The sequence below is a fragment of the Lampetra planeri genome, chromosome 30 (assembly GCF_965212315.1).
Source record: "Lampetra planeri chromosome 30, kcLamPlan1.2.h2, whole genome shotgun sequence".
Taxonomy (NCBI): domain Eukaryota; kingdom Metazoa; phylum Chordata; class Hyperoartia; order Petromyzontiformes; family Petromyzontidae; genus Lampetra; species Lampetra planeri.
In genome coordinates, this window is record NC_136136.1 from 376,858 (window position 1) to 498,453 (window position 121,596).

General features: G+C 47.7%; 3 protein-coding genes across 13 annotated transcripts; 1 reads left to right on the forward strand and 2 right to left on the reverse strand.

Moving 5' to 3' along the window:
* Nucleotides 1-3,596: 3,596 nt before the first annotated feature.
* LOC144728755 (poly(A) polymerase type 3-like) lies at nt 3,597-27,796 on the reverse strand. 3 transcript variants are annotated; one of them, XM_078608375.1, is made up of 23 exons: nt 27,631-27,795; nt 25,134-25,233; nt 24,705-24,875; nt 23,198-23,264; nt 22,989-23,070; nt 22,612-22,721; nt 21,172-21,225; nt 20,591-20,702; nt 20,063-20,152; nt 19,055-19,193; nt 18,447-18,519; nt 17,970-18,090; nt 17,625-17,709; nt 17,082-17,135; nt 16,529-16,648; nt 15,685-15,794; nt 15,462-15,583; nt 14,574-14,713; nt 13,293-13,438; nt 12,161-12,399; nt 10,509-10,580; nt 8,820-8,876; nt 3,597-8,102 (listed from the first exon to the last, which is right to left on the reverse strand). In XM_078608375.1, exons 3-23 carry the CDS (start codon nt 24,863-24,865, stop codon nt 8,007-8,009), a joined length of 2,250 nt encoding a protein of 749 aa, XP_078464501.1. In that variant the 5' UTR covers nt 24,866-24,875; nt 25,134-25,233; nt 27,631-27,795; the 3' UTR covers nt 3,597-8,006. The 3 variants fall into 3 exon arrangements, with proteins under 3 accessions (XP_078464501.1, XP_078464500.1, XP_078464502.1); XM_078608374.1 differs by lacking the exon at nt 25,134-25,233; XM_078608376.1 differs by lacking the exons at nt 3,597-8,102; nt 8,820-8,876; nt 10,509-10,580; ... (9 more) ...; nt 18,447-18,519; nt 25,134-25,233 and having other exon boundaries at nt 19,051-19,193; nt 27,631-27,796.
* A 2,166-nt stretch (nt 27,797-29,962) lies between these two features.
* Nucleotides 29,963-62,694, forward strand: LOC144728757 (uncharacterized). Of its 9 annotated transcripts, none has more exons than XM_078608379.1 (26): nt 29,963-30,185; nt 31,361-31,494; nt 32,469-32,558; nt 32,894-33,412; nt 34,891-37,948; nt 38,411-38,662; nt 39,640-39,779; nt 41,506-41,637; nt 42,173-42,194; nt 43,402-43,490; nt 44,948-45,022; nt 45,190-45,300; nt 46,680-46,757; nt 47,185-47,289; nt 49,807-49,932; nt 50,722-50,844; nt 51,573-51,663; nt 51,974-52,112; nt 52,829-52,930; nt 54,922-54,982; nt 56,856-56,891; nt 58,018-58,082; nt 59,144-59,247; nt 59,758-59,877; nt 60,085-60,528; nt 61,406-62,694. In XM_078608379.1, exons 1-26 carry the CDS (start codon nt 30,062-30,064, stop codon nt 61,471-61,473), a joined length of 6,408 nt encoding a protein of 2,135 aa, XP_078464505.1. In that variant the 5' UTR covers nt 29,963-30,061; the 3' UTR covers nt 61,474-62,694. The 9 variants fall into 9 exon arrangements, with proteins under 9 accessions (XP_078464505.1, XP_078464503.1, XP_078464504.1 ...); XM_078608380.1 differs by having other exon boundaries at nt 29,975-30,185; nt 34,891-35,326; XM_078608384.1 differs by having other exon boundaries at nt 29,975-30,185; nt 34,891-35,032.
* Nucleotides 62,455-77,120, reverse strand: PPP2R3C (protein phosphatase 2 regulatory subunit B''gamma). The gene is made up of 13 exons (XM_078608387.1): nt 76,901-77,120; nt 75,548-75,672; nt 75,120-75,224; nt 74,493-74,605; nt 72,450-72,547; nt 71,473-71,543; nt 70,494-70,626; nt 69,433-69,488; nt 67,276-67,351; nt 66,372-66,508; nt 65,616-65,753; nt 65,174-65,233; nt 62,455-64,400 (listed from the first exon to the last, which is right to left on the reverse strand). Exons 1-13 carry the CDS (start codon nt 76,959-76,961, stop codon nt 64,209-64,211), a joined length of 1,365 nt encoding a protein of 454 aa, XP_078464513.1. The 5' UTR covers nt 76,962-77,120; the 3' UTR covers nt 62,455-64,208.
* Between the last annotated feature and the right edge of the window lie 44,476 nt (nt 77,121-121,596).

The following is a 121,596-nucleotide window of genomic DNA, read 5'->3' on the forward strand; positions in this document are numbered from 1 at the left end:
CCATATAAAATCATAATTAGACAATGATATAGTACCGTATGTCTTGCCAAAGTTGTTCATTTATTATCGATGTCCTAAACCTATGCCACAACCAAGGTATATAAATCCAAATAAAAGCATAATTGCATAATGTGCCTCTACATGAATACACACACGTCTTAGTCGACCAGCTCATTGGCTTTCCAGATCAATGTTATAATACAGCATCTGTTTATGCAAGTGCATTGAGCAACTTATGCACCTGTTTGGACCTTCTGAGTCTCATCAGCAGTAAGGGTGGTTAGTTAAATGCTTCTGGAATGTTATTGGCAAGGGCACTCCACATACGAGGAACGAATCGTTTGTTAAACTACTCGGCTCTATGGGACTCATCCGGACGTGACTCTGACTGACCTAAGAAACACTTTTATTTGTCTTCGTGGAGAGACACATACGAAGGAGACACATCCCCTGCTGGTCGAGTTTTGGTTATCTTCTCCACAACGACGCTGATTGTCGCTGCTCGAGGTCAAGGACCCCTCTCGCTCTGGGCGATGCGCCCCCTGCTGGACATGTTGCGGTGACTCGGAGCTCAGCCTCGAGCTGCTGTCACACAAACCACGCGGTGACCTCGCCTCACGCCGGGTCGGGTTGTGCGATTTCGCGGTGTATGCGGCTCATCTATTTACTTCCAAAACTCGCTGAATGCGGTTTGAATCCACTCAAATGCGGTTATGCGGTCGGACGTGGGGCAACATTGTGTACCGTGTACTGTGTGTACCGTGCACTGTGTGTGTACCGTGTGTGTACTGAGTGTGTACCGTATACTGAGTGTGTACTGTGTGTACTGAGTGTGTACCGTGTACTGTACTGTGTGCGCTACTGAGTTGGCAGCTGTCTCGTGCGGTTTCGCTTTGCGCGCCCCTTTTTTGGAACGCATCTACCACGTAAAACGAGGGAAACCTGTCCACTACTTGATTTGTCATCGGTGTGTGATGAGTTTCCTCCGTTGGTTTGGTGAGCGTCTAAAGGCGACGAAGCCGTTGACTTGCGATTGGCAGGTGAGTGGTGGGCGGTGTCTGCGGAGTTGTCAGGAGAGGAGCTTCTTGTCTGGCGTCTACCGAGTGGAGCCGTGCCGGGTGTCTGGTGGTGAGCTTTAGGTGGAAGCCGGGCGAGTGGCGTCGTCTGAGGAGTGAGGTGTCTGGTGAGTAGTGCCAGATGTCTGGTGAGTGTTGAGCGGCCAACAGAAGGGCGGACAAACTTGTACGGAGAGAAGAGTTGTGACAAGGGGACTGGGCCGATTGGGAAGATCCACCCCGTCCATAGGACGGGCGGTCCTCAGATAATAAGTAGCAATTTAATGATATAAATAAAAAGTACGGGCTTTTTATTGATTCAGTATCTTGATATTGGCGAATGGATCCCAGAGCTATAACTCAGTAATTCTAGATTTGAAGCTTTCGTGACTGCAAGGATTCATATTCTTAGGTTTTTTCGGTAAAGTCACGTAGGTAACACATCAAAATTAATAAAAATAAAATAAAGATCACGACGTTTCGGAGACTTGTGTTGCCTCCGAAACGTCGTGATCTTTATTTTATTTTGATTAATTTAGATGTTTTACCTACGTGACTTTACCGAAAAAACCTAAGAATATAACTCAGTACTTTGGCATTCCATTGCTGAATAAGTCCTCTCCATGCGATTGTGATCATGGGGTTTGTTTGCCAACAGCATCTTAGCTCATAAGGATTGGGATGGGCAGCAGCATTTCTTCATTTCCATTGTCACGTGGAGCAAGCCCGGTCAGTATTGTGCGTGTATTGTAAGGTGCAGTTTAAATGCAGTCACACATCAACTTACCTCTATAATGGACACCTTGCAGTGGACATCACATGATGATGAAAGGTGGTGGTGACAATGATAGGGAAGGCACCGTGGGGTGATTTACGGCACACAGGAGTGCAGGTGAGATACAATACTGTCACGAGGCGGCAATAACCCTGTGGGAGAAGAGCTGAGCGACATAACAGCACAAGCATCGCCCAGATTTGGTTTTACCGTATGAGTTGGGAGACTGGTTTAAAGCAGCTTACTTTGGTGATCAAGTGGTTTTTTCGTCTTTATTTTCAGCAAAGCCATTAGGTGTTTCTTAAAATGATACACATGCTTTGAATTGTGGTAGCATCTTTTGTGGCCATTCAAGATGTTAAGCTGTTGGTTGTCCTTTGCATGGTTTAAATGGAAACAGAAAATATACAGGGCGTCCATAAAGTCCCTATTTTATTGAGCTAAGGATCGATATATAGAAGTCTCTTTGCAGGACCCTATGGATATGACTGTACAGGAATGTGATGGTAGTAACTCTTTAAATAAGATGGGGGCTCCTTGTCATTACGCAAACATCGTGTCTAGAGTACCTGAATGAACGTTTTCAAACCGCTGGATTCGGTGGCGACAACAGACCCTGGACAGCTCCAACTCCGGATTTAACGTCTTCTGATGTCTTTTCACGGGGCTATATCAAGTCAGGTGTGTCAAACAAGAGCTACAGATCCGCAAGATTTACGAGATTGTACAAGTGCTGCAGTTACAAAAACAACTCCGGATGCTTCAAAAATGTGTTCCACAGTGCAGCTGACAGATTTGAGCTGTGCAGAGATTGACGGTACTCATGGATAATCCATTGCTGAAGTGTTTCTAATAAATATACATCTGATTACATTGCATAATTTACCCTAAATTCCTTTGATTTCAATAAAATAGATATGGACTTTATGGACACCCTGTATTTGGCAATTGGTTAAAGTCTCCGTGGTTTGTGATAGCGGGCCATCTCTCAGATCAGCTTTCAAGGTTTCTTCTAGGCGACTGAAATCTTACGTATTGTTACATATCTGCATCGGAAAAGTGCCTGGTTGTGGTTTCCGAGGACATTTGTGAATAGGTTGAAAAGTATCGTTGCACAAAGTTACCCCTGCAAGTAGGTCGATGTTTTAGGACCTCCAGGAGGTGGAGTTTTTTAAAAGTGAATCTTGGAACTAGTTGCCTCTAAGCAAGTTCCACATCCAAGACAGTCCAATGTGTTGGAGGCATTCTTTGAAGAATAACCATTTAAAATAATATTTGCATGCAGTTTATGAAACCACGACCCGGTAGTTGGCTGCATGTGAATGGTCGCCCCATCTTCGTTTTTTTAGTAAAATGTTTATGTAAAAATAGCTTTTTGAAATGATATGTTCTTAGTAATGTTTCCCACTTTTTAAGCAGTTATCGATACAGGATTTGGAATGGTCTCCACGATTTCTGCAACCAAGGGGAAGACCTAAGACCAGATTGTGGGATACTTTTAGGGCAGATTTTGGGAGGTCACAGCAGCTGTGGGATCTAGCAAGAAGGTAGAAAGCTTTGGCGAGTTGTGGTGGTGGCATCAGCATCTTGGCTATGATGACATATGGACCTTGTCTGTTCAAGGCCATTACCATAAAGGGACCATGTAATTGTATTGTGAAATGCAAAACTCGGTATACCCATACGTTCGCTCCATTTATGGCAGTTTAAATGTGCATATAAACAAAATGCTATCTCCAGACAAATTAAAACACACCGGCGAAGTATCGAAGAGAAACATACAAAGGTGCATTTATTACAAAACAAAAAAAAATCAATGCAAAGTCATGACAACTTATTTAAAAGATTACAGTACAAAGACACTCAATTCATAGACATAAAGGCCAAAAGAGATCACCAAATGTAAATTTACTATATTCTAGCAAAGCTCAAGTTGCAAAGTAGATTTTTCTGGCCAGACAGTGGCATATCCACATGGCCAGGTAGTAAATGTTAATATTCGGCTATTGACACAAACTCCAAAGTATTTAGTAATAATCTTTAAGAAAGCTTACTGTTCAATTCAGTTCCAATTAAATTCAATACATTCCCACAGTGCCTTCCATGGATACACCACTATGCATCCAAATTGCTGAAAACCAGCGCTTCCCAACCATGAGTCGACAACTTCAGGGGCATCATCATTATCACCGCCTGTAGATCAATCCACTCCGCTACCTTTGTGGCAGTTGAATCAATTCGAATCCCTCCAAGATTATATATGGGCAAGAACACAGAATCGCTAACCTGGTAACACTCCTTCAGATGATGCATCATTGCCAACAGGTTAAAATGGCTTGCTCTTGTGAACAATTTAATGGCCGTTTACGTGGACAAAATCAGATGCAGACTAAATGAATAGAATTAACTCCGAGCAAGCTTATAACGGCTCTACCATTCTCCTTCGTTGATTTAAAGTATCTACAGGACAGGAACAATAGTGTGCAGTTACTAAAGGACAGCATGTGGTGCGAGCAGGTACCTATTTAACCTTTTTTGCAAGCAATCATGTGGGGAATAAATTCCACAAACGTGACGGGATCCGATGCAGTGCTTATTCATTCCCTTCCTTTAGTTACGTATGAACGGTTTCACTCATTTTAATAGGCTTATGCTAAGGCAGCTTCTGAGTTAAACAGGGTTGGAACCATGAGACTAATGGTTTAGATTGTACAGACTCGGTAACTGATTACTTTTTTCTGACCACAATACTCAATTGATCAATGGGCCATTATCTTGTCTAACCTATATGAAACTTGTGCAACTTTGGGTGTACAACAACAAAGATTCATTTAATTAGTTTCCTCCCCACTTTATACAAGCCCAGATTGAATGCCACGAGACAATGGGCGATGTGCAGCCAATCACACGCAAGCATTTGAGAATATTTTACATCTGTGCGCACTGTTATGTTACAAGGTTGCACTTCATAAAAATACAAAAGTTCTACAGTCTCCAATGCTCATGTGATTGGTTGCATGGCCACTCTGTTTTAGATATTTGATGTAACCTCTTAAGACAACACAAATTACAAGTGATCAGTTTAGAATGTTTAATGCATGGAAACTTAGCATCTCACCTGCACTGCCCAACTTCAGTTTGTGCAGTGAGGTACTCACACTTTATACCATATTGCCTGTTGGGACATGTAAATATTTCCAAGCTAACAAAATAGAATCGGTCATTAACAGGTAGTATGGTGTGCACTTCCAGATAAATGTAAAGTTTAAGATGAAACATGTGTTATTTATTTATATTGCCTGTTAAATGTGAGGGTTGAAATATGTTTCAAAGAAAAACAGAACATCACCAACACCCAAGAAAACAAAATAATGGACTTTTAAAAAAATCTGTAAACCAAAGAACACGCGTCTCACACCGGCTTTAAGACTAGAAAATGTTCTAAAGTTTATTGGAAACCCAAAAAAGAAACAACTCCAGAACAGACATCCGTTACAAAAATATCATCCCCAATATGTAACGCATCCTGCAGGTTATAAACGAATCGCGAGGAGGAGAGAGCGGTAATGGAATGGAAAAGTAACCACTGACCGATCTCTTCCCCTACATCCGTCTCTCCCTCCCTGGCGGGAGAGGGAGCCAGATATACAAAACCTGCAATTTGATTTATTAGTAAAATATATTACAGACCTTCAGGTTAAAACGAAGAGGAACGAACAGAATAAAACAAATTAAATTTTAAATGTTTAAAACGGACTTACGGAATTATTTAGGATGAAGTGAAATAAATACATCTAAGAGGTCAATGTTGGATTCCCGGCTGCATGTGTGACGTTTTAGGAGACTCACGTGGGGAGGCTAACCAAGCTCAGGCCAAGGCAAAGTGTTTTTTTAGAAAAGAAATGAAAAAAATAGTTAATTCATTCGCCAGAATTATTCAAGTGTACAGGCTTGAAATGTGTATGAGGATTAGCGTACGGTAGCAGGTTAAGGGCAAGCTGATTTACTCTCTCACTTTAGTCCTAATGTAACTGCAACTTGTCAAGCTGGTAATTAGATTAGATTGTTCAACGCCAGATGGCGGAAAACATAAAACGGTGTTTTCATGGTTATACCATGACTGCAATGCTGCATGCAAGTGAAAAGTGATTTCTTTATTTCCAGCTCTAAATGGAACTGCTGAATAAAAAGTTCATACACTCAACTCCCCAAAAAAAGGATATTTTACAATGCTTTTTATTTTATATTACGGAAGCTTTAATGAAGCCAGGCATGGCGGAATATGATGCATCAAGCTTTGTTCACACTATAATTCGAAGGGCATAAATGGATTCTAAGGATGACCAGCTCGCAAAAATATTGCATAAATGCTCCAAACAATGGATCTTTCCAATGGTTCCAAAGAAGTTTACAAGTCATCTTAGTACACACAAGTGTGAACGGAGCTTATCATCATCGTCAATATCCACTCCCTGTGCGGCCATGGAACACGCAATGAAATGAGCCAGATGGGAACTCTAGCAGTGAGTGAATGACTGAGAGGTAAAATCAAATCTGATCAAGAGTAGTGGTAAAACGAATATTACACTCATGACAAATAGTTCCCTTCAGAACAGGAAACACTGAATATGGACACTGAATATGGACACACTGAATACACATTTATTTTCAAATGCAGAAGTGATGTCTTGTAAAAAGAGTAAACATTTTTACACGAATGCGCCAACTCCAATGAAATTCCCATTCCTTTGGAGAAGACGCGGCTAGTTTTGGAGAGCCACTGTAACAGTTCATGGAACTGCAAGACACAGCCAACTGTGCATTCCAACAATTGCATTCGGCCATCCTGATAGAATAAGTGAGACAAAGCAGAGGAAATCAAGACGTGCCCTCTTTCAAGGACCCGCCAGTGTTTCACAGAAGTTAATTTCGGCCGAGGCAGATTGGCAAGCGTCAACGTGGCCAGATCGATCCAGTCTAGCAGCATAAGCAGCAATGAACATTAAAATGAATGGAAAAAATATATTCTTTGCTCTAATGAATGATAAAAAGGGAGAAAATGAAAAAATAATTGTCCACATATACACACACAAAAGCATGCACCCTTTCAAGCATCAAATAATGCCACTGTGTGTATTCATCCACATCCCACGCCGCTCATGTCAAACATTAGAATTCATGGTGAAATTTACTGAAAACTGTTTTACTGGAACTATGAACAGGAGCCCTTTTGAGGGCATTTATATTCAATGCTTTTGAATGTTTTCCTTAATAAATTGCACAGTAGTATGCATTACAAAAGTGGCTTCTAGTCTTTTTATCGGGACATTTAAAAGTGGGGATAACATTGTTGTCTCAAACTGTTAATGGGTAGGATTTTTCATTTTTGAGTCTTTGTAAGCAAAACCAAAGGCAAATTTAAAAAAAAAGAAAATGATATGCTGCACGTATGTAGTTATTGAGAACAAGAAAACAATTGTTTGCGAAAATGTGGCTCGATCAATGGCAAATTCAAGATAAGTCAACAACATGAAAACCATTAAAACATTTAAATGGTGGGGGGAGCTTGGTGTCATGATGGGAGACGGGAGAGATGGATGGGGTCATATGACCTCCCCAAATGTTTTTTAGATTTTTGTTGGGTCTCATTCCATGAGAAATAAAACCTTGCTGTGTCCAACCAAATCCACCCTGCACCCCTGACACCCCTTAATCCGTTCCGCCTAAAAAAACAAGTTTGCTCACTTGCTCACTCCCAACACAAGCCTCTCGTGTTCAAATAAGAACAGGAAAGAATATTAAATAATCACCAACTTTTTACGTATCAACATTTTTAGCAGAAATGTTCCTTCTTAGTTCGGCCAACATTCTCATGTGCACGAGGCCTTCTTACCACCGCCGCCGGAGAAGAAAAAGTGGAAGCTAAAAAAAAAAGACCCGGATAAAAATAAAAGTTCTGAAATGATTCCAGCAGCTCTTTATGTTGCGCCATTTTCAGGTTTCCTGTGGCTTCCAGCATTTCCGAAGAACGTGTGACAATATGCAACGAAGGAACATATTCTAAAAATGTTTTTGAAAAAAAGAAGTAATGATAGCAACACCGCCCTCCAGGAAGGGCGACTGGTGCAGCGAGTACTTTTGGCAGGGCACACGAGAAGGGGCAGCGTTACCTGCCTCTACCGGTTGAGCTTGAGACGGATGGAGTTTTTTACAACCTTCACGGCGGTAGGAACTGGCGCGGAGCCATCAGACAGCTCGTTGCTGGCCTGTTTCTGCCAACATAAATGCACCAGGTGGTCATTGGATTCATGACACTAAATATGCTTCTGCGGGTCTCAAAAGGCACTTGGTATAACTTTCAAGCAAAGTGACCCATTTAGGATGTGATCAAGACCAGTATTCAGTCGTCAAAATGTGCAATAATGTATCATGAATCGTGATAAAAATAAGGCGACCTACAGAAATAGTTTTTTTCCACATGGCAGCATGTGAACAGCAATAACAAATTGTGAAAGAGGTGCGGTTATTAAAACCACACCAGTCTGTACAAATTCCATTCTCCAAAACACGTGGACACGTGCAAATGTTCACACGCGTGGGTTGACAATCTCTAGGCATGAGGTTTTTCTCCCCAATTATAACAAATATACACACTGGATGTCACCAGTCACCCACACTTGAGCATACATTTGAAGGTTTCCCAACAACAGAGCTTTTAAAACCAGGGTCAGGCACTGTCATAGCGCTCAAGAGATGCCGTTATAAAAATAAATCGGTAATATTGCTCGAGTACCATAATGACACACTGGACTCCAAACTTGATTTGTTACACATTAACAAAGTGTCACACGTGTCAGACGGACTGGGACACACATATTAGGTGTGCATCTGCAATATGGAACCTATTTGTTTTTTGGATCGTCTTATAATGTACAGTACGCTTCAAGGGATGTTGATGGTGTGTGCGTTGGAGGGTGCGAGAAGCCCACCTGCGTTTCCGTTTGCACGTCGGTTGTTTGTATAGGCGTCGTCTCCTCCTGAAGTTCCTGCTCACGGGACGGCAGGCAAGGATTAAGCGCAGCACCTCAGCTTCCATGCTTGCAAGAGCTCAAAATGTACAGCCAGGGGCACCATGTTGCCCTACCAGTGGCTCTCATTGTCAGGTTGTTGATGCCCCTGGTCAACCTACAAGTTCTGGCCAAAAGAGTAACAAGCAGCTGCACCTCCCATTCAGTAACTGCACATAGAGTTCTGCAATTGCTTGACCAGTTCTCTATAAACCACTTGCACATCTCCCGCGTACCGCATCCGAGGTATGATTTGAGATGTGGTTAAATGTTACGGTGAGGATCACATGATAGCTACAACTCAATATCTTCTTGTACGATTTGATATGTATCGAATCCCAAAATAAAAATAGGACAATATATATTTTTTATCTAATCACGGCAATGCTTTGCAACAATTTAATTCTGGGCCAGTGGGAGGGGATGGGTAGTTGTTGAACGAAAGGATAATTAATCGAACTCGATGGGTTGCTGTGGAATTCAATGGGCAACTGTTTGAAAACAAAACCCCACCTCGGGGTATAGAACTGTAAAAGGAAAGCCTCTCATGATTATGTATTGCAGTGAAAACCTCACTTGTAATGTACAGTGCAGTACAATGTCTGTAAAAGGCTGACAGAGCACGTTAATACAAGTGAGGCAAACTGGGATTGTTTGTCACAACTACAGGAATAGGCTGAACACTTTACTTAGTTTCAGTCAGATGAAATGTATGCAACACATGGGTAGTGCTGTGTGTGCAGACACCAATTACTGATTCAGAGAATGAGGTTGACAGCTTGAGTCGATACTTTGAATGAGTTTATAAAATTCAAGAGATCATACGACTTAAGCGTACATTAACAAACATTTTATTAGGGTTAAAAAAAAAGCAGAACAATGTAGAATGGGGTTCACTAAAACGTTAAAAAAACATCTAAACACATCTCCAGTATCACTAGAACAGTAACATTAACTCTTACACGTCCCTGAGAAGTATTTTCTCTTACGTATTGTATGTGTAAACAGTACTCTGCGCGGCATGAACTGCTCTAGGAAAATTTATCAAAATGCAATCAGGAGCTGGTTGCCAGCATTGGAACCTTTGAAACAATGTGTAAAAAACGGCTATTTGCCATCCAGGATCCACGAGTTTGTTATCTGCAGAGCTTCCACAATAATTTCGACAAAGTGCAGTCCCCAACTTTGAATTATTTTCTGGAGCTTTGGCCGACAAAGGTCAATGCCTTCCGTGGAAACTGAAGACATGTCGAGCAAGTATTATTTTTATTAGGATCTGGCAACGAGCTCTTGTTTACACAAGCCACTTTAAACACATTCACACATCTAATGTACAGAATTTCCATTTGTAGTACAAAACTTTCAAATCCCCAAAACACTGCAGATTATCTATACAGAATTTCCCAGCGTGCTCATATCAAAAATGCAAATTAACTGCCGACTTTTTTACAATAACAATCCATATTAATTAATCTAGACATGGGTGCACGGGGAAATTGGGTCTGCCCTGGTTTAAATAAATAAAAAAATTCAAATGTTCCATGGCCACGGATGAAACGTGTCAGTGCCATTTAGGAAAAGCCTTGCTGTTGTGTTTGCGGAAGATCATACCAGAATGTCGCTGTCCTCAGATGCGCCAGTTTTCGTGACAGCGTTGCCTGTGTCACTGTTTTTCAGTGGCTGCTGCGCAATGACAAAGACACAGGTACTCTCGTTACCCTAGTTAACACTGCAAGGAAATGTCATTTATTTATGCAAGCCAGAAAGTCTCATCGAGCCTCAAGACTCTTTCAGCTGGTTCCCGTGTTGGAATGTTTGACGAATTTTTGTTAGAAGTGTTTTGCGTGCAGGATGAAACCGGAGTACCCGGAGTAAACTCACGAACCCATTTTCTGTACTGCCATCTCCTGGCCACTTGGTATCCCAGTGGGTTTGGGGAGTCTCACACAACTGCATGATCCACCAATCCTCGATTTTCCAATGTGCTGGATTACAGGCGTGCACACCACAACTGGCTTCGAAGTAATGGAATGTGCTTAACACACTTGAAAAACCAGTTTGGCCCAAAATGAAATATCCAGACCAACAAAGCACGGCATCTCACTGGGACGTTTGTAATACACAAAATACTCTCATTTACATTATTAGGTCTTTCTTGCAATATTTACAAACGAATTTCAATGAACTCTCACTTGTAAGTAAAATCAATCTTTATTTTGTACAGGTAAAATCCCATTACGAGTTTCATGGAATAAAACAGGAATGCAGTGAAAAATGTTTATTAACAAATGAAGCAAAAAATCCCAATAAAACGTGCAGAAAAATAAATCAGCCCAAAGCAAAACATTCGATGCAAAAAAAGACACATTTTGTATATCGATATTTTCTTTCATAACCTACAAGTCCTTTATCATGAAAGCCTCAACGAGAGTGTCAGACTTTCAGGAGGGTGCTGCATGGGCGAGTGTTACCCTGTTACCTCATTGGTGCAGTGTAAAAATGTAAGAAAACCAGAGAACCCGCATCAAACCCATGTAATTACATGGCCACACTACAAATAATCTTAGAGGTAGTATACGATGAATTGTAAGTTGAAATTGAACACAATGGGAATTTTGTGCAGCTATTTGTGAACAGGTGGAGACTGTTCACCAATGACTCAACAACTGGGAACACATTTTAAAATAATATGCAACATGAAAAGCAGAGGTTATTATTTGTAGTTACTCACCGAAGCTGTCCCAGGCTATTTTACCCAAGTGTGAAGCTTCGTTCATGAGACGGGAAAACAAAGACTTAAAAAAACACCACAGCACTTTAGTGATGTCATTGCACTGATGTATTAAAAGTACATGGTTATGTCACAATACTCCTATTCTGGTTTGCTTTGTTAAGTTGAAAGTCTAATTTTCCGATGAACAATGCTTCAAACTCACGTTGGATAACCCAGTACAAGCAACCTAGGTATACTTGTAAACACAAAAAGAAATGTCCTTCGGGTTACAAATTCAAGTGTAGACACAGCTGCTGGTCTCAGCCTAGCTGACAATGACTGCACAAAAAACCCATAAGAATAAATTAGGTTGTTTAAGTTGCGCGTGGCTAAATTCCATAGCGAACCTAGGCCCTCAGCGGTATCGGCTCATCGTTCCATAACGGCCATAATGAGGCTCCTTTGGCAAGCGGCCACCTCTGTTTCTTATTTTCCAGCGGAGGTCGTCATTGACCAGAGTAAATGTCCGATGATGGTGAGAGAGGCTCACGGAGTCAGTGTCCATATCCGAGTCGCCAGCCGGGGCAGCCTCGCTCGGGGGGCTCTTGTGCCGCTTAGGTGGCGACGTCTTGCTTCCGGGCGACTGCGGCCGCTTGACTCCCTGCGGCGGTGTGGGATGTCCGGCAGTGGCGGCGGCGCCGGTGGCCGGCGGCGGCGTGTTTACGAGCCGCGTGGGCGTCACCACCCGTACGACCGTCCCCGATGGGACGGAGGCAGCGTGGAGAGGCCCTGTGAGCGCAAACGTGGCACGGTAACTCAGCCGTAACACTTGAAGGGAGGGGTGATGGGGGGGGAGTACACGCACAAACCCTGGGGGAAGGCGGAAGAATCTCACAATCAGAATTCATCTGCTTTAAGACGATGCGACACTAAAAACAAATACAATTATTTCTCCCATACGAAGATAACAAAGATGTAGCTCAAATAATATACAAATTAATTAATTAATATTCTCAAATTAACAATGCAAAAATTGTACAACATACGATGTATATGTCTTGCATGAACATCAAGCCAAAAACAGCAAGTTGTTTCGTCTCCTGTCTGCAAAATCTACTTTATACACATTTATCAGATACTGTTCGAGTGGCATGAAATAGTCAGTTTGTGCCTTGATGGCAATGCAGTGATGTCATTAGAACATGAGGATGGAGCACGTGACTGCTTTTAAAGTAAACATTTCCATCGATGAAGCTTAAATCTATTTTTTTTTAAATTCTGTAGAAATTATTTGGGTTTAGTTTGTTGTCCTTCCCCCGCACCGCCGATTAGCACTGTTGGCTCTGTACGGTGTGAAAGTTCAACATACATAAATACAGCGCAGCTGCAATTTTACAAAATGAAAACTAATCGTGTATAAAACAGAAATATGAGCCACAATGTGAAACAATAAATGTATGATCGTGAAAGAGCGCTATCATACCACTGTAGCCTGCGCCCCCTTCAATGGAGGATAAACAGCAAAACTCGTGGACCTCTCTCCTGAAGCCCTCCGGTCGTGAGCCAGTCGCTGTCGACATGATCATTTAACTCCTGAACATATTGCCACACGCTAGACTAAAACTGCCGGAGAATTAGGACATTTTGGCGCAGGTTTTAACTGCCGTGATGAGCAAGCTTACTGGTGGAGATAACCGGGATGGCATTGCCGGCAACGGGCATGCTGGGGTTTTCTGGCGACGGCGTCCGAGGCGAGGGCGACTTGTCGTCGGCCGCCACGGGGGGCGACGCCGAAGGACTGGAGACACTGCCATTCTCACCGGTCACCCTGTGGGGGGCCACGGGGAATCGGGGTGATGGGGGGCGGGAGGGGGATTGGGACGGGAAGGAAGAGAGATCGGATAGGGGGGTGAAGGGCGAGGGTTGGGGAGGAGAGGCACGCGTCGGTGTGAACGGGGAAAGACATCAACGTTAGCGGTGCTTTACCGGGTGCCCAATCATCAACTTTGGCCTTTGCCTGCCCCTTTCTACAACAATACCCTGATTTACGTCTCATCCTTTTTCGTCGTCACTTTATGAATACCACTACCTGATTTCTGTTGCCTTAACCCACACTTACGTCTCTGACAGCATCTGTTCTTTCTTGTATCCATTACCTCAGCCTTTGCCTCCACCAACCCTGGTCAAGAACTACTTTGTGTCGAGCATAAAGAAATGTACAATACTGACGAGTGCAATATAGTATTTATGTACTGTATTTGTGTACTGTATTTGTGTGTTTTTTTTATAGTGGACTGCATCTTATTGTACTCTGGATGATTAATCATAAAGCTTACTGTTGTACATTAATGTGGAATACAGCTGTGGGTATGTCTAGGATGAAGATGCACACATTAACACAAAGCTTCAGCATGCAATCCGTTGTCGTTTAGCTCTTTTGTAAAAATTGCGCTGATTGACGTCGGTTCAATATTGGTCGCTCTTTTCAGGAACGCATCCCCAACATAAAGAGAGTTATTACTGTAAAAACAAACTGTATTAAATAATTTAGGCAGATTAACTCACACTTCAGTGTAAAGGCATTCGTCTTTGTCAAATGGCAGCCAACAAGACTGAGATTTAAAAAATCTGATTTAACAATTTTTATGCGATAACAATTACCGACAAGTGTTGTCTGCTAACACATCAACCAATATTTTACAAAGTAACTACAGCTTGGTCTGTTGAGCCACAGGGAGACTGACTAAATTCATATTAAGTATTGTCATGTACAGCTACTTTTCCCTGTCATGGACTACAGCAAAAAAGATCAAATCTACAACGGGGACCATAGCGTTCACCAGAATAAAACAAAACAGCAAGTGCTCCTTGTGTGCCGACCGCTATACATGCGGCTCCACAAATGTCTACGCATGCGGCTCCACTTAGCAGCAGCAGCATCAGAATCAGCAGCGCCTACGCACGGAGAGGACGGCTGGTTGCTGTCCGAGTTGAGGACACGGATGATGGTGGGCGACGAGAAGCTGCAGTCAGAGTCCCTCGACGAGTCGAGCACGCTGCCGCTGTTCAGGGAGGTGCGCGCCGAGCCACTTCGCCCGTTCTCCTGCCAAAGCGCAAGCCGAGCCGTCGGTGGGTTAATCATGAACGTCCTTGTCAGAGCTCATGTAGAGTGGCCCCCGCCCCCCCTCCCCCCATGGCCAGTGACAACGTTTATGCTGGGACGAGTGACAAGTGAAATGTCTTGGGAAGGTGAACAAACTAGCAAACATGACCATATTTATTCGTGGTTAAGCTGGATAATAGGAAACTTAGTCAGAGTTTCGAAAATATGCAAGTTCAACATGAACTTTGACATAGCAATATGAACTTTGACCTACTGGACATCTGTGAAAAAGAGCTTCATAGCTCATTGTATTTCTCCAGGATAAATAAAACAAATACTCTGATTCTGAATGAATGTGGGGGGTTAAACGATATCAGATACATCACTTAAAATGTATATAAATACAAGCTTAAGCTCTAGTTGAATGTTTGTTATTAATGCTACATTTTTGTATTTTTTACAATGTTGCAATTTACATTTTAAGCAAGTGTTTACTGTTTTTCCTTTGATTTAACCAGGTCATCCTTGAAAAGGTGATGGTTAATTGAAATGGGCTCTGACCTGGCTTTAAAAAAGTACACAAATCAATGAAATTATGCTGTGCTGTATGCTATGGATCATGTGAATGAAACCAGTTACGAATGAATTCGAATTTAAAAAGAAAACAAGTGCTGGTGAGGTATGATGCCTGAACCACAACAAAAGAATGGTATTTAATTTTGTAAAATCCTTGATGTTCAGCAGGTACCTTTTTCTTTTTCTGAAGAACATCACCGGGCAGAAACTGGCTGAGCTGCTTTTTCTTGACATGGATGGCCTCGATCTGCATGCCCTCTTTGAGCATACTGATGTGTGCAGCTTGCCTGTAAACTGCAGCACGCAAAGCCACGGTTCATGTAATGTCCGTTCTACAGTAATCATCGACCTCAACCACTTCACAGAAGAGACCAGGGCCGTGGGTGAGCACTCACCCGTGTCGGTGAATGACTGGATGTCTAGCGTCAGGTCCACGTTCACATTCTCCGGGTTCTCCAACTTTTTGAAGATGATCCCGATGAACCAAACCGTTGTCACGCCTTGCCTGTTGAAAACAAAGTTATAGAAATCAACAGCTGAAATACCAAAACGAGAAGATATCTAAAATGTTTTATGAAGATTAGCATCCTTGCTTTTAAGATTGTGTGTGAGCACAAAACTAAAACAATACAAATCGTTACAACTTTGCACAATCATGTAGTTTTAGATACAATTCATGAAGAACCTGCCAATTGGAAGAACTTCTCAAACTGGCTGCCTACACCTTCAATGTTTGTAGTGTTTAAAGTGAGAACTAGATCAGTTTCAACCTTCATGGTCTCATCAGCAGTCAGATTGTTAAAAAAACTTCTGCTGGGATGCTAGAAATGTTATAGGAAAGCATATTCCAAGGAAACTGCAGAGAAGATTTGTATCTTCTAGGCAGCTTCAATAGTTTGAAGATGTGGTGCCATAAAACAAATTTCGTCATATTTTAATCCACTTCTGGATGGAGGCCTCCCAATTTTACGTTGGTAATGGACATTGTTTGCCCATTATTCACCATATTGCTTGGTGGAGGATGGATCGGTTTAGATATCACTCATCACTTAGTTGTGGCCATAAAACAAACTCAGATAACCAGGTTCATTGCGCAGTGTTTTCACCACTTTTCTTCGCTGCTACCAGTGAGACTATAAACCCACGTTGTACTGCACTGTGAAGCAGACTCGGCACTTGCTGCAAATCAGTGTGCAGGGTTTGCCGAGAGAGGGAAGGGGAGCTCAGCACGCCGCTTACTTGTCCGGGTTGTCCTTGGGGCCGGGGTAGGACTGCGGGTTGATGTGAGCCAGAGTGATGTACTCGTTGCGCTCAAGGTTTCCAACGAGGATGCGGATCTTCGACTCCACGAGTCCCACCCTGACACACGGTCAAGTTAGCAGCAGTGTCACGATTTCATTAGTTGCATTACCAGCTTGTGACGATTAAAACCTATTTCAGTTACAATATCACTGATAGAGATACAAGCGCTCTGTCCTTAGGCCTTCAACAACATAAACAATATAATCATTACTATTTGTTAATGTCTATTATGTAAACAATTTCACGCACTTCTTTTCATGCGTTCAAACTTCAAAATTTTAAAAAGGCAATATAAATTAAATTACCTCCTGCAATAACCATTATTGGTATTTAATGTCAGATCAATTTGACTGTTGACAAGACATCGTAGAGGATGATAGAATGGCTGCCTGTCATTAAAACAAACTACTATTTATATATTATCGTGTATAAGGCAGTATTCATTCAAAAGGTTTGTGTATAAATAGACCGAACGGTATCCAGGACTTACCACTCGAGGTGCTGTTCTTCCGTGAGTGCACTTGCCGTCAGTACGATGTAATGCCTACAAGATAATGAAAACTTTTAATCATGGTAAAAGATCCAAGATGTTTTAGAAAACACACTTTTTGTATTTCTATAACTATATCTTGATAGTGCTAATGGAGCCATGCTAGGAGGTAAATAGACATACTTCAAGGACTCCTTCAGTCAAGAGAACCTTGTATCACCTCAGGAAAGGGCCCTGGAAAATGACACCACAGAACTACTTCTGGAGTCGCTTCAATAGGCCTTTCTTATCCAACACCAGAAGCTATTCCTGCATGCTCTGATAAACTTTCTAATGTTTACACATGTTCATGCCCAAAGCCTAATTCAAGTAAAACACCAAGTTATATAAAATCATTATAGTGCAGTTAATTGTGGCCAGGTTTAGACCATCAACTTTCGAGAAACAAACCCTGACACAAAGGAGGTTTAAATTAACCTGTTAAAAAATACAAATGTATTTCAGGAAGATGCCCCTTGAAACTTTTACACATTTGAAACTTACTTGTACTTGAGAAAAAAGTTTGGCGACTCAAACAGCTTACTCCATTCCGCTTTGCCCATCAGAATTTCATCGGTGATGGCGAGTCCTGCAAAATGACATGAAAAGGTGAAGGTGCAGCCCTGCCATTTCCCACTCACGCCACAGCCGGAGGAAGGGCCTCCCCATTATTGGGAGCTTCAGAGGGTAGTTGGCCGACTCTTCAACACTGGCCATACATCTTAGAAGAGGTGGGACTTGTCGATTGAATAAGAGTGGTGAAACCATTTACACAACTACAACCGAGTCACCCGCAGAAGTTACAACAGGAGAGGTAATCGTCGTTCCCACGAGCACCCTGTTGCCCACCTTGTTTGAACTCCTCCACCATGACGGTGCGTGTGGACATGGTGACATTGTAGGTGGAGTTCTGGTGAGGGTACGCAGGTGTGATGATGGGCATCACGTGGTACCTGTCTGTTGGGTTCACCTGGGTGGACAAGAATCAAGGTGGCCAAACAAATGTGTTAAAGGCTGACCAGCAGATGATGACATATAAGCTGCCAGTGTAATGAAAGGAATGGTCTGCCAGAAATGGGGAAAAAAATCATGGAAGGGTCAATAAACAAAGTAACTCCTTGCGAAAAAAAATAACACATCAATGATATAACGACCAACTCATACAAAAAATATATCATGCTAAACATACATGCATGTGCAGGAATACAAGATTAATTATAATTCCAAAACCAGTGATGGAGAGACAGCCAAGTTGATCGAATGTGGAACACAACAAGCAAACATGACAGGACATCTGACCTCTGAGCTGTGACAAGCAGTGCTTACCCGTGGGTCCCACACAGGCAGGTTGAGGTTGCATTCCTCGGGCTGTTTCAGAAGGACAGGCTTAGGCCACTCCCTGCAGAAACACAGGAATTTACATCATCACAGCTGAACATTTTTATTTCATTGGAGACAATGGTATCACATGAATGTAAACATTATTTGGTTTTCATGCTTTGCTTGTTTGTACTATAGTCCTACTAAACTGCAAAGTGGGGCAGTCAACAGCAGTCATCCTATGGAGAGGCTTCAACCATTACGGTAATGTGTAATTGTCACCATCGGCCCAAGAAATGCACTTTGAATTTTATTGCCTTGTTCTATTTACATTGTTGTGCTCTCTCGACTGATTTTCTACGTGATAATATTTATCCTGTACTTACAAGTGGGTCTCCTTTGCACAAGAGACCTGGCGTCCACGCACTCACCTAGCTCTTAGGCTATTAATTAAATTCAAGAAAGCCATGCGAGGCAACAAATTACTGCACCTAATCAAGTTCACTATAATAAATTACTCACTTTCAACAACGCACTGTCAGCTGGTTTACAGAAGGCATATGTATTGAATAAATGAATTAGCGAATGAGCAGACGAATGCAGCTGCCACTCACCACTTGGAGAAGACAAGGAAGAACTTGTGCACGAGGGTGGAGGCGATGGCGTTGGGGTAGAGCTGGCAGGTTCGTGCCACAAGCATTGCCCATGACACGCCACCCAGGAAGCCCAGCATATTCGAGTAGATCCCACGGCCTGGGCAACATCGGGCAGGATAATGCGCACACGCCAACGTATGTCACCATGGCGTCGTTAAACATGTGCAAACGTTGGTGGATGCATGGGATACTAGGAATTTCATTGTAGGATGTGTTAAGTGTTAAATATGTAATCAGGAAGAGAAGATTGGTATGGGTGGAGCAAGTGTACAGGGTGGAGAACAGTTTATTAAGACAGGCATTGCAGTTAGGTAGTGGGATACTGTAAGGGAAAACCTTAAATGTCGGGTGTTGACAGTGCAAAAGAGCTAAGAGACATAACAGAAGGAAGCAATGATGAAATGTGGTGGTATCAATGCTACCTGGCATCACTAGCCACTTCTTTTATTATAAAAAAGTTACTCCTTGTTCGAAACTTGAAGTGTAATAGCATTTTGTGCTAACATTACGTTAAGTCGGGAGAGTTATTTAAAACGGATTCAGTCAACATTGACCGGGAACACTGTGTACTCAAACGTGCATCAAGATCATGGCAGTGTACCCGAGACAAGTTGGATCGCTGTGTGTAAACACCAGTAGGGGTTTGTCAGAGCTCTCGGTCGGGCAAGAGTAAAAGCTTTGCCTCTCACCCTTGGCATGCTCTCTGTTACTGTTGGTGAGGGTTATACACCTGAGCAGTGAACTTGCTGCGTCGGCGAAAATAAGTCCCACCGTATGTACTAACGGCCATCAGACGGTAGCTGCGGCATCTACAAATTAGACTAAGAAGCCAAAGCATTGATGAACTATAGCGTATGTCTGTTGAACTTCTTTCGCACCTTACGTAGCCAACCGTGCTAATCGGAGGTGCGAAATAATGAATATAAAGCCGATTGTACAAGTGACATGTTGAAATACAACACTCACGTTTTGCCCAGAGCTTGATGGCGCGCAGCGTCATGCGGAAGTGTTCCACGTTGGGCACGAGGTGCAAAATTTCATCCGTCACGCGGCAGCCTACAAGAGAATAACAACGTGGTTATAAATGCAGGATTCACTTTCTCCGAGGAAAATACACGCCTGCTCAATGGCTGGAACGCGAATGTTACTATTGTGCCCAAGTCAGTGATCTCAATGGAATTGTACCACTGCGAATTCCATTATTTAGGTACATAGCATATCAAAAATCTGTTCCAAAGAAGTTTATTCGGTTATGTCACAAACTACTCTATCTACATTTTCAATCAAATAATTTAACAGCAGACATTTAATAAATGCAATGCGTTTTTTCACAACCAAACATATAAAACCACATTAAAAACACCTTAAAATGAATCAACGTAAGCACAGGGCAGACTGGGCAACAACAAGAAATATCTGGGTGTAAAACAGAAACTGAACAGAGCAGCCTGTTACACTCCAACAAGACTGCAGCTCACTGCTGCCACACGTTACCATTGAGGCTGCGGATGCATCGGATGTCGAGGTTTTTGAGTAGTGCGTTGTCACGGAGGTTTAGGTTATCGGGGATCACCTGCAGAGCCAGCCGTGCGAACAACACGTCGATCTAGGTGTTTGGGGGGCGAGGCGAGACAAGCGATAGTGATGGCGTGCAACAGATGCACGAAATTAAACAATGAGAAAGAATCGGCACACAGCCAGGATGGCACAAAACTACTTCTCACTGCATTGAACGGCTTAAATAACGTTTTCATACTGTTGGGGCGAAGGCCGTTACAAATAACTGTGCTGAATTCCAAAGCTATGTTAAGCCGGAAATGCATTTGAACATCATCCAGCATATGCTGCAACAAGGACAGTACCAAAATGTTGTCTTGCAACATCCCACAATGAAAAGTAATTAAACTATGCAATGATTATTTTCCATGCAGTAAAATCTGTCCGCGCAAATATGCACAAAAGTTATATGGCAGAGGTTTAGTGTGTTTCTGGGGAATAACACTTGTATTAAATATTTATCTTCTGCTACTTATCACTTTGTGCAACTAAAAACACGGTGGATTTTCATTTCTTACCTCAATGTGGTCAAACGTAAGCTTGATGACAGGTACAAAGGCATCCTCCACAGACTGTAGGACAAAAGGTCATAAATTAGTTTCACTGCGTCCATATTGGAAGCAAACCTGCACTATGAAGAGACCAAACATCTACGTGATTTCCTGACTGAGTATCTTATAGGCTTGGGCCAACACAACTGGCAAAATAATCACATTCACAATGAGCATAATACAGGACTTCACATTTTGTTCAAACCTCATCGGAAGTCATGAACTACATTTAAGAACATCAATATGGCGATATACCGTATTTTCCCGTATATAACCCGCGGGGTAAACCACTTTTTACAAACAAAACAAGACCCCGAGGGGTTTATGGAGGTGTGGGATATCCCAAAAATATTTTACACGTGTGACATGTCAACTCGTTTAATGTTTTCATGGTGGGACTATCCACTATGCAACACTTTCCTTTGACTATAGCACTGCTGAATAAACCACTCACACTAAAATTGCACATGTTATCACGTTTTAAATGATTCGAATTGTTTGTACAATGAAACGACAATGTTTGAAGTGGGCGCACTTTGTTTACCGGCGATGGGAGAGCTGGGAGAGAGGTGGGGGGTTGGGGGCGAGGCGACGGAGTTACCATAGTGCCGCTATTGTCTGGCAATCTACCAGTGCTAAAACTGTACTTATCTACCAGTTATGTGTTATTTATTGGATATTTACTTTTGTTACTTATTTACTGTTTTAAGTTCACTCGTTTCCGGTTAGTTTGTTTTCTTTGTGCACATTATGATTTTAATGTTAACAACTGATAGTGGAATGTATTACAAATGTAAACTTCGTATTAATATGATGGAATCAAGTTGCGGTAACGACGTTAAAGATACGAATGCATGCGGGGTATATGGAGGTGCGGGATATCTGATTCTTTTTTACACAAAACGCTATTTGTGCAGGGTATATGCGTCTGCGGGTTATATGCGTATGCGGGCTATATGCGTGAAAATACGGTAATTTGGGGTTCTCTTTTACACTCTGCCACAGGTACTAGCAGGCTAACACAGCTGTGAAGCTAAAGGGTTGTGAGATATTAACAAGGCCTACCACTTCCATTTGAAAAACATACAATGGGTGACTCATGTCACTTGTGACTCAACTACAGTTGTGTTGACACTAAACATTCATGCTGAACAATTCATGATGAGAGACATCCAGATCAAGACATTTGTGTTGTTTTATTATTAGCAGTGTGAATGGAAAGAGGTGATCTTAAATGAAGAGAGGAACAGCATGGTGTGTGCTTGAGGGTGCAGCTGGAGGAATGGATTCATACTGTACACCTGATCGACCAGACTAACAGTTGCCATTAAATGCATTCAATACAGGAAAATGTATGTATTCCCCAACGAGAAAAAGAAACTTGTGAGGTGCTGCAGAAGTTCTCACCCGGAGGTCTTTTACTCCCTCCTGATTCTTTAACATCTCGATGAAAGTCGAGAAGAAGTCGATTCGTTCCACGTGTCGCGGCGAAACACACAGGGCGTCAATGTCGGCACCTATAAATACATCAGCGGCGGGTTATAATTATAGATGTGCTACGTCACTTTGTTTATTGATATGAATCAATAACCATTCTTGAACAAGATGGCTTTTACTTACAACACAGGTTACTCTTAATTGTTAAGTGAGTGAGTTCAATATTTGACACAGACTAGGTCAAAAATAATTGTATAACTTTTCCTCATTTTTGGAAAAAGTGGGTGGCATCTTTCCTTTCAATACAATTATAATGAAGCTTCAAAGAAGACGGGAACAACAATTACCTTTTGTGTGAACTCCCAGCCGATAGGACCCAAACGTAAATATTTTACCCCCGCCATTCTCCAAAATTGCTGGTGGAAGATTCTGCAGAAGAAAAAAACATCACCATATCAGTGCATTGGCTTAAACTGCACCCTAACTTGCACCAACTTGTAAAATTGCAACTGTGATAATTTTGTTTTATTACAATTGTCTTAATATTGTAGCTTACCTTGCTTTCACCAACTTCTCGGACCCATGCTTTTGCCAAGTTATTTAATTTCCCCAAGACAACCATCCTGTAAAAACACACGTCTAATAGTTAACAATCTTGAAGAAAATGTAAAATCCAAACACAGGCTTATGCACTGATCCCACTTGAAATTTTCATAGCAGGTTTTCCCTGGGTCAATGGAAGTTGCATCGCAATATATGCAATGGTCAAGGGTCAGACAACATCAATGTTTTTAATAAGGCTTTATAATCATATTAATCCTATTCCATCATGACATTAATCATATTCCAGACTATATCAATAATGGTCTCTTCCACGAGGACGGACCACGCTGAACCGCACTCAAACACAACAGGGCAGATGCGTGTACACGTTCCATAAATAGAAGATCAAAGAATCGCCCAACAGCGACCGTGGAGAAGTCCAAACCATCAACCACATCACCGATGAATGCTCCATCCATGCACATTCTGGCGGTATCGCCGAAATCCACACTGTGTCAACAACCACATCATTGGACTGGATGAGGAACCTTTGCGTTCAACTATGACGATCGTTAAGAAAAACTTTAAACCGTTGCTTTTCACAATGCCATACGAAAGAAGATGGTCTAATAATGCCTGTCTATCCAACAATCTGTGACAAATGTACTGTCCTTCAATAAATAAAGCAAATAATAATCACAAGACACGAAAGCAGGTAGACTTTCACAATGGGCATTTTCTGTACTAGCCAAAGTTTCCGCAACACTGCATGATTTGCATTTAACAACACTCGATCTGCGTCTAGCTCCACGTAATAACATCAAGTAAAGTTTATGGACGGTAAGAACATCTATTGTTACTGAACTTCCACACAAGGAAGTAAATGTTCAGTATAAAGCTTAACTTTGACCACCTTTTAACTTTTTGTTAATTTGCAATGAGTAATATAGTTACTGGGGGTTAAGGGAGGGAGAAGTGATGGTGTCATGTAATGAAGACGGAACATTTTACAATTTAATTTTTGTTCTGGAAGGGAACTTCTTACACAATTGTATGCATTGCAAATGAACAGGATATAACTAATGGAAAAAATAACAATCATGAATTGTTTACACAAATGTTGCTTTGACATTGAATAAGAAACAAATATTATTCAAGTTTTTACATCCAAGACAATGAAAGAGTGAGTAAATTACGTTTGTAATAGAAACAATTTATTTTAAGGGAAATGGTGGTACAGAACCAATGCAATAAAAGCCATCGCACTAAACCTTCAAGGCAGGATCTCTCAAACTCCAGTCTGTGATGCACTGCAGTTTTAATGGTAACGAATCATAAGGTGTGTTGACAGTGGCCTAATGTGCGTATGAATGAGAGATTGTTAAACAAGGAATAGTAGATCATAATTCTTAAAGCGAGAAGAGCTTGATAAGCCATGGTCATGGTGGATACAATCAATGATACAAGTCAGATGGACCTTCAATTAAAGATGCAACCAAAAGCACAATCTACTCCTTTACCGGTGGTTAAGTTCCTCCTCCTCTTCAAAGACCCCAAATGGCAGAAGAGTATTCATGAGGTGTCGTGTGAGAACACGGTCGGCTTCGCGTGGCTCTGCCAGGCTGATGGGCGACGTGATGCCATGCTGCCTCCCTGACTGGGAAGACTGAGATCCCTGCATTATGAGAAGGCTGCAGCAGCAGACAAAACAACAAAAAATGAAGGTCATATTTTACATCTAACTACAGGCACTGTATGCAAGTATTTAACATCAATGATATTGCTAACACATCATTTACCCAGTGGTTTCAACAGGCAAAGTACATTTTTTAGAGGCATTCCATATCGTTTAAATTTTTTATCGGTGATGTATTTTATGAGAAATACGTCAAGTATTAAACCAATGAATGTACTTATTGAACACATTTTTTTATATTGATAACACTCACAGAAACGGAACATCAGATTCACAGGGTGCCCAATGAAAGGCTTTAAAGGCCAGCCAGTCTCCAAAGCAAGCCCAGTTATCTTCAACCACGTAAAATCTCACTGCAACCACAGTATTTAAATGCTTTGATGAATAATGTAATATATGCCTTTTCAAATTTTAAAAATTTAATGTATACAAATTGTACATTAAGATGTCCACAAAGTCTCACACAACGCCAATTACGTAAGTCACTATTTCATAAAAAATTGTTAAAGTATACAAAAAAGACGTCATAACGTGAGTTGAGGTTACTAATTGTGGGAGTTCACTGCAAACGCATTGTCATTCAGCTTTGATGATTTTATAATAGCGAAATAATAATTTACATCCATTTGTGAATACACTAATGGCTGAAGGTCTCTCCATCAGGGGTTGGTCTTAGGTTCTTTCACCATACTAATAAGTGCGGGTTGGTGAAGGAAAACGACCAAGGACCAGTCAGGAAAGATATCACTTGCCATTGTTTGCTATGGCTGTGAATCAAACTCAGGTGACTAGGTTCGTAGCAGTACCTCTATGCCATTGATTTGCACACTAGTAATTGGATTCACAAGACACCTGTATCCATGAAAAAAACCCTTCAATATACACATTCGGTTTAAAATAAAATTAACACCAAAAGTATACAATTTTCATTCACATTTGGCATTAATGTGATGCAATTTGTACTAAGAATGTAATCAGTACCATAGTGTACAACCATGCCATGTTGTTACAACTTATTTATCTTCTACCGTAACTACTGTCCCCACATAATTCTTCATCCGTAGGATATATTTATTATCACAGACCTTCCTTGGGTTTTTACCCATGAGTGGTCCTATTTAATTCACGCTTTAGAATTTCGTTGATAAAATATGAAAGCATACTACTTAAATTTTCGTGAGGGTTTGTGGGGATTCGTATTTAGGGTTTCGGATGGGGATTAAGGGTTAGGGGAGAGGGTTTGAGTTTAGGAGTTAGAGATAGTAATCCATAAGATTGCTTTTTCTGCTCCATATGTGCAGGGAGAGGTAGTCTCAGACCTACGTTCTATGCAACCAGCCACAGGTCTATATGAATAGCTTTTGCAGGGGTACAATGAGTTGCATTTTTAAGAATCTTCAGATTGTATTGAACAATCAGTTACGCGTAACAAATGTAAATAAAGTAATAAGTTATGATTTTCCAAACAAATAAAAACAGCATTTTAAAATTAAACGAATTCATCTCCAGTGTGCACATGTTAAAGTGATACAGCCTGCGATTCACAGCACCATGCAGCTCAGAGGGTTGCCCAAAAGTCAATACTGGTATTAAACATTTTAATTGTATATTATTTAAGTTAAAATTGTAGCCATTATAATTATTGATATATATTTATCTCCTTTCTTTTGAGATGACATTTACAAAGATAGACCAAGAACATTGAATGAATTGAGACAAAATATAATTGATGATGCTTAAAGATTACACATGTGGTCTTAAAAAAGACCTACATTAATTTCAAATGTCCTACATGAATCAGTGTTCAAGGAAGTGAGTTTTAACATTTGTTAAAATAAATGGTATTACCCTATGTGATTTGTTAAAATAAATAAAACATCGTGTCCTGACTTTTGGGCCACACTGTATTCCCACACAAGTCCGATTACACAGGCATGAACACATTCCACGTTTGTCATCGTTTAATAAATAAGAATGGTAAACAGCACAATGCCGAGGACACGCTAAATGCGTTTGTATTATCAGTCACGATCATTCAACTGCTGGATGAAAGCCTCCCAAACCCGTCGCCCTGACAGCATTGAAACAAGCTCAACCAAAGTAAATCGTGACGTCTTTTGTTTATGTAACCATGCAACTACAGGAGAGAACGTCTTCAGCATTCAACAACTCAATACTATTCTTATAAACAATTAGGTTAAGACATTTTAGCTAAGGTAATGATTATAAACGTGGTATCTTAAAAAAACACTTTCATTTCTCAAGCAACAAACAATGCCAGCGAACGACCCTTACACAACACACGCGCTCTAAGAGCCAATGAAGATGTAAGTCAGTTTTCACAACCACTACACGTTAAATAACGTGTATAAGCCATTCAACAATAACTCAGTGGCTTAACAAATTAGATTTGTTGTTATTAAACGATAAAACTACAAATACTTACCACGCGTGGCCTACACCAGCGAGTACCACTAGACTAGCGGCCCGAACGCGGGAAGCTTCACAAAGCGGTCCCGACTCAACGACACACCTCGGACTCTACAAATATAATCATTACAAAGCACAATACATCAGAGCACGACATCACTCGAAGAGTAAGCAGCTTCTCCCACAATCCAGCGATGTTTGAGATACACACGCGTGATTTAAGGAAGCCCCTACTGCGTTGCGGCCTAGGTCCACTATTGTCCCGTTCAACAGCGACTAACGCGGCTTGAGAGCTACCGTCTCCAAAAGCAAACACTTACGATATTATTGTCGTCTTGTCGAGCCTCCCCAGGCGGCCGAGGGAGCTTTGTCGTTAAAATAAACCTTAAAAAACCACCATGGTCGCCGCCGCGTCTAACCCTCGCCTTTCCAACATGGCGCCTCACCAAACGCGTTTCTCCCGCGGCGTGCTGACGTCACGACGGCGGAAGAGAGCCGTGACGTCATCACGCACGGAGAGCAAGCTTTGTGTTCAGCGGCGGTGACGTCATCGCGAAAGGGCGCGTCGCGCAAGTTAAACAAAGATTCGAGCTGATGACGTCATCGCGCACGGTTACCGCCGTCGAGCGACGTCCTCTCGCGCAAAAACGCGGCTGAAGTTCAAGGTGGTGACGTCATCGCGCACGGCAAGCCGCGCTGTTTTAATGAGGGTGACGTCATCACGGAAGGATCGTCTATTTTAAACGAAACAAAGCGCGTTGTGATGACGTCATGACGCACGGTTCGCAGCGGCGTGACTGTCCTTATCTCGCGTAAGAACGCGGCAGAAGTTCAAACGCAGTGACGTCATCACGCACAACGCGTCATTACGAGGTTCGTGGGAACCGAAATGGCACGCCTGTGTATGACGTCATTACGTACACCTTGGAATGGACGTCACCTTAAATGACGTCATGTTTTGGGTGGCCTTCATCCAGCAGCGGATATAACTTTTGCCATTTGGGTGACCCAGGGTCGCTGTCGAAACACGAGTTTTGTTTGTTCGCGTGATTATTGAGCTCACCTCCATCTACCACGTTGTGTGTGTTGTGTGTTCAACTATTAGACAAAGTTCCCCCGTAAAAACTTAACAGACTTTTGGGGCAAGTGCTGTCAGCGAGCAGCACCGACGACGGCCGGAGCGGCACACGTGGGGCTGCGTGGCCAGCACCACTCCCGGCCGCCTTTGTCTCTCCAAGGGCAATGTTCTTACACATCGCACCAGGTCGAATCGACCTCGGGGAGGCACAGAATCGGTTCGGATAATCGTGACAAGTGTTGGTGGCCATGAGCGGGAATCGATCTCGGGTTTGTCGAACAGCGGCGCTACCCGCTTGGCAGCACGAGAGGGCAGTCTACCTCCATACGCCGTGCCACGGGATAGAGACCACGGTTCGATTAATACCACTCACATGTTTATATCTTTTGTTGTTTATTCTATCTACGTGGCTTTACCGAAAGACCCAACGAATAAAAATGGGAGTGGTATTTGTATTCCCCGTGGTATATACCACGACGTTTCGATCGTCACCTCGTCACCTGATGACGATTGCTTGTGTTGCGATCGAAACGTCGTGATTTTTATTTTATTTTACTTTTTAATGTTTTTACCTGCGTGACTTTACCGAAAAAACCTAAGAATATTAAATCTTTACTTAAAGCTTTCGTGACTACAGGAATTTATATTCTTTGGGTCTTTCGGTAAAGCCACGTGTGCTGTACTAGTGGCGAATTGGCCACCGTTCTGTTTACGTGTCAACCCTTACTAGTTGGCTGTGTCGGGTGGTGGCGGGTTTTAACGACACATTTCTCCATTTACGCGATTTAACCCAAAAAACCCTCTATTATGGAGTATTAAACTCTTCTCTGCACAATATCTTATGCGCACAATGCGTCACAGAACAGAGAATTCGTCAATTCGCTACGAGCGGTGGCACAGTGGTTAGCTGCGAGCTCTGGGGAATTCTAGATTTGAAGCTTTCGTGACTGCAAGGATTCATACTCTTAGGTTTTTTCGGTAAAATTACTTTTATGAATTTTTCATTTTATTTTTTACCTACGTGACTTTGCCGAAAAAACCTAAGAGTATAGCTCTGGGGAAGTTTGGTCAAACACTCCCATGAGCAACGCGGCGTAGACAGACATTTGTCCAGCAGTAGATTGAGCAAGGGCTGCACGTGCATTTCAACGTCCACGTCTTCACTTGTAAACTCTCAACTGGCGTGACACTGATTCTCAAAGACGCTGGTGGAACCATTGACCGCATGATAACCTCAACAGGCCGATGTGCACATCTTCATGAATAGACAATTAAAGACAAGCGATTGTGGCCATGCAACACAAACTATGCACCGTCTTGTAACCCCCAGCACTGTCGTCTGCGCTAGTTCCACGGAGGAGACGAAGCAAAACAAAAACTCGCTCCTGAAGCCCTCTGGTCGTGGCTAGAACATTTGCTGTTTAGCTCGTAGGCAAGAACAGAATAGATGGAATGAAAACCAAACTGCCAACAAAATTGAGCCACTCTGATCAAATTCCACCACCCGGTGTTTGCGGTTGTGGCTTCTGCTGATTGTTCGGTTCGTGATTGTGTCAGCCGGCAATGAACAGTGCGCTTACGTGGGTTGCCAGCGACCAAAGGTCACTTTGAAGCCCAAGAAAGACTTGCTGCTGCGCGTTTCTGTCTTCGTGGGACGTTTCCTCGTGTGGGCCATGACGGGGCCGCCCGTCAGCAAGGCTCTCCTGACTCTTGGTCTTCTTCTCTCCGTGACATGGAATTCCGCCGGCGCTCACAAGTTTTCTGATTTCAAGCTGTGCGCAGATGAAGACTGCAATGGTGAGTGGTGACACAGGGCACCCCCCCCCCGCCAAGCGCACTGCGTGCGTGGCGTGATTTGTTAAACGAGATGAGAACTTAAAGACGACAGCACGAGTCTCATTTGCAAGAGTGACCTGGGGGCATTCGTCATTCAATAAGGCGGTGTTCTTCACTGATTTTCAGAGGAGGGCCACTTTCGCCGATAAGACATTTGAAACCATTGGGGGTTTGACAGCAGCACGACGATGATGATGAGGGGGGTGTTGTCACTCGCTGTGTCTTGTCGGCGGCCGCACGTCAGCGGCCGCACTCAAGGCCACCGGGGCCCGCCGGTGGCCCGCGGGCCTTGCAGTGAAGAATGCTGCAGTCGGGTGTCACGATCGCTCTGTGTATTCCCAATTGCATAAGTAGCGAATTTGGTAAATGTGGACAAACAACGCTGGCACACAATGGCCTACTACTCTTGCGAATGACGTCACGCGATCTTTAACGTCCACTGTGAAGCGGACGGCGTGGAGTATTATGGTTGATACACCCACAGTATTAATCAGGGCGGCCGCTGGATTCCAACCGTGAACCTTCTTCAAGCGGCTAACGCGCTACTGCTAGGCCAGGGGTTGGCAACTTGCGGCTCCGGAGCCGCATGTGGCTCTTTAAGGACTTCTTCGTGACGCTATTTGTGAAGGACCATCGTCTCGTGTTCACGTGGCATTGCGGCTCATGAAAGAGTTTTTTAAACCGAATTTGAAAAAAAGTCTCTTCTTGTTATTTTGGTTGCCGACCCCTGTGCTAGGCAATGTAACTGCCCTAAGTGTGGTGTGCTTCCAGAATTGTCTTTTCGTACACTCACTTGTGTGTGACCAATGGAGAAAATGTAAATGCTATTTAATATTCGACAACTCGTATACAACACTACCTTGCATGTGTTTTCACGGTTGTGCTGTACAGTTCCCGAGTGTGTGTTCAGGACGTACCACGTGTGGTTCGGCACGATGTCCGATATTTCGCTCCACGAGCTGGATTGAGTTCGTAAAAAAGTTCCCAGCATGTGGAGCGAAACGTCGGACATCATGCCGAACATCGCGTGGCCCAAAAAACAAATAGGAGCTACGCACATCTATGGGCTAAATTAATGGCCATCAGTGAATTTAATTATGTTGACGCGTATGTGTGTGTACATGCTATGTGTGAAGCCATCATGAGCCATGTGAAGGCGCTCAGGGATTACGAGGCTCCGGATTGCCGCTACCTTTCCTTCAAGGCCAAGCAGAGGATTCAGGTGTTCATGAAACTCACCGGCGAGTCAGACTCCCTCTGGGCTGGCAGCGTGAGTGTGAAGCAGGCCTTGCTTTGGGCCAAGTAATCATTATCATCTCGACACACTGACCCTCACCAGACAACATGTACCTGACGTCACCACACAACTGACACTTATCTGTGATCATCATCTTTATATTTATTAGCTCTGATCAACTCACTGCTGGACGAAGACCTTCCCAAGCCATGACCACCTCTCACGGTTATGCGATGTAGCAAACCATCTAACACCTGCGCACCAGCTGATCTCATTGCTCCATCTCATCGGTGGACGTCATCTCGGACGCTTTATATTCTTAGGTGCCACTCTGTCATTATTATTGATCACCCGCCATCATACCTTTCAGTTTCGTGTCCTGCTCAAGCCCACTTACTTGTCTGAACAGTTTGAATGATGCCCTTAGCCTGTGCATGTTCTCTCATCGATGTGTTCCTCTTTCTCCCTCTTAATGTAAATCCAAGCATGCATCTCATCATCCTTATTTGTGCACTGAACGAGTGAACCAATTTTCACTTTCAAGTACCAATGGTGGGCCACACATTAACACACACTGTGGCGTTATAAAATAATGATGCAAAAATAATGCTCTCCTTTCACTAACACATCGAGGCTGGGTCGCACTTCCCAAGTCGACATGGCTTCAGTGTTTACAGTGACAGTATGGTTTGTGGAGGCCGTTTTAAAGTAGTAGGTCTTATGTGGCCAAGGGCCTAATTAAATGTAGTCTTGGGTCACATCTGGCTCATGGGCCAAAGCTTGCCCACCTCTGGTGTAAAACCTATTGTGAGAAATCTTGTAAGCAGAATGGCCCAGGGGAAAAAATATATATCTGCATTTTTCGATCAACTATCCATCTTCATTTGCTTGTAAACTGCAGCGGTGGACTATGTCAATCATTTGGCTGTGGAGATGTTGTCCATCCCATAATACCATCATGTCGTTTATATTTCAAACACTGACTGTTTTTAATCGTTGTGTTGTAGTGTCAAGGGAAGATTGGATTTTTCCCAAAAGATGTTGTCAAGGAAGTCCAGCCATTTCTGAACGCAAAGGAGATCACATTTCCGTCAAAGGTAAGCCCATCACACACCGTTTGTACAACGATTGCGATACTTTAACTCTTAACAGAATGAAGAACAGGTTTATTAAAACATGTTTTACTCTTGCTCCAGATTAGCTGGAGGAGATAATATACCACTTTACACGTAATTTGACTCAGGGCTCAAATCCTCATGTTGCTGGGTCACTTGTAGACTGGACTAGGCACGTCGAGCAGGTCACAACCCCACACAGACCCCACACTAAATTAAGCCCTGATCCCATTGCAAACAATTCACTCCCGAAAATGCATGAAAATAACGATGCCAAGGTACTCTATAATGTTTCCTGCAATTCTGTCTGTGTTCAGGAGAGGGACTTTCGTTGTCTCGATGGAGAATATGTTGGGGAAGAAAACGACAGCAGTGAGGACATTGAGGACAACTCAGCTGAATTGGACTCGGCCGAATTGGCTGTGGGCAACCCTGAGGTTGAGGAGTTCATTGAAGACACCTCCTCGGAAGAGAACATCATCGGTCCTGGAGAGGACGACATCTTGGCCGAAAGGGCCGACTTGGTTAAGCCTCCAGAGAAAACGTCCACCGGCATTACCGCCACCATGCAAGGGCTTCTGTCCAACACGGGAGGTATCCTTGGATGGTTCAGTGGAGACAAAGCTGCATCTCAGTTCGAAACGGGCCCGACGGCAGGTGACGCTGCAGGACCAGGAGATGCTGCTGATCTGCTGAGCCACGTCGACGACGAGCAGCGGGCCCCCCCAGGTGGCAACGCAGAGCTGGCAAGCGCCGTTGCGCAGTCGCCAAGTGGGGACAGTGGGGACAGTGGTGCCGTCTCATCCAAGCCAGGTGACGTCGCGGCGGAACAGGAGGTGAAAATCGCCGTGGGAGTGAGAGAGCATGCACACCCACACGATGCGCACTGTGCGGTGTTAAGTTTAGAGAAGAGGGCGTGACTTCATTTTTTGCTAAGCTGTGCCTTGTGTTGCTGGTGAAGGTAAATACCCAAGGTAAACAGCAATCTATTTCTAAATTACCCTCTAAGGTGACTACCTCAGATAATAATCACGTATAACCAGGGCTTAATTTCAGCCGAGTCTGTCCGGATTAGCGTCCTTGAAAATATATTCGCACCTGGCACACCAAATCCAATATACCTGAGATTAACACATAGGCTTTCACGACCAATATCATCCACAATACAGTTTGTTTGGGTTAGATCACGTAAATATGTCAATCTCGTTAAACCCACCACCACCCGACACAACCAATTAGTAAGGTTTGTCACGTAAAAAGAACATGCCAATTCGTCACTAGTACAGCAGCACACTGGTGTGTTGGAGAGCCAAGCTACGACATTTACAATCTGAGCATGACGTTTCGCCAGTAATTACAACTAGCTTCATCAGGCGACAGCCAGATTTTTGGAGAAGTCCACCTGTTTCGTTCCTTATATAGAGGCGTAGATGCGGTGACCACGCTTGTGCGCTCTTCTTGCGCGAAGTTGGGGGGGCAATTAATGAAGGTATATTTATTTAGTAATCAACGAACATTATACATGCACATTATGGGAGCCCATTGTTCTTGTACTCCCTGTCAATTGTATGTACAAAAATAGCCTACCAAAGGTAATCTCTAATCCCAAATAATACATTTAATTTAAACAATGTATTATTTAATGATTTGCTTCCAAGCAGCACTAAGTCTGTAGCTATCCGAACGGTTAAAAATATTTTTATTTCTCTCAATTTGGATAGATTCTCTAATTTGTCTTGGCCAGTAGTAACTAGTTTTGCACAGAACTTCAACATTATCAAAATCAATTGAGTGTCCTTGTTGGCACGTGTGTTCTGCTACTGCTAACAGTTGTATTTGGGAGTATTTAATATTTCTTTGGTGTTCTTTTAGTCTCGTGCTGATCATTTTCGTCCAGTTTTCCCAACATAGCATTTGCCACAAGTTCAATTAATCCGGTGCACACCTTCTGTTGATAGCTTCGGTAATACATGTTTTATACCAGACATTAATTCTGTATTTTATGTACCGTTCCAAATCTGACTCGGATGTTTTGTTTTTCCAAACATCTGGCTAGTTTATCAGTTACTTCTGCAATGTACGGTATTTTAATAGTTTTCATTACTTGGGCAGTTTCAATGCTCGTGTTATTTGATTTGGTTTTAGCATTGAATGCCAATCTACCTCTCACTATGGCTGTTTTTACTCGTCGCGCACTACATACTCCAGTCTACCACCGTAATTAAGTGGGTGGGTAGATAGGTGTGCAGGTGGGTGCATGGATAGGTGGGTTTCATTATGTGTATGCGTGTGTTTGTGTGTTTCACTGGCCCAGCATGAGGTGCCTACATCTGGAGATGAGATCGCCAAAGTGCCACCTGTGCCTGGAGGGTTCCTTAATAACGTGCAGAGTCTCGTGAGTGGTTTCAACTTCTTCGGATCTAAGCCGACACCAGACGACAAGCCCGCTGGTACAGGTGGGATCATTACAAGTGAAAGGAGTGAAGAGACAATCTTGCAAGACCGTTCCCCGACTTCTCAGCCCGTAGATGATTCTCAGGCCTCGGTTGAGGCTTCAGCCCCAGATGAACCCCCAGCTGATGCTTCATCAGATCTGAGCAATAATGCGAATGTTGAAGTGATTACAAAAGACCCACAGCTGCCAAGCGCAGAGCCACTGGCGGATGGGAACACGCTTGTGTTAACAGAGGAGAGCAACGGTGGGGACATCAGCGTATCTCCCGACACCTCTTCTACTGGTGACCGTGGAGGTAAGGTGGATTCCACTGATGGTAGCTTTTACAATAATGCCAAATGGATGTTCTCAGGGTTTGGAATGTTCCCCAACAACAAAGCCACTGGCCAAACTGATGGCGCTAAGCAGCAGTCGAGCATTGACGGGAACTCTCCAGAATATCTCTCAAATGTGGAAATAACTTCCAAAAAGGCAATACCTGAAGACACTGCGCCGACAGCCAGTGAGATTATGCCAGTGGCTGGGCAGTCACTCACAGGGCATGATTATTATGTCATCTCAGAACAAGATGATGCTTTATCTCAAGCTGAAAACCACACTTTCGAATCGGAAGTCCATGACTATGTTCAAATCGAAAAAAAATTGGAAGATGGCAATGGAGGTGACAGCTCGTCTCAGCAGATGCAAGACCTGGTGGTGGATACAGGAGATGGAAAAGCAGCAGCAATGCCTCTGGATGGGGCAGAGAACAAATCTCCTCAATCGGGGTGGTTTCCTGGCTTTTTGAACCATGCCCAGGAGGTGACTAAACTGTTTAAAAGAAAAACGGCCAAGGATAAGATGAGCTCAGATGCAAAGGACATGGCGGCACCCGGTAAAGTGTTTGAAACAAATGGCCAAGGGCAACCACCTCAGCTCGCTACAACTGGAGGCATGGCAAATGAAGGTGATCAGAATGAAAACACAACCCTGTGGCCAGAACCTACACCTGCCAACAGCTCACAGGTTCAAGATAGTATTAGCCAAGAAGAACATATTTTGCAGGTCGAAAGTCACATGCAAAATGAAACGGAGGATACCATGGACGTTGCTAAAGATGAAAATGGTGACTTGGATGGCGATCCAACTTCTGTTGATGCTGTCACAACAGAGTCAAAGGATTCTGCAAATGAAGAGGAAGGAAAAATATTATTGGAGCACCAAGATATCGATAATGACAAACAAGATGCGACTTTACATCATGAGAAATCTGACTCTGACGGATTGAATGTTGAAAGTGATGAATCAGTTGCTGTCAGCGATGAGAAAACAGAAGTTGGTCATGGTTCTGATGTTTCAGATGATGCACTCCTTAGCACTGATAGCGATTGTGCAAAGAGTATTGATGAAGTGACTGATGGCACAAGATCTGAGCATGACAGTGCTTCTATCAATGATATTACCCTTGAGAATGATGACAATGCACTTGTGAATGAACGCCCGCCAAGCCCAAATGAGGATAGATACAGGTCAAACGGTCTGTTTGAAGGCCAGCTGTCATCTGAATCGGTAACAGGTGACAATGCCAGTATCGTAAAAGATGGCAGTGACCTTAAACCAAGTGAACAACCTTCTCTGGAAGAATTTTCACCAAGTGAAGATAGCCTTGAAGAAAGTTCACTTGAGCTCAATGCAAATCAACCATTTGAATACCAAAGTGACTCTGTGGACGACAGCATTGATCGAGGTGGCACAGAACCTCTACCAACTCAACTTGAACCTGAAGAGAGTTCTCAGGACCAAATTGAAGTACAACAACATGCAACATCAACGGTTGAAGACACCGATGTGGAGAAGATAGCTTTGCATCGTGGAGAAGATGGCGTTGAATCTGTGTTTGAAATGCTTCCAAATGTAAGTCAGCCTGAAGCCACGCAAGGTGAAGCAAAGGAAATTTTGTCTTTCGAACAAACTGAAGCTGCTACAGAAGGTGATGGTGTAGGTGAAGCCTCGCATGTTGAAGAAACTCAGATTGAACAAAATACGCCTGAAGTTGATTCACCAAAGATATTGGAAGGCAATGTATATGAAGAATCAACTTTTAAGTATCATGACGGTGTTGTCAAAGATGGTGGTGGGCATGAAGATGACACATCGTTGGTTGATACATCTCTGCAACAAGCGCTTGAGCCGGAACATGGCTTAGTGGATAACATGGAACACGAACATCATGAAGGCCTGGCTTCAAAGCCTGACACAGCTGATGTGGAAAGCGATGGTATTGATGAAAATGAAACATCGCCTGCTGATGAACTTTTGCAATATCCACATGAGACTGAAATAATTCTATCCGATCCACGTGAAGAATCAGATGTGGAGCTTCTAAAAAATTATGTCGAAAGTAATGGAGCAGAAGATGGTGAAACTTTTTCTGGTGACGAGACTCTGCAAACTTGGAATGAGAATAAAGAGACTCCATCAGACCAAGGAACCCAAGTAGGAGATGGCCCGCATGAAGACTTAATTTTGCATCAAGAGGACAATTCTCTAGAAAGTGACGATATTAAGGAAGAATTACACATCAAAACGCCACCAAATCCACTTGTCACTGAAGATCATATTGGCGAAAGCGTCAATTTGAAGAACGATACCATAGCTGAAGAGGTTAAAAACGAAGACACTATGCCATATGTTGAAGTGGTTGCACACACAGTGAACGAGCCCGAAGATGACTCAAGCAGCTTGAATGTAGCATACCGAAATGACTTTTCAGACGAGCCACAGGAGTTAGGCTCTGTTGCTGATGTTGATGCTGAAAATGAACACGGCATCATCGACAGCGCACAATTTGTCCCTGAACCTGAAATGAGTGGCACCACATCTCAGTACGCCAACGCCAATTTTGATCCTGGATTAACGGATCCTGAAATGATGACTGGTGAGCGCATACAGCTGGATGAGCATGTAACATCAAACCAGCAGGACAATGCTGACACCAGCACAGTGATTGGGTCACGTGACCCTACTGACGCCGAAGTGATGGATTATATGGGTGCGGGTGCAGGAACGGTTGACGTTTTGGTCGTTAGCGATCAAGGTAATTTGGCACAAGAGGAGCCGACTGTAGATGCTGTTAAAGCGAGCTACACTTCCACAGGCAGCATCGTGGGGGAGAACGACGACACGACGAGTGACGCAGTCGCTATGGAAATGCAAAACCAAAATGATGGCTCAGAATCTGAGATTATTGTTGCACCGGTACGAGATATTGGAATGGTGAACGAAAGACGTATGGACGATGATTTGGTGCCAGAAGTCAGTGTTGCTGAAAACGTAGATTTAATAGACACACGCAGTTCTCAAGACGCATGCGACGCGTCTCAAACACTGGTGACAGCAGAAGCTGAAGTTCTGCACGGCGCATCTCAGGAACAAGAGGACCAACTCAGCGACAGCTCTCCGACATCCGGAGAGTCCCAGGCGATGCTGGAAGAACAAGACATTGTGAAGGAACGTTCAGTCACGAAGCTAGGAAATGATGACCCCATTGTGGCTTCACATAGAACTAAGGAGCAGGAACCACGGTTGACCAACTCAGAGATTTCAGAATCAATAGCAAAGGTCGGAAGGGTGCACCGATCTTATGTGAAGGGTAAGTGTGTGGTGGGATTGTTATGACGGTCAAAGGTTGCCTCTCTTGACCAACAGCCGTTTTGATTGTCGCTGGCTGTGGTGGCGCAGAGATTCAGAGATGGGGGTTGTGGACTATACAGAGATGAATCGTGTGTGAGCTGAGATGCCAGCTTACAGGGGCAAGAGGAACCATGGGGAAGGTAGCGCACAGGGCAGCATGCGACTGCTTAAGCCATGGCCACAATGATTCATCAACAGTGACTCAGCAATCATGAGCACCGATTACATTCACAAGTGAGTTTGGTTATGTACTGTAGGATTTTTACGTGAAAACATCATACAACAAGTAGGTTAACCCGAGCGCACGTGCGTGTTTATATCCAACACGCAGCGTGAAGGCTACTGATTGGCTGTGGCACTATTTTTCTGAGCAGTTTGACTTTACAGAGCCAATTCAGGCCTCGAGATTGAGAGATTGGTTGCGAGGTTAAATCCCGGTGAGGGTCGACACGGAAAAATAATTAATTTGAGGCGAAAAAAATGGCGTTATTACTTAATGTAAAATGAACAGTGGTCATACATCATTTCCTTAAGACTAGTGGCGTAGTGGATTAGCATGGGCCATAGCGTACGGAATTAAATCGGGCCTCCACTCCAATTCCCTGCCCTCTTCATAGTCCGGCCCCTCGGCCCCTCTGGCGTATGGGTCCCGGTGCAGTTGCACGGCCTGCACACTCGATATCGTCGTCACTGGCTCCGGTCACGAATGGAAATGAGCACTGCCCCAAACGCATTCGCACAGGGAGACATCTTGATATTGCCTAATCACCAACGCACTCTCCAGCATGGGGAAGTATGGTCTAACAAACCACATGAATGACACGGCGTGGCAAAAACTTCATCAGCAGTGGATCGACAAAGCGCTGAATATGAAACAATTTATATATATCTTGTGGCGATGATGTCATATGCATGCCGGTGCGTCAATGCCTCCAGCAGGTCTTTCCGAGTCCTTGGACGAACCGATGTTGGATGTTGGGTCGCTGCCGGTGCCATGGCTCGTGTCCAGGCTGGACCATCTGCTCCTGAGGGCCTCCACCTCCGTGTGGCCATCGCTGGCACCCACAGTCACCCTGGTAAGTCCGGGACCTCCTCCCGATGTCGACGCACGCAGAGTGGGGTCCCGGCACCGAGGGAGGAGGCTGAATCCTCGGAACTTCTTCTTGTTTCGTATGGCTGATGTAGATGCAGAGCAACGACTACCAGTTCACTTCAGACAATCACGCCAGAAGCCTGTGTGGCGCATTGTTTGTTCCTGAAGAGGTCAATTGGCGTGGCTTGTGTTGTTGTTGCTCTGCTGGCCGGGAGAACGACGATCGATGTTCGGTCGCTGTGTTGATGGCATTCGCCGTCATTTCTCACTTGACAGAGTGGGCCACGTGAAGGCTGCCATCTTCCACTCTATCCGTGGAGCTGATTGGGCATGACCCTGCATACTTAGATTGCATCCTCGTGTATGTTCGTTATGTTATGCTTGTTTAGCCAGGAAAACCTCGCTTAGTTTCATGCATCCCCTTTCAGGAGTGTCATGGCAAATTGTTTGCAGTGGGGGGCGATGATTGCTCAGTCCACGATATATTATAATTGAGCAAGTGGGGGTACACTTTAAAATTGGGAGAAACGTGGACAGTGACGCCGGCACACACAGTGGCCGTGCCGTAGCTCCCTGGGGTAGCGTGGAGCGGCTCCCAGCACACACCGCGTGATCTTGGCACAGACCGAGTTTGAGTTAATTTGATTTGTTACACGCATGATGATGATGATCCCGTTTAGCCAGTTCTCCCGGCGGCGTGTGATCCTTGCAGCCAGCAGCAACACAAAACAACAATACGGTACTACCTGCAGGGAACGGGTATGGCAGCAGGGTCCTGAAGGAATATCGCACAGCGACCAAACGAGGCGTTTTACGGCTGTAAACGAAATGCACGCACATCGAGGGAAAAGTGCAAATACAACAACGTCAGAGTGAGAGGCGCCAGAAGAAAAAATCCCGGGTCACGGGGCTCGCACCTTCTGTGTGTATGTTGTTGTTGAACTTCTTTCACACCGTACGTAGCCAACCGTGATAATCAGAGGTTCGGAGAAAGGACACCAAACTGAAGATACAAAGTAGTGAAAAAGAAATGATATTTCAATCTAGATTATTTAAAAGTGCATAACACAAGTGGCTTCTTAATATCGAAAGGAAGAGCATTCCAGACGGCCGCAGAAGTGGATCTGAAAGCGTGCAATGCAGCAACTATCTTTGTTCGATGGCAGCCATGCAGTGACCGGAGCTGAGCGGCCCCAGCAGGGTCTGTGACTTCCCGAGTGGTCGGTGTTGCCATGCGCCTCGCAGCGACATCCAAATGCTCTGCTCTCACAACAAAGCTTCAAGCGCTTGTCAAGATGGTCCCATGACACGCGACCTCGGCAGTACGTGTGTCTGTGTCTACAAAACAACACGAAAGAATCACTGGTGTCATGGCGGACATTTTAAGTTACTAAATATGTAAGGAGACGTTGCGTCTCCTTCACGTATCTGTCTCACCACGTGACATAAATAAAAGGATATTTTTCTACAACTTACCGGCCCCACGGCCTTTTGGGAGTGCATCATTTCAGCAGCATTGACTCAGTACAAGCAAACTCTGCATCGGTTTTGATATTCAGTGTCTCAGCGAAATTAGGCTTGCTTGAATCAATGAGGCTGAACTGACCGATGTAATGGGCAAGGTTCCTACAGTTTGACGCGAAAGCAAGATTTGTTTGTCCTTTTTGGTTTCGCCTCATGTCAATGTGCGTGTGTGTTTGTATGTGGAGATGGTGCCAGACTGGGTGTGCCCAGGTGGAGTGAAGAACGCTGGGCAGTTCACTCCGTTGGCCATGGCCGCCCTCGGCGCTCTGGGGGTCAGCAGCCTGCTCCTGGGCTTTGTGTACCGCCTCTGCTCTGTGGTACATGCAGTCGCACAGCGACGGACACCGGCTGAGTAACATCGTGCAGAGCCTGGCTCCAAACGGAATGTTTCCGCAATCGATTACTCGACCAATATAATAAATTCAACTTGTAACGGACACAGCGTTCGCTCACTCTGAAGAGAGAGCAACTGAGAGGTGTAATGAAAGTGTATGTGAGTGGATGTGGGTATTATTCCATTCCGTGTATGGTAGATAAATGGCAATGTCGATGTCTGCTGGCCACGAGAGGGCTTTGGGAGAGAGTTCGTGGAGTTGTGATATTTTTCTGCTGAAGGAGCACAGACTACAGTGGTCGACTATATGGCCCATAGTTTGGGTAGCATGGCCACAATGCAACTGCTGAGGTTTGTGTATTTAAGTTTCCGTTCATGAAGGAGATGTGGTGCATGTTGGCCTGTTGATGTTTTGATGCGGTTGATCGTTCCACCACAATTGTCTTCGAGGAATGTCAAAGGCAGGAGGTGTGATGTTTGGGTTACAAATGACGTTTGCGATGTATTTGTGTCTCCAGATAAAGAATAGAAGATGTCTATGTGAGTACAATATTTTAAATTGCCACATTATAATAAATACTGCTTGTATATTATAATTAACCTACATACAGTAGAAATATTCAAATTCACAACGTAGACTGTTTGTCAACAGGTTGGAGCCCAGAGACACCAAAAGTCGTTTAACGGAGACCTAAACACAGCAAAATAAATCTCATGAACCTCAAGTTAAATTACATGTTAAAATAATTCCGTTTTAAAATGTTTAATGCACGTGGCAGTCTGTAACCCAGCACTGTGGAGGCAGCAGCGAGGGTTGGTGGATCACAGAAACGCTGTGAGCCTCCCGGTCCGTGAGCGTCGAGGAGGGAGCATACTCTGGCTCGCCAGGAGGAGGTGGTGCAGCAGAGTGTGGACTAACCTCCATCTGCCCCTTCTGTGTGGGATAGAGCGTTGCCCCCCCCCCCCCCACCACACACGTGTGTTTTCTCCGGATGCTCAGGTTCCCTCCAAAATATCTAAATATAATTATGTGCCTGTAAACATCTTAATATATAGAGGACTGCAGAACGTAGGCAATTGGTGGTAGTGTCGGTGTACCACCTGGCTGCTGCCTTCCAGCCTCTATGTTGTTACTCAGTGAGTGTGAATGCACTCTGCATGAATCACAATGCGATATAAAACTAAACATTATTAAATGTTAAGCGTCACATTCCAATAAAGATATGTTCCTTTATTTGAACTAGTTGAGTGTTCACTAACACAGTATTGTAATGATGGAAGATAGATGCCACAGACTGCACTGGGTACAAATAATATTCGCAATTGCACGAGGGCCGCATCGTGGCAATGCATGAAGCAGACAAATAATTACAATCCGTAAAAAATACAGACGCGCATATTTTTCACGAAAGCATCCTTCTTCAGAATTAATGAAATGGTTGGATTTAACGCGTCACAAAATGAATGAGCAGGGTATTCGCCTCCTTCACATATCTGTCCTTCCATGTACAAAAAATATATCATGTTTTACACATTCCATCAGCAATACGACGGCCTTCTCGGAGGGCATCATTTCAGCACCATTGATTGCTCCACTCTCTATCTCTGGACTGGTGTCAACATTCAGTGTCTCATGAGCAGAGTGAGGTTTTCTGGAACCACTGCTGGTGAACTGACAGATGTTAATAGGCAAGGGCCAGCTCTGTCAAGAGACAATTAACTTGTGATTGTCCTGTCTGTGTGGGAGCGAGGGAAGCAAAACTGATGTGCCAGGTAGCTGCTCTTCTCCAGGAAAAATCAGCACTCGCCCTGGAAATCAGCGACTGCACTCAGAAGGTCGGTGCTTGCATTAGAGATCAAACGCAGACACATTTGCCCATCAGCCTGGGTCTATTATCATCTGTGCAGTGTACCCAGGGCCGAGTTTGGGGATGAACGATTTGGCGATTTTTTTTGACAGATATTGTGATTTGCGATTACATTTGTTAAAGTCAAGCTTCAGTTCAATATTCACTGCGTAATAGATTTAAAACGTGATGGAGCATTACCACATGATAGCATCAAAATATGAACTGCTCTATATATTCTAATGCAAGGATAAGAACTTAAAATATATGAATTGCTTCCGACATGTATTTATTAAAATGCTTTAATTGAAATAGAACAATCAAATTATAAGAATTGTTAAGTTAATTAAATAAAGTCATTTATAAAAAAATAAAGCAATTCCAATAAGTAATAGGACTTTTCAAATCGCTAAAAATCGCAGCCTTTGCGATTTGCTAATCGCATTGTTTCAAATAGCGATTTAGATTTGAAATCGATTAATCGTTCAGCCCTAGCCGGGTGAATCCATCGGCTAATGAGGCCTGAGGTGTGTGTTTCGTCGGCCCTCCTGGAGGCCCGACCTTCCATGTTGAAGTCACAGCTGGGAGACGAGAGTGCGGCCATCAGAACCCTTTGTCTTTGAATTACAATGACATCATTCATGACTCCTTCCACAGCAAAAGCTTGGAAAAAAACAAATGTTTGAAGAAATTAGTGTAGTGAGTGATATGTGTTTGATGAATTTACTTTGAGTTAATTTTACATAGGTAAATAAATAAATGTTTGCTGACTTCAATTTTTGCAACATGTAATACATACTTGGTCCCTTCCTTCATATTCGCCTTTAGGCCAAGCATAACCTTAATGCGGCCCTGAGTATACCGTAATAAAGTTCAATACAACGGCACTGGTACCCGATCTCGGTACAAATCCATTCTGGATACCCGAACACAGAGGTCCACTCCCGGACTGCCCGGGGTCAAAGGCAGACAGGTGGAGAGCCGAGTGTGCGTGGATATGCCGGTACCATTGGTGGCATCACGAGGCCACGAAACGACCCTTTCCAACGCATTTCTGTCGGCGGAGCATAAACGTAACGTCGGGAAACAGCCTTGGAAGATGACGCTATGGAATGAAAATACAGCACATGGTCCCATATCCAACATTACGTATCCACCCAGACAGATGAACTGCCCAGATCCAATGAAGCATTTGTGCATCGTATAACTGTAATTTCACATAAATATAAACGCAACACATTCATCAATGTGGCCTTAAAATAAATATATAATAGGTGACGTTTCGTGCAATGGCCCTTCTTCATGGCACGTAGCCCAGAGAGAAAGAATGGATGTGTAATTGATGAGTATGTTGAGCTTTTTGTTATCTGCACATTGTGCACCACTGCCAATGCAGTATCACTGCGTTATTTGCTCAAAATGTTGTGCGCTCATTCTGTTGAATAGTTGGCAGCAAAGCAAGACGCCGAGGAGGAGCCGCTTCGTCAGGCGGGCTCGTCGGGACGTGTGGCGGAGCTGCGGGTAAGCAGCACCCAGAGCTGTCGCCTGCGTTGCTCTGCGGCCTTCGCGGCAGGGAGAGGCGAGAATTTTTGCGCCCTTCGTTTTGACAAAATGATGTTGCCGATTAGAAAAACAAAACAAAAGCCGCTTGCATGTTGGCCACACCGCCCTCGCCCCATGACGAACAGGAGTCGAATGCTGAGCTGCGGCGCCTCGTGGCTGAGCTGCGGAGCGCCGCGAGCCAAGTAACCGCGGCGCTGAGTGACGTCCGCAGCGAGCACCGGGGGCGCCTAGACCAGGTGAGCCGTGACCACGTGAGCCGTGACCACGTGAGTCGTGACCAGGTGAGCCGTGACAGGGTGAGCCGTGACAGGGTGAGCCGTAACGGGGTGAGCCGTGACAGGGTGAGCCGTGACCACGTGAGCCGTGACCACGTGAGCCGTGACCACGTGAGCCGTGACAGGGTGAGCCGTGACCACGTGAGCCGTGACCACGTGAGCCGTGACCACGTGAGCCGTGACCACGTGAGTCGTGACCAGGTGAGCCGTGACAGGGTGAGCCGTGACCACGTGAGCCGTGACCACGTGAGCCGTGACAGGGTGAGCCGTGACAGGGTGAGCCGTGACCACGTGAGCCGTGACCACGTGAGCCGTGACCACGTGAGCCGTGACCGGGTGAGCCGTGACGGGGTGAGCCGTGACCACGTGAGCCGTGACAGGGTGAGCCGTGACGGGGTGAGTCGTGACCACGTGAGCCTTGACCACGTGAGCCGTGACCAGGTGAGCCGTGACCACGTGAGCCGTGACCAGGTGAGCCGTGACCAGGTGAGCTGTGACAGGTGAGTCGTGACCAGGTGAGCCGTGACCAGGTGAGTCGTGACCAGGTGAGCCGTGACCAGGTGAGTCGTGACAGGGTGAGTTGTGACAGGGTGAGCCGTGACCAGGTGAGCCGTGACCAGGTGAGCCGTGACAGGGTGAGTCGTGACAGGGTGAGTTGTGACAGGGTGAGCCGTGACCAGGTGAGCCGTGACCAGGTGAGCCGTGACCACGTGAGTCGTGACCAGGTGAGCCGTGATAGGGTGAGTCGTGACAGGGTGAGTCGTGACAGGGTGAGTCGTGACGGGGTGAGTCGTGACGGGGTGAGTCGTGACCGGGTGAGCTGTGACGGGGTGAGTCGTGACGGGGTGAGGCATGACAAGGTGAGTCGTGACAGGTCCTGTCGCCACCGTCGATGCTGTCTCACGGATCGCTCCATTCACCCTTTGGCTCCACTCAGTCGAGGATCAAGAGTTCTGCTTCGATGCCTTTGTGAGCTTTCTACAGATTCAGAATCTTTATTTATACCGGAGGAATCCGAGGAGCTGTGAGGCTCTTTTCCCAGCAGGTATCCAGTAGCTGTTTTTCACAGATTCTCTGATTTCCTCCCACATGCACAGTAAACAAACACACACGGCATTGGACAAATATCACAATGTCAGACCCTTCTCGAAAGAGATTCTTAATTTGCAATAAGGGTATTATTATTGTTTAATATGTGTGTATTAAAATATTGTCAGTCGGTTCCTAGGTTTGTATTGTCATCTTATATAACAGCATTGAGTAATGGTATGACGAAGCTGGGTTAGACCCCGCGATAGGCTTTTAAACTGTGGCTCTTTCTCTCGTTACTCAACTGGCAGGCGTCACCAACGAGGGACGAGGAGGACGAGGAGGAGGAGGGGGGAGAGAATGAGGATCTGGGATCTAAGCTCGTTGAGGTGTGATTATTGTCATCTGTTCAGGAAAGAGCACTGTGTTTATTGCATTGTCAGTATCATAGCCAGCTTTTACTTGCCCGCAATGTATCCCCGCAGCCTGTAACAAGCGCAATGCACGGGGGTCGTCCGTCCAAGCACGATCCCCCAACTTACTTCCCCCAGCCACCAGTGATGTCCACTCCCTGCCCCATATTCCTTTCCTGGCTGGAGACCTCCTTCCTTTCCCTCTGCCGATGACCGACTGCACCTCGCTACAAACTAAATACGGCCACTGAGACGCGGTCGCATCTCTAGACGCCGCTGTACAAGTCCACATGGTTTAGCATAGTTCATGAAAGCTGGCGATGCAGACGGGTGGATTTCTCGGGGTTTCTGTTGCGAGCGCGACGACGGTTGTTGTGTGCTGGTGGTGGTGGTGGCCACGCAGGCAGAACATCTCCTGGCTGCCGCCCAGAGCAGAGTGGACGTCCTTGCTGCCACCCTGCAGACCTCGACCCAGAGCAGAGACAGCCTTGTGGGTGGCACCGAGCAGGTACTTGGAGTGTGTGTGTGTGCGTGTGTGCGTGCGTGTGTGTGCGTGAGCGTGTGTGTGTGTGCATGTGTGTGTGCGTGTGTGCGTGTGTGTGTGTGGTGTGTGTGCGTGGGGAGCGGTAGTGCAGCAGTTAACGTGCTGCGCTACGAACTCGGCGATCCCAGTTTGATTTCCGCTCACCGCCAACACAAGTGACGATTAACTTAACCGGTTCTGGGCCTCCCCTAGGTCGACCCAGCCTCAAATTAGTATCTGGTGCGATGTGTAAACATTGCCACTAGGGAGACAAAGGTGGCCGGGCATGGTGCTGGCCACCTACCCCCTCGTGTGCCGTGCTGGCCTTCATAGGTGCTCGCTAACAGCACTTGCCCCAACAGCCTGGTAAGGATGGTGTTTTGGCTGTGAGTGGGAATCGAACTCAGGTATCCGGGATGGTAGCGCAGCACGCTAACTGCTTTACTACCGCTCCCCACAACATACATATACAATAGTACATACATATTCAATAGTACATACATAGTACATACATATACAGTACATACATACGATCTACGTGTGTACAGGAGGCCCTGGTCCGTGCGGTGAGTGCTGTGGGTGAGTGTCGTGGGTGAGTGCCGTTGAGTGCCGTGGGTGAGAGTCGTGGGTGAGTGCCGTGGGTGAGAGTCGTGGGTGAGTGCCGTGGGTGAGTGTCGTGGGTGAGTGCCGTGAGAGTCGTGGGTGAGTGCCGTGAGAGTCGTGGGTGAGAGTCGTGGGTGAGAGTCGTGGGTGAGTGCTGTGAGAGTCGTGGGTGAGTGTCGTGGGTGAGAGTCGTGAGTGAGAGTCGTGGGTGAGTGCCGTGGGTGAGAGTCGTGGGTGAGTGTCGTGGGTGAGTGCCGTGAGAGTCGTGGGTGAGTGCCGTGGGTGAGTGCCGTGGGTGAGAGTCGTGGGTGAGTGCCGTGGGTGAGAGTCGTGGGTGAGAGTCGTGGGTGAGTGCTGTGAGAGTCGTGGGTGAGTGTCGTGGGTGAGAGTCGTGGGTGAGTGTCGTGGGTGAGTGCCGTGGGTGAGAGTCGTGGGTGAGAGTCGTGGGTGAGTGCTGTGAGAGTCGTGGGTGAGTGTCGTGGGTGAGAGTCGTGGGTGAGAGTCGTGGGTGAGTGCCGTGGGTGAGAGTCGTGGGTGAGAGTCGTGGGTGAGTGCCGTGAGTGTCGTGGGTGATAGTCGTGGGTGAGAGCCGTGGGTGAGTGCCGTGGGTGAGTGCCGTGGGTGAGTGTCGTGGGTGAGTGCGGTGAGTGTCCTGGGTGAGTGTCGTGGGTGAGTGTCGTGGGTGAGAGTCGTGGGTGAGTGTCGTGGGTGAGAGTCGTGGGTGAGTGTCGTGGGTGAGTGTCGTGGGTGAGTGTCGTGGGTGAGAGTCGTGGGTGAGAGTCGTGGGTGAGTGTCGTGGGTGAGAGTCGTGGGTGAGAGTCGTGGGTGAGTGCCGTGGGTGAGTGTCGTGGGTGAGAGTCGTGGGTGAGTGCCGTGGGTGAGAGTCGTGGGTGAGTGCCGTGGGTGAGAGTCGTGGGTGAGTGCCGTGGGTGAGTGCCGTGGGTGAGTGTCGTGGGTGAGTGCCGTGGGTGAGAGTCGTGGATGAGTGCCGTGGGTGAGTGTCGTGGGTGAGTGTCGTGGGTGAGTGTCGTGGGTGAGTGCCGTGGGTGAGTGTCGTGGGTGAGTGTCGTGGGTGAGAGTCGTGGGTGAGTGCCGTGGGTGATTGTCGTGGGTGAGTGTCGTGGGTGAGTGTCGTGGGTGAGTGTCGTGGGTGAGAGTCGTGGGTGAGAGTCGTGGGTGAGTGTCGTGGGTGAGTGTCGTGGGTGAGAGTCGTGGGTGAGTGCCGTGGGTGAGTGTCGTGGGTGAGTGTCGTGGGTGAGTGTCGTGGGTGAGAGTCGTGGGTGAGAGTCGTGGGTGAGTGCCGTGGGTGAGTGTCGTGGGTGAGAGTCGTGGGTGAGAGTCGTGGGTGAGTGCCGTGGGTGAGTGTCGTGGGTGAGAGTCGTGGGTGAGAGTCGTGGGTGAGTGTCGTGGGTGAGTGCGTGGGTGAGTGTCGTGGGTGAGAGTCGTGGGTGAGAGTCGTGGGTGAGTGTCGTGGGTGAGTGTCGTGGGTGAGAGTCGTGGGTGAGTGTCGTGGGTGAGTGTCGTGGGTGAGTGTCGTGGGTGAGAGTCGTGGGTGAGAGTCGTGGGTGAGTGCCGTGGGTGAGTGTCGTGGGTGAGAGTCGTGGGTCAGTGCCGTGGGTGAGTGTCGTGGGTGAGAGTCGTGGGTGAGTGTCGTGGGTGAGTGCCGTGGGTAAGAGTCGTGGGTGAGTGCCGTGGGTGAGTGTCGTGGGTGAGAGTCGTGGGTGAGAGTCGTGGGTGAGTGCCGTGGGTGAGTGTCGTGGGTGAGAGTCGTGGGTGAGTGCCGTTGAGTGTTGTGGGTGAGTGCCGTGGGTGAGAGTCGTGGGTGAGAGTCGTGGGTGAGTGCCGTGGGTGAGAGTCGTGGGTGAGAGTCGTGGGTGAGTGCCGTGGGCTCTCTCGCAGCTGGAGGTGGAGGAGCTGCGACGTTGCAGGGAGGAGGTGGCCGCTCTGCGGCGAGGCCTGGAGGAGGCGAGGTCCACGCAGGGCGCCCTGGACACCACCCTGGCCGCCAGGTGCTCCGAGCACCAGGTCCGTACGCGCACCCATCATCATCAATATTTTTATTTCACCAGGTAAAGCGACTCGCCACACAAGATAGCTCAATGATGTGGCTTATCACGTGCGAATGTTACAGTAGTTGATTCTAAACGTGGAGGGAAAAAACCAGAGGACCTGGAGAAAAATCCACGCGACCACTGGTAGAGAGACACGCAAACTCCAGATATACAGCAGCAGGCGTCAAGGTCGGGATCGAACTCACGCCCTCTTGCTTACCAGGCGAGGGAGTTAACATCTCCTAGTCACCGTGCCGCCCCAATAATGCTGCTCCGCACCACCTGATCCCGCACTTGTGAAAGCAACGCAACCCCACTAATAATCGCGGTACCTATTCCAATATAAACTTGGGATGTCGCTGCCATTGTGTCATGGTTAGCATGCCGAACTTGCAACTTGGAGGTTGCCCGTTTCTTAGACCCGGCCCTCTCCCCGAGGACTCCATACGCAGAGCGGTATACCTGGCTGGGTACCACAGTTGGTGAATAAACAGCAGGCCGAGTGGGGTAGAGTGTGGGTATGCCTAGCTCCTCCAAGACGCCTGGCCACTGTGGAAGAGTAGGCCGAATACACTCGAGTGGTGGCTCTTCCCCCAACAGTGGCGTGAGCAAGCACTTGCAGGACTGCACCTTTTCCCCTATTATGCAATACAATTGGGGGGGGGGAGCATAGCATTTAAACATAGCGTCTGCTGAGATGGGGCACAGCTGGTGATAACACGAGGAGATAAAATGGATCACGTGGTGGTGGTGGTCTGTGCAGATGATGTCGGAGGGACTGCAACAGCTGGAGTTGCTGGGTGGGAGCGCGCTGGGTGCCGACGGCCCGGGAGGCTCCTATCCGGTGTGGGGGTCAAGCGAGCACCACGCTACCAATGCTCTGCTGGTAACTGTGGCCACGGCGGTGCCAATGTAGGCAGCATGTCATCGTATGAGTCGAGTCAACGACAACCTATGGAGTCTTAGTGCGGTCTTAGTTTGTGGATTTCATGTAGGCATTCGCTTAACAAGCGGCAATGGGTCCCGGTTGCCATCCCCCATTATTGGCAGGTCATTCAAATCGTGACTCTCAGCTCACTCGTGTGAGTGAGACTCATCCTGGTCTCTTGAGTGCTCACCTGGCCCAATAAAAAAATACACTTGCAACTTGTGTGAACTGAGTCCTGCTTTACACATATATTATAGGCACTTACAATGTTTGGTCTTCCTCAGTGCGCATCAGTTTCCAGTAAAGTTCATACATCACCTCAGTCTGCTTCTTCACTCAGACTTAGTTAATTTTGTGACAGTCAGTCACGTATCCGTTTGCTATTTCTATACTTTTGCGTCTGTATTCAACAACCTTCAATTAAAAAAATGTACTCGAGTTTCATCATAGAGAGAACATTTGTGAAATTAGAATCAGAATAATGTATTTATACTGGAGGAATCCGATGAGCTATAAAGCTCGTTTTCACAGATGTCCACCTCAGTGCCGGAGCTCATCGCCTGAAATCCCATCGCGGTCCACCTACACCCAGTTGGGAGTGGCTGAGCGAGCACTACCGTGTGAACAGGCGGCAGCAGGCATCAGGAGCTGCAGCTGAGCGGGCGAGGTGTTTCATTCTCGTGCAGATGAAGGCCACGATTGAGCGTGTGGAGGGCGAGACTCTGAGACTCGGGGAGCAGCTGCTGAGCGAGGAGAGAGCCACCCAGGAGCTACGAGGTGCCACCGCCACCACCACCGCACGTGCCCCCACGAAGGGCAAGGGTGGATAGCTCTTTTTTCACAGATGTCCAGTAGGGGCGGCTCAGAACATTACAACAACAAACAGTACACAAACACGATAGGAGTGCAAAGTACAGAAAAGGTAAGCAAATCACCTAAAACATTTCAACTAAACAATTTGTTTTAATCTTACCAGGTAAAGTCCACTGAGCTGTGAGCTTCTTTCTCAGAAGTGACCTGGCCGCAAACCACAGCGCGACGAAGTGGCTGATCACCAGCAGTGCTGCTGTGCTCGCTGTGCGTGCAGAGCGGGCGAGCGCCTTGAGGAGGGAGTGCGCGGCGGTGCGGCAGGACGAGGAGCAGGGCCGGAGAGGGGCGGAGGCGCTGCGCGTGCGCCTCCAGCTGCTCACCGACATGCACCGCGGCACGGACGCGTCGCTCAAGAGGTTCGCTCGCCTGCCACCCACCCGGCCGCCCACTCACCCGCCTGCCCGCCAACTCACCCGCCTGCCCGCCCTCTCACCCATCTACTCACCCGCCCGCTCACCCACCCACTTGCCCACTCTATGGCTCACCCGCCCGCGCATTCTACACAGCAGACATTCGTCTGACGCTCGCCGCTCACCAATTCGTGTGCGGCAAGGGCTGCCTTCTAGCGCAGCGTAGGTGGCATGCAACAGTACTTCCAAGTCTAAAAAGTGGCACACCACTCATTGTTATATCTAGATCAAGAGGCATAGGTCGTACACAGTTTGAAGTTAAATACCAGAGATACCGCAATGGAAACTTCTCAAGTCAACGTGGTGGCCGATGACTCATCGAGCAGACAGATCGGATAGGCCGTGTGTAGTTCCATTGGCCTGCCCCTTCCATCATTGGCCATTCCCCATGGGTCCAACCCTTCCAGAGAGCTCTCCACCACCTGGGTCATGGTTTTGTTTACATCTGTTAAAGGTCATCCACAGCTCATCTTCATTACCGCAGGCCCCCAATTTATTCTTATCAAAACGAGTTACACACTGACCTTGTACAATGGAAATGACTCAAGTAAACACTGTGACAGACTGGTAGACCGACAGCCCATTGAAGTTGTTGATACATAGACGTGTACAATATTTCTCCAGCTCCGATCAACAGTCACTGTGTTTCCCACGCTTTACAGGGAGTTGTCTGAAAAGGAGAACTCTGGGCAGACGAAGGCTTCTGCGTGTTCAGAGGCTGAACAGAAAGCATTGCAAGCGACGGAGGAAGCCACACAATACAAGTACGACTAAAGCAACGGTGGCCAACCGGCGTCTCCCGAGCCGCATGGGGCTCTTTAATCCACCACACGCGGCTCTTTCGAAGAGGCATAATGTAGAACATACTCCTATCGCAGTCGCAAAGAATAATTAATTAAAGTTGTATGGTATAATTTATTATAGAAACACTTCCAAAACTCGTGGGTACTTTTTCGCTCTTGGTCTGTTCAAGGTTGGCCACCCCTGGGCTCAAGGGACCAACAACTATTCGAGATTTGTCTTCATTTAACCCTCTGGTTGAAGATAAATAAATATGTAATTCATTCATTAAGGAAAGCCACACTGAGTCTCAATGCTTCTTTTCAGGAGGATCTTGCATTTCAAAGTTTGCTATGAATTTTTTTAAAGGGGTGTTTTGCATCTGATTAAAAAGTTGAGCGCCTTGGAGAAAGGCCACACGTGCATGGGGATAATTCTTAAAAGATCTGCACAGACGGGTTCATGAACCCATTTGTTGGACAACTTTCTGTCCAGCGTTCCACTAACCCTGAAGCTCCAAAGCACTGGACTGCATGCATTCACCCCCACGCCTGCCTTGGCTCGGTTTTCAGTCAATGTCTACGATTCCCTGCTGTAAGCGGCAGCCTCAAGTGCCACACCTATCAGCTGAGTTTGTGGGATAATGTAGTCGTGGATTTGGAGCAAGTGTAGTGACAAGGCTGTGTGACTATAAACGTACAACTTAGAGGTGGGGGGGGGGGGGTTAGTGGGTCATGCAGGGATGGGAGGAGCCATGTGTGAGATACCCTCCTGCAGTGCAACCGATTGCATGTAGAAGACAGTGCAGTAACCAGTTTGTCAGTGCGAGGTTTGAGTGTTCTCATCGTTGGGCGGTGACGTGGCCTAGCGGTCACGCGCTCGCCGCTGGTTGCAGAGGTTCACAATTCTCATCCAACGGTCCCGCTGATTAACGCTGTGGGTTTAACCCTTTCCCGCTGCGATGATGTATGTGCACGTCATCGGGTTTTTTTCCGATCCCGTTGCGATGACGTACGGAACAGAATGCGGGAGGGGGTGTGGTACAGTTTTCCGCCAGCTATCATGGAGTGCGGTCGTATCACTACAGTTCACTGCGGTGAGTACAATGTCTTTAAAAACAACGGTGCTACGCCTATCTAAATCAAATGTATGCTGAACCACTTGTGCATTGCGAGATTCTGCAGTCAGTGGGAGGCCCCTGCAACTTGTAGATGTTTCGGAACAGGAAAGGGTTAATAACCATGTGACCATGATAGCGTTGTGCAGTACAACCACGTGGAGACGAGGAATACTGTAACGGCTGCCGTTATTAAAACACTTTCTCACTCGGCATCCTCTACTCACACCAGTGGAGGTGCACTCCATCTCCATCCTTCACACGGACACTGACTCACTAATTGGACCCTACCCCTCGGCTATCCCCTTGGCTCTCTCACTCGTCTGCCCGGGGCGGGGGATCAGCCAACACCGCCCCGCGACGAGCAGAGAAGAGACCCCACTCCAGCCGCTCATTCGCCTGGCCCCAGACGACGACCACGCCCCCGTCACGTGGTCCCCTTAAGAACCCCCTGGGCGGCTCCTCTCCCCAGCTCGGCCTCGCCTACATTCCCGAAAGCTCTTTATGTGACGTCATCCTTGGCCCCGCGTGACTCTCAACCCGCTCGCACCTCCTTCCGCTCGCCCCCTCATTGGTTACTCACAATGCTCCTCTACACGAGTAGTAGTAACAATGATACTACACACAAGTGGGCAGAGAAGATCCTGTTGATGCCTTACTAAAAGCAGGCCGGTGTGTATGGGCGCCATGGTTGCGCCACGCGCCGTTTGGCACAATGTCCAACGTTGTTCTTCCGCATGCTGGACTCGCTAGCTGGATCTTGTTTCCCTGGAGTTGCCATGAACCGTGCGTGTTGCCATGAACCGTGTGTGTTGCCATGTGTGCGTGTTGCCATGTGTGCGTGTTGCCATCCACCAGGCAGCGCGTGAGTGACCTCAAAAGGGAGCTCAGGCAGATGGAAGACTCCTTCAGGGACCAAGTGAGCGACCCCCAGCAGCCTGCACGCAGCGGCGCTTCCCAAACGACTCCAAAATCATCGCCGCTGTCCTTCCTTAGACGAACGGGGACTGCCCAGCAGTGGATCCAGGGGGGAGGGTGGGGGGTGATCGCCAGCCCTGCCAGAGAAAATACATTGAATGGTTTTATGTACATATTGTTGTAGGGGATTTTCTTCTGCATATGGCTGATGTCGGTGTATGGCAAGGACTGTAATTTTACGTTGAGGTGGTTGCGCCGGTTAATTGCGTCAGGAGTCGCGGAGCGTATCGCTGCGATGATGCCTCCTTTGTGTTTATGAATGGGACGTTGAGTCGTCACATTTTCCCCGGTTCTGTTCTGGGTCACCACCGTCCCCGGGCACTGCCGGAGAGTTTCACATTTTTATTTGTGCGTCCGGTATCCGCATCCGCTGCCATAGTTTGTGTCGATGCGGTTGAGGGTTGTGCCCATACGCTCAGGGGCCCGATTTAAACAGTCTGACATGGGAAGTTGCAAAATCCACGTCTTGGAATGCTTCACCCTCCAGCTATTGATGGAACATCTATGAATCTGTATATTGTATGTATGTTGGACTTATTTCACACCGTACATAGCCAACCGGTCGACTCAGACGTGTGGTTGTGAGGTCAGCGTTTGTTTTGTGAAATATACGGGTCTCTGTGTGAGTCTACGTGTTTCTGTGCGAGTATATGGGTCTCTGTGTGACTCTACGGGTCTCTGTGTGAGTCTTGGGGTCGCTGTGTGAGTCTACGGGTCTCTGTGTGAGTCTACGGGTCTCTGTGTGAGTCTACGGGTACTCTGTGTGAGTCTATGGGTCTATGTGCGAGTCTACGGGTCTCTGTGCGAGTTTACGGGTCTCTGTGTGAGTCTTGGGGTCTCTGTGTGAGTCTATGAGTCTCTGTGTGTGTCTATGAGTCTCTGTGCGAGTCTACTGGTCTCTGTGTGAGTCTTGGGGTCTCTGTGTGAGTCTACGGGTCTCTGTGCGAGTCTACGGGTCTCTGTGTGAGTCTATGGGTCTCTGTGCGAGTCTTTGGGTCTCTGTGTGAGTCTACGGGTCTCTGCGTGAGTCTACGAGTATTATTTCTGGGACGGTGCCTTTGCCCAGCAGTGGGAAGTTGCAGGCTGACGACAATGTCCCTGAGCAGGAACAGTCGCCACTGCAGCCAAATTTGTCTGGTCACATTTTGTCATGGTAGTATGCTCTGAATGGGCAATTTGTGTGAGATGCTGGAGTTCATGTCCTCATGAGTTATTTTACGATTTCAATTTGTTTGATTATTTTGCCTCTTGGAGTGAGTCGCCTTGTGTCGTTAAATGGCACTCGTCAGCCTTTGGCGAGTGATGCGTGTGTATATTTGGTATGGCTGAAGTAGCCGAAGCAGTCCACTGGGGCAGTGCACACAATCACCAATTCCACACCCAAAGTTGCGTGATCATTTTTGGACATAATTATTACCAAAGCACATCATTTATCCATAACATCAATAGCTATCACAAATCATCGTTCGTCAGAGTACACCGTTATGTGGTGAAATTTTCGCTCAAATCTTAAATTTGTTTATTCACAAAGTAAAATGGAAAAATCATGAATTTGCCCAAAAGTAACTTGAATTGCCGATGCCTTCACTGTAAAAATAATAATGCATCTCTAAGGTGTCTCACCTGGTTAATTGAATTATCAAAACCTGCTAATTACGAAGAATGTTCTCTGAGAAATATGACATTTATAGGTGAGCAGACAGCAGCCTTAACATCCTCTTCTGGAGGCACGACGATGTTCCTGTAGCGCAGTGGACACTGCTGTGATGAGTGCGCACGCTTAGGTCATGTTCATCATTGGGCTCTCATTGCAGATTTCTACGCAAGAGAAGGACATTCACGAGCAGTGGGTAAGAAAACAGCTGCACCTGGGATATGTATGCAACAAAGTAATACAACTCGGCCATATTAACATTTCTCAACATTTTTCTAATATAAGCAAAAAACTCAATACATTCGTTGATAACACTGTAGCCTTAAAGGAAACAATATATACAATACTATGCATAAAATACATAAAATAAAATACACATTTTTTCAGGTTTGTGCTATGTAGAAGGGCAATTGCCTAAAACGTTTGCTTCGTATATAATTTTCCACTTCAGGTCACAGTGTTGTTGACAAATGTGTTGACTTCTGTGTTATTTGTGCTGGTGTGCCGCTGCCAATGCAGCAGCATCAGCATCACATAATCTGCTTAACAAAATACAGATTGCTTTCCTTTAACCAAGTGACAGTTCATTGATATGCTTTCTCTATTTGCGATGGACACATGGGAACCATTGCCATGTCAATTCAAGAGGTCGTCACGGCCATTGCCATTGATATACTGACACTTCACCATCGCTTCCTTCGGATAGATCTCATGGATGGTGTGAGCTCCACACCTGACCTTCAATGTCTGCCGTGAGAGTAACCCTCCATCTGGCTTTTAGCTTTTCCACTTGGTTACGCCTCGGGGTGTCCGCTCCGTTGCCGTCATAAGCCACCGTCATACACCATGCGGGCATGCATGCATATCCCACTCATCGCAACCTCTTTCTCCTGATTACAGATACAACACATTCCTGCCAAGTACTATTCTGAACTTCCGAGTTGTTTACCTCGGCATTGCAATACATTCCTAACAACCGGCCCACGTGCTGCCCGGACCAGTGGCTCTGACACTGCATGTCAGAGCCACTGAGTCGCAGCCATCACTCGAAATGACCCGCCTTGTCAGTTGCCACAAGTGACTGCAATAGACTTGTGGTTAATGTTTTCGTTGCTTGCTTAGCACCCTATAGGAATTGTCATCATTATTATGTATGCACCTGGATTCGAAGGCCAGACGCTTCTTTTCCAGTTGTTTTGTTAAAGACGATCTATTTCTGGACAGTAATGCAAACAATTATGAAAGTTTCGAATGCGCGTATTCTTTTCACATTGCTATGTAGGTAGAGCAAACTCATTCGGCAATGTGTGTGTACCCCGTAGTTTGCTGCTTGCAAGGCCAAGAGGGAGCTCGTGGAGGTCAGGAAAGAAATGAGCGTGCTCCAGAGGTAACTTGACCTCGAGTCCAATTCCCAGTGTCTCTGAAGTGGGGCCCGATGGCGATGCGATGAGTGTGGTCAATGTGGCGGGTGTGTTTGTGCACTCCGGTGGACGGAGCTCCACTGTTCATGTTCTGCTCTGGAACTTTTGGCTACACGAGGAAGCACATGGGCCTGATGCTGATGATAACCGAGAAGATGTTTTAAGCCGAACGCGTTAGAAATGTTTTAAACTAATTTTCAAGTCAGGAGCAAACACAAGATTGGCTGTCCCGAGATCACACTGCGTTGGTGACAACGTTATTGTCATTATATTTTAATATTGGCCATTCCCTTTCATCGCTGTTACCCCCTCTGTGTATGATGCCGCTTTCCAGTTTAATGCACTACGGTAGACACTAGCAGGATTTTCAAAAACCTTTGGTTGGGTCACACATGAATACATATCCAAGTCACATCTCTCACGACAAGATGCTCCTGTCGAGTCAGAGGTGACTGAGTGCGGTGATAAAATTCGAAGCGCAGCGATGTTACCAGGTCACAGTATCCCTGACAGACTCGCGGGGCTAAAATAGTCGCCGTGACGGACAATCACAATTCTGACAAATCGCCTCATTATGCTGGTTGTTGTAATCACCAGCGAAACGTCAGACTCAAATTGTAAATGTTGTGGGTTTAATCTTCAACACACTGGTGTGCTGAAGTATTAAAGATAATTGGCACGTTCTGCTCACGCGACAAACATTGCACATGGGTGGTGGTGGGTTAACGGCACATATTTATGCGATCTCGCCCAAAAAACCTCGATTATCGATATTGGTCGTGAAAGCCTACGTGTGAAAATAATTTTAGTTTGTGCACTGCTGCAGAGTGGTTGGTCTCGTGTGAAATTAAATCGAGGGGCCGGTTTTAAATTCCCCATATCTGGCGAATACGTTTGTTGTCCTTCCCCCGCACCTCTGTTTAACCCGGTTGGCTATGTAAGGTGCCAAAGAAGTTGAACATATCTACAGGACACAGAGTGCGTACTCCGTCTCACGTCCAGATTCGCCCCGCGTGACCCGCCGCAGGTTGTCCGAGGTGAAAGGCAGCGCCCCCCAACTCGTGCACCCCACGCCAAGTTGCCCTCCCGCCGACCCGCCGCTGGGCGCCTTCCCCCCCGAACCTACAAGCGGTAAAAGGGTCGCACTCAACGACAGCGGCCCATGCAGCGTGGCACGCGTGTGCTTTCGTACCACAGGGAGCACCCACTCCTAAAAATGATAAATATCCTTTATGATTTGTTTTATTCGGTTTGTTTACCCAGGAAAGCCTCGCTGAATCTGACGGCTCCTTTTTAAGAGGGTCCTGCCAAGAGTTTTTCAGTCGGGTGCGATAATGGTTGTGCATATTGAGCGATTAATTACAGCTCTCCGATGTGTTAGAGTACTGCCGCTTACTCTTTGGCACATTGTCCGACGTTTCGCTCCACGTGCGTGGAGGTTCTCTTCAGGAACCGAAGCTTTGTCTGGGCCACCGACACAGACAGACCCAGTTAAAATGAAACCCTGTCTAAATGTAGCACATAGGCTTCGTATCTCCTATGTATCTCCTAAGTGCTGAGCTCCAGCGCTATCAGCGGAGGCTACTCCCACTGCTCTCCTTCAAGTCCTTGGATTTGTGCGAACCGCACGCTGCCCCCCAGGATTGGTGCCGGACAGAAGGAGGAGCCTTCCATCTCCTGGCCCCCCTCAACACAGGGGACCCCAGCACCACGGATCCAACAGCTCCCTGGCATCCAGCTGCAGTCTGGACGTCGATAATGGTGAGCACTAATCTGCAGTTGGCTCCTTCTATATCCAGCGAGTCCCCTATCAAGTATGAATTGCCTAGTTTGCAGTAAATGATGACAGCGAGTGCATTCGGAGGGTGATTTGGTTGCGTAAAACTGTGCGTGCGCGACACAAATGACCCAGCTCTAAATCCACATGCACTCGGAGTCACTCCTCTCCCTTCTCCATCGCGAGAGCAGACGGACGCCTGGCTGTGGCGCCACCACGACGGCCATCCTCCCACTGCGGAGCTCCGCTCTCGCCACCGCCCACCCTCGGAGGCTCCTTCACGGAGCCCTCGCCTTTCCGACCTCGCCGAGGAGGCCCTCTTTCCCCGCTCCTCGGAGCTCCGCGCTGGTGCCCCGCTGCACCGTGGGGACCGCTCTCGCCTCCAGGGGGCGACATGGGCCCGAGGCGCAACCTCTCCCCGCTGATGGACCCCCGCACGCTGCTGCTGCTGCCCAGCCCACCTCCTGCTGCTCCTCTTCCACCTCCGCACAGGGGCTTTGCGCAGCCTCCTAGAGCGTTTCCTCCAGCACGGAGCCCGGCTCCGCTGTACGGCCCAGCTCCGCTGTACGGCCCAGCCCCACCGTACGACCCACGCCACGTGCCTTGCATTCAGGGCCGGGCAAACCAAGCTGAAGGTACACATTTGTGTCATCGTGAATTCCCTTTGGTTTACCTGGGAAAGCCCCCGCTAAGTCTCAAGGTTATTTTTCGTGAAGGTCATTCATTAGGATGTTTGGCCCATCACAAATGAGTGTTTGGCCCATCACAAATGAGTGTTTGGCATGTTGGTTTGAAACCAGAGTGCCTGAAGAAAACCCACGCACTCAAAGTTCTGCACAGTTCGATACAAAACATTGCCGGACTACCATCTGCTGGCCACTCCGCAGCCCAGGCTACAACACTGGCATTCCCAGCCACATCTACCAATCAGGCTTCGTCCTGAAGAGCCCTGCGGTACATGACTATGTCAGGTGCATTCAGGGCGATTTGGTCATTTTAAGTTTCATGTATGACTTTGTATACGATATAAACTCATTAATGCGCATTATGAATTGAATAGTATCCAGGCGCTGTTTGTGCAACAATTGTATAATTTGTTTGAGAATATATGGTGATAAAACATATAACCTGGCATGTGCAAACAATATGCAACAATTGCCCATAGTACATACAATTATATGAATTGGTTTAGTGCATTTTGGCCTAGATGCTAAAATAAACTACCTCTTTGACGTCGGTTATAATTCGCTACACTATACGAAATAAATCGCTATTTTACATGGTTTAGTAAAACCCTTTGCATTAAGTCTACCCATCTTCCTTCACGTAAAGTTCCCATAAGTATGATGAAATATTTAGAACTGTAAAAAAACACAAAAATATTGAAAGACATGAATGTGTTCTGATAGTTACCACTGACCTTGCTTTTCGTCCAAACAAGAGCAGTATTGTTGTTTTAACAAATGAAATCTGCCCGGCTGCTCGTGGCGCTGTCTCCGTTGATCGTTGCAGGCGCGAGAAGCCGGGCGATGTCACCGCCTCCTCCGGGCCCTCGGAGAAAGGCGTCCACCCCAAAGTAAAACTTCCCAAGGCTGTAGTGGCTCTCATGGAGCCGTCACAGCAAGCTCACAGTGGTTTTCCTCTGCAGAGGGTGACCCAAGGGAAATGTGAAATGTCCCCGCGCTCTAACCAGTGCTGGATGGTGGTATTGAGCCACTGGTGAAGAAGACGCATTGCGACGGCGGGGGCCAGTTTATCCACAGCACAACAAACCGCCGACTTCTCACCAAGTGGCGCAGCCTCAGCGGGTGGTGGATAATGAATGGACCGAGGAGCGACGATGATCAATGTTGTCGACTCCGCTCTGGGTGCGAACTTGCAATCTAACCTTCGGAGGGCCTGCATCTTTACCAAGGGAGTTCCCCACTCTTCACGGCAAGGGTTTATACAAGCAAGACGATTAGACGTTCCCTCGTGAATGGAATACTCCCGTGCGCCAATTTCCTAAGAGCGGTTCCTTCACACAAGCCAGTGAATGTGCACTGCTGTTAAGGAGACTCTGCGTTTTCTCTCAACTCGCCAGGTTGGTCAGGGAAGTTTATAAGATGCGATGGCATACCCCCCCCCCCACTTTATCCCACCACAAGCAAGTTGGCAATCAAATTCAAGCCATATGACATGGGTGGAAACTAAAAATGTGCCAAGGTTGTCCATCAGAGGTTTTAACTGACATGACAAGGCAATTAACTGGGGAAGCTTGGATTGGGGAGTAATTTACCAACATTTACACCACATTACATAATGAAACACTGCATTTAATAGATATGACAGTTAACTCTCTATAAACCAAAGATGATTCAGGTTGTCTAATTGTGCTCATTCGTCGTTGTGCTGTAGAGTTCTCCAAATTGTTCGCTGCTATTCATTCGTTGTGGGTTGGTGCCCATGTGACCACAGACATGTTGGAAAGTCAACCAATTACATTAAGTTTAAATAAAGCCAAGGCGTTCAACATCTTGACACCCATTCTACGTAGGCAGAACAAATGTTGTAGAACATAGTTGACTATTACACATGTTTTTGTTTTATTTGTGCCATCTCACTCCATTGACAGATAGTGACGATGAGGCTGTCAGACCTGTAAGGTCGCAGGTCGATTGTAAAACAGCTGTGAGTTGTGACAGAAGGAAGTGATGGCAAAGTGACGTGGCATCGACTAAAATGACCACGATGACTTATTGTATGTTGATTAACTGCTTATGTGTATTGCTGAATAATAAAAACATTTTAAAGGAAACAAAGAGACAAACTGCAGTTTTGTTTCAAACAATTCTTATATAAGAGTATTTACTATACAATATGAAACTCAAAGCCATAGAACAGTTAAATTAGCAACATTATCACACTTTAAAAAAAATATTACATTATTCTGGCATTACAATATGTACACACGTGCATCCACAAGGGAAGTGATTGAGTGTTTACAACACTGCGATATGAACCCAGGGACCTGATTTACAATGCTCGTCACAATTTGCTTTGGTGATATATGAACAGGTCCTGGGCCCTGCCTCCACCAACTAAGGTGAAGTCAGGTCAAACAACCCCCATGATCGACACAGTGTTCAGACCTTCATCCAGCAGTGGAATTAAGGGCTGCACATTATTATTAGGCAAAGTCAGCAGCACTGAGGAAGAAACAAAATCGCCCATTATACAGTCATCATAATTACAATATTTAACAATATGGTTTATGTAAACCAAAATTAACAGTAATGAAACACAATGAGATGGAAAATCGACTTAGATGTCAAAGCAGAGGTGTCAAGGTAGATCATTAAGTGAAATGTCCCTTTATGGGCAGAGTATTGGCATGCGAATCTGAAATTGCTCTTTGCGACAGCGTGACAATGACTCACATCCCACCTGTCCGATGGGAGGTCCGGTGTCAAGGTTGCCAATTCCCCATCCAGTCGCCGCATCCACTGCCAAACTTCCTCAGCGATCTCCCCTCGACCCTTTTTCCTTTCACATCTCCCCAATTGGCCAGCTCATCGCGCCGCGGTGCTATTAAAATATATGCCGATGACAATTATACCACAACCACATTAACCTCTGCTCAGGGTCCACTTAACCTTGCTGATTGCACCTCAAACTTACAGCAGTGGTTCTGGTAGAACCGGCTATTAAATGCTGAAAAAACCCGCAGCCCTTTTTACCCCCAGGCAGCAGCTAATGACAGTGTCGCCACCTTAAAGTCGACTTGTTGCTGGTGTCACCCATTAGCCTCTCATATCACCTAAAAATCCTTGGCGTTTCCTTGGATGCTACCTTTTCACTTGACAACCAAGTACATACAATAAAGGCACACGGCCATCATCTTGAGGCCCAATGGAACATCCACTCAATGCTGTCTACGCCTACAGCAAACGCCGAGCTTGTAGCATCGTTGCCTCTCTGTAGGATTCCTGCAATGCCATCCCAACTTGTATATCGGGGGAACAAAACATCTGAACTACTCAGACTTCAAAACAACACCTGTCAGGTGCCATCCTTCGAGCGGGCACATCCTTATGGATGTCATATGGCCGTCCTAAATGACATTGTATGATCAAAGTTGCTACGATAAATTTGATCAAAGCAAGGGTACATGGTGTTACCGCATCTCAGCATAACTGTCGGAAGGAAGGGAAGCAGGGGGGACGGGGGGGAAGTATAGAGAGGTAGGGGTCTGGTGAACGTGGGGGGAGGAGGGTACGGGGGATAGAGGCGGGGGGGGGGGGGTCTGGTGAATGAGTCCAGTAACGAGTGCAGGTTACGGATCGTCCAGGTCGGTGGTGGCAGGCTCGTTGCCATCGGTCACCAGCACCTCCCGGTTCTCGTAAGTCCAGAAGCCGTTGAGGTCGATGAGGATGCTCACCACCGTGTCGCCCTGGTTGCTGGAGATGAGGTCAGCCAAGGTTATATGGAGGGGGTCCTGCGGCTTCACCATGTCGAACACTTCATCCTGCAATGCAACATATCATCGTCGTCGTTATACTCATCCTTAATCTAGGAGCTGCCAGCATCACACAAACCCAGATGCTTTGGTCTCCCAAGTGCTGATGTTGGCCTCACCATCAATAACTTATTTTAGACTGCGCTGAGCCCAGTCAGGTGGAGGCCAGGTTCTGATGTTGTTTGTCACCGATGTTGTACAGCGTAGCCAGGAATTGCACACAAGTGACCTGGATTGTAAGAGTGTTTTAAACGCTGCAATATTACTTGAAATAGACTGTTCAGTACAAGGTGGCCAATGCTTATAATCCGGCTATTTGGAGGCAAGGGTTGTTGGCTCAAATTTGGTTTCTTCAAACTTCCAAAGCAATTGAAGGGAGTTGTCCAAGAGTCAGTAAGGGGACTGAGAACCCATCTCTGGATCTGTATGCGTTATCCCCTCGTGAGTGGTGGTTTTCTCTGGGTACCCGTTATCTCCATACACACAACAGCAACACTCCTTAAAATGGAATTGGCCAAACAATACAAAAGTCTGCTGGAAAAGATAAGACTCAGAATTTCCTCGATATGACTTAATTATTAACACAAAGAAACACGCGTGATGTTGAATGGGCAATGCTGAGAAAACCCCGGAACGGGGGTATACACACGTTGAACCTGCACAGGTACACACAGCGTCAACTTGTTAACATTAAGAGCTCAGCACTCGTGCCGCGTGATTTCGTATCGTGGGAGATAATTTTATGGACACATGTCATTTACACAGCAACAAAAGGGCATCACCTTTACGTCTTGAAATGAGACGGGTTCCTGCCCGTGCGCCCGCATCTGGTCCTGGATGGCCTGGGACAGGAACACACCACTAAGCCACACACGCTCAGCGCAACTCAACACTGCCTTGTGCCATCTCGCACATCAATCGATGACCTTTCTTTCAATTAGGCGAGGGTCTATTTAGAAATGTCCCTGGTCGTCTTACGGGAGTGTGCCTATTAGGTTTATATTACACTCGTGTCCTGAACAGTATCGCCATCATCACTTTATATATATATATAAAAATAATAATGTTCCAGGCACGCACACAAGCCCTCCCTCCACTCGCATAACTGTAATAATGGTAAAACACAGCAATGATTTTCACTCCAACAACACGTTTGAGTATCCATGAGTAAAAAATTCACTTCCCGAAGTGGGTAACGGACACTTGCCACGACTCCCGGCTTACCCGGAAAAAGTAGTTGAGGGAAAAGACGTTGAGGTAGCCCTTGCTCTGGACATCGAGCAGCTTAAAGAAATACTGCAGTGCGGCGGGTTCCTTGCGGCTTTCCAACGCCAGGACAAAATCCAAGTACGTCTTGTAGTCCTGCTCACATCGAGGAACGCAGTGAAAAGATTTACACTCAAAAGATCCCCCCTATAGCCTTCACAGACTGTTGTGGAAAGTGCTTGTTACAAGTGGGAGGGGTAGCCAGAATCAAGCTCAGCTGCCTTTGTCTCCCCACTGCTCATTCACAGAGGTACTTATTGAAGACCAAGTAACCCTATTCGATGCTAGACTCAGGACAGGCTCGTAGATCACTTTCCACTTGATGTTTTCTGTACTGCCAATCAGCCACAGGTCACTGGGATCATAGCAGTGGAGAACGACACATATGCACGTACACCACATACATCACAACCGCCGACATTCAAAACTAAGTGATGGAGACATCACCACAGTGCTAGTATGGGGTTGGGTACAATTTGAGGCAAGGTCAAGTGGCGACTGCTCACTGGCAGGTCATGGGACAGACCCAGGTGTTCAGGGTTATCTGAGACAACTGGCAAATACACAAAATGCGCCCTCCACTGTGCGAAATTGCTGTATTCTAGTCGCCGGCGCTCTGTTGTGTTGACCGTCGCTGGAGAGCAGCTGCCTCTAAGTGACCAGTACTGTCCTCTACTCGCACACACACCACGCATTCCACTCGGGGCTAAGTACCATCTCTCCGTCGTAGGTGAGGCACTCCTGGAAGAGGCGGTCGAGGAAGATGCCGGTGAGTGTGCCCGTGCCATAGCGTGACAGCTCCTCCTTGCTCAGCATCCCATTGTGGTCCTTGTCCAGGTTGAGGTACTGCCCTGTCACACAGAGAGAGCACGAACGCCGGCGCATGAGAGAATGGTAGCAGTGCACGTCTTTACACAATGAGAAACATTCACATTTTGCAACTGAGAATACAGATCGTGCAGAATCTTTGCAAGTCACCCCCATACAAGATAACGTAAGTTTCTGGTGCGTAGGTTTCACGGTTGTGCCATATAGCTCCCTGGTGTCTTATCAAGTTTTACTGCGTCCTGCTCGTGACGGTGTTCGAGATTTTCGCTCCAAACACAAGTGGGTTGCAGCCAGGCTGTGTGTACAGAATCTTATTGCCATCTCCATGCACACGTGGGTTTCCCTCCTACTTGTATAAAAATGTACACATATGGGAAGGCTGCAACAATGTAAATCAGGACCCTCCCAAAAGTTGGTCTTTTAACTTGGTGAACCTTTACTGTAACAGATAACGCTTCATCAATTCAAAAGTTAAAATAGATTCTTATACTGAGGATACACGCAGAGATTATCCTTGTAAGAATCAATTACTTATATGATTCATGCCAGTAACATGGCAATAGCAGTTAGGATAATTGAGTAATGAAACAGAACAAATGAGAAACAATGAGACAGCAAAAATAATTGGGAAAAAAAATCTACAATTCGATCAGAACTCCAAATAGAGACAATTTACCATATCACGTGGGGCTGAATTGTTGTATGCCGAGTAAACATGGGTAATGTATGTTGAACTTCTTTCATAGCCAAGTGTGCTAATTATACACGGGGGCTCTAGTGGCAAGCGCACCATAGACACGGAGGGCAGACGGTGCAGAGAACCAGTTGCAATCTTGACTCTCTTTGGATAGATCTTCATCCCTCAGCTGTTAACAAAAAAAAACACAGGCAAGATGAGCCTGACAAATAATAATTAACAATCGCTAACACGTAGAAATATTTTCACGTGAGCATGTGTGGTTCAGACAGAAGATATGAAACATATAACTTGCATGTGCTCACACAGCAGCGGTTTCTTACGTCACCCTACTTGTGTTGCACAATTAGCATAGTTCATGCTAAAAACTGAAATGTAATCTGATCAAGAGGTGTAATAGTTCAAATGGTGGTATCTTAGGTGGGAGTTAACTTAGCCCATCATAAAATAACTACTGTTATGTAGAGCAAAAGAGTGAATTCAAATATTCTTAGCGTCTCCACCATAGCAATGTGGAATTGTCAGCACTGGGTTCTTGCCGACCACTCAGTGGGGGGCACTGCTCAGTCGAGTGGGGCGGCACCTGTAAATGTGAACCTCTTTAATGATCAAGTAACAATACGCATGAATATGAATCTTTAAATATACATTTAAAAACATGAAAAATGTTCATAGTAATGTAATTTTTGTTGTATTTTTATAACACCGAGAATATTTACACTCAAGAGCAATAAATATCCAAGTGCGTGAAAACAAGCCATCAGCCCGATGTTTTGTGTTGCAGCTGCAGTTCACATTAGGCATGTACATTAATGAAGCTCATTCCACTTTGTAATTGCAAAGCAATTTCCAGGCAATTATCCACAATTTCACTTCATTAAAACCAAGTGCTACCTCAATCTCCTTAAGTAAGATTTTATGGATCTTTCCCTCCATTGATTCAAAAATGAGTGAAAGCACGCAGGTGCTCGCACTGACTCGCGTACGTTTACATCAACGCGCATTATAATGACATTAATTAATATTTAAGGCGGAATGTGCGGTGCCCTTTTGAAAAACAGAAATACACTCGGGCATTGCGTTCATGCTTTTTAAACAATGCACAACAATAAAAACATGTGTATCGAATACATTGTGCACGTACAGCCCTTGTGTCAATCCACTAAAAGATGAGGGCCTACCCTTGTGCGGATTATTTGACCACATGTTCTGGTCTACACCAGGTAGCCCCCGAGGCCTATGGCAGCCTGTCTGTGCATGGTGTTCCCCCACACGAGCAGGATACAGGCCCAGACATGCTCGGCTTGTGAGACGACCACTCCAGGAGATTTGGTCACAGGAGGTTCCAAATAGCATGGTTGGCTACCTCCAATGAGCACGGTTGGCTACATACGGCGTTAAAGAAATTCAATATACAAATTATTTTTATCTTCTTCGGAGGTGCGGGGGAAGGACAACAAACTAAAAACTAAACATACATGCAATACATACCTTTAAATGTTTAAAACTAATAAAACAAAACAAACTACTGTACTGGTGTTTCTATTTTAAAGCCCTTGTCTAAATAAAAAGTGTATAATTGAACAATACAAACCTACATATCGAAATGTACTTTGTTTATAACCAGGTGAGTCTATGAAGGCAACTGCAATGAACATTAAAATGCATGCATAATTTAAATTGTTCTCAAAACGTTGTGAATGATGCTAGATAGTTGCCTTTTTGAGAATCTGGAGAAGTGCAACGTGTCCATCCCGTAACCCACCACTGCATGTTGTATGCTCACACAAGAGGTGCCCATTGCCTTCCTCTTCCCTCCCCTCGCCCCGCCACTCTGTCCCGTACCTCCCCGATAGCCCTCTCGTGACCCTCGTGTGCCCTCTGCTCCGGTCATTCATTCCCAGACCCTTGCATGCCCCTGCCATATAATCACTCGGTTGTTGTTACCTCTTTTTAAACTATCTTAAGGCACTCGTATACATATAAAATACGATAAGGTACGAACGCTAAACATCAAGCAACTCCTCATGCCATCAAATTGATTTCCAAACTCACACAGTTGTAATGTTTTGTCAATGGCTTTAAAAATGCCAAACAAATAATGACAGATACAAACTGCAATGGATGGTCACATATACACACTTACAGGGTCTCGAATTGGACAAGAGAGGGGCCCTTCAGATATGATTTGAATTTTTTTTCAAGCATTTGACACCTGTGCTACTGCAATCAACCCAGGTGGAGACTCACCTCGAGCAGATCGTCCAAGAACCCGCACGCGAGAATGTCCTGGATCTTAATTCTACCTGCACAAGGGGAAACACGGATACAGCTCCTGCTAACACCACATGCATGCAGATAACATGTAAGCTATGTACACAAGGGATGGATTGTTTCTGCAAGGGTCGTTCAAGGTTAACCTGCAATTAAAGTTCAAGATAATTTGAAAGTGAAATGAAGTAAATTAAATTTGCCCTATTATTCAAGGAATTCCCCTGCTGCACTTGAGCATGTGTCCCACCAGTGTTGTAAGCGCTTGCTTTCAGTTGCGTAGAATTCTTTAGGACATGGGCGCAGCTGTTTCAGAACATCTGCTCGCACATCCTCATCACATTTTACTGACTTGTGCCCATTTTTAAACCTTTTTTCACCAACACACTGCTGCATGAGACACACACATCACCAGACTGGAGGCTAGCCTGAAAATTTCAGCTGGTTTGACATTTACCTCCATCAGAAACGTCATTGCCCAGGTATTTATGTCATTTATCCAGGGCATCCTCTTACTTTGCCATTTGTCTCATTGGATTGGTTCCTCTTTCTCAAGAGTGGAAAAAAGCCCCCCCCCACCCCCCAGGAGTAATTCTGGCAGCCGGGGCTGGGGGTACAACCAACACAGCCCCTTTAGTTAAAATGTCTCAATCTCTGTACACAACAATGAGGAGGAAAGCAAAAGGGATGAGGACTGTCTCGACAACCGTAAGAATCCTTTTAGCTAAAATGGGCTTCAAACTCGTTCAAAATGGAATGTTGTCAGGCCCACTCTCTGTTACAGGTGCAGAAGGGGGGCGGAGGCAACTCGAGAAACAGTGCATAGCTGGAATCACCCAGAGAAAGATATCTAATCGTGAAAGCATAGGTTCTGCCAGATCATTTAACAATAACGTATTTATCGATTTAAATGAAATTATTTGCATTGCTGACAAACAAACACACAGATTCCGTACGAGAGACAACACACGGTTGCGCATAAATACACGACCACAAGGAAACACAAGCGGATGTTGAGGCACTAGGCCACGTCCCTCTACCTGTGCGCAGAGGATCAAGGAAGAAGAAGAATTTCCTGACGGCAGTGCATACGTAGAAGGAGTAAAATGATTTCTCAAGTCCGTCCAGCTGAGGCAGCGTGGGGATCAGTTCCAGGATGTAATTTTCAAGGTCCTGCATGAGCCAGGAAGGGGCAGGGTAAGGATGCAGGGCAAAAGGACAGGCACAGCTTATCCACAGGGCATTAACAGCTCAATGTCCCACACCTCCGATTAGAATGGTTGGCCACATACGGTGCAAAAGCAGTTCAACATACACCCATACAATTATTTTAATCACCACTGAAGTTTGGTAAAACTGCACGACTCACTGTAATTTCTGTTATTCTTGATAGAGTTGTCGCAATTTCATTATTTCATAAACAAATACAGAAACAAATGCTTCCGATACAGATTTAAAAATGCATATCATATGAATGTCAAACATTGTGTTCATACCACACCTTTCATGAATAAACAATCAATGCGCCCTATGGTATACATATTTTTCACACACTTTGCATACTAAACTGAAATGGCTCATTAGCAAATTCAGGCAGGTTATGCATTCAACCACTGATGACACTCTCTTTCCATAACCAATGGCTCAACCATATTATAAGAATCATGGTTTAACGCAAGACTGAAAACTAAACGAAGTGCATGAACCGATGAAGCAATGGAACATGGTTCTATAAAACATGGAGTCTTTCGGCCATACTTCATCACGTAGGTCAGAGCGGGTTGGGCGGCTCCAGGACTGGCTCAGATTTATGTCGCCAGTGTTGTTAGTCATGGCTGGGAATCAAACCGGAGTTGCGAGGTTCAAAGGATAGTGCACCAAGCAAAAGTTCCATGTGACCAGTGCCGTCCTGATAAGTTGACAGGACTGTCATAAACTAAGACAATGCCACAGTAGCTATGACGACTGATATTTGAGTGGTGATATTTGTGTCCGGTCACAACGACACGGCAGACGTACAGACTCCCGGAGGTAGCCCTGCCCAGCAACATCGTAGAGGCTCAAGCCGATCCGGGTCTGGTGCAGCCAGACTGCACTCACAGACGGGGGAAGGGCGGCGACACCACGAGAAATCAGATCACGTAAGAGATAGCAGCGGAGTAATTAGGCAGATATCGACAGAAACAGAATGTTAATGTACACGACATAGTACCAGCTCAAATATCCGCATTTCATTCCTATGTACACGCAATTATATGTGGATGAATACACACTCATTTTAAAGTACTTTAATTATCACACGATTCCAAATTTTCCAATGGCGTCGAGTGATGAGAGAGAGCAGTGGATTAAACATGCTTGATAATGGTGATGTTTTTAGTAAAGAAACATCTTTTTGGAATGATCTCATTCAGAAGAGTGTCACAGATGACACCTTAAAGATGACACCACAGAACTACTTCTGAAATCACTTCAACTCTCTCATAGCCAACATTGGACATGACTTTTTCATGCTCTGCACATAGTTGTTCGATGTACATTCATTAGAATATGCCAATTATTTGCCCACTGTGTCACGAGACGTTTTCAGTTGGGTCCTACATTGAGATATTTGACTATTACCATTAACGAGCATTTGCTGTCTGGAAGCTGGAATACCTGGAGAAAATCCACGGACAAGAGGGTAACACTCAACAATGGTAACTCCGAGCCCCACCTGGCAAGCCGTAGTGGTTACCCATCCAAGTGCTTGACCAGGCTCAACCCAGCATTCTGAGTTCCGTTCCCAGCCATGGCAAAAAGCTGAACTGATCCTCGGTAATTGCCCACCAAACCACTTCCCCAACGTGCATTGACCAACGTGATCAAGTATGATCATACTACCCTGTGACCGACATGATGCGTAGAGTCCTTCAACTGGAAGTGGAATTGACATACGGCCATAAATTATTATTTAAAGCATGGCCATGTGGTGGTGGTGACGATAGGAGACACACCTTTGCGCATGACATAGTTGAAGAACTGCATGATGGAGATTCTACCGTAGGGGTCACGATCCAACAGCTTGGCGAACACTTTGGCTGAGAAGAACTGTCTGTGGACGTGACACAATATCACCATTAAACGCTCAGTGGTTTGAGGAACTACACAGTATTTCTAGGAACAATACATGCCTATGACCAAATCACTCAAAATGTGCCCAATCTTGTCAACTCTCGAAAGCTAAGCATGGTGACCACCATGTAAAGAACAAGCAGGATCTTATTGGACTTTGAGATTACATGGTGAGCAGCTGAGAGAACCACAGCAAAATACATTGTTCAGTACTTCGATGCTCCCACATCCATGCCCCCCATAGTCACCAACCCACACTGACCAGCGTGGCAAATAATGATTAATTAACCACCACAAGGGTTTATACCCCCCTGACCTTACTTACTAATATGAATGTCATCAGCATGATTATCACAAACGCATGTTGCAATCATCAAAAGTCAGTGGTTCACTGTTTAAATGAGCATTGGGTGTTGCTCATCCCTGTATAACACGTAGGCTTTCGCGACCAACATCATCCATAATAGAGTTTTTTTGGGTCAGATCGCTGAAGTATATAAAAGTATCATTAAAATCATTCGGATAGCTACCGCTCGGATAGCTACCGCCTTAGTGCTGCGTGGAAGCGAATCATCAAATAATACATAATTTAAAAGCATGCCTATGCAGGGCAGCATACTTCAGTAGAGATTACCATTGGTACGGCTATTTTAATACACACAATAGACAGGAAGAACAATATCAAAGGGCTCGCATAATGCACATGCATAATGTACTTTGACTCAGTAACCCCCCCCCACCACTTTGCGCAAGAGCGCAGAAGCGTGGTCACCACATCTACGCCTCTATATAAGGAACAAAACAGTTGGACTTCTCCACAAGTCTGGCTGTCGCCTGATGAAGCTAGTTGTAATTACTGGCGAAACGTCGTACTCAGATTGTATATGTTGTGGCTTGGCTCTCCAACAACCGGTGTGCTGTGCTAGTATACTACACTATAGACTAGTGCTGTACTAGTGACGAATTGGCACGTTCTGTTTACGTGACAACCCTTACTAGTCGCCTGTGTCGGGTGGTGGCGGGTTTTAACGACACTTTTATATATTTAAGCGACCTAACCCAAAAACCCCTATTATGGTTGCTCAACTCTGTTGGCAGACCTGAGCCAGTGGTGAAAGTTGAATATCCCTTTGGTAGTAGTTAGTGAATATGTACGGGCAATGATTTTGACTGCCTCCAAAACATGACCTATTTTAGTCACCCCTGAGGGCTGATAGGCTGATTGGTCCAGTGAGTGGCATTGGAGTTCATGAAGATGTCTGCCTTAGTTTGTCTGAAACGAGTTTAATATCTTCATTAATGGTTAAAAAAATACTCTAAAGTTACTTTCTGTCACTCTCTAGTGATGTCTCTGCAGTGACACTGCATTACAAGGCACAGCAGCCACGCAACCTCTAGTCAATTCCCCAGAGCCTGCACGAATCACGTCGGAATGTCTTTGTAATTAACAAGGCATCAACATCATGCCAGAATGGCTGTGACACACAACCTTGGTCTGTATCTTCAATATAACAGCTCATTGTGTTTCTGGTTGCATCTTTCTTTAAAGAAAATAGGCACGTGTATTCATTGTGCCTTTATAAATAATTACACTCCAGACCGACCTATGGGCTATTGCTAGGGGCAGATATTAGGGGCAGCAGCTCATGGTTCACCCTAAACCGCATCTGCAGATATCCGATGCATCAATAGAAACTTAAAAACTCTCCAGCGTGCGACTGTGGTCATCTAGAACAGACTGCACAACACATAACGACGCAATGCCCCGATCCACAAATACGAAGGAGACATCACAGGGATACACTCTGCTGCTACTCCTGGTGCGGTGATCTGGCTTGACCACCCGAATGTGAAATTGGAGTCGTTGCTCTGCATCTACATCAGCCATACGAAAGAAGAAGAGGCAGATAGGGTGGCCTACTGACTTGCACTTCATGCCAGCATTCTCTCCGACTTTCAGGAAGCTCTCGTAGTTGATCATCTGCTCCTCACCGATCATGGGCGGCGTCTGGTGCTTATCCAGGAGGAACCACAGGTTCTGTGCAGAGCAACAAGTGTCAAGTGTTGATCACGCCCACGCTCGTTTACACCAGGGAGATTGCGTGCGTGTGCACGCACTTTACTCCAACTTTTAAGATATATATGTGACAGACAGTTAAAAGTTATACATTCATGCATTATACCATTAATAATAAAACATTAGGCAAAATAAACGACAGTGACCATCCAACATTGACATTCATCCGCTATTAAGAAGCGTTCGTTACAAATGATAATGTATTACAACCCACCAGTGTCGCTGCTATTGTTTTCTGATCCACTGCCGGTGGTGTAACTAGGGCTTCAACTCAGCATGGCCTGTTCAGGTCCATGACATGTAGAACTAGTTACCCAAACCGGCACACGCCATCCAGTATATCTCCCACTATAGCTGTGGCTAAGTCACGTGCCTATTCCAGGCTACCATCGACCCAGAAAACGTTCAGTGACAAATTGAGCCTAATGTTGTAACAAGGGACACGTGTGTACGTCCGTGCTCGTACGCCCCTCACCTGTAACTCCTCGTTGTCGAGAAGCTCGCGGCTCTTGCGCTGCAAGAAGACGGCGCGCGATTCCTCCCGCAGCTTCTGCAGCAGCAGCTCATCCTCACCGGGCAGCTGCCGCGTGAAATCACACGAGCGGCAAGGTAGGACAGGATAAGCAACGCCAAAGTTCGGAGCAGAACGTGGCAAGAAAGTGCTATAGATGTATACGGGAATAGTAGATTGTGATTTGTGTGGAATATGCATACAGTAGGTCAGTAAACTGCTGAGGTAGTGCGGATTCCATTTTGCATGTCTGTTGCTCTATGCCTCTGCAACCATTCCCGCTCTGCTGCACTGATGCCTACTCTATTGAGGGCGATGTTGGCACGTAAAATAAAGATTGATTGGCAACGTTGGCATGGGCAAGGAATGCCAGGAAATGACTGCCTGCCCACCCGGTAGTAGAAGCGAGGGATGGCCTTCAGCGTTTTGTCCTCCCTCTTGGTTCCCTTCCAGGCAGTGTAGAACTTCTGAAAGAGCTCGTTCTCCTCATCCTTCATCTCCTGCTCCGAGCGCCACACTGAAGCCACAACAGCAAGGGCAGTGTCAGCGTTCGCGCACCATCAAAGCAAGACACATCAAGTGTCAACTCAATGCGTTACATCATTAACACCTATACTTCTCTGCAGGATGCAATTTGATCCTGCAGAATCATACCAACAGAGATGTTACATATACAGTACCTGTAACCCACAACGACGAAAAATACTGATTTGTAACCCAGAATCAGGACAACGAAATATAATAAATAGAATTGTTACGTCTCAAACGCACATCGTTATTCCACAATAATGGCAAACATTGACTATTGCACATCAGGACTTTAATCAATGCCCAATCAGGTTTCAGGTTCGAGACACGATCAGCCATTCATCCCTCCGTGATGATTAAAATCGGTATCACTTGATGGGACGTCGTACGTAGTCGCCTTATGTACGGGACTTTCGCCTGCCATATGAATGTCGAATTTCCACCCCTCCATAAGACTAGCCGTTGATGATCAACAAGACTATAACAATGCCAGATTAGAAACCATAACATTATGAATTTAAACTTTCAAATGTTATTTTATGAGAGTAAGCTAGAGTGCTCAGGAAAAAAACTCAAGTGTAATGAAAAGCAACATACAATTTAGTTGCTTTATCTGTTATAAAGTAACCGCTTTATAAACGTGGACAATTTCAAGCAGCAGGGGACATTGACAAGTGCGCAAAGAAGCGTGGACGTGAGACGAGACGAGCGTCTCGTGGGAGGTGCAGAGCACGGGCCGCGTGCCCCGGGAGACGCCGACGTCGTCGTGGCCGAGTGTGGAGAGGCGCGGGGGGCTGAGTGGGGGGCGAGTGGGGGGCTGGGGGCGAGTGGGGGGCTGGGGCCGGGGGAGAGGTGACGAGAGGCAACGTGAGGGGGTCAGGAGGGGATGGGAGCCAAGACGTCGAGACGAACTCGTCCACGAAGGAGACGGAGCGATGAGATCGGCTCGTGCGCAGCTGTTCTCTGGAACCGCGACGTTGCAGGGCCGCGCGAGAAGTGGCGGTGGCCTCTAGCGCAGCAGCAGCAGCGGCAGCAACAGCAGCAGCAAAAACAGCAACAACAGCAGCAACAACAGCAGCAGCAACAACAGCAGCAACAGCAGCAGCAACAACAGCAACAACAGCAGCAGCAACAACAGTAGCAGCCTCCACGTCCAGCAGTGGATCGAGCACGGCCCATGGCGACTCGCACACAGGGCCTAGTCGACGAGGCCTCACCGTGTTTAGAGGCAGCCAACCGGTCCTTTAGCAGCTGCTTCCAGTCCATAGTCGCAGACATTAGCACGGCTTCAGTAAACTATATTTTAGAGGAATCTCCCCGTCGCAAGGTTCACTCAAGTGTTGATGTTAAAGAGTTAAAATTTTACTCGCTTGGCGACGCGAACCGCCTCAGACTGTTGCCAACGGCACTTCCCCTTCGCGATGACGTCACGGTGACGTTGGACCACAGCGCGCGCGCGAGTTGGGGGCTGACTCGCTGTGAAAACTAGGGCATGTGTCAGATTGTACTAATTAGTAATCGAATTATCTAAAAATTAATAACTACTTAACTATACACGAAATAATAATATGGTGATGCTGCGTTGGTAGTGGTGCACAATAAAAAATAAACCCAATGAGTTTGTTAATGACACTGTGTGTTATTGACGAACTCATTGAGTTTAGGCGATGTTTCGGGCAATGTCCCTTCATCATAGCACGTTGAGACGCCAGAAAGGGGGTCACGGTGGCTCGGAGATGTTGACTGCCTCGCCTGGTATACAGGAGTTCGTGGGTTCGATCCTGACCCTGACGCCTGCTGTATACAGTATTTTGACTCTGCGTCTCTCTCCCCGTGGTCGCGTGGAGTTTCTCTAAGTTCTCCGGTTTTTTCTCTCCACATTTAGAATAAACGTGCCATCCGGCGCAATCAAACGCTCTTTCAAGGTCTCATTCCGCTCCACTTTCCTCGCTCCAATGACCGTGGCAAATTGCCGCGTCATGCGGATCACGTAGCGAGATGTGATCTTCCTCGCCTGGTATACAGGAGGTCGTGGGTTCAATCCCGACCTTGACGCCTGCAAATTTGGAGTTTGCATGTTATCCACGTAGTCGCGTGGATTTTTCTTCGGGTGTTCCGGGTTTTCCCTCCACATTTAGAAACGTGCGTTTAGAGTATTTGGCAGCGATACATTTCCACGCGATAAGCCACTTTGTTGAGCTGTCATTTGTGGCCAGGTAGATTCTGAAAAATATAACTATATAGCTCAGTGGGCCTTATTTGGTAAATGAAAAGGAGAGTTGAGAGTTTTTTGTATAGTTTATATGTAGAGTCGATAGCAATCTGGCGGTCGCCTGATGATGCTAATTGTAATCACATGCGAAGCATCGTCCTCAGATTGTAAATGTTGTGGATTTACTCTCCAACACACCGATGTGCTGCACTAGTAACGAATTGGCACGTTCTGTTTACGCGGCAAAACTTACTCGTTGGCTATGTCGGGTGGTGGCGGGTTTAACGACACATTTATATTTATGCGATCTAACCCAAAAAAATATTGACTTAAAGCTTTCGTGACTGCAGGATTTATATTATTTGGGTCTTTTTGGTAAAGTCACTCTAGAACACATTTTTGGTAAATGTTTTTGTTCTACGTGACTTAACCGAAAGCTTAGCACTACATTCACAAATCTTTCTAGCTGATGAACAGCTAGAAATTTGCATATGAATAGTGAATTACCTGTTAACAATCAACATGTATGACGAATCAGCTAATTTGTATTAGAAGCAAAATGTTCTCGCTGGGGCTGATGTTGGCGATTCTCATGCTGCTGACGATGACGTTTACCAGGTGGTGGCAGCAGACTCAAACCTGCCCTGCTGCTGTTGGCACCACGTGTCACTTCACTCTGTGCTCAAGGCTGACATCTCTCTCAGAATAGAGCCATCCCCATCATCACCATCAAGCGTGGTCTATCCACTGCTAGATGCAGGCTTCCCCACACTGTTGCCAGAATACAGTACAGTAACTACGTCGTAGTACCGCTTGCCCTTGCGATTTGTTAGTTACCTCCCTTACTATGCTTGCCTTTATTTGCCCATTTCTTTTGTATGGCTTATTTCAAATCATGAATGTATCAAGGATGCATTCGTAAGTACACACACACAGTGATCCATAGCACCAAAATAAAGCAGTCATCCGATGGAGAGACTGACCACCACCATGAGAACGCGGAATTTCCACCAGTGGCCACACGAACTCATTTGAGCATCGCTTAGATTAAAACAAATATATATTTTATGCAAGGGTGACCAAAAATGGTACTATCAGAATTGGTGGAACCACTGCTGGATGAAGACACCACGATCTCTCACAATCCTGCGATGCAACAATCCACCTACCACTTATATACAAGCGGATTTCATCGCTCCATATCCGTGGCGAATGCCCCCTCGGATGTGAAGAAGTGGCAGGAAGGCTGCTACTTCTTTATTATTCTTGACTAGCCTTCATCATCCCTTAATTCCAGGTGTCCTGCCCAAGCCCACTCGTCTTAGCCATTGGAATGATGTCCTGAGGCTGGGTATGTTCTCCAGTGATAAATAAAAAGGACATTTCTGCAACATCAAAAGAGGCATCTTTCTGTTGTCCATCAAGACAATCTTAGCGCGCAAAAAAAAGCTTAAGCTCCCCCGTATAACCTTAACAGACTGTTGGGGCAAGTGCTGTTAGCGAGCACCTACAAAGGCCAACACGGCACACGAGGGGGTGGGTGGCCAGTAGAACGCCTGGCCAACTTTGTTTACACATCACACCAGGTACTCATTTGAGGCTGAGTCGACCTAGTGGAGGGCCTTAACCGGTTCAATGCGCTAACCACTGCGCCACTGCTCCCCACTAGCACAAACATCTCACACACACACACACAAAAGTCGTGATACATTCTGGCAGTCAAACAATAACTGCACCACCGCCAACAAAACGATATTGAGCGCAAAAGCTGTCTGGAAATCTCACAATGGTGAAGGTGACGACAGGACTCCTGTGAGCCGCCAATGCAGTCGCTCTCCGTTGTGTCACCAACGCATCGGCGTGTGAACTCGACATATAAAGCCGACTTGTCTCGAACGAACAAACATTGCGCACAGCTAATCCATGTCGAGAGGTCTCATGGCTAAGTACATTCAGCCGAGATGTCCGTGCCCAATAAAAAAAATAACACGACACACACATTGTTCTCTATATAATTTTATTTTAAAATAACCGTTGTGTAGAGCTAGACTAAAGCGGGGAAGACAATGAGTCCAAATCCTATTTGAGGGTTGCCTTTGAAGTAATTCACTCCCAGAAGGCTGCGTACGCCTGATGAAATGTAATATTTTTTTTAATATAATTATGTGGCGGGAGAGATATGGAGATGTGTTTTGTTCCTTTCTTGGTCTCCATCTCCCCCAATTGGTCGCCGCATTGGCAGCCACGGCGGTTACTATCACACCCTATGACGGTCGCACTGAATTATACACCACACTAACCTCAACCTTGCTGATTGTACCTCCTCAACCTTACAACTCTGGTGCTGGTCAAATCATTCCTCCTATTGAAGCCCCAGCAATCTGTGGCCCTGTCTCGAGGCACGAGGCAGCGGCTCGTCGCCGCGGTGGCACTGCCCCAATGTCTCCTCGTCGGCGGCTCCACCATCAGTCTCTCAAGTAATCGACTGGACAGTTGTGAAAAATAGACGTTTGCATTCGGCATCTCGAGGGGTTAATATTGCCCTCCTGTTCCACGATGGCCTCACGATGTGTGCATGGCACTGGGTCAGAAACTCAATGGAGGTGATCAGCGTTTGCTTTACTTTACAGGTCTAGTCAATTTGTTTTGGGTTAACACGTGGCGCCTTTTTGGCACAAATCTGCCACCCAAAGCGCCATCACATCAACACTATGATACCTCCTTTACCAGTGGCAAAATATAGTAATAGATTTTGTATAAAGGTGTCAGTTTTTGTACCAGTTGAAAGGGTAAAAACCTATTACTACGCCATCACATCGTTACACACATAAACATAAAATAAACAATTCTACACATGCGTTTCAATAATTAAATCATGAAACACATTGTGGCTGTGAACTAGTTGTTGTACAGGCCGCCGTTGTAAATCCACTGCTGCATGAAGGGCTGCGTAAGCATCATCTGGCACGGGGGTTGTTGACAATCCGTCACCACGATGGTCATGACGACTTGCTCCAGGCGAGCTCAGCGGCAGAGTGAGCAACTTGTAATGGGAAAGTTTCGAGTTCAAATCCAGGTTGCGGGTTGACTCAACACATCATCCCTACGTGGTTGATAAAATAGGCTAACACTTTGGGTGGAAGACAAAAGCGGTTGTATAAAATGAAGGGTGAGCGAAGAAGCTTATCACCAAACTTGGTTCCCTTTCACTGCTTCTCCTCCAGTGGGCATTGTTTTTAAGCTCGTCCATTCGGGCATTTAGGCACCCCCACCCATCTCCTTCTCCCCCCTCCCCGTCCTTCCCCGAGGGCAGCGTTCTTCACTGCAAGGCCTGCGGGCCACTCACGGCCCCTGGCGGCCTTGAGTGCGGCTCCTCATGTGCGGCCCCCGACAATAGGCAACGAGTGAAAACACCCCTCATCAGCATCATCATCGGGCTGCTGTCAACCCCCAATGGTTTCAAATGCGTAGCGGCCCTCATGCTGATGATGTCTTATCGGAGAAAGTGTCCCCCCTCTGAACATTAGTGAAGAACACTTGCCTAGAGGGTGATCCGAGTCAAGGAAGTAGACAGCAGGTATGGAGTGTGTATTGTAACACACAGATAGGTTCAAAATATAAAACGTTGGTAATAATAATTGTACTTTGCATTGTGTCTATCCTAGTGTCAATTCCCATGCATGCCCTCCGTGTGTACCTGAATCGTTTGTTCAATAAAATATTTTTGGAAAAAAAAGAATACTCCCACATGTCATAGGAATGTGGAATTTCCACCACCGGCTCAAGGATGTAAACAGGAGATGAGCACCGATGCCTCAATGCTTTTTAGAGCAGGAAGGAAATCCCTTCTGTGTTTAAAGGTGGGCAGACCCAGGTCCAGTTAAGATATGTTCACTCCCCACTGATATTAGCCATGGCCAGGAATTTAGCTCGGATCGCTGGGTTGGCAGCACTGCACCACTACTCTTCATCAACCCTCCCGTTACCCCTTTGACTTGGTTCATTCACTCGATAGTGCTCGGCACCTTTCCTCCTTCCCTCTGTCCGATGCCCTTGTACGCACTGGATGTGAATGAGGCCCCTTCGCTGATGGAATGCGCTACTTTATATAGCGAGCTGCCCGGGGCTTAGTAACAACAGGAGACCTGGTGCAATCTGTCCCTTAATTGGTGATAATTTAATTTCCACCGTTCCTGTACCTTAGTTGTAAGCAGTTTCGAAAATAAATGATTTTATAAGCAAAGCAATAACCTACAAGGATATTGGAATGAAAGCAGAGCAATGCTTCGATATTTCAAACGCCCTTGCACAAAGTTTACTCCCTCTTCTAAACTGAAAATAAAGTGGTAATTTATCTTAATGAAATAAACACAGTATTTAGTCATACAACGCTGTAAACAAAATTGAACGCACGTAATCGTGTGAAAATACAATGAATTACATAACCATTTTCACATGGCTGTTTATTAGCTTACAACTAAACAATTCCATTAGCCTACCTCACGAGCTAAGTTAAATGCTGCTGTATGTTTTATCATCATCATTATCTATGCATTACTGGATAGCCATCACCATCCCTCAGTTTTTACGATGCAGCAAGACGTTTACCGCCCGCACAGGAGCTGATTTCGTCACGCCATCTCCCTTGTGGAGGTCCCCCCCCCCCCCATCTCTCTAAGGCGCATTCCCTGAGAGAGGCAGCGTCCCGTCGAGCGACGTGTCCTGCCCGAGCCCCCGACTTGACTGCACGTCCAGTAACGTTGTCTCTGAGGACGTTAGCAGTGGGGTCGTTCGCTTCCTCGGTGCCATTCCACGCGGGCAACTCTCCACGCTTCTTTGCACACTTTTTAGCTCTCGGTTATATTACTGTCGTTGTCAATCTCCACGTTCCTCAACCAAGTAATAGCAAGTCATACGCAAAATGATGAAAACCGTTCTTAAGTAGGCACAGCACTGGCATGTTGCTTTTCATGATCATGTATTAAAATATGATATCTTCTGCCTCTTAATTTCACAATTGTAATCCTGGTTCGCCTTCAATAACTGGCTCAGGTTGACACTGTACTCTGGTGCTTTTTTACCATTTGTGTCCTTGCGATATAGATATATTTAATTGCATTGAATACTTGTCCATGTCTTTCTTTTTCTCATAATTAGCGTGAGCCAATGTTTGGAGGCTCTTATACAATGTTTGAAAAAAAAAATCATAACAGAGTGACGCTCACTCTGTTATGCGGATAAAACACAGCAAGTTAGCAGAGTATGGAGCACAGGTAGTGCATCGGCCAGTCATCTTATTCAGTCAACCCATGGCACCTGGGTCTGTCCCGTGACATCCTGCCAGCAGGCGTTCGACACTTCACGTGGCACTTTTGCAAGATTAAACTGAGCAAAACAGTTGGGCCAACTGCCACCAATTGTTTTAACTGCAAGTAGATTTACAGAAATGATCCTGGGAAATAATTTGTTAGGAATAATTTTATTTGTTATGTGGAGAGACAGATATATGTAGGAGACGTTGTCTGCTTATCTATATTGCTAGATAATTATGGCCTATTGTGTACGATGTACCAGGCTCCGCTAATTCATCCGCGGATACCTGTTGAAATGCCCTTTATCAGGGAGGCCACGCCGCTGTGGTTCGTGGCGCCGTTAGAAGAGACGCAGCGAGATATTTTTCATACTTTTCAATGCAAATTTCAGTGAAACTCGAAGAGGAAAAAAACATCTGCGGAAGCAAAATAGTGGCCACTCGCCTCTGGCAGCCAAGCTAGACATGAGTACGTGCTCCCGTAGAGCTCCCGCAGATGTCTCAATTAAAAGACTCCACAGACAGCCAGCACGAGTGAACCTGCCACACGATTCACCACGCGGATCTTTAAAATTGTCAAAAAAAAAAATCTGAAAACGTCTTTTGAATCTGAAGCTCATTCCTAGTGGTAGCATATATATACAGTACAACAATATTTTTTTTGTTGCACTGCCCTCTGATCCCTTTCACGTAGACCTGCAGTAGCAGCAGCAGCCTATAGCAACCTGTTTGTCCATGGATCATGGTGGTGGCCCTCATTAAAGCATTATCCAGGCTCAACCATGCGTAGCATCTGTGAAGAGATCGGACTCACTACTGGTGATTTGGTGTCAGCATCAAAATCAGAGTATTTATCTAAACAGGAGGAATCCGAAGAGCTATAAAACTCTTTTGCACAGATGTCAAGTAGGGGCGGGTCAGAATGTTACAACAACAAACATCACAACAAACACGATAGGGGTGTTAATTCTGGGGAAGGTAAACAAATCAAATAATCCACCGCCATGTTGGCAACTTCAAATACTGTAGTGCCTTGCAAGTGAAGAGAAAAAAATAATCGTAATTATACCATGTGCTGTCTGTCTAGGCGGCTTGTGAGTAATGGAATAATGATGATTTAATCAACAGGGGGAGGAGTCTGTTTTATTGCCAGAATTAAATCCAGTGAAGTAAAACTTAATTCCATTAACCAATGGGCCTTCTGGAACAATGTGATCCAGAAATAGTTGTTCACGCAACGGAAACCCGAGCTGGTCCACCGAGTCTCATCAGCAGCGTTGTAGCTTTGCAGAAACAAGCGGTGATCCAGTCAACCCAGCAGGCCCATACACTTCGATGTTACGTTACGTTGGAGACAACCCCGCTGTTTAGTTCTTGTTCTTCAAAAATAAATACATTCGATCGGAAAAAAGGATTTATTGATGTGAACACAGAGGAACGGCCCAATTGTGTGCTTGGCTTGCCCAGCTTGCTCCTTCAAGCGTGGCGCATTTGAATTGCTCTGCCTCTGGTAATGGTCATCCGTGTTGACCCCCTCTCTCGCACAGCCTTTTGCTTCGCTTTGCTGTTTTTTTATCCTCCCGCTGTCCAAGGGATATTTAACGACACAGACCGAGCACACAGGAGGAAGCTGCAAACGAGTTTGGGAAGGACTTTGAGGGCAAACACACGCAGCGATGAAAGCGTGCGACAGAACAAACCACACACACAGAGATCTTCCCTCTTACACTACGCAGATAAGAGACGCTGTGAGCGAGCACCTTGCTTTTAAAGAACAGTGTCCGCCTGACCGCCTTTGTCTCTCCAGTACTTATGTTGCCAACACTGTCTGAGATAACTGAGAGGTGGCCCAATCTCAAGGCTCGGGCACCACTTGCCAATTGCGGTATGGTGAGGTGCCGGGTGGCCCATGGAATTCTCGAAAACAGAATATGTTTAAAGTAGAAAAGCAAAGGAACACAAAAACGTTAGGGGTCGATTCATTGGGGATCACAAGACATCTGGAGCACCCTGCACATCGCGGCCGAGAATTTAAGCGACTGTATGTCGTCCAGATTTTGGAGCAGTGCTTGCACACGATCGAACACACAGACAGACATGCCCTGTTTAGCTTTATATATAGCCTGGGAGGTAAGTGCTGCTAGCCAGCGGTAGATGGACGGACTAATGTGGCCAGAAAATAGTGTCAACTCGGCTTCTTTGACTCCCCGGTACTGATGTTGACCACGCCACACTGAGTGCTTATTTAAGGCTGAGTTAATCTAGTGGGGCCCAGGACGGTTTAGTAACCACTTACCACTGGTGTTATCCATGGCGAGCAATCTAACCCAGGTCAGTGAGTTTGTAGTCATTGCTCTCCACCACGCATAAATACGTACACACATCGGCCTGCCCACGAATTGAACCCAGGTTTCTGAACTGTGTCCATCGATTTGCACCCCCTACATTCTTTAGCACTGCCACTAAGCGTTTCTTGTAATTGCTGCACAATGGGTCGTGTGGAGTGGTGAACTGTGTAATGTTGCTTGAATACACCTGAGCGATTTCATTTTGTCCTGAAGACGCCACTGGCAGGCGTTCAGAGATAAGAATACTAATAATGAAAACACCACAATCGCTGTAAGGTTGGGTGGCTCCTCCTGAAGCTCGCAATGGCCATGTTGTGGCACTCTGCCTCCATCACTGAGATCCTGAGTTGTATTCCAGTGTCAGCTCTCCACGTTTAAACCGGGTTCTCAATTTCAGGCGGTTGGTGGGCACGGCCCGGTCAACAATTCCTGCACGAAACATAGATGCCCCGTATAGCCTTAACAGACTGTAGGGGAAAGTGCTGTTATAGCGAGCACCTATAAAGGCCGGCACGGCACACGAGGAGGTGGGTGGCCCACACCACGCCCGGCCGCCTTTGTATCCTGAGCGGCGATGTTTACACATCGCACCAGGTACTCATTTGAGGCTGAGTCGACCTAGGAGAGGCCCAGGACCGGTTCAGATAATCGTCACTGGTGTTTGCCGGAATCGAACCCGGTTCGCCAGGTTCGTAGTGCAGCACGCTAACCGCTATACTACCGCTCCCCAAACACACACACAACAACAACTGTCATTCGCGACTGAGTGGCGGTGATGTCAACACATCGCTTGTGCCAGGCTATGCGCACGTTAAGGCCACGTGAAGCGTCGAATGCCCGCTGGAAGGATGTCACGGAACAGACCCAAGTGCCATGGGCTGACTGACTAAGATGACTGGCCGATGCACTACCTGTGCTCCATACTCTGCCAACTTACTGTGTTTTATTCGCCCGGCGCTCCGCTCGTTGTTGTGAGCGTCACTCCTCTGCCTTCAGTTGTTGCTGGAGGATGACTGCCTCCAACTGCCCAGCAGCTTCCTCCACGAGCCTTCTCCACAGAGGCCGATCTTGACACCACGGGTGCCACGCTTCGGCAAGTCCACTCAGCTCCATATCCTCTTGCACTACATCATTCCGTCTCTTCTCCAGCCCGTGCCACGCCGGTTTGCCCCCCTCTATCCGGCCGAACAATAGCTGTTTAGGCATGCGGTGGCTGGGTATGCGGGCTACATGATCCAGCCAACACAGCCTTATCTGCTGGAGGTCACCGATGGGATTTTGTCCAGATATTTCAAGGATTTGTGAGCTCCTTACACAATCCAGCCTGGTTATACCAAGGATGGATCGTAGGCAGGCCAGCCAGAATGTTTCTAGCCGGTGAAAAATTTCCATTAGGGGGGTTCATGTTTTGCAAGCATAGTGAAGGGAGGGCATGATCATGTCCGAGAAGACCCTAAGTTTCGTGTAGAGCAACAGACCAGGTCGCTTCCACACGGCGTTACGTAGCCAATACAAATATAATGCCATTCTACTGATTCGAAGTGAGACCTCTGCTGTTAAATCTCACACCTACGTCGCTGACAGCATCGTCGTCCGTCCTCTCTCTTGCTATCCGTCACCTCTCAGCCTTCTCCTCCACCACCACCACCACCCACTACTCCCCTGTACATCGCTTCTTTGATTGACGTCGTTTCGACATTCGTCGTCGCACCAATCAGGAACGCGTCCCCGACGTAAACCACCGTGGTATTATTATTGCGTAGTGTAATAGCGCCGCTTGTTGTCCAGCAACGGCAACTGCGGTGGACAAACAGCACACACGCCGGTGAGCAGATACATGGCTGTGTGTCGGCGGGGCGGAGGAACTGGGGCAAGGGTCACGGAAGACCCCATCTGGAAGGCCCTGGAACCTGCTAGTTGGTTCGAGAAGGGAGGCGCGGCCAGGGCGGAGCCAGGCCGCGCTGGGAGCATAAAAGCAGCTGAGAGCGGGTAGCTCGTGGCTGCCGGTTCTGGGAGTGGACTCGTCCCGTCGTCGCTGTCGTCGTCTTCGCCGCCTTCGTCACTGTCGTCTTCCAGATAGTTGTTGGCCGTCTCGGTCAGTGCAGTCGGTGTTACACGGTCAGGGTTGTGTTTAGGCGGCTAGGGAGAGCGCGAGGGCGAACCTGTGAATTTCGAAGGTGTTGAATAAAGAAGGTGTCTCCTGAAGCCCTTGTCTCCTGCTCTGCTGACGCTACAATTGTACTGGAGTATCGCGATGGTGCTGGATAGCTCTCCAATGTGGTTTCAATGGTACGATGTTGCCGATTGGTTTTGGGTAAAACATTCTTACGTATTTATTTTTATAATCATCATAATCGTTCTGCTTGTTCACCCAGGAAAGCCTCAATGACTCTCAAGACTCCTTTTCAGGATGTTCCTGCCACGTTTTTACAATAGGGGGGCGATGTTTCTGCTGTGTAGAATTCCAATTGAGTAATGTACATGCAATCTTTCAGCATTCAGATATTTAGCCAATGCCCGTTGTGTTGCATATGTTGTGCGTTTAGATTTGGGAGGAAATCGGAGAATTTTGAGGAAATCCATGCAGAACTAGGGGAGAGCAGTTTAACACGTAAGCTTTCGCGACCAATATTACCCATGATATAGGGTTTTGTGGTATTTACACGATCTAACCCAACACACCTATGGTAGAGAACATGCAAACTCCAGTCAGAGACGGCGCCCGAGTCGGGAGTGGAACCCAGAGCCTTCTTGCTGCTCGGCACAAGTGTGAGTTACCACTGCATCACGCTAATATACATGGGGACAACGTGGACTGCTCATACTCAGTTGCTCAAGGAGCTCCCAGCAAGCGGAGCGGACATCGTGCCAAGCAACACGCGGTACAACCCGAGAACGCACGGAGAGTTGGTGTCATCTTTCGGGACCATTCCCTGCCATGACGCCCACTGCTGCCGTGAGAATTCCGACAGGACGTGTCGTCACCCTCGTCACGCGCCTCTAATAATAACAGCACGATTGGGATATAATTAGTGAAGCGATTAGCTAAAATCTAATTTATTTATCAGCTTCTTGGTTCTTTCGGTAAAGTCACGTAGAAGGGAAATAATAAAATCGAAATTTATTTATCAGCCTCACTCTGTTGCACGAGGGCACTTCGTGCGGAGTGTGTTGGTATATGTGGAAGGTCCACCAGACCGAGTCTTCAACCTTTTAGACTTCACGATCGTTGGGGCACATCCGCTCCTAAAAACTCGAAGCTATTCTTTTATTTTACCAGGTGAGGCCCACTGAGCTCTTTAGCTCTTGTTCAGAAGCGACCTGGCCACAAATGAAGCTCACGAAGTGGCTGATCATGTCGACATCTATAGCAGCTTAACACTCTAAACGCCGATACACGTGGAGGGAAAACCCTGAGAAAAATCCACGCGACAACGGGGACAGAGAATATGGAAACTCCAAACATGCAGCGGGCGTCAGGATGGGGATCAAACACACGACCTCCTGTGTACCAGGCGCGGTAGTTCACATCTCACAGCCCTCGCTGTCTCAATGTGTCGCTGCCTCCAAGCTGACCCGTTCTGCACTTCTTCTTCTTGGTTCTTTCGGCAAAGTCACGTAGAAGGAAAATAATAAAACAATAAAAATAAAACATAATAAAATACAATTCTCACGACGTTTCGGCCACAACGCAAGCAGACGTCCTCAGGTGAAGAACATGCTGTCTTTCCGACAGACCTGTTCTTCACCTGAGGACGGCTGCTTATTTCCCTTCTACGTGACTTTACCGAAAGAACCAAGAAGATGAATCCCTGCAGTCACGAAAGCTTTAAATCGTTCTGCACTTCTTCGTCATCTTCCCCGATCTGTGTCCACTCCTTCTTGGCCCATTCCTTGATGTTGCTCTCCCAAGCTGATGCTGCCGCAGGCTGTCGCGTTCTCTCGAGCCCTCTAAACGACAGCGGCGCGCAAACACCCTGCACGTGGATTGCACGCGGGGCAGCCGCCTCCTCGCGGTGCTGTCTTGCGTAAGGCCAACTCCTCGTATGCCAATGTGGCAATCCACTGCTGGGTGAGGGCCTCCACCGATTCCGCCCCGGGTCATGGGGATTTTTTGACCATACTTCACCACGCCTGTCAGTGCGGGTTAGTGTGTTGTTTCCGCTTCAGGTGAAGGGTCACGTTGTGTGTATGTTTAACTTCTTTCGCACCGTACGTAGCCAACCGTGCTAATTGGAGGTGCGGGTGAAGGACAACAAACTGAACGCAACAACCATCAGAATGGCGTCACGAAGCCACTTGTCGACGCTCCCACCCCTCCTGGCACGCCTCCTGCCCTCACGGCCCCGTGCGGGATTCACTAACCGGTCCAATCCTGGACTCGCAAACGCAACGGGCCGTGTCGGGCTACGCGTTGCAGTATTTGTAAGAGCCACGTGTGGCCACCGTAAAATAAAAGATATACCCCCGTCTCTTTTTCACCCTCCTCGCGGCTCTATTTTACGCAGAGAACGGCCAAACCTGTAAAAACATCCCGAGCAATGAGCTCTGTAAATAAGGACGCGCACGACCTGCAGCGTCAGGCGGTGTTTTATTGTTGGGACAGACCACGCGGCCGAAATGTGAATACACAACGTGATTCATAGATATACAAGGATCTCCCGTATCGCCTGAACAGACTGTTGTGGCAAGTGCTGTTAGCGAGCAGCAGCAGCACCTGTGAAGGCCGGCACGGCACACAAGAGGGTGGGTGGCCAGCACCACGCCCGGCCTCCTTTGTCTCCACAGTAGCGATGTTTACACACAGCACCAGGTACTCATTTGAGGCCGAGTCGACCTACGGGAGGCCCAGGACCGGTTGAGATAATTATCGTCACTGGTGTTGGCCGTGAGCGGGAATCGAATTCGGGACGCCGGGTTCGTAGCGCAGCGGTAGCGCTGCCCGCGACACGACCGCGATGTGCAACATCGAAGACGAAGATCCACCGTGAAGCGTGAACACTGTGAGCACGGTGTGAGCACGGTGTGAGCACTGTGAGAGCACTGTGTGAGCACTGTGTGAGCACGGTGTGAGCACGGTGTGAGCAGGCTGCGGGGGCCGCAGCCGGGTTCTGTGGTCACGCACCTGCGCCACCACTGCGCCACTGCTCATCAACACCACTACCACCACTACCACCACCACCACTACCACCACCACCACTACCACCACTACCACCACAACCACCACTACCACCACTACCACCACCACCACTACCACCACTACCACTACCACCACCACCACTACCACCACTACCACCACCACCACTACCACCACCACCACCACCACTACCACCACCACCACCACCACCACTACCACCACTACCACCACCACCACCACTACCACCACTACCACTACCACCACTACCACCACCACCACTACCACCACTACCACTACCACCACCACCACCACCACTACCACCAACACTACCACCACCACTACCACCACCACTACCACTACCACCACCACTACCACCACAAATACGAAGACCCCCCCGTATCACCTGGACAGACATTTGTTGCAAGTGCTGTTAGCGAGCACCTAATAAGGCGGCATGGCACACGAGGGGATGGGTGGCCAACACCACGGCCCTACGAACCTGTCGACTCGCCCGTGTCCTGCGTGGCACCATAGCGCACACACGTGTGTGTGTGCGTGCGGGGCTTGATCTGGACGGGATCATGGGACGTGGAGGAGGGGTGATGAGCCGCTTGGGGGGGGGGGTGCGGAGAATGGAGCCCCCCTCTGCGTGACACGGCCCCAGGAGCCAGACCCTAATGAAGTGCATCACGGGGCCACACGAAACGGCAGCGCGTAATGTGCGCGTCGTCAACATCCGAGACTCGTCGCTTGACTCGGAGCACGACGCGTCACCGCGACAGCCCCCTCATTCAAGGCTCATTCTGCACTAACGGCATTCGCGCAATGATCGTTATAGCAGCACGGAATCGTTGATATCTACCCCGGAGTAAAATGTCTCAAGATAAACTGCCAGAGGCGCCTGCTTCTCCGCATTATTATTGTTATTGTTGTTATTATTTTTAACAGTGCAAGAGCTTAAATGTACAATTGCCTCTATCCTTGGAAATTAGAGTGGAGCAGGGGAAGCCAAGGTTATACGAGAGGGGGGGGGGTGGGGGGGTGATCTATGAACGTAAATAAATCATCGCCCTTTATTGAGCCGGTTAACTACCTCGCCTGGTACACAAGAGGTCGTAGGTTCGACCCCGACCCTGACGCCTGCTGCTGTATACTTGGAGTCTGCGTCTCTCTCTCCCCGTCGTCGCGTGGATTTCTCTCTGGGTCCTCTGGTTTTTCCTTCCTCGTTTCAAAAAAGCCTTTAGAGTATTGGCTGCTCTACGTCTCCACAAATAAGCCACTTCGGTGAGCTATCATTTGTGGCCAGGTCTCTTCTTAAAAAGAGCTACATAGCTCAGTGGGCCTTACCTGGTCAAATAAAAAGCATGGTTTAGTTTGTGCGCACACATGCAAGACGACTGCGCGTGCTTGAATGCGATCTCCCAATGGCACTGCCTCAGGGTCGACGAGATACAAATCCTTCACCTTTTGATCGAGGAACAAAAGCAGCTCCGTGCCATCAACAGGACCCCTCCAAGCCATTCATCACGCACGTCAATTAGAGCCACAGCCTCATCCCCACCAACGCCTCTTGATATCCCAGTGCACGCGCGCATTCACAACAAGAAATATCGCAACGCAGGTGAGCGGCGCATTCGAATGCACGTGAGACGACGGGAGGGAGGACACACGCATTCAAACTCCCTCGGGGGGACCCTGGAGGCGACAAATACATATTTATATTTATAAGATGGGAGGAGAGAACATGGCAGACGAATCTTCAATAAATCCCGCCTTGAGTCGGGACTGGGTTTCCACGGCGCGTCTCTGGAGACGCGCTAAATGGAGCCGCTGTCAGGCTATTAAGGAATGGAGTCCCGCGCCAGAAACTCGGTTAATGGATGATGGGAACCGGAGGTGCAGCTTGCAGGGACCGGGGGGCTCGGCCGGTGATGCCGCTGCTGTCCCGTGCAGGACGAGGCTTCGAGAGGGGTTCCTCCTTCCGGCTGTCCTCACTGGGAGAGCATTGATGGGGGTCTTCACCCGTCGACACGTGGCAGAGGTGTGGGCAGCACGACCGCGACAAGCCACGCGGGAGACCCACCCCACGGCTACACCACACACACACACACGTTCACACGCACACACACGTTCTCACGCACACACACACGTTCACACACACAGACACACACGTTCACACACACGGACACACACGTTCACGCACAGACGTCGGTGGGTGCTCACTTCTAATGTGCATCAATATTACACAAAAAAGCTTGTACACGCAGGCCGGCCACATACAAGCACACTCATACGTACATACAGCCAAACACATACACACAATGTATGTATGTATGTTGAACGTCAAATAAGTACCTGGTGCGGTGTGTAAATATCGTCACTGGGGTGCTGGCCACCCACTCCCTCGTGTATTGTTCCGGCCTTCAGAGGTGCACGCTAACAGCACTTGCCCCTCCTGTCTGCTAAGGTTATTCGGGGAATCTTTGTATTTGCACCTCACCTCCAATTAGCACGGTTGGCTACGTATGGTGCGAAAGAAGTTCAACATACATATATATGATATGTGTGTCTCTTGGCAACTGCTATAACTAACGGTTACATTTATCCAAGATTTGAACTTTCCAGGGTTGAATATTTTCCATTCGAGCCTCTGTTCACAGTATCCTCTGTAAAGAAGACTGCTATCAGCCTTAACGCGTTACATTGGAACATTTGTCTCTACCTGGATTATGTTTTTCAGTGACAATTTACAAAGCCAGAGAAATCAATATCAGCGCTTGCTCTCCGATGCTGAACAGTACCAAGTCTCAGGGTGTACAGTGAACAAGTTGGACATCATTCCCGTCCCCCTGTTGTCACCAAGACTTGGCGCCAGCTTGTGTCCCTCCTTGCTCTGGGTCCACGATCCTCTGCTGGCGCATCACGGCAACGTGCCCACGGGCTGAATGCCAATGTCGAGGTCTGCTCGCCACGAGGGGGCTCCAGGAGAGACTTGCTGTGGTGACCGGATTGTATAAAATACTCTGGGGCTTAAAATACTCGATAACCTTTTTTATGTGATGCTGTATATAAGATAAAACATGTGCTGGTCTCACAGGACATCTAACGCACTCCTTCAGCACGGGACTCACTTTCACGTACCCTGATTAGTCAGATGAATATCGTAACGATGACGGTATTGTCTATGAGCACTGAACCCTTTTTGACAATGTGAATTCATATATCAGACTTTTAATATGGTAACGGATTCTCCCCCAGGTCACGCTTTTATTCTGAACAAACATCGCTGAAGGTGGTCTGACTCTCCCCCAGAGCTCTGTGCCTGCTATCTTGTGTGCTTACATTGGGATGGGGAGAATGCTGGGAGCCAGAAAGCTTCAGCCTTGGTTTCTTTAGAGTCTCGTGTCGGCTGGCGGTCCTCCTCCTGCACCCAGGCTGTCTCACATCATCCCACTCATTGTGGCATTGGCCACAGACGTTTACTATATGGATATCAACCGTTATTCTATACTGCAACTGAATCTGTTTTGCATCGGTTATATCGACCTCGTAAGTTTTTTTCCCAGACTTCCACCTCCAGGGGTGTTTCTTCGTTGTACGGCTGATGTTGCTGGAGAGCCATGAGTATAATAATAATGATGATGAGTACGATTTTAGATCGGGGTGGCTGAGGCAGGATAATTGCGTCAGGAGGCGCGGAGTGGCGGCATCGCTGTTGTGATGATGCCCCCTCCTCCTCCTTCGTATTTGTCGTGGATTTTTCTCCGGGTCTTCCGGGTTCTCCCTCCACATTTAGAAACATGCGCTGAGGATTTGGCCGCTATACATTTCCACTTGATAAGCCTCTTCGTTGAGCTATCATACAGCTCAGTGGGCGTTTCCTGATACATTTGTTATTTGGGCATTGAGTCGTCGTTATCGGCTCCACTGTTCTCTTCTGTGTGGTGAGCAGTCGCCGCACACTGACCGGAGGGTTTTTAACTTTACATTTGTGCGTCAAAGTGTTCGTATCCGCTGCTGCCACAGTGTGTGTGTGTGCGGATGGGCTTCATGGCTGTGCCCCAGCAGCTTCGTGGGAGATCAGAGCCAGGGATCATCAGCGTCGGGTCCAGAGCTGCTCACTCAGCTCCACAGACTGCTCTTCACATTTGTTGCATCTCTGCCAAACTGACCGTAGCCTGAGCATGGAAGGAGCACAGTTGAAAGGTCGCTTGAGAAATGTGCATAAACGGCATGGCTCTAAGCATCCGGGCACCTCTACGAGAGGAAAAATGATCAAAAGCACCCTTAGAGCCATTGCTAGCGAGCGTTGGGGACGTCGCGGGTTGAGCACGTGACTTTCAGTGTGACGTCACCGGCTGTGCTGCGTGGGTGTGAGGTCGCTGCATTTGCATCGTTGCTTCTTCACTCGCGTGATGATGTATCCTCCCACTCTTTGTGTTCCGGGTTGTGTTTGACGATCATCTGTTTTCATAATGTGGCACGGTGACGACGACTCTGGAGCCTTGTCTTCGACTTGTCTGTCACGTTCGAAAAATAAATCACATTTTAAAACACTCTCTATAGATTTTTATTCAATAAAATGTAACTTATGAAATAAATATCACCTGAAATTATTAAACGAATTTTCACTCTTAAAGCATTCCATTTTAAATTATACATAAATCTTTAAAATGGTTTAAATGAAGACCATTTAATAATATTAAAAGTTAATTATTATAATGCAAACTGACCAAATGTTTAAAGTGAAAAATGAAACATCGTGACGTGGAGTGAGGCCGCCTGCACCGCACCACCACAAAGACAAAGATCCCCCATTTAGCCTTAACAGACTGTAGGGGCAAGTGCTGCGAGCGAGCACCGCCACGCTGCCTGCACCACGTGGATTGTTGCATCGTGAGAGGCGCTGCCGCCTTGGTGAGGTCTTCATTCAGCGGTGGCTTGACCATGGCTGGTTTCGATGGCGGTACATCTCTCTGCCTCTATGTGCCACGTCCTTTCTCAAAGACGTCGGGGAGCGTGGCCTCCCAGGTAGCTCTGTCCATGGCATTACTCAAGAACTTCACATGGGATATACTCCCAGTTGCATCCCATTGTTTCAGTTGCTCATGTCACTTGATTCGCTGTCTTGTCGCGGCATTTTGTCCCTCTAATGTCCCCAGTCAACATCACGTTCATATAAAATCTCGAGTTTTCTCATTACATCTACAAGAAATCTAACTTGCCTGTTGTCTAACTCTACGTATTGATTCTATTTGTCTCCCTGCTACATGATGCGATGTGCATGCGCCTCTGTGCATGCGGCTCTGTGTCTCCCCGGCTCCGGGCACGCGCAGCATCCACAGACGCCGCGCGGGACGAGAGGCGACGGATGGGCTCGACCCCGGGGCCCGGGGGTCACGACGGAGCCCGGCTCGCCCGCGGCCCTCTGCTGTGCCCGCTGCGTCACAGCGAGATGGCCCCAGGGAGTCACGTGACGAGGCCTGCTCTGCGCCTAATGACCGTGTGCGCGTGTGCCTGCGTTGAGCACACGGACAAGGACCGCTCTCCCCTCGTCTACACGCTACAGACCGCTGGGATGTATGTTACTGTATGTGGAGCTTCTTTCGCACCGTACGTTGCCAACCGTGATAATCGGAGGTGCGGGTGAAGGACAACAAACTAAACACAAAATGCAGTTCTAAAGAAATGGGGGGGGGGGGGGGGTTCAGTGTAGTGCTGTTAGCGAGCACCTATCAAGACAGGCGCGGTGCACGAGAAAGTGGTGTGGCAGCACCATTCCCGGCCGCCTTTGTCTCCCCAGTTCTCATGTTTAGACCCCCCCCCACCAGGTACTGGTGAACACATGTCCAGTAGGGGCGGGTCAGAAGGCTTCAGCAACAATACAGAAACAAGAAACGACACGATACCAGTTTGACTCCTGACCACTGCAAACATCTGTGCGAATTACCGCAGAATCAGTCCAAGGCCTCCCTTAGATCGAGTTACGATGCAATAATCCAGCTCCTGCACATGAGCTGGTAGCTGCAGACCATCTTTGCAGTAGTCGTTTTCCTTGGGCATGTTCCATCCTTCGGTTGCCACTCTTTGTCAGTCTCGACCATTGGCCAACGTCGATTCTAGCAATGTGTTCTGCTCAAGTCTGTTTATTTTCTTAACAGTTATTGCGATATCCATCTGCTACACCACTTTAAGTAATGAAATAGCCACTCTCTCAAGAGGGTGCTATGTTTTGCATATTTGGCCAATTCCACTTGAAGGAATGTGGACTGTTTTTCCACGTGGGAGGAAACGAGAATATTTGGAGAAAACCCCACACATACATTAGGGGGATTAGCACTCAAGATTCCACACAGACAAAATACGAACCCACTTGCTGTACTTCCTCTCCTGGCCATCCCGTAGTAGCACACATCAGGGTGGGTAAATTTACAAATATCTCAGACAAACGCCTGCCTCCAAATCTGTGTCGTGACAGGCGTGCGCCACGCCATCAGATGCAAACGTCGGCGAATGAAGGGTTAAAGCCTGGTTTGGTAATCTTGGTAAAAAAAAATGCATCCCCTATTCATTTGCCTTTGTGGAATATGTCTACCCGAAACATCAAGATGAAGCCATCATAATTATTCATTCTGTAATAGCACGCCGAGGCTTGTTATTGCGGGCGCGTTATAAGATATTGTCTAAATTCCCACAAGAAGCAGACGGACTGGCAGATGCTGGGGGTCTGTTCGCAGCCGCACGAGCCAGTCGGGCTCCGTCGTGCAGGGCGAGGCGCTGAGCAATCAGGAGGGGCACGGATACGTCCCCACCAGATGAAGATTGTTATCGCTGATGTTAGAGAAGATGATCTCATCGTTAGTATTATTGTCATCATTAGCAACACTATAGGCGGTGACACACATAGTGGTATGCACGTAACATCTTACACTGTAGTGGCATATGTGAGGAGGAGAGGAGCTGGTTTTGTGTTCAGGGCAACTGGTCGCGTCAGAAGTTTCTCCAACTGTGGCTACTTTTAAATCAAGGATTGGGGCCTATTTTCTATAATAATAATATAGCTTTCTGATTTTAGTCTGGCACCTCTTGATTATATCCCCGTGTTTTTCATTTTTCCTTCCCTTCATGTGTTTTTTCTGATTTTATGTTACGAGTGTTTACACAACTTTTGTCTTTGTAAATGTGTTTTTTTAAATATTGTGTGAAGTGATGCTCAACCTTGTGGTATGAACCGCGTTCTATAAATAAAACATATTTATTTGAAATGTTTTATTAAATACACGTGAATTTTGTGTTCGAGATGAGCTCTCGAATTTTCAGATTAATCTTAAACATTAGACCAAGATACGAAACTTCGCAGGATCTGGAGTTATGTTGATGTCACTTCTGCCGCTTTCTGCCAAAAGTGGTTGTTTTGTGGAATCCAGTGACCTCACTTTAGTGAGTTCATAGAAGACACAAATACTGTAGTAAAACAATGTTCATGAGTACAACAAGTTCAAACAGATGTATATTTTATCCTTTACAATTTGAGAGTCTGAACATTAACAGTTCGAAACTCATCCCTAAGATGTGCATAAAGCAGGAGACTTTTATATTTCGTGGAAAATGATTTTAGGCACAATTCTATGTATGGATTGTGATGGTAGGAATGTATTTAAGTAAATTATTTACTGTAATATTAATACATTATAGATAGTATATACAATGTATTACGGATTGTAATAAAATACATTTATTTTTCGTAAACAAATTCCAATTTGTCCACGTCTCCCTTGAATGGAAGGTTGCGGACTGCAAGGATCTCTCTTATTGGATCATAAAAAAAGAGTTGCCTGCATTTGGCATTTGTACAATTCCCTTTGGTCTTTCGGTAAAGTCACGTAAATAAAAATAATAGATCACGACGTTTTGATCCCAACACAAGCAATCGTCTTCAGGTGAGAGAAGACGATTGGGGGGGGGGGGGGTGCGACGGGACACGGTGGTCCGAGGAGCGGAGAGAGATGGCGCAGTAGGACAGGGCAGCGTGGTGAGGGTTGGTGGAGAGAGATGGGGCAGGAGGACAGGGCAGCGTGGTGAGGGTTGGCGGAGAGAGATGGCGCAGGAGGACAGGGCAGCGTGGTGAGGGTTGGCGGAGAGAGATGGCGCAGGAGGACAGGGCAGCGTGGTGAGGGTTGGCGGAGAGAATGGCGCAGGAGGACAGGGCAGCGTGGTGAAGGTTGGCGGAGAGAGATGGCGCAGGAGGACAGGGCAGCGTGGTGAGGGTTGGCGGAGAGAGATGGCGCAGGAGGACAGGGCAGCGTGGTGAAGGTTGGTGGAGAGAGATGGCGCAGGAGGACAGGGCAGCGTGGTGATGGTTGGTGGAGAGAGATGGGGCAGGGGGACAGGGCAGCGTGGTGAGGGTTGGCGGAGAGAGATGGCGCAGGAGGACAGGGCAGCGTGGTGAAGGTTGGTGGAGAGAGATGGGGCAGGGGGACAGGGCAGCGTGGTGAAGGTTGGCGGAGAGAGATGGCGCAGGAGGACAGGGCAGCGTGGTGAAGGTTGGCGGAGAGAGATGGCGCAGGAGGACAGGGCAGCGTGGTGAGGGTTGGTGGAGAGAGATGGCGCAGGAGGACAGGGCAGCGTGGTGAGGGTTGGCGGAGAGAGATGGCGCAGGAGGACAGGGCAGCGTGGTGAAGGTTGGTGGAGAGAGATGGCGCAGGAGGACAGGGCAGCGTGGTGATGGTTGGTGGAGAGAGATGGGGCAGGGGGACAGGGCAGCGTGGTGAGGGTTGGCGGAGAGAGATGGCGCAGGAGGACAGGGCAGCGTGGTGAAGGTTGGTGGAGAGAGATGGGGCAGGGGGACAGGGCAGCGTGGTGAAGGTTGGCGGAGAGAGATGGCGCAAGAGGACAGGGCAGCGTGGTGAAGGTTGGCGGAGAGAGATGGCGCAGGAGGACAGGGCAGCGTGGTGAGGGTTGGTGGAGAGAGATGGCGCAGGAGGACAGGGCAGCGTGGTGAGGGTTGGCGGAGAGAGATGGCGCAGGAGGACAGGGCAGCGTGGTGAGGGTTGGCGGAGAGAGATGGCGCAGGAGGACAGGGCAGCGTGGTGAAGGTTGGTGGAGAGATGGCGCAGGAGGACAGGGCAGCGTGGTGAGGGTTGGCGGAGAGAGATGGCGCAGGAGGACAGGGCAGCGTGGTGAAGGTTGGTGGAGAGAGATGGCGCAGGAGGACAGGGCAGCGTGGTGAAGGTTGGCGGAGAGAGATGGCGCAGGAGGACAGGGCAGCGTGGTGAGGGTTGGTGGAGAGAGATGGCGCAGGAGGACAGGGCAGCGTGGTGAGGGTTGGCGGAGAGAGATGGCGCAGGAGGACAGGGCAGCGTGGTGAGGGTTGGCGGAGAGAGATGGCGCAGGAGGACAGGGCAGCGTGGTGAAGGTTGGTGGAGAGATGGCGCAGGAGGACAGGGCAGCGTGGTGAGGGTTGGCGGAGAGAGATGGCGCAGGATGACAGGGCAGCGTGGTGAAGGTTGGTGGAGAGAGATGGCGCAGGAGGACAGGGCAGCGTGGTGAAGGTTGGCGGAGAGAGATGGCGCAGGAGGACAGGGCAGCGTGGTAAAGGTTGGTGGAGAGAGATGGCGCAGGAGGACAGGGCAGCGTGGTGAAGGTTGGCGGAGAGAGATGGCGCAGGAGGACAGGGCAGCGTGGTGAGGGTTGGCGGAGAGAGATGGCGCAGGAGGACAGGGCAGCGTGGTGAGGGTTGGCAAGGACAGCGGCACACCCCTCGTGACGTGAGTGGGACAGACGCGTGGAAGGAGGAGAAGAAGGTCAATAGGTCAGGATTAGGTACCAATATACAGACTGTTCGGCCATGCCATGGGTGGCATGGCCTGTTGCCTCCTCAGTGTTGATATTTACATCAGCTGATGTTTATACACCACACCAGGTACTTATTTAAGGCTAAGACGACATTCACCACCAAATGATGGAAAAGGCACCAAACCACAGTGAAAAAACGGTGACGCGAGGTTCATGCCTCACGAATTAAATAAAACCGACTTCAGAGAGACCTTTCAAAGGTGAAGCGGTGCGCAGATTGTTTGAGTTGAACCATTGCTGGTGAAATGATACACGGCCAGAGAGCCGCGTGCCTGCTGGGATGTGTAGAGACGTTACGTTGACGTTGTGTGTGCAGAAACAGCGACGTATGGAAGTGAAACAGTCACACTGCAGCGGCATCACTTGCGTGCTCCGAATGATGAGTAAGGAGCGCGTGTTAGATCCTGGCTATTGCCTTGCTGCTGCTGCTGTGATGATGATGATGCTGCTGCTGCTGTGATGATGATGATGATGCGAGGGTGGAGTCGAGGACGCAGGCGGTGCTGCCGCACCGGGGCCCAGGGACCAGGGGGGGGGGGGGGGCACCACGGCCAATTCCCAGCACTGTGTTGAAGTGATGGGGGTCGTGATGATGTGAAATGCAGGTGATGGGCAGTGACTCGTCGATGATGATTAATGTAATGCGTTGTTGATGATATCAAGACTCGCGTGCAGAATGTTAAAGTTGTTTGGATATGGTGGTGTAATGGCTTTTGAAAACATAACTGCTGGGGCAATGCCTTCGCGAATAACTGAATCCAGGAAATCAGCAATGAGCACAAAGCTCCAGCGAGCAGCAGGACGAGCAGGAGGCACGAGGGCGAGCTGGAGGAGGACTTGGGGAGGAAATCTTGGGGCGGGAGACCGGGGGGAGGAGACGTGGGGAGTGGTGTGGGAGGCAAAGCTTGGGACGGCGACAGTGCCCTGTGACTGTCTTGCCCCTTCCTCTGTAGGCAACACGGAGTCGTGCCCTGGCGTCTGAACGAGCTGCAGTCTTCAGCGCTCTATCCTGCAAAGGTAAAAGTGCGGCCCTGTCATGTCTTGCTCACGCCACTGCTGGAGTTAAGGCCTCCATCCACTAGAGGGAGCTCTGGAGAGCTCCACTGGGGGGTATTTGGCCTACTTTTCCACGCTGGTCGGATGTCTTGGAAGAGGTCGGATTACCCCCACACTTTAATCCCCCACACGCGGCCTGCCGATCGACTAACCGTGGTTGTGCCCAGCGTATACCTCTGCTGTGTGCACGCAGGTGAAGAGTGATGCCATCAACCTGCCCGCTGTGTCACGTGCCGCACCAGGAGATGGAATCGAACCGGCGTCCTCTCGATTGCAAGCCGGGTGTGCTTGTACTGTTTGTTGAATTTCTTTCGCATCGTACGTATCCAACCGTGCTCATCAGAGGTGCAATAATGTTACTGATGCTGCTGATGGTGGTGGTGCTAATCGTTTCACCAACAACGTCGATTGGGGAGAAGGGAGAAGCAGTTTGTGGATGGAGAATCATATCCAACGAAATGTTCGCCCCAACCCCGAGCAAGTCGCCTACCAGCCGCGAGAGCTGCCGTCCAGCTGACCGCAACAGGAACCGACCAGCCACGAGACAACTCGACCTCCCACGAACCCATCCAACTATCCTAACAATCACTCGTCTTGCTGTGGAGAATTTAAGTAACGTAACACATTAGCAGGCTATTATATGCCTCGTTCAACATATTTGCCTTTCCACCTAAATACATATAAAGTTTTTGTTTACGACCACACGGCAACGTTTTCGGCAATGGCCCTTCTCTTGTATCGAACTGACTCGCAAATCAGGGAATGGAAATGACCCCTCCCACAGACCCTCCGAGCAGTCCTCTTCATCCCATCGCTGCCACTTGCAAGCTGGCTCCCGAGTCACAGTTCGTGCTCGCAAAGCACTGCCGTAAAAGTGCAGAATACAATTCCATTTTTAAAAATAATCGGTTTTTCTTTTTTCCTTCCATTCTTCTCCCTGTCATCCGTGTTGTACGAACCCTCGTGCAGGTGGTGCGTTTAATTGCAATCAATAAAGAGACTCATTGGGCGAGTGTTACGAGTCTGGGTTTGCGCGTGCCAGGGGAGATTATTAGCTCCATAATGACACCGCAGCTTGATCATTAGACTCCAACAATCTCCACTTGACTTCATAATCGTTTAGCTCTTGCCATGCTCTTTAGAAGCCCACTGCTTGCAACGATTGCATTGAATCAATTTTAGGCTATCGCCAATATATTAAGATAATTGTTGGATTAAAATTTGTTTAATTTGTATGTATGTTGAACTTCTTTAGCACCGTGCATAGCCAACCGTGCTGATTGTGGTGTCGTAGCTATCGAGTGTGCAGGCGGTGCAACTGCACAGGTGCTCAGGTGCCCGGGTGCCCGGGTGCCCAGGTGCCCAGGTGCCCAGGTGCCCGGGTGCCCGGTGCCCAGGTGCCCAGGTGCCCGGGTGCCCGGGTGCCCGGGTGCCCGGGTGCCCAGGTGCCCAGGTGCCCAGGTGCCCGGGTGCCAGGTGCCCAGGTGCCCGGGTGCCCAGGTGCCCGGGTGCCCAGGTGCCCAGGTGCCCAGGTGCCCGGGTGCCCAGGTGCCCAGGGGCCCAGGTGCCAGGTGCACAGGGGGCCCAGGTGCCCAGGTGCCCAGGTGCCCAGGTGCCAGGTGCACAGGGGGCCCAGGTGCCCAGGTGCCCAGGGGGCCCAGGTGCCCAGGTGACCAGGTGCCTGGTGCCCAGGTGTCCAGGTGCCCAGGTGTCCAGGTGCCCAGGTGCCCAGGTGCCCAGGTGCCCAGGTGCCCGGGTGCCCAGATGCCCAGGGGCCCAGGTGCCCAGGTGCCAGGTGCACAGGGGGCCCAGGTGCCCAGGTGCCCAGGTGCCCAGGTGCCCAGGTGCCAGGTGCACAGGGGGCCCAGGTGCCCAGGTGCCAGGTGCACAGGGGGCCCAGGTGCCCAGGTGCCCAGGTGCCCAGGTGCCAGGTGCACAGGGGGCCCAGGTGCCCAGGTGCCCAGGTGCCCAGGTGCCCAGGGGGCCCAGGTGCCCAGGTGCCCAGGTGCCCAGGTGCCCAGGTGCCAGGTGCCCAGGTGCCCAGGTGCCCAGGTGCCCAGGTGCCCAGGTGCCCAGGTGCCCAGGTGCCCAGGTGCCCAGGTGCCCAGGTGCCCAGGTGCCCAGGTGCCCAGGTGCCCAGGTGCCCAGGTGCCCAGGTGCTGGGCTACAGAGAGGGAGGGGCCCTCACCAACCAGACGACCATGGCGATCCTCACTGAGCCTCAAGACGTTATCTAAAGAGGGTCCTGCATGAGACTATTTTGTAACTGTTCTGTATATATATAATCTTACCAGGTAAGGTCCACTGAGCTATGTAGCTCTTTTTTCAGAAGCGACCTGGTCACAAATGATAGCTTAGCGAAGTGGCTTATCACGTGGACATTTATAGCGGCCAAATAGTGTAAGACAACTCAAATACAACCCACCCACAACCCACCCACCAAGCATATAACATGATATATTGATCAACAATCCACACAGATTCAGACCCGTAGAAAACCTACCTGATGTACTGCCCCAGACCGCACATTGTTGCCCCCGCAGCCCACATGATGATCTCTGCCCGGTCCACCAACCCCGCCTCAAAATTGCAGAATTACGAGGGGAGCGGTCGATGCGGGAGGTGAAAGTGTCGGGACGTGGAGCGCCGTGAGCCAATGAGGCCCCGACCGCCACCCCTAGCAGCCTCCGTCGGGGGTTAGGGGTAGCGCAAGTCAGCTCGGGCAGATTATTTATAGACCGATCATAGTAGAATTACAATGACGCCACGGAAACATTAAGCAGATTAATGGAAGAGTAACCAGGGACGTGTGAAGCGAAGGAATTCCAGGTGCTGGGGGCATTGACAGTTGCAGATATTTTGCTGTTGTGATTTTGGTGACCCAGGTCACGAGTTCTCACCTGGTTTAACAGAATAAACTCGACATTTGAAACGAGCTCACCAACCAGCCTCTAGCATCAGCGCTGCTTCTAAAGATGACACGAGCCGTTCTACTAAACAAGTCTTCCTCTGGTCCCAGTTTCGCACTTCCCATTAGCGCGGTTGGCTATGCACGGTGCGAAAGAAGTTCAACGTACCGTACGTACATGGTTGGTGTTTACAGAACCACCACGCGCGGCCAAATAATGAATCTCAAAAGTAGGGAAGGAACGATTCCCAAGCGTTACTGCGATACAATCAATCACTGGATTTCCAATAAGCAGTGGGAGAAATAACCGAGCTTATTCGAATCAAAATGTGTTCATATAATTTGAGTTTTCCAATATGGGAATGTTTCTCTTTAACAGCCGCCGCTGGCATCACGTGCCGTGATTTATTCGTTTTTTGTACTCCTCCAGCAACGCCCTGATTGTAACTAATGGGATAGAGGCTGTCACCATCAGCCGTGTGAGTCCACTGGTGGATGGAGGCCTTCACATGAGCTGATTCGTGTCTCGTTTGCGCTGTATCGTTTGTATTGGCAGTCTTGTGTGAAGTAGTAATAATATAATCATGCTCTTATCTATGCGCAAGAGCCACACTGGGTCGTATGGCTCTTTTTTTCAGGAGAGTCCTGCATCGGTGTTTAGTGTCATAATCCTTCAGCGAATCGATGATGAGTCGTTCATTATAGGCGTGGCAGGAAACCGGAGCACCCGGAGAAAACCCCACATACGCAAGGGGACAACGCTCCATCGCCGTACAGATAGACACAGATGGCGATTGGTCCACTTGCTGTACCGCTGTCTCCTGGCGAGCCAGGGTATGGCAACCTCCTCGACGCCTTCGGGAAGGGAGTTTCACGACATTCGTGCGGTGATCCACAGCGCTGGACTGCAGGTCACGTGCAGTCACAGCCACGTGCAGTCACGGCCACGTGCAGTCACGGCCACGTGCAGTCACAGCCACGTGCAGTCACAGCCACCGAGTGTAGCGCCTCTCTCGACGACTGCCTGTGCAATGTCGGCCTCGCGCGTTCCGTCTCATCCCCTCTCGTCCGCTCCACTGGCCTCGAGGTGGAAACACGGTCACAACATCAGAACGTCAGTGCATCTTGCGCACACGATTTGACGCGTCTAATAATACATGCATTGAGCGAAACTATCGCAATCGATGGCAAGGAGATTTTTAATCCAACGCTCACGAATAGTTTTTTCTTATAATATAAAGGGTGCAGTAAACAGGGACAAGCATCGCCTAAGACGATGCCTCGAGTGCGGACAGGACGGATGGTGGCGGTGTAATTAGGGCGATTCAGCATGAATCATCTAAGGACAAGCAACAGGGTGGCACAGAGCAGAGTCAAGTTGAAGCGGAACGCGGCATCTGAAGTCCTTTCTCCACGCTTCCCCTTGACATTTGGAAAGGTTTCGAATTAACAGTTTCTGTTGAGGTCCATCAAAGCCTCCTCTGAAATGTTATTGCGCAGCACGCCCGGGGTTATCCTCTTACAGGTTCCTTGCCCATAACGACCTTGCACTCATTAGCATGTGTGTGCTCTGTATGTATGTGTGTCTGTGCGTGTTGACTGTGTGTATGTGCTCTGTCTGTGTGTGCTCTGTCTGTGTGTGCTCTGTCTGTATGTGCTCTGTCTGTGTGTGCTCTGTGTGTGTGTGTCTGTGCGTGTTGTCTGTGTGTATGTGCTCTGTCTGTGTGTGCTCTGTGTGTGTCTGTGCGTGTTGTCTGTGTGTATGTGTCCTGTCTGTGTGTGCTCTGTCTGTGTGTGCTCTGTGTGTATGTGCTCTGTCTGTGTGTGCTCTGTCTGTGTGTGTGCTGTCTGTGTGTGGTTGTGGGGAGTGGTGGCAGAGTGGTTAGGGCACTGCGTTGCAAACCCGGTCACGACCAATAATAACAGTGGCGAATATATGAACCCGGTCCTGGACCTCACCTATGGTGGCGAGGTATGGTCGCACAGCCCCCATTGCAGATGAGGGCTTCATCCAGCAGTGAATTGACGTAGGGCCGACAAGAATAATCTTTATATTCGCTACGAATTTCTGTCCCCGAAATCCTTTTGAGGTTTCTTAGGCATTAATAGTAAATAAAATGTATTCATCATTATATTAATGGCGAATGTTGCCTTGCAGCAGCAGTTTAGTGTGTTTCTGTGGACCAGTAATATTTAAAACTACGAACTAAACTTTTTTTTATTTCACCAGGTAAGGCCCACTGAGCTATTTAGCGCTTTTTCCGAAGCAACCTGGCCACAAATGATCGTTCAACGAAGTGGCTTATCACGTGGACATTTATAGCAGCAGTAGCCAAATACTCTAAAGGCGTGACGTAGATTCTAAATGTGGAGGGAAAAACCCGAAGAACCCGAATAAAATCTACACGACCACGGAGAGAACATTCAAACTCCAAATATACAGCAGGCGTCAGGGTCGGGATCGAACCCCTGACCTGCATGCCAGGCGAGGTAGTTAATATATCTCCACAGTAGACATTAATTAGTCATACGGCTATGTTGGAAGTAGTAGCACGAGCACAACAATTACCAGACAAAATACTCAACACATTCGTCACTGTGGCCTTCAGTAAAAACAGATGCAATCTGTGACGTTTCGGGAGATGACCGTTCTTGTGCTATGAAGAAGGTGCCATTGCCAACAGCGGTGCCGATTGGATCTGTTTTTCTTTCACGGCCAGTGTTGTTAACGACTGTGTTGAGTTTTTGTTGTTGTTGTTAGATGTATCATACAATGTGTTCAGGGTGAGCTGAGCGCCGAAACCAATCGTGATGACATACGGGGTCAAGCGCCGCCATGGAGAGGAGAGACTTGACTGATCTCTCTCATAAGATACAAAGTCGCATTTGTCTTCATATGCACACACACATCAACGATCGAGATAACTCAGTCAGGAGGTCATTAGGGCTCCTTTGCTGTACACGGGTGCCTATTTTAAGTTCAAATCCCGGTCAGGGTGAATTAATGGGTGGATGTATAGGCACCCACCTCATCAACATCAGCATCATCATCATAATTTCCAGCAGCGAGACCATGATGATTACGGCTTCGGGAAGCCTTCATCCATCAGTGGGTAGATCATGGCTGATGATGATTGATGCCGATGATTGGCCAGATCCGTATTCTCATATGGTGGAAACTAAAAACGTAAAAATTACAGATTGCTAAGTATGTTTTTGATTAGGCCACGCAGTCATAATCTGATTAAGTTTGTGATGTTGGGAATCATCCACAGCCAAGCGACTCCATTGTCACGTGAGTACCGGCGTTGAACGCGCCAATTAGAATCGTTACAGCGAGCTGAAGAACAACCCTCACGACCGAAAGATGGCGATTAAATACGCAACGTTCCATGTGGAACTGCGTCAGACATCCTCAGGACAAGATCCAGGAAATCAGAGATCCAGGAGTAACAATACAGCGAGTCACAATGTTTTAGATCGTGATTTACGTAGCCTAACCCAAAATATATTACTATATTATGAATCATAGCATTGGCCACGAACACCTACGACTACTTTGTCTTAATATAAAACGCAACAATGAGCCTGGGCAGGTAGTAGAGTAACAATGGAGCCTTCAAAACGACACCACTGCGGCTAGTTTGGCTTCCGACCAATGTGCGTCTGAGCGTGACTGGCATCAGGCGAGACACTGAATAGTCCCGCTGAGACATGCCCTGGCACCGCCACCCCGAACTCTCATCATTGCCCTCAGCCTTGAGGGCAGGCCCACTGATTGCCCCCTACCCTTCCCCCTCACCCCCTCCCGTCCCACCCCCTAACCCCTCCACGCCCCACCCACAGCCTGGGTAGAAATGTCACTCAAAGTCTGTGCCGAGTCGCCTTGACCACCTCCTCGGTGCCAATTCTAATAACCCCGGGCCTGGCGCCGCATCCTTGTTGGCGTCACCACCGCCTGTCACTCGTCGCCTGGGAGGGGGGGGGGGGGCTGTAACGGGGGGGGGGGGTGGGCCTGGGAGGGGGGGGGGCTGTAACGGAGGGGGGGGGGGGGCTGGGAGGGGGGGGCTGTAACGGGGGGGGGGGGGGGGGGTGGCTGGGAGGCGCTGCCGTGAGCACGTGGACGGGGCTCGCGCGGGACGCGATGCGCACGCGGCCGAGTTTGGCTGCTGCCATCGAACAAAGACAGCGGTCACCGCAGCGCGCGGCGCTTCCAGACGCGCTGCTGCTGCGGCCGTCTGGAACGTTCTTCCTTCCGATATTAGGAAGCCGCTGGGGTTTTGTACTTAAAAAATATATTTAGAACAAATTTTTGTGTTTGTTTGTTGCCCTCCCCCCGCACCTCCGATGAGTACGGTTGGCTACGTACGGTGCGAAAGAAGTTCAACATACAGACAAGCAACATACAGACAAGCAACACACAGACAAGCCACACGCAGACAAGCCACACGCAGACAAGCAACATACAGACAAGCCACCTTTCGCATCGTACGTAGCCAAGCGTGCTCATCGGAGGTACGAAATGCGCCTCCGGCAATGTGGCGGCCAGAGTCAGCCGCCACACCGGGACTGCTCACAGCACCAAAGAGTTCCCCCATCTCGCCTCAACAGACTGTTGGGGCAGGTGCTGTGAGCGAGCTGGCCACTCACGAGGAAGTGGGTAGCTAGCAGTACAAATAGATGAATGTATGTGTGTGTGTGTATGTGTGTGTATGTATGTGTATGTGTGTGTATGTGTGTGTATGTATGTGTTTGTATGTGTGTGTATGTTGAACTTTTTTGCATGAGTGGTCAACTGTGTTAATCAGAGGTGCGTGGTTAGGACAACAAACTAAACGCAAAGAGATATTTTATACGTGTATAATATATATCCTATTCTAGAGCAAGCTAGTCAGTCTATTACCAAGCGGAATTCTAATACTGTATAATGACGTAAGTCGCTGTGGAGGAATTGTATGTGTTGTGGCATCACGGGGGGCATTCACACCACGGTGGATAGAGCAAGGATGATGATAAATAATAAATTTTAAAGTATTTTACAACACTCAAAGTTAGCATTTGGCAGCGCAAATATTTCTTGAGGTCCTGAGCCAGCGCTGAAAATTCCATATTGCTGTGGCGGGAGCTCACCTCCCCACAGGACAACAGCCGTGAATTCCCCACTCGGTGGTACTTATTTTACAGACCCTGTCAGGAATTATGATAATGGCATAAATCGATCTCTGACCGATAGTTGAACCCATGATCTTCAGATTGTGGGTGAAGCACTCTGACCGCAGCACAACCCATTTGTGTATCTCAGTGACGAAGAATAGAGAGGCTCAGAGGAACCCCAATGGCTCAGGGGGGTAATGCCGCGTCAAGTAGCACGGAGGTCGAGCTGCTGACTTACAGGCTTCACATCTGGGGGTTCTCGTCTTTCCTCAATTCAAATTCGTGTTATCGGTGTCATTTGATGAGACCCAATATCTGTTTGGCACTCTCGCAGAGCACTGCATCACCCCCTGTGTGAGAGCGTCCCGTGGAAGGTGACAGTACAGAACTACATCTGAGAGGCCTTCAAGCGACCATATATCTCTCACTGGCAGCACTGCGGAAAAAATAGTCGAATGTAAACAAGCAAAATAATAATAATAATATCTGGGAGCATATAGCAAAGTTACGTGTATATATGTGTGTGTGAACATATTATAAGTCTCAGAGATATAATTTGGCCACATTAAGTGAAGGGTGACAATAAACGTGATGACTTGTTGTGTTCAGGAAGTGAGTGGTGGTCGGCACCAGACGATCAACTCACTACATGCGGCAACCTGCTTGAATCCACGGGCCACTTTTTGGAATTTGATTCCAAAATTCCAGCTCAATGCTCTCTGCACGACCACTGAGCCACTCGGCCATCTCTGAATTCAGGTTTCAGATACAAGTGATTAAACTGGGTTCTCTGTGGAGTGAATCGGTGGGCTTAGCCTGTCACCGAATGTCTGCACAAGGAAATCCATCATGTGAAATTGGCCTGCCACTTAATTCCGCATATTCGCGGCTCCGAGGCTGAAGGACACCTTCGGGTTGACTGCAGCGCGACGAACGGATTCACGGCAGCACAAGGCGCCACGGTGGCTGTGCGATGTTAACTCCCTCGCCTGGTATGCAGGAGGTTGTGGGTTCGATCCCGACCAGTTTATTTGGAGTTTCCGTGTCTCTCTCTCGGTGGACGCGTGGATTTTTTTCCACGTCCTCCGGGTTTCCCCCTCCACATTTAGGATCAAAATCACGCGTTTAGAGTATTTGGCTGCTCCTATAAATGTCTGTGGCCAGGTCGCTCCTGAAAAAGATCTACACAGCTCAGTGGGCCTTGCCTGGTGAATGATGTAATAGTTATAATAGTGTAGGACACGTGATAGGCTGCGACACTGTGCCTGCTGCGGGCAAGGAGCGATTGAAGGGACATTCATGAGTAGTTCTGCAATGCCATCTTACAAAGGTCACGTTCTAACACTTATCCCACTCGCTAAGACTGAGGTAAAGGCGGATATGCGAACGTCAATGGAAAATGACAATTACACAGAAAGTCTACGAACTGGACAGCATTAGAGCGCAAATACTGGAAGTGTTTGACCGCGCTTGGCAAGGGAGTCGATGTACGTGGGATTAATAACACGTCACCGCTAGTGAGAAGGTCGGACTTGGCAGCATCAATATAACATTACAGTTTACACCATCATTGTGCAAGTAGTGCGCTGAGTGTGGGCGGCTTAATCGGTCAGCGCGGATTTGTGACATTTGGCGGCGTTGGGCGATGTTATCCTACTTTCTGCGAGAGTCGTTGGCGAGCAATTTCTTCATCTCAAGACACGACGTCGAACGCACAGCTGTAAAATCGGGATAAAAATACTCAAGGTATACGTACAATATTTTTTTCCAGAGAGGCTCACTTTACGGACTGAGCTGCCCAGCTTGTAGCTCGCCGTTGCGTGCGATGATCCTCCAGCCATTAGATGCGTGCGCAGTTTAAATTCCAATTCCAGACGCGTTAATTGCCCGTAATGGGGTTGTTGGGGGAAGGCGGAAGAGGAGGGGATGAGAGGGAGATCCAGGCACGGTTGGTGATGGGAGGAGGAAGACGGAGTCACAATGGAGAGATGAAAGCTCGTTCATCTTTGTTTGTTATTAAATATCGGCACCTACTGACTGATACTGGCCCTGATGAGCTGTGATTTACAGTTGTCACATTGCTTATAATGCTAGGCACTGGGACTACACTGACACTACACCACAGTGTAACGCTCCATATGCCTACATGGCGATGCACTAATTCGTACGTCCACTTGTATATCTCTTGACGCTCCTATGGACCACTGCTTTCAACAAATATGTTCGGTCATATCTCTCAGCCTATCTGCCTATTCCATGCAGCAGTGAATTTGATTATTGTAAATTATGATCTGTATATCTGCCTGTCCAAATATCTATCTATCTATGAGTTTGTATCTCCATTTAAATCTGTCTACAGAGTGGATACAGGTTGAAAGGGAAGATATTCGTTGGTTTTGTACAGACATGTGAATGAGGAATTCTCGCACAGGCATCCGTAACTTATCTATATGTGATCCTGATCACAATCCAGCCTTGCAGAGGCGTTCCTTTTTAACGGCAGATGGAATGGGTCATAAAAAATACAGGGCAATAAACGGAGCTAAAATGACAGTGGGATGTTGTCCGGGACCTTAGGACCTTTATGTGGGGGTCAATAAACGGAAAGCAACGTCTAATGCTACAGATAAATATTTGAAGTGGCGTGGAGCATGGGATCGAATCAGTGGCAGGCACGTGTCTTGTGTTCACATGGGACTGGAGACTGAATCCACACCTACCGCCTCTCCTCCCAAGCCCTGCTTGGTGCTGTGATTGGCAAACCGAACCTGTGTGTGTGTGATCATTAAGGGGAGCGGGAGAGCAACGGTTAGCGAGCCGCACTACGAACCCGGCGATCCGAGTTCGATTCTACACCGGTAACGATTCTCTAAATATCTTCTGGGCCTCCCCTAGGTTGACTCAGCCTCAAATTAGTATCCGGTGCAATGTGAACACCACTACTGGAGAGACAAAGGCGGCCGGGCATGATGCTGGACACCTACCCCCTCGTGTGCCGTGCCGGCCTTCGTAGGTGCTCGCTGACAGCCGTTTCCCCAACAATCTGTTCAGGCTATATTGGGGATCTTTGTTTGTCATATTGTCACGTAATTATAATAATTAAAGGCAAGCCATTGTAGTACGATTTTGGCCATGCAACTCAAACTATGGACCGCGTTGTGAGCCACTGCCTTCTGTGCCCCCTGAATGGAGGAGGAACAGCAAAACGACAGCAACTCTCTCCTGAAGACCCCTCCTTGTCAGTAGGTCTCCGTGTTTACAATTACATGCTGAATGATGTTGACATACGCAAGAATATAATAATTATGAATAATGTAGGACATTCGGCATTCGCGTCATTATAATATCGCAAGGCTATCAGGAAGGCGCTGTTTCCCAGTAATTCCAATTTAGGAATTTCCAGGTAATTTTTTATTGACAATTTTTTTTACCATAACGCTGGCACACAATAACCGAGTCATTCCAAATGACCTCAAGCATGTTTAACGTGCAATGTGAAGCAGACAGCGCAGATCCCGCGGTTAATGCACCCGCAGTTATAACCAGGGTGGCCTTCAGGATTCAAACCGGGAACATCTGCAACAAGCTACAAACGTGTTTCCGCTGGGCCACGTCACCACAATATTCCGTGTCGACTGGATTAATTCGTTACTTAATCCATCATCGTCACCATCATGGCCATTATCACCATTGCCACAACATTCATAATCAACAGCATCATCAGCATTACGATAGTCGCTGTTTCCTTTAACATCGTCATCTTCACCTCCGATTATCACGGTTGGCTACGTACGGTGTGAAAGAAGTGCAATATTCATACATCATCAGAGTAGTCATGAGCAGAACAATGCCATCATTACCTATCGCATTACTAACTCTGTCAGTGTCATAATCATAATCCCAACCATCATCACCACATGAAACATTATAGCATCACCACCACCACCAAAATCATCCTTTTAATCATCAGCACATAGAACAATCCTAGTCTGGATCAGTGTGGTAAAATCAAGCACTATTGTTTGGTGAGATTATCACATTGCTATATTTTTGTTACAATTTTCACACCCGTATAATGCTACTACAGTACGACACGACTACTAAACAAATTCACGTCCAGTGTAACTCCATTGCTGCTGTATGATGTTAATTGTTATTCATTCACCTCCAAAAACGATAAGGTCAAGACTCATTTTCAGGAGGGTCATGCGTGAGATGCGGTGGTCACTTCAATAATCAATTGCTTTATTTATTGCGGGAGGAAATCAGATTACCGGCAGCGCCCAGATACATGTTACACTCACGTGGGGAGAACTCAAACTGCAGCATGTTTTAAAAAGAAATCCATCTTGCTGTACTGCCTCATGCATGGGAACTTCACGACTGTATGGGGACATCACGTGAGGGTCAGGTGTCTCTCGCACTCACTGATGCCATCTCTGCATGAGCTATTAATCGATTAACCCTGTAACCCCATTTTCAGCGCCTAGGTTGACTCAGCCTTAAGTGAGTAGCTGGCACAGTGTGTAAACATCCGCACTGGGGAGACAAAGGTGGCCGGGCGTGGCGTTGGCCACCCACCGCCTCGTGTGTCGTGACCGACCTTAACAGGTGCTACTCGCTAACAGCACTTGCCCCAACATTGTTAAGGCTATGCGGGGGATCTTTGTCATTTTAGTGAGGCCCTCGTCAAGCAGTGGATTGGTAAAAGGGCTGCTGTGTGCAGCTGCCTCACAGCCCTGCACGGGAGCGGAGTGGAATGTCATTATTCTATGCCGAGCTCCAGGGAAGGTCAGATCAATCCAGGGTTCAGGGGTCGCCACTCGTGGCAACATTGCCACCCGAGGGCACGAGAAATCCGCGGAAGTTAAGCTCTCAGAAATAAATATCAACTGCGAAGGTTTTCGCGGTCGTGCCCTATAAGCTCTGCGATGCGTTTCCCAACGTTGTGCCGATGTCCGACGTTTCGCTCTCCACGTGCTGGATTGCAGTTCCTGAACGGGCTTCCACCACGTGCAGCGAAACGGATGGATTTGAACAACAAACACACAGTCCGAAATCCAGCCTCGCAATGGCTTGTGGCTAGTCACGTGCCTACTCCAGTCTAGCAGCCTACCCAGAAAATATTCATTGAGAAATTAAGCCGTGTTTACACCTTTACAAATACCTCCCCCAATGTAGCTTCAAAGGAGACTGCAAACCGCTGCAAAGTATCGCTACACGACAGAGAAGCTGTAGTGGAAGAGCAGCTGGTGATCGAAGCACCGTTGATGACCGTGCGTGGGCCTCTGTCCACTTATGTATGATGGAGACGAAATGACGATCCTGAGACCCAGTGCAGTGAGTTGATGGCCTTGGCCCGGCCACGATTGGTTGCACTAAAATGCGTCACGTGATATTTGACAAAATATGTTGGCTATGTTGCTGCGGCGTTGGCAGCGGTGCACTAGGACAAATAACAACATAATAGCTCAACACATTCGTCGATAACACCGTGGGCTGTAAAATAAAATATATAATAGGTGAAAGTGTAGGGCAGTAGCCCTATTTCTCTGGCCTTATGTGCCATGAAGAAGAGACATTGTCCAAATGTTGGCTATTATATTATTTGTAACGCCACAGCGTTATCTACAAATGTTGAGTTTATTTTATTAATACGTGAACGCTTCTTAGCAGGGAATATAAAAGGCGTGGCCCTCGTGAGTGACCTCAGACGTAGTTCTGTAATGTCACCTTTCTGGAGGCTTCTCTCACACAAGAAGGTGCGCGTCGAGCAGCTGTCGTTCCAATGGCGGTCGATTCATGCATCTCGCGACGTGACGCTCAAACAGTAGTTTAAATGGAATAAAAACAACGGAGCTTTGTTATGTTGTATATACGAATTATATATACTGTAGGGACAACCCTTTTGTAAATCTACCGCTGGATGCACTTCGTACGGTTCGTCGGAATCATTTGACCATACTTCATCACCCTGGTCAATGTGGGGTTTGCAAAAGAGGTAGCGGGGGTATGGAAGTGCAGTACAACAAAGGATGTGTACGTACGACGTTGGACTTTTTTAGCACCGTACGTATCCAACGGTACTAATCGGAGGTGCGGGAGAAGGACAACAAACTAAACACAAAAAGCAGTTTTATTGAAAAGAGTTTTCAATCTAGTGGCTTCCTAATAGAGCGTTCCAGACGGCTGCATTGTCCACCACGCAGCTCTGCAACCACTGACATCTTTTGCGCATTGTGGTCGCCCATTCCAAGCATTGTCCAGGTTCAAATCTGGCTTCGCTTCCGAGATCTGAAGAGAATATCTGGCGGCGCTTTGCGGGTGATTTGGTGACCGGCGTCTCGAGCGAGGTGGTGCGTGGCTTTTGGTGGTGGTGGTGTTCAGGACGTGGAGCAGGAGGAAGGACAACTTCCGCAGATTTCCACCGCCTCTGGAAATAGCTCAAAAACAGCGACGCAGGTGTGGGCTGAGGGTGAGGAGGTGGGGGCTGAGGGTGAGGAGGTGGGGGAGGGGGGAGGTGGGGAGGTGGGGGCTGAGGGTGAGGAGGTGGGGGAGGGACCCGCTGGGGTGTTGCCGTGAATCCGCTGAGAGGAGTTTTTAGTGCTTCTAAGCGGCGCTCAGATTAATTGTTTCGCCCCTAAATGATGCACAATCGCAAACAACCGACGCATTCTAAACTATGCATACGGCAACGTTATGTATAGGTGGGCACTGCGCGGGATATATCTAAGACAAAATTACCGATTGTATCTGGATTAACGCGGCTTCCCAATGGACGTGCGATATTTCACGGTGACTTTAATGCGACGGCGCATTTGGGCTTAATTACTGAGGCGTTGTTGACGTTAACGCCTGGGAACAGCTGCCGGGGGCGGGGGGTCCACGAAGCTCCTCGCGCCGCGTCGCGCCGTGTCGCGTTCCAGCGCTGTTGGAAGGGGGGTTGGTGGACCATGCAAAGATATCGCCTTGTGCTCTTGAGCGCAGTGGTAGTTGCTGGCCCATTGGGGGGCTCTAAGCAGAAATGTTGAGGCATGGGGGGGAGGCCCCCCTTTCCCCAAGAATAACTTGCTCGCGAGACGACGGAAGAGCCACAGACGTGAGTGTAATGCGATGTCGCGCGATGAGAGATGCAGGCAAGATAGAGGCGACGGAGATTAATTGGCTTCTTATGTTAATTGTTTTGTTATTTTTCTCAGGATTTTCAAGTGAGATAATATTGGACGCACTGAGATATTGTCTTTAATCAACCCGAGGCCCCTCAGCTGCTTGGGGCCCTGACGCTCCTGCTTCGTTTGCTGCTGCCTGTCGCCACCGCTGGCTGAGAGAGGTAGCCACGACAGCACGGTGGGTCCCTGACATTGATGCACCGTGAGTCTTCTCTGGGCACTCCGGTTTCTTTGCTGCATGCAAAATGTGCATAACAAAGGGCCCAGACATCCCGATGCGGGACCCTCCCGAAGAAGGCGTAGTGGGACTCAGTGAGGCTTCCCTTGCTCCACTCAGAGATGAAAACTCCGGCTTCGTGGTGCCGCCGTTCGAGCGCTGGACCCACGAGCCCCTTGGGAAGCCGACTCAACCAATCATCTCGCGGAGGTTCATAAATCGGCCCCTATTTTCTGTCGTTCTTGCGGTCAAGGTCTCCGCTCAAGCAGCCCCGCTGATGTGCACGCTGCTGGCAGCAGCGCTGTTAGATGCGCGAGCTAATATTGCACCGCATTAATCATGTTTCAGGAGGTCATCTCCGTCAATTGCGCTGATGCCACCGCACATCGCCTTTGCTTCCTTCCTTCTGCCAGATCCAGCAGGCTGCTGCACACGTGGCACAATCTCCATCACTATCATCACCACCATCACCACCACCATCACCACCATCACCTCCTGTATACCAGGCGAGGTAGTTAACATCTCCTAGCCACGGCGACCCTTGCTTCACAGAGCGGTGCCTTTTCTCGCCATTCGTCAACGCAACGAGCAGGACAAAGCTGGGCACACGTGCGATGTAAATTGATTTGGGTTCGTGCATTCATTCATTAAAATCGAATCAAAGGCTCGCGCTGTTTACTTATGTATGTGCATTTTAATATATTGTTGGGGAGGAAGTGGTGGCGCGGTAGTTGGGAAAACTGCGCTCTGATATTCCTCTTTGTGTGGTTGATGTTGACGGAGAGCAACAGCTGCGCTGCTTACATCGAGGTGGCTGAGCCAGAATAATTGCGGCAGGAGTCGCGAAGTGGCGCAGCTGTGACGACGCCTCCTCCTCATCCTTCTCATTCTTCTTCTTCGTGTTCGTGAATCCGCGCCACTGAGTCGTCGGTGACGTTGGTCGCGCTGTGATGAGCGCCGGTGACTTGAACTCGATTCAGCAAGAGATCTCTGAACGGATTCTACGCCTCATCTCGGTCGACTCGGTCTTGAAAGACGCCTTATTATAAATGATAGCTAAACGATGTGGCTTATAACGTGGAAATGTATAGCTGCCAAATTACTCTAAAGGCGTGATGTTGATTCTAAACGTGGAGGGAAATCCACGTGGCCACGGGGAGAGGAAGAGACCAGCAAACTCCAAATACGCAGCAGCAGGTGTCAGGGTCGGGATCGAGCCACCCACAAGATCCTGCCTGCCAGGCGAGGGAGTGGACATCTCGCCCATGTGGCGTCCGGAGTATGGGGAACAATTCCCATGATGGACACATGGTCATGAGCCATTTATCCAGTTGATGATTCACAAAGGGAATAATAATTATGATGTTTTCATTAATTAATTCAAGTCCTTTATTTGAAACCAGATAAGAGCTCATTGAAATGAGAACTCCGTTTTAAATGGACCCAAGTCCGTAGCAAGTACGGGATGAAAGTGAAACATCAAAGCCTAACACATTACGAAAACAATCGCTATTTAATTCTCAACACGAAATTTAATTTATGAATTAAATTTAAAGATCAACAGTAGGTTAGGTAAAGTCCAAACAGGTGCACATTTAAACAGCTTTCAAAAAGCTGCATTTCAATCGTTTGGCCTTTCCTCTTTAAGGTACAATTAGATTTATGAAATCGACTGAACTATGGTGAAACAACCCGAGCATGTTCACAAGAGAAGATGCACAACGTGCAGGCAACCTGCACACACACGGGTATTACACAGGGGGTTCTACACGCAGATTGGCCCTGCCATAGGAACGAGGAACTTTCATCATTAGCTCAGTCACCAATGGAAATGAGCGCCACTTTGTATAGACAAGATGACCATGAACGTTGTGAGTGTGTGAGTGGCTGGCTTGGTGAGTAGATGGGTGTGTGTGGCTGCGTGAGTGGCTGGGGGTGTGGGTGGCTGGGTGAATGGGTGGCTGGGCGAGTGGCTGGATGTGTGGGTGGCTGGGGGTGTGAGTGGCTGGGTGTGTGGGTGCCTGGGTGAGTGGCTGGGGGTGTGGGTGGCTGGGTGAGTGGGTGGCTGGGTGAGTGGCTGGGTGTGTGGGTGCCTGGGTGAGTGGCTGGATGTGTGGGTGGCTGAGGGTGTGGGTGGCTTGGGGTGTGGGTGGCTGGCAGAGTGAGTGGTCGGAGTAGCGCTGGATAGTTGACCCGGTTGGCTGGGTGAATGTATGGCTTGGTGTGCGAGTCAATGGTTGGCTTGGTGAACGGCTGAATGAGTGAGAGCAGAGAACAGCTGGGGCTTCTTCGCCTTGGAGCTCCTCCAAGGGATCTGAATCGAGGCGGCTGTTCTCGATTTAAATTGTCGTGGGTTCATCCGGGAGGGAGAGGCGGTGGATCTGGCCTCGCTCGCCACGGGACGCCCTCGCTCAGCGCTTTTCCACCGCACAGCCCCGCGTCCCGAGTCAATTAAGCGAGCGGTGGGGGGGGGTTGGCATTCGTCCGCCTCTTATTTGTTAAGGACAGGATGGGGTAGTGTGGCCACAGCCACGCCGGGTCGCCTTTGTCTTCCTAGTCATTGCTGACGTGTAAAAGATGTTGTTATTGTTGTTGTTGTACCAGGTACAGTGCTAGATAGAGAGGAGGGACCTGGGGGCACCCCACAAGAGGCCGGGACGCATCTCGCTGTTGTGCTCACCGTGGCTGGGGCTTGAACGCAGGTCGCGGGGTTCGGAGCGCAGTGCGAGAACCCGCGGCACCGCTCGCAAGCGCATGCACACCGAGTATTACATAACCCTCCTTACAAAGACAAAGATCCCCCGTATAGACATGACGGACTTTTGTGGGCATTATTAACGAGCACCTGTGAGGGTCGGCACGTTCACACGAGGGATTTGGTGGCCAGAGTCACGCCCGACTGCCTTTGTCTCCCCAGTGGCGATGTTTACACACCGCACCAGGTACTAATTTGAGGCTGAGTCGACCTAGGAGAGGCCCAGGACTGGTTCAGACAATCGTTATCACCGGTGTTGGCCGTCTTCGGGAATCCAATTCGGGCCGCCGGGTTCGCAACGCAGCGCGCGAACCGCTACAAAAGACAAAGATCCCCCGTGTAGCCTTAGCAGACTGTTGGTGATGTTTACACACCGCACCAGGTACTCATTTTATCATGGGTCGACCGAGGGGGACGCGCAGGAACAGGTCCGATATCACCCAGCACCGATGTAGACCGTGCCGGGGATCGAACTTCGGAGATCGGGTTCGCAGCGCAGCGCCTTCACCACCCCCCCACCGCTCCCCGCAATACGCCGGCAGACCCCGGCATCGAGAGCCACAGGCGCCCACTCTGCTGCTTGTCTGCACCTCCAAGCAACATCCCCCAACACATCCCTCTCACCCCCCACCCAACACCCATACGGCCATACCTACCGCCTTCCAACTCCCTCCCTCTCTAATCTCCCACCCTCCTCCCCTAGCCTCCCCACCCCTTCCCCTCCAATATCCCACCCTCTTTCCCCAACCTTCCTCTCCTCTCCACAAATCTTCCACCCTCCTCCAACCTCCCTCCGCTCTTCCCCTTCCATTCTCCAACCCTCCTTCGCCCCCCACCCCTAATTTCCCACCTTTATTCCCCAGCCTCCCCGCTGCCCCAATTCGCCCACCCTCTTTGCCCGCCAGCACCTCTCTGCTGCATCGGACCATTCAAGTTTATGCGCTGCCGATGAAGCGAGAGGGCGAGAGAGATGGGAACGGCGCGGTCTATCTGCGATCAACAGTAGCGAGGGCTGCATGTGACAGGCGGCAGACTTACTCCGCTAACTATAACAACACACAGCGGCCTCTGCGCCGGGACAGAAGACCCACACAGCAGCAGAGACACACAGCAGCAGAGACACACAGCAGCAGAGACACACAGCAGCAGAGACACACAGCAGCAGACCCACACAGCAGCAGAGACACACACAGCAGAAACACACAGCAGCAGAGACACAGCAGAGACACACAGCAGCAGAGACACACAGCAGCAGAGACACAGCAGCAGAGACACACAGCAGCAGAGACACACAGCAGCAGAGACACACAGCAGCAGAGACACACAGCAGCAGAGACACAGCAGCAGAGACACACAGCAGCAGAGACACAGCAGCAGCAGAGACACAGCAGCAGAGACACACAGCAGCAGAGACACACAGCAGCAGAGACACACAGCAGCAGAGACACACAGCAGCAGAGACACACAGCAGACCCACACAGCAGCAGACCCACACAGCAGCAGAGACACACAGCAGCAGAGACACACAGCAGCAGAGACACACAGCAGCAGAGACACACAGCAGCAGAGACACACAGCAGCAGAGACACACAGCAGCAGAGACACAGCAGCAGAGACACACAGCAGCAGAGACACAGCAGCAGAGACACACACAGCAGAGACACACAGCAGCAGAGACACACAGCAGCAGAGACACACAGCAGCAGAGACACACAGCAGCAGAGACACACAGCAGCAGAGACACAGCAGCAGAGACACACACAGCAGAGACACAGCAGCAGAGACACACAG

What these genes read in the sequence shown, in the direction of transcription:
- LOC144728755 (XM_078608374.1), bottom strand. Translation starts at nt 24,865, where the DNA reads ATGCAGGGATCTCAGTCTTCCCAGTCAGGGAGGCAGCATGGCATCACG. An exon ending in CCAGTCATTCACCGACACGG is followed by an intron (nt 15,584 to 15,684) that starts GTGAGTGCTCAC and finishes TGCGTGCTGCAG; the next exon opens with TTTACAGGCAAGCTGCACAC. An exon ending in CTGAGGACAGCGACATTCTG is followed by an intron (nt 8,877 to 10,508) that starts GTATGATCTTCC and finishes TCCCGTGAGCAG; the next exon opens with GAACTTCAGGAGGAGACGAC.
- LOC144728757 (XM_078608377.1), top strand. Translation starts at nt 30,062, where the DNA reads ATGACGGGGCCGCCCGTCAGCAAGGCTCTCCTGACTCTTGGTCTTCTT. An exon ending in ACTCCCTCTGGGCTGGCAGC is followed by an intron (nt 31,495 to 32,468) that starts GTGAGTGTGAAG and finishes GTTGTGTTGTAG; the next exon opens with TGTCAAGGGAAGATTGGATT. An exon ending in TGGGATCTAAGCTCGTTGAG is followed by an intron (nt 46,758 to 47,184) that starts GTGTGATTATTG and finishes GTGGCCACGCAG; the next exon opens with GCAGAACATCTCCTGGCTGC.
- PPP2R3C (XM_078608387.1), bottom strand. Translation starts at nt 76,961, where the DNA reads ATGTCTGCGACTATGGACTGGAAGCAGCTGCTAAAGGACCGGTTGGCT. An exon ending in TCTTGGACGATCTGCTCGAG is followed by an intron (nt 67,352 to 69,432) that starts GTGAGTCTCCAC and finishes TTTTGTTAACAG; the next exon opens with CTGAGGGATGAAGATCTATC. An exon ending in TCACCTACGACGGAGAGATG is followed by an intron (nt 65,754 to 66,371) that starts GTACTTAGCCCC and finishes CGATGTGAGCAG; the next exon opens with GACTACAAGACGTACTTGGA.